Here is a 112103-nt window from a genome sequence, read left to right as displayed (position 1 = left end):
CCTGTCATACATATAAAATAAGACACACATTTACTTTACATACATGTTCAATACTAATAATGGTAATATGGCAACAATGAGAAAAAACACAAGATGGGAATATTTATGAGACGAGACTGGGCATCAGGGTGAGTAGGTGTCTCTTCTCCTATACTTGAGATCGTCTGCTGCCCCTCAGTCTACTAGTCACTCTGGCACGCGTTACACTGGGACCAAAGGCAGTGGAGAATACTGACAATGTACACCTTCATAAGTGGAATAAGTCAACTATATACTGAAGCATTCCAACATAAAAATACAAAGCATGACATTTGAGACAAACAATGATTTTTGTTAATTATAAAATATAAATAAAAACGCACACTACTGTATGTGTTGTTACTTTTTTTTTATCTCACCAAGCATTGCATATCAATACAGGAAATTGAAATTTTAAAATAATGATTAAATTAAAATAAACACTGTCAAAATATACTAATGAACAAACTGAAAAGCATTGGTATTTAGGAAATATTAAAAAACCTTGTGAGCAGTCATTTATAACAGAAAACATTATTAACGGCACTCACTCTGTATTGAGTCACGACAAAAAAAATAGCACAATTCATACAAACTCACAGCCTCCTTCATATTTGATCTTATCATTAATTGTCAATATCATTTACGTAAATTAAGTCATTTTAAGGAAGATGACAAGTCTGCTACATACCGTTCAATAAACTCTCCCTTTAAAATGTTTGCATATGCAGCATAAAAAAGCAGAATCTCAATGAAGCGGGACTCGCGAGTAGTAACGAATAATACGTGACACTGAGGAATTATAATGCATAATTACGGAAACGTAAAAATTACGGCTTTCTAAAATGGACACTATAAATGTAAACAATTGAGTATTAAATTTGAGTCTTGTGTGTGCATTTCCATATCGATTTGAGAACTAAGTAAGCCATCTGTTATACCCAACCGTAACTTAAACAATAATTAGATGAGGCGCTCGTCTATAACAACGAAGGTTCACAGTGTCATGTTGGATGTCTGGAAGACGCTGGTTGGCTGAAACTATTCATAGTGAATTGTCCTAAAAGGGAAGTGCCGTATAGCGATCAAAAACGAAAACACACATTTATGCATGCTGGACAGAAGTGTATGTTATGTTTTTTTTTTTCTACAATACAAATTCCCCTCTAAAGATTTGTCAAAAGTAAATGTGCCTCTTGTTTCTTGTGTATTACAAAACAAAACTGTAAAATATACATCTTAAAAATGCTGAATGGTAGAATGCATAATGCTGTAAATATGCGCTTTAGTAATAAGGGTCATGACACCTCTCCTTCCATAATACTCTCTCTCCTCATAATTATATCTTCTTATCATTACTTTATCTACTCTCTCTATATAAAAAGATAAGCTAAATCATGCAACGTTTTCATGCAGCACTCATTTGCCATCAAAGCCATGCATCACATATAGTATATATCTATATATCTTTTGAACATTTAAAAGCCTGTACAGCAGCTGTCCTACTCTTTATCTTTTATTTCCGGCCCCGGGCATGGTTGAATCTCTTGGCACAAAGTCTCGTCTCGTGGGACATGAGTTCTTGATACTTTTTAGTTTATAATTTAAAAATGGAATAAGAATCTGAAAATTTCACAACATCACATTAAAGTTCAATAAATTTTGAAAGAGAATGATACCAAAAATATATATGTAGGTTTAAAAATAAGCCCAATTTAAAGCGTGACAAGAATCGTTACACAAAATCATTGCACTTTTAGGCTTAGGATTTACAGTATATTCTTGCAATAAGAAGTTCATGGGTTTAAGTCTGGTGTCTTCGCTGTGTGAAATATTGTAAAAAGAGTTTTGCTTTTTTTCTTTTTTTCATTTAACAAAAAATTCTACCATGGACAGATATCAAGTAAAGAGAGTTATCATGGGGGGCGGGTTGCACTAACGTATGTGGCCAGGGGGTGCACACATACCTACTAAAGATTTATCAAAAGTAAATGTGCATTTGACTGATGATTTCAATTGTTGTTATGTGTAATGATTACAGGTTTAGGGGTTTAAATTATTAAATATTAAATTAATCAGATAGAATGTGTTCTTACTTTGATTGTCAATGGGGGGGTGGGGTAAATGTGTTAGTGACTAGGATTGTGCTTCTTTAACTGGAAGATTGTTTGGGAATGGTACAGACTGGAGAACTATTATTTTTATTTAAGGCAATGTTTTATTCTTATACTGTGCTGTGACCAAATAAGACAACTTACTGATTACCTACCGGATCTTCAAGAATGTGTTCACGAGGGAGGGATGTTGTTGGTTTTTGACAGCAGGTCCAGATGTGTTTATCCAGCTGCTCTTTCTTGCTGCAACACTCTAGTGGATCTTTAATGTGAACCTCCGTAGAAATCAACAAGGTCTCTTTTCAATAGAAAGGTATCTAAAGTGACGTTCACATTGTAAAAAGTACTGTGTTAAAAGTGCTTAAAAAAACAAGGCAACAAATCACAAGTAATATTTTGAATACATTTAATCTATTGCATTATTGAGTAAACTTAATTCATTAATTTACTTACATTTACCTAAAATAAATGAGTTTGGATAATGGCCAGATATTTTTATGTTACTAACATTTTCATTCGAGTTACACAAAAAATGAGTCATAATGCAACATACTGTTCTGGACAGTAATGACTGTATCTATATTAATAAAAGGCAAAGCCCTCACTCACTCATCACTAATTCTCCAACTTCCCGTGTAGGTAGAAGGCTGAAATTTGTCAGGCTCGTTCCTTACAGCTTACTTACAAAAGTTGGGCAGGTTTCATTTTGAAATTCTACGCGGAATGGTCATAACTGGAACCATATACTGTAATAGACTGCAGCTCGATGGCCATGGGGGGCGGAGCTGAGTGTCGCATCATCACGCCTCCCACGTAATCACGTCAACTGACTGTGACTGCAGTACGTAGAAAAGAAGGAAGAGCTCCAAAGAGCGCTGAAGAAAAAACGCATACAAGCATATTCATAAGTGCAGCTAATGCGGAAACAAACCACGGTGTAAGCCGTAAGTTTAAATTAAGTTTATAGACACGCTCCCACTGCCGTTTGTCATGCTTTCGACGAATAATTTATTTGCGAGATACAAGTTTAATGAGACGACACTAGGTATAAACGAGACTTTGGATCACTTTGTAACAGAGTTAAAATTGCTGTAGCGAGAAACGTTTAAGTGCCGGGTCTTAGCTAACATTAAATAAAGCCGTGGACATCGCAACATCACACAAGAGAGCAGCTCACGTGAACTGACTGAACGCAGTACTAGTGATCACTTCCATGCATCAAACCTGTTCAAAAAACGCATTACACAATTGACAAGGTAGGAAAAGAATATGCTCCGAGCTGAGCTCCACAGCTAACGCGGTCTTGCGGAAGCAACTTCGTCACGCTGCCACCAAATACTCACAGAAAAATCCACAAGTTAATACACACGCTGTCTCTAGAGTTTCTCCACACTCAATGTATTCCTCGCATCACCGTTATACCCTCTGATCTCCCATTTCAATTTAAATGCCTCCAATTTCCAGTAAGGCTCTGCTTCGCGATGACAAGTAATAAGTCTCAGGGACAGACACTACAAAACGATGCCATTGATTTAAGGCAAGACTGCTTTTCTTCTGAACAACCATACGTTGCATTCTCAAGAGTAAGCTCGCACAGCTTCGTCATATTACAACCAGAGTGCTGAACTGACAACGTGCTATACAAAGAGAACTACTGTATAACAATCGCAATAAACGAACAATAAAACAGCGGAGAACACGTGGATTAAATAAAAAGGCTGCTTCCTTGGCGAAACAAGGAAAAAGGATGGTCTTTTATGTCGTTCGTTTATAAAAGAGCAGAGAAGCTGTGTAAAGGCTGCTTCACAAAAAAACAGCGGAGCGCCTTATATGAGCAGGCAGTCAGCTAAAGAAGGAAATCAATAAATACTGTATCTATAATCGTAATAAACAAAACAAAAATAGCAGAGAAGCTGCAGATTAAATAAAAGAAATGGGTACCTGAACAGTAAAGTAAGACTCAAATACAGTAGCTACACAATAACTATAACAATCGTAATAAACGAACAATAAAAGAGTACAGAACCGCAAAGCAAAGAGAAAGGACGGCCTTATATGGTGTTCATTTATAAAACAGCGGAAAAGATGTGTGAAGGCAGCTACACAAAAAAACAGCAGAGCGCCACACTCTGAATGTATTCTTCACATCACCGTTATACCCTCTGATCTACCATTTCAATTTAAATGCCTCCAATTTCCAGTAAGGCTCTACTTCGCGATGACAATTAATAAGTCTCAGGGACAGACCCTACAAAAGGTTGCCATTGATTTGAGGCAAGATTGCTTTTCTCCTGGACATCTATACGTAGCATTCTCAAGAGTAAGCTCAGTGCGCAGCTTGGTCATATTACAACCGGACTGCTGAACTGACAACGTGGTATACAAAGAGATCCTTAACAGATAGTTATTGGTATATTTTCCCTCAGTTTAAAAAGGTTTTCTTTTCTTCTTAATAAAAATTTAAAAGCAGTACTTTGTCGTTATAACAGTATATATATATATATATATATATATATATATATATATATATGTATGTATGTATATGTATGTACATACAGTGCATCCAGAAAGTATTCACAGCGCACCACTTTTTCCACATTTTGTTATGTTACAGCCTTATTCCAAAATGGATTAAATTCATTTTTTCCCTCAGAATTCTACACACAACACCCCATAATGACGAGAAAAAAGTTTACTTGAGATTTTTGCAAATTTATTAAAAATAAAAAAATTGAGAAAGCACATGTCTATATAAGGTCCCACAGTTGACAGTTCATGTCAGAGCACAAACCAAGCATAAAGTCAAAGGAATTGTCTGTAGATCTCCAAGACAGGATTGTCTCGAGACACAAATCTGGAGAAGGTTACAGAAAAATTTCTGCTGCTTTGAAGGTCCCAATGAGCACAGTGACCTCCATCATCCGTAAGTGGAAGAAGTTCGAAACCACCAGGACTCTTCCTAGAGCTGACCGGCCATCTAAACTAAGCGATTGGGGGAAAAGGGCCTTAGTCAGGGAGGTGACCAAGAACCCGATGGTCACACTGTCAGAGCTCCTGTGGAGAGAGGAGAACCTTCCAGAAGGACAGCCATCTCTGCAGCAATCCACTAATCAGGCCTGTATGGTAGAGTGGCCAGACGGAAGCCACTCCTTAGTAAAAGGCACATGGCAGCCCACCTGGAGTTTGCTGAAAGGCACCTGAAGGACTCTCAGACCATGAGAAACAAAATTCTCTGATCTGATGAGACAAAGATTGAACTCTTTGGTGTGAATGGCAGGCGTCACGTTTGGAGGAAACCAGGCACCGCTCATCACCAGGCCAGTACCATCCCTACAGTGAAGCATGGTGGTGGCAGCATCATGCTGTGGGGATGTTTTTCAGTGGCAGGAACTGGGAAACTAGTCAGGATAAAGGGAAAGATGACTGCAGCAATGTACAGAGACATCCTGGATGAAAACCTGCTCCAGAGAACTCTTGACCTCAGACTTGGGTGACGGTTCATCTTTCAGCAGGACAACGACCCTAAGCACACAGCCAAGATATCAAAGGAGTGGCTTCAGGACAACTCTGTGAATGTCCTTGAGTGGCCCAGCCAGAGCCCAGACTTAAATCCGATTGAACATCCCTGGAGAGATCTTAAAATGGCTGTGCACCGACACTTCCCATTCAACCTGATGGAGCTTGAGAGGTGCTGCAAAGAGGAATGGGTGAAACTGGCCAAGGTGTGCCAAGCTTGTGGCATCATATTCAAAAAGACTTGAGGCTGTAATTGCTGCCAAAGGTGCATCGACAAAGTATTGAGCAAAGGCTGTGAATACTTATGTAATGTGATTTCTCAGTTTTTTTTCTTTTTAATAAATTTGCAAAAACCTCAAGTAATCTTTTTACACGTTGTCATTATGGGGTGTTGTGTGTAGAACTCTGAGGAAAAAAATGAATTTAATCCATTTTGGAATAAGGCTGTAACATTACAAAATGTGGAAAAAGTGATGCGCTGTGAATACTTTCCGGATGCACTGTATGTATGTATGTATGTATGTATGTATGTATGTATGTATGTGTATATATGTAGATATGCATATATATGTATATATATGTGTATGTGTGTATATCTATACTAATAAAAGGCAAAGCCCTCACTCACTCACTCACTCACCTACTCACTCATCACTAATTCTCCAACTTCCCGTGTAGGTAGAAGGCTGAAATTTGGCAGGCTTATTCCTTACCGCTTACTTACAAAAGTTAAGCAGGTTTCATTTCAAAATTCTACACGTAATGGTCATAATTATCGATAACAGTTGACAACGTCCGCCATGTTGATCTTTCTTATTTATGCCCCCATCTTCACAAAATTTTGTAGGCGGCTTCCCTGCGCTAACTGAAACCGATGTACGTACTTATTTCGATGGTATGATGCCACTGTCGGCCGCCATATTGAACTTTCCAACGTCACTAATTCTCCAACTTCCCGTGTAGGTAGAAGGCTGACCTCATCTTCACGAAATTTGGAAGGTGGCTTCCCTTAGCTAACCAAAACCAATGTATGTACTTATTTCGGTGGTATGACGCCACTGTCAGCCGCCATATTGAACTTTCCAACGTCACTAATTCTCCATCTTCCCGTATAGGTGGAAGGCTGAAATTTGCAATGCTCATTCCTTACAGCTTACTTACAAAAGTTAAGCAGGTTTCATTTCGAAATTCTACGCGTAATGGTCATAACAGTCAACAACATCTGCCATGTTGAACTTTCTTATTTATGGCCCCATCTTCTCGAAATTTGGTAGGCGGCTTCCCTCCACTAACTGAAACCAATGTAACGCACTTATTTCGGTAGTGTGATGCCACTGTCGGCCGCCATATTGAAATTTTCAACAGTCTTTGTTACTTATGGGCCCATCTTCAAGAAATTCTATCAATCAAAGAACTGTCACTTACCGAGTGGTTTCCATGCCTGGAGATACCACCTACCTTTTCCATTCTCTTTGTTACATATTGCACGGCCATATCAGGCTCACTCTTGATATCCGGAGGAACATTCTGTCTTATGTACTGAATGACTGGGACAGGTTCAAGGTGTGGACTGCTGACGGTACAGGAGATAATTATACTACACAGGAGAACTAGAAGAGTGAAATGCTTAAGCCCTTCACCTATGGTTCTGCATGTGAGTTGATGGCTGCCGCTGAATTGTTCGGTTGTCGCTTTCAAGTGTACCGAAATGGCCAAATATTTTACACCTTTGGACAACCGCCAGTGCCTCTTAAACATCTTAGATTCACAGGTGACGATTACAGTAGTGAACACTTTGATGTTTATGAATGTTTAAACTCTCAAAAGCTGGATGCGAAGTTATCGATGAAACCGGTTGCATGCTTACAACACTTGACAGATGCCGAATGCAACAAGTCCTGCAAATACTAACGTAATTAAAACAAACCATGAAACTCAAACTGATTAAGACAGCAGCAATCCAAGCTGTGAGATCTGAGGCAAGATTGCTTTTCATGGCCAACTGAACGTTGCATGCTCAAGAGTAAGTTTAGCGTACAGCTTGGTCATATTACAACTGGAGGACCGAACTGAAACGTGGCATACAAAGAGATCCTTAACAAATAACTATTGGTATATTTTCCCTCAGTTTAAAAAGGTTTACTTTTCTTCTTAATAAAAATTTTAAGGCAGTACTTTGTCGCTGCGAAGCGTGGGTATTTTGCTACCTTTTAATAAATGTGCAATAACCTCAAGTAAACTTTTTTCAAGTTGTCATTATGGGGTGTTGTGTGTAGAATTCTGAGGAAAAAAATGAATTGAATCCATTTTGGAATAAGGCTGTAACTTAACAAAATGTGGAAAAAGTGATGCACTGTGATTACTTTCCAGATGCACTGTATATAATGCCCCATACTGTCGGAATATAGTGATCTTATCTCTTTGAGTACTTTTTTGATAATCCCTTTTATCTTTGGTTTCCTTGCCTTTCTTGTTTGTTTTTATGAGATAAATTTGAAATTGTTTGCCCTATACTAAAACAGCTTTCATTGCTTCCCAAAGTGTTCCTGTGGAATCCTCGGAGGGTGCATTGGTGTCCAAAATATAATTAATTTGATTGGAGATGAATTCTATAAAGGTTTCTTCTACTAATGTCAGGTCTTTAAGATGCCAGTTGTGAGTTGGGCAAAGTGAAGTGAGCTCCAGAGTAAGAGCAGCATAATTGGAGATGACAATAGTCTTGGTAAAAGAAAACAAAAGTCTTGGTGTCATCTTGGATAATAATCTCTCCTTTCTTTCACACATCAATACTATTACACGATCTGCTTACTTCCACCTACGCAATATCAACCGTCTCCGTTCCTCTCTCACCCCACACTCTGCTGCAGTTCTTGTTCATAGCCTTGTCACCTCTCGCTTGGACTATTGTAACTCTCTTCTTTTTGGTCTCCCTCAAAAAACTCTTCACAAACTTCAACTAGTCCAGAACTCAGCTGCCCGTATTATTACGCGATCTCCTTCCACTCACCACATCACTTCTGTTCTGCATTATCTTCACTGGCTCCCTATCAAGTTCCGCATTGAGTTTAAAATCCTTCTGCTAACCTTTAAAGCTATTCATGATTTAGCCCCTCCATATCTGTCTGACCTTCTCCACATTGTCACCCCTTCCCGTACTCTTAGATCATCATCCTCAATTAAATTGACTGTTCCTTCTGCTCGTCTTTCTACAATGGGGAACAGAGCTTTCAGTCGTTCTGCCCCCCGACTTTGGAATGCACTGCCTCCTGAGATTAGAAACATTAATTCACTTTCTCTGTTTAAGTCTTCAGTTAAAACTCATCTTTTTAATCATGCCTTCTCTATGTAAACATTGTACTGTATTGTTTGTCGGTTGCTGTGTATAATGTACGGTGTCCTTGAGTGTTTGAAAGGCGCCTATAAATAAAATGTATTATTATTATTATTAATAGTTATAAGATTTAATAGTGGGCACAAAGCTATTATTGATGAGGAAATAATCAGTTCTTGAGTATCTATGATGTTCTGTCGAGAACAAGAAATATTCTTTTGAATTTAGATAGAAAAGTCTCCATAAATCTTATAGATTGTGGTCCTCAATGAATTGCAAAATTATGTTTGCAGTTTCAGATATTATAGTCACTATTATTGAGCACTTATCCAAGTATGGATTTTGAATAAATTCTCTGTTGTCCACATTAAACCTGTATATATTTACCAAGATTATTTTAGAACCTGAATACAGTCCCCAAAACCATGACATAGGACCCTTTTAGCATCAGATACAAGTGGGATTGTTTTATGGATTAAAATTCCCACACCTCTAGATTTCTTATTAGGGTTGGAATGAAACATCTGTCCAGAATAATCTCTTTTAAGTCAAAACTGGTCCTTGAGTGAAAGATTGATCTCCTGTAAAAACGCTGCCTTGGCCTTTAAGCCGGAATAATAGTAGAACTTTTTTCCCCCCGCTTTTGGTCATGATTGAGACCTTTGACATTCCAACTCCAGTTCAATCATTGATCAGAGATATACGGTTTCTGAGCATTAGGTGTCATTTTGTGATCTTAAGTAAGAGCAATATTGTTTTTCAGAACTCATCTTCAGGACTTATATTTGTTGTTCGTAATTGCAGTTAATGGACTATCACCTGAGTTAACAAGATGGAGGTAAAAGTAAAACAGAAATAGTACCTTAATCTTTTCTCTTCCCATCCCCAATCTTGCACAGTCCCAGTCACCTGGCATGCCAAGAGACAAAGCACATCCAAAACAAGAAAGATTCCCCTGGCAGCGATGAAATGAAGAATAAACCTAGTAATCTGCAATTGAGTCCACACAGGCCCAAAAGATAATGCAGTACAGGTAGAATTATCTGGGGTAAGATATTGAACAGTCACTATAATACAGAAGAAGAAGATTAAAATATTACTTAAAAGATTAAACTAATAGCTATCTACTGAAACAACTGTGTTCACTATTTTGGAAAATTGTCTGTCAATAATGGGACTCAGGATTGTGCACTTTCTATCTTTGAATTATTGAGATTATGTTATTTAATTATTATACAAACATACATACACATGTTATAAAATGCAAAGTTGGATGACTGCTTCACTCACTCATCAACAAAAACGCAACTTTTTCTTTATGTAAAAAGCCAAAATTTGACAGGGTGATATATTTAGGGAAATAAGCATCCACTAAGGAAGGACATTTTCATATTTTAATATTTAGGTGTTTTAAAAAAACCCAAAATACAAAATCTCAAAAATGTCTTGAAGGATTTAAATGAAATTTGGTGACATTGGAGAAATAGAAAATTAGCCAAGTGTTGTTTACAATTTAGCCAGCTCCCTGGAACTCTTAGTGTTAGCCCTGAATTTTACTTTCACAGTGTCCCAGTTAAACGTGTGTTCTGTGGAAGTTATATGTGTGTAAATCAGTGACTGTGGGTCTTTCCTTCTGATGGCATTGCGATCTTCCTGTATGCATGTTGCGAGTCTTTTAGATGTTTGTCCCACGTATACCACTGGGCATGCATGTGGTATAAATGGGACACGCATCTAAAAGATTTGCAACACTTGGACTTGAACTCAGGATATGCTGGCTTAAAAATAAGAACACCTAAATAATAAAAAAAGGCTTTATGACCAACACCTTCCAAACCTCATCTTACTATAACTCAAACTAAATCTTCATCTTTAACAAATTCATTTTGCAGAACTAAAGTTCCACATCAACGCAGAAAATCTCATTTAGTTTTATCTTTAAGATGAACATCCCTTTAAAACTGCCATCAAGTGGTGGGTGTTAAACTGGGTGATCTGGTATGCCTTGCGACATCTTTATAGCAGTGTTGAGTAAAGAAATAACATGTTAATCAGCTGCTCATATAACATTAAGTGTTTCTCAGCCTCTCGGACAGAATCAAGATGATGAGATATAGTAGAAGATTTTTTTTTTTATAATAAGCATGCTGTCTAATGCAAAATATAGTAGCATCCCAACCAGGTTGAAGGCCTTTTGGAGTGACTGTTGGGTCTGATTGAGGGAGGGCGGAGTACAACGCGGAGGACTGACAGTGAGGATATGATAGACGTGGAAAGGGAGGGCGGGCTTGGTTGAGAGGTTCATTGGAGAAGGAGCAAGAAGGTTGTGCTGTGGCAGGCCCGCCACCACAAATATCTGGGCCCCAGACAACTGGGTACGTGTGGGCCCCTCTGCCTTCCCCTGGGTCCCCACATGCCAAAACCTTCAAATACGTATACAAAATGATCGAAATGTAGTTTATCCGACAGCGACAATGCTGCATTTATGAATACCATACTTGATGAGTTAAGCCTTCTCACACATGAAAGTTTGACTGCGAGAAGGAAAGTCAGTGCTAACGGAAGCTCGTAGCGGAATTGAAACAATACATTAATGAGATAGGCCTATGTATTATGTAATGTGTAATGGTATAATTATACCAATGCAATGAATAGGAGTAACATCTGAACATTTTAATATATCCTAACGGTTAGGGTTATCTACAGTACATGGTGTACAATCAGTATGGTAACTTGCTGTATCAAACTTCAAAGTTTTCAAAAAATCCGGGTGATCCAGAATCTTTAGTGATACACACAAAACCAACGCACACTCGTCACTGCTTTAAAAGCAACAATAAACACACAAGCGAACGAGTTATCAAACTACGGAGACAGACTTCTGCTACACCATACACGTCAACATCCACGATAGTGCACAATATCGCTGTTGTCTGAGACAGAACAGCGCCTGTGTGTGTGAAACGGAAGTATTCAATTACAGCGGCGAAGTCAATCCATTATCGACGTACCCTGTACAACAAACATACTACTCAACGTCAAGCTCAAGGACGTCGGCATCGGCTCTCATTTGTCTTTGAGAAGCGTGCCGCTGCTGGCCCCCTTTGACAAGCGTGCTTCACACGACACGAGCACGATATCTACTTGCGTGGAGCGTGCGGCTATTAAACCACTTGTATTGTTGTAAGCTAAATGATTTAACTTTTCTATTACATGTAATTTGAATAATTGTCCGAATATGTATCTACGCACACAACATCAGCATAAAAAAAATCAAGCGTGAAGGGGCCCCTTTGCGTTAGGTCCCCGGACCAGAGTCCCGTTTGTCCCCGCCGGCGGTGGGCCTGGCTGTGGGGTTATGAAATCGGCGTTTTTTTCATTTTCTCTTTTTGCATTTACTTTAACGGCGTCTCAAATATGATAGAAATATAGGAGATTGTAAATAGTTCAAAGTCAAAGAAGTTCATTTTTTTCGCTGTTACAACCCTGTTTTTTTTCTTCTTTTCGAACCTGACGCGGAGGTCGCTACAATATTATGGCGACTAAGCAGGGTGAGAGTGAGACTCAAAAACAGGTGTTTGAAACCTGGTGCTCCAAAGATGCTGAGTTTATTGAAAACAAGAAATGAACAGAACAGCCAAAAAGGAAAAAAAACCCAGCCCGCTGTTTAGGTCGCTGGGCACACCTCTAAAATAAAGACATTTTTCATTTATCCCTTTTCGTACACTGCTCTTTTCAATCACTTTCGATGCTTCCTTTTTCCATCTCCCGATCCATACACACACTTCCTTCATTCCTGTCTCCTCCCCTCCTTAGCACGCACTTTCTGTCTTCCACCCAGAGCCTCGCCTAAATACAGTAAATAGAAAACATTATAAATATTAATTACAAGACGTCATAATATGCTTGCCATGGATTATAATTTTATGCCACTTTCGCCACGCTACAAATTATTTTTCCTACCCAATCATGGTTTTAAATGGGTACAGGAACAGAAAAGGCAAGTAGATGTACGTAGGTTCGTATAAACGAGAACGAGCGGATGCGCGTTCACGTAAACGGCAGGCGACTCGACCTGCTTGTGACGTCATCAATTGCGACGAAAACTGAAGCGAGTGCGCGCCTCGTGTGTTTAAACTTGAGAAGTAAACGGGAGGCAGTGGTCGAGATCGTAGGCTTTTGTCACGCAAGGAGTCGTCTTTAACCTAGTCCTAGAGGTAAGCTTTCGGAGCTCGGGTCTACCACTATTTGGCTGTCGGGTCTTTACGTTCGTTACGCGACTTGAATCGCAGGCAGGTGGAGTCGTAAGGATCCCGCTTGAGTGACTTTCTCAGTGTCGCATGTGACTTGAAGCTCTCTGGCCTCACTGTGCGGTTCCCATTTCAACCTCAAAGCGGCCACACACACCCCCGGCGATCCATTCAGTTCTATGTCGTATATTACCTTCAGTTAGAAGTTCAGTTTCTTCCGACAGAAATGGCGCTTTTTTTGAAATGGTAAAGCAGCAACAGTAACACAAACAGCAGTTCAGTCAAAAAGCAGCCAGCGTGTTAAGGAACATCTGTTCAAAATAAATACATGTAAAGGTTGAAAGCATAACAAATTAATAGATAAACTGTTTCAGTGGAATCTTAAACTTGTGAGTGCATACAAAGTTATATCTATCTATCTATCTATGTATCTATCAAATCAGTGCACACAAAAGTACATAATAATGGAATGTATGTGTGGGAAACCTTATTTAATTAGTATAACATTTATCTAATATAATCATATAGTGTTTATCTGAGCTAAATTGTGCATTGAAAATATGGAGAGCTCCTTTAGAACATTTACAGTATGTTCGGTAGAAAGCCCAGTGTGGCCTGGTTGTTTTTGAGCCCTTGTAGATTTTTTCCCTCAACTTACCTGTAGTTTTATTTTTTTTCTCTACTCCCGGCCATCCTTATCATCAAACTCCTCTTTAGAGACTTCACAAATGATAGTATTTAAAAGGACTTCTCTAATAATTGTATAAGTGTGTACAGTGCCTGTGCTAGGTTATTTTTCGCCTTATGTGAAGCTTATTAGTGCACCCCTTGTTTTACAAATAAGTTATCTTTTTATATGGAAATTCTAGAAAAAGGAAACAATAATTTAAATTGGTATAATTTTTGCACCAAAAAAATTATACAAAGATTACATAATCAAATCATTTTTCTTTCCTTCTGCTTCACACGTTTTTTTTTATATATATATATATAAAATCCTTCAAGTCCTTTGTGGAGGCTAGGTCATGTTCAATTGAAATTGTTGCCTAGTCTGTTTTCCAACATTGTTGTGTGTAAGTAAGTTTTGGTAAGTTTCAACTTTGAGAAACTACGTTCACCACCTGTCCCTGAAACTGGAAGTGTTAGCAGTATTCTTCGGACAATGGAAACATTAGGTACACAGTTGACCAGCCAGATGGACGAGACCTCTGTGCAGTCTGATTGCACTGAAAAGGTAGAAGATGGAGACACAAAGCCCTTAAAATGTTTGGTACTTGTGTACTAAATGGACGGCATGACAAAGGAAAACAGAAGTGTTTTCACAAATTCATAACGTATTTATTGGGATAAGAAAAATGTACAGAAATTAGAATATTATAGAAATACGTACAATTGGAACTTATTATTATGTTTCAATTTTGAGGCCAATCTGTTTCCTAGCCAATTTCCTTGTTGGGCTCCGTGGGGGACGTTTCACTGCCGTCCGTTTAGTACGCAAGTTACCAACGTCTTGTGTGAGTTAGTTGCAACATCTGAAGTACGAAGTGGGAATGTATACCTTTCTCACTGTGTCTTATTTTATTTCCTTATTTTGTAATTATCATTTATTAAACAAATTCAAATACAAATCACTTCAGAAAGCAAACAACAGTTGTCTGTCGAAAAAATGGCACTCAAGGCCAACTGACTGTTCAATAGCTAACCTTTGTGGCTGGGTCCAGCCCCCCATCATGATCTGCATCCTACACAAATATCTGATTTGCTTTATTGGTGGCACCAGTCTCGTGTTTTTATGTATATTTTTTTAATGTTGTTATTCCAAAATTATCTTATTTTAATATATTTTGTTTTTGTGCATTGCTTTCTTCTTGTAAAACACTTCAAGCTACATCCTGTATATTTAAATGTGTTATAGTACTAGGGTGTTGTACCGTGTTAGCCATTGTGAATGTAGTGAGAAGTCAAGCAAAATTACCCCTTTTATCTGCTAACTAGAAAGATTACAATATGCAAGCTTTCAAGGCAACTCGGGCCCCTTCTTCTGGCAAAAGTAATCAATGTGTAAAAAGTGTGCTATAGAAATAAATGTTATTTCTTCTATGTAATAGCACATACAAATCTTTGAAGAGGTATCTCCTTACCAATTCTTTTTTTCCAAGCACAAGAAGGGATATCTCTCTATTATAACAAAAAAAAAAATCTTGGATCGAGACTTGATTACCTCGGAAAGACACTTTGACGACCCGTGAGATTAGACTTTACAACCTTTGGAAGCAAGACCCGTGAGGTGGTGACTTTTGCACGTCACACCCTACTTACAAGCAATTTAAAGCAAGATCACAAACATCTAACCTCTCAGTTGTTGGAATGCTTGTGGCAGATACACTTCATGTGTTAAAAATTTTATACGTTCTAGATGGCATGTCAACGACTAAGTAAAATTGCCCAGACCAATTTGAATTGAAAACCTCGTTGGTCCAATCGGGGTCAGAAATAAAAGACTTCATAAAGACGTTCAAAAATGTTGGCGCGATAGACATGCAGAGCAGGTTAGAGAATGTGAAAGTAGTAAAATTCAAGTATCAAAAAAGAGAAAGTAAAGATTAGCACAAACAAACAGAAATTTATTACTCGGTGAAATAACGGAACAGCAAAAAGAGATTGAATATATGGACACAGGTGATACAGAAGTATGCAGATATTGAAAGGCTTTAAAGTTTAAGTCGGGGACTTGTAGATCATCAAATTTGCGTTGCCATCAGGGAAAACTGGTGTTGCTTCCCAATGAAGAGGTGTATCCGCGAGAATTAAAAGATTAATTGTTGTTTGGTGAAAGTGAAATCCACAAACACTACAGGCAAAATCTCCAAGTCTACAATAAACTTTTTGTGATCACATCATTCAATGCTCAAAATGGACCAAACACAATGAGAATCTGTGGTCCTGCAACAATTAAAGTAATTAAAGTTTAATTTCAAAGAAACCACAATTCGGTCAGGTGTATATTTATGATCACGGAGAAGCGATGCAACATAGAATCTAAAGAGTAGGTAACAATTCCCATGAAAATAACATCTCTTTAATATCTCTTTAAATTGTATATCCGGATAACCAAACCCGGTGGTGGGCGAGTGAAGCGAGCAGGGGATGGAGCCCCCTAGTCTCCATTTAAAAAAAAAAAAAAAAATGAAAAGACTTGAGAAACAATAAAAAAATAAGAAGCCAACAGATTCTGTAACACCTTTGCAAACCACACAAGCACTGCTTGCATCAGAGAACTTACATAGTGTTTTATCAACCAGGTTGTATCTTTTTGGGGGGAAAAAGATATGATGTGACTGAAGGTAAATTTTCTTGCTGGTGCTTTACTAAATCGTATAAACACTGTGGTTTGATGTGAGATTTGTAGAACCTTTTCATAACTGTTGCCATCATTGGGTACTTACAGGTTTGCTTATATATATATATTGTGGCAGTAGGGGGCAGTAGTGCACCCTTGAACCCTCAGGTACAACTCCGGAGACCAGGTAAAAGTCCACGACCCTTTATTGTTTAATAACAATGTGCACCAAGCACCCTCCACACTACTCATAAACCAATACTCTAAGTAACACACAATAAACTCTCCTCCTCGCCCAGACACTTGCTCCTCTACCTCCCAGCTCAGCTCAGTGTCTGGACTGAGGCACCGTCCTTTTATAGCCCCTGACCCGGAGGTATTCCTGTCCCGACAGTCCATAGTTCCTTACTCCTTCCGGGTCAGGGCAATCAGTCTTTTACTTTAACCCGGGAGCACGTTGTTAGTTCCTGTCACGTGACCATGACGTACTCCCGGGTCATAGGGCATGAAAGAGCCCATAAGCCCCCCCACAGCGACTCCTGATGGCCCCAAGGTATCCAGCAGGGTTGTGTAAAAATACTACAAGGTCCATAATGCCCTGCTGGACCTCGGGGCATGATCCTGCTGTCGGAGAGCTCCTCCTGGCGGCCTGGGAGCGGACCGGCATGGAAAGCCGGCAATCCTTTACAATATATATATATATATATATATATATATATATATATATACACTGTGTGCACAATTATTAGGCAAGTTGTATTTTTGAGGATTAATTTTAATATGGAACAAACACAGTGCTATCAGTCAATCCAAAATGTTAATAAACCTGAAACCTGAATGTTTCACAATGGAAATGTGAGCGTGAACATCATCAGGGGAATACATATGTGTGCACAATTATTAGGCAACTATTAATGTGCAGATTTATTATGCAACTAAAGGAAAAATGAAAATTTTCCCATCTCACTTGTTTATTTTCATCTGTTATAGTGAGAATAATAAACAAACACCTCAAAATTTACAAATAAACATCTATGACATTTCAAAAAATCAATCAATCAATCAATGACCAATATAGCCACCCTTCTTTCCAATAACAGTCATAAGCCTTTCCATTCATGGAGTCTGTCAGTTTCTTGATCTGTTGACGATCAGCTTTTTGTGGAGCAGTGACTACAGCCTCCCAGACACTCTTCAGAGAGGTGTATTTTTTCTCCCGTAAATCTAGCGTTTAAGAAGTGCCCACAAGTTCTCGATAGGGTTTAGGTCAGATGAGGAAGGGGGGCCGTGTCATTATTCCTTCATCTTTAAGGCCTTTACTGGCTGGCCACGCAGTGAGAACTTCGATGCAAGTGATGGAGCATTGGCCTGCATAAAAATCATGGTCTTTTTCCTGTATCACTGTTTGAAGAAAGTGTCTTCGAAAAACTGGCAGTAGGTTTGGGAGTTGATTTTGAGTTCATCTTCAATGCAGAAAGGTCCAACTAGCTCATCTTTAAAAATACCAGCGCATACCAGTACCCCACCTCCACGTTGGAGTGGAGCTCTGTGCCCATTACTGATCCACAGGTCCATCCATCTGGTCCATCAAGAGTCACTCTCATCTCATCGGTCCATAAAACCTTTGAAAAAATCTGTCTTCAGATATTTCTTGGCCCAGTTTTGACGTTTCAACTTATGTTTCTTGTTCAGTGGTGGTTGGGTTTCAGCCCTCCTTACCTTGGCCATGTCTTTGAGCACTGAACACCTTGTACTTCTGGGCACTCCAGGTAGGTTGCAGCTCTGGAATATGAAAGTACTGGAGGATAATGGGTTCCTGGTAGCTTCACGTTTGATTCTTCTCAAATCTTTGGCAGCTAATTTGCGTCTTTTGTTCTCAACACGTTTCTTGCGACCCTGTTGACTATTTGCAACAAAATGTTTGATGGTTCTGTGTTCACACACCAATATCTTAGCAATTCCAAAAGTGCTGCATCCCTCTGAAAGACTTTTTACAATTGTTGACTTTTCAGAGTCAGTTAAATCTTTTTTGGCCCATTTTGCCTGAGGAAAACTAGCTGCCTAATAATTCTGCACACCTTGATATAGGGTGTTGATCTCCTTAGGCCACACCCTCCCTCATTACACAAATACACATCACCTGACGTGCTTAAATCCAATAAGCATTCAAGTTAATACAGCTTGGAGTTGGAATATACGCATTAAAAATGATGATATGGTCAAAATACTCACTTGCCTAATAATTGTGCACACAGTGTATATATATAATTTATTTATTTTATTTATTATTATACTTTATAAGACCCTTTGTGCATATTGTGGTACAGCCCAGGAGAGAACATACCTGTTAAGCTTAATTTTATTAGGGAAAATATTGAACAAATGAGAGAGCTTTTTAAAGGGGAAAACGGGGATAAACTTATAAGTGTGAAAAGAGATGAACAGCAGTGGAGCAGAGTTAAAAATCACATGCAGGACATATATTCATGCTAAAATTTAGAAGTAGCAAGAAATTTGAAGTAAAATCCACTGTGGGCAAATAAAAATATTAAAAAGAAGCTGCAATGGCATGAAAAAAGACACACAAGGTGTACAAGAAAGAGAAGTGCCTTCAGCAAGTTGAAAGGCGCTATATAAATAAAATGTATTATTAAATACACTACTAACTGTAAAATATATTAGATCATGAGAGCAAATATTAGAAAGGATATTAGAGAAACTAAAAGGCAGATCAAGATAAATATTGTGAAAATGCAAATCATTAGTAAAGAAATTCTTTCACCACTTTAGTAGTTTAAGAAAAAAAAAATTCAAGCAAATCACCAGGACTAGATTAAAAGCCTAAGGAGTTTAGTGAGTAAACCCTTAACACGTATTTTTCAGAAGTCGGCACGCATTAGGGAAATTCCTAAAGAACAGAAGATAGGAAAATAATATTTAGTTATGTAAAATGGGTGATCAGACTATAGGCCGGTAAGTTTAACATATTATTTCTTCACTCAACACTGCAAGAAAAATGTCACCTGGTACACCAGCTCACCCAGTTTAACACCCACCACTAGGTGTCAGTTTTAAAGGGGTGTTCGTCATAAATATAAAACTAAATAAGATTTTCTGTGTTAATGTGGAACCTTTTAGTTCTACAAGATGAACTTGTTAAAGACAAACATTTATTTTGAGTTATTGACATCACAGCTGAAGTTCTGAAATTTAAAAAACTTGGGGACTTTGCCCCTGCTCGCTTCGCTCACCAACTCCCCCGTCCTGTGCTACGCGCCAGCCACTTTGTGTCTCTGCCACTTGCGTATGTGGATTTCACTTTCACCAAACAAGAAATCTTTTAATTCTCACGGATATGCCTCTTCACTGGGAAGAAACACTACTTTTTTTTTTCTCTGATGGCAACATGAATTAGACGATCTACAAGTCTCCGACTTAAAATTTAAATCTGAACAATATATTTGATCTCTTTGCGCTGTTTTGTTATTTCACTGAGTAATAATTTCTGTTTATTTGCATTAATGCGATCTTTACTATCCTTTTTTTTTTTTTTTTGAGACTTTCGAATTTTAGTACTTTCATTATCTCTAACCTGCTCTGCATGTGTACCGCGCCAATGTTTTTGAATTCTTTACGACGTTCTACTTTGTCATCTACTCTTTGTCTTTTATTTCCTGCCCCGGGCGTGGTTAAATCTCTTGGTACAAAGTCTTCTCACGTGACGTGAAAGTATCTCCCTGAAAAAGTCACGTCTCTGCGCAGTCTAAAAAGTCTTGTCTCGTCCCAGGATTATTTTATTATATTAGAGAGAAAAGTCTGTAAACATTTGTTATGACTTCAATCATTGAGCTGCTCTCCTCCCATCATTAAACCTTCTGTTGATAACTAATGACCATCCATGTGTTTTAAAACAGTGATGAACATAAACACAAGCCATTCATATTAAAAAAAAATACTAACTGGATTGAGTAGGAGAGTATTACATTAATGAATTCAAAGTCCATGATGGTACTGCTTTATTTGGTATTTTACTACACGTTCATTAAGCAGGATGCAGAATATTTTAGTGCTTAGAATTAGGGAGGACAATATTCATGAAGTCCACTTTTGTGTGATGAAATCGTTTCACCTGTAAACAGCTGCAGATGGATGTTCTGGAATGCAGGATGCAACTTATTTGTGTAGAACATCTCAATAAAAAGCATCCCGGTGTTCATTTAAAAACTCACATGTCCCATTACTTTTATGTAATTACCTCAGGCTCCATAACAGAAGCTCAATGCATCAAACCCTCATGTAGCTGGCGAGCAGCCCTGCTAGTTACCTGTTGACTTAATAGAGAACAAACTTGTCAATTATCAAACTTGCCCTCTATTTGTTTGAGACGTAAAACTCAGTTTATTGCCTGCTGTTTACATTTTTATAATGGAATGTCTGCTTTTGTTGAATTGTTTTCATTTGCGGCTTTGATTTTATTGTACTGGTCAGTTGCGTTACTCCCCGTATTGTGCTCTTTACCCTGATAAGTGTTTTCTTATGGTGTCTGCTGTCAGTTTTGCCATCTAAAATAAGATGTGCTGGATTTTCACATTAAAAATCTGCTTGAATTTTACACTGTAGATTTGGTTTAATATATCCCATACTGCTCCTTTATTTCTACTAAGTTGTCAGAGAAATTCATCAGTCACTTCTTCCATTAAAGTGACATATGATGCAAATCCCGTGGCCTGCCATTCAACACTTTTAAAGACAATACGTGTAGGCCAAGTAGTGAATACTGGTGGGCCATCACTCCACACTCGATATGAAGAGTGAGGAGTTCCTGTTAATATGCTGTAGTGTGATTTCTCTAAACTGCCTGACTTGACATAAACTACAACTGAGTTAATGCTGTAGTAAGTAATTGAAATGTCTTTTGACCTGAATTACTGAAGTTCTGAAGGAATTAAATTGTGTTCTTTCAACAGCAAGGAAGACGCAGTTGCCATTAACCGTAACACCAAGATGGATGTGAAAGAAGAGACATGTGGGGCTGACATAAAGACAATGGAGTTGATGTCTGTAAATATTAAGGAGGAGGACTGTGAATGGGACTCTATCCACCCTAACAAGGTGAGTCCCCGCATTAAGGATGAGGATTATGAACTGGTAACTGTGGGTATTAAAGAAGAGGCCAAGGAGACGTCTGAGATGCACAGACAACGTATGGAGTGTACTGAGCTCAAAGTGAGGTCTGACAGAAGGAGTGCTAAGGAAAAGTCATCTGTTGGAATACAGGAAAATCGGCCATCACCTACGCAGCAGTTTGGAGAAAGTAAGTGTGTGTGAAAGAGAGGTCTTGTGTGGTTTATGTGAAACTTTGCAGTGAGTTGTAATACTTTATAGTGAAAAGTAGGGACAGTGTTTCGAAGATGTTTGGTGCCTGGGATTTAATTGGGAAAGAATTTGAGTCTCCTATTAGACTGTCGAACTTGTAGAATGTCTGGGGGCTAGGCTAATGGGGAGGACTTTGTCTGTCAATGCTGACAGCAGACCTGCCAGAGTTGCATTTCCTACGATAAAGTTATCCACTGGAGGGTTTTTTTTATTTCTACTCTTTCCTTTCCTCCTTTGTCAGCTAGCCATATCTCTATTACCAGTTGTGAATGTGTGTAATTTTTTTGGGATGATGCTGATCATTAATTTCATGTTACTAGAACTGGCTAATTCAGACTTTTTTCCATTTATGTATATATAATTAAAGGAAATCGCCCGTTCATCAGTTACAAACCACAATTGCTACATAAGAGCATGAGAAATGTGAGAGACGAGTGGAGAACATTCAGTCCATCAAGCCTGTTTGTTTAGCTAATAGCTAAGCTGTCCCAATATCTCATCCAGATACTTCATTTTTTCCAGACTCCCACAACTCATTGTGTAAAGAAGTGCTTCCTGGCTTCAGTTTTAAATGCACTTCCCCTTAAAATCCACTGATATCTTTGACTACGTGATTCACCTTTAATTTGAAAGAGTTTTACTGGATCTACTTTGTCGATGCCTTGGAGGATTTTAAATACCTGGATTAGACCTCCATGCAATCTCCACTGCTCAGACTAAACAGATTTCATTCTCTGAGTCTGTCTGAGCATGATATGTCCTTAAGTCCCATGATAGACTTTGTTGGTCTCCACTGCACAGCTTCAAGTGCTGCTATCTTTCTTGTACCGTGGTGATCAGAACTGCATGCAGTACCCCATATGTGGTCTTGCTAGTGCATTATATAGTGCAAGCATAATGTCCCTTAGGTTATATTGTAAAACCTGTAGAATATAAATCAACATTTTATTTGTATTTTTCATTGCTTCTTTACATTGCTTAGAAGATAAAAATATGGTATGAACGTAAACCCATAAGTGCTTTACAGAGGATGCTTCCTGTAGCTCATTGTCTCCCATCTTGTGTAGATAGCTGATGTTCCTGTTTCCCACATTGTAACACTTTGCCCTTTTCTTCATTACACTGCAATTTCTCCAGTGTTCGTCCACTTCAGAAGCTTGGCCAAGACTTTCTGAATTGTTTTTTCTGTTTCCTCGGTGTCCGACTTTCCTCCAATTTTATTTTTATCAGTGAGTTTATTAACTATACCAGAATCGGTGTTTATTAATGTAAATCAGAAAAAGTAATGAGGGTTCAGAAACCGACTGCTGAGGGACTCCACTGATAACCCCATTCTCCTCTTATCTGTACTCTTTGTCTCCTGCCGGTTAATCAGCTTGAGATCATGTTATAGGTTATCTCTGATGCCAACAGCTTCTACTTTCCAAATTAATCTTTGATAGATAGTTAGATACTTTATTAATCCCAAGGGGAAATTCACATAATCCAGCAGCAGTATACTGATACAAAAAACAATATTAAATTAAAGAGTAATAAAAATGCATGTAAAAACAGACAATAACTTTGAATAACGTTAGCGTTTACCCGCCCGGGGTGGGATTGAAGAGTCGCATAGTGTGGGGGAGGAACGATCTCCTCAGTGGAGCAGGACGGTAACAGCAGTCTGTCGCTGAAGCTGCTCCTCTGTCTGGGGATGACACTGTTCAGTGGCTGCAGTGGATTCTTCATGATTGACAGGAGCTTGCTTAGCACCCATTGCTCTGCCACAGATGTTAAACTGTCCAGCTTCATTCCTACAATAGAGCCTGCCTTTCTAACAAGTTTGTCCTGGTGTGAGGCGTCCTTCATCTTTATGCTGCCTCCCCAGCACACCACCGTGTAGAAGAGGGCACTCGCCACAACCGTCTGGTAGAACATCTGCAGCATCTTATTGCAGATGTTGAAGGAAGCCAACCTTCTAAGGAAGTATAGTCGGCTCTGACCTTTCTTGCACAGAGCATCAGTATTGGCAGTCCAGTCCAATTTATCATCCAGCTGCACTCCCAAGTATTTATAGGTTTGCACCCTCTGCACACAGTCTCCTCTGATGATCACAGGGTCCATGAGGGGCCTGGGCCTCCTAAAATCCACTACCAGTTCCTTGGTCTTGCTGGTGTTCAGGTGTAAGTAGTTTGAATCACACCATTTAACAAAGTCTTTGATTAGCTTCCTGTACTCCTCCTCCTGCGCACTCCTGATGCAGCCTACGATAGCAGTGTCAGTGTCAGCGAACTTTTGCACGTGGCAGGACTCCGAGTCGTATTGGAAGTCTGATGTATGTTGGCTGAACAGGACCGGAGAAAGTACAGTCCCTTGCGGTGTTTCTTTGTTGCTGACCACAATGTCAGACCGGCAGTTCCCAAGACACACATACTGAGGTCTGTGTGTAAGATAGTCCACGATCCTTGCCACCAGGTGTGAATCTACTCCCATCTCTGTCAGCTTGTCCCTAAGGAGCAGAGGTTGGATAGTGTTGAAGGTGGTAGAGAAGTCCAAAAACATAATTCTAACAGCACCACTGCCTCTGTCCAGGTGGGTGAGGGATTGGTGTAGCATATAGATGATGGCATCCTCCGCTCTCACCTTCTCCTAGTATGTGAACTGCGGAGGATTGAGGGCGTGGTGGACCTGTGGCCACGGGTGGTGAAGTAGCAGCCACTCCATGGTCTTCATCACATGTGACGTCAGAGCAACAGGCCGGAAGTCGTTCAGCTCACTAGGACGTGATACCTTTCGGACTGGGGTGATGCAAGATGTTTTTCAACGCCTCGGGATTCTCACCTGTTCCAGGCTCAGGTTGAAGATGTGCTGTACAGGACTTCCCAGTTCCAGCGCACAGCAGTCGTGGCGATACTCCATCTGGACCTGCTGCTTTGCTGGCACGAAGTCTCCTCAGCTCTCTGCTCACCTGTGCTGCTGTAATTGTGGGTGGGGATGTCTCTACTATGCTGGTATCAGCAGAAGGATGGTTGGAGGATGCAGTACTCCAAGGTGAGAGTGGGTTAGGGTGGTCAAACTTGTTAAAGACGTTGTTCATTTGGTTTGCTCTCTCCACGTCTCTCGGTGGTGGCCACCCGCTTCGAGCTGCAGCCAGTGGTGATCTTCATCCAATCCCACACTTCCTTCATGCTGTTATTCTGCAACTTCTGCTCCAGCTTTCTCCTGTACTGCTCCTTCGCCGCCCTGAGCTGGACTCGGAGTTCCTTCTGCACGCGCTTGAGCTCATGCTGATCACTGCCTTTAAAAGCCCTTTTCTTCTGGTTCAAAAGGCCCTTGATGTCACTTGTAATCCATGGCTTGTTGTTAGCATAGCAGCGTACTGTTCTTACTGGAACTACAATGTCCATACAGAAGTTGATGTAGTCAGTAGTGCAGTCAACAGCCTCTTCAGTGTTCTCACTATGTGACCCCTGCAGTATATCCCAGTCTGTAGTTCCAAAGCAGTCTCTCAGAGCATGCTCTGCCTCAGGGGACCACTTCCTAAATGATCGTGTGGTTGTAGGTAGCGCCCTCACTCTTGGTTTGTAGTGAGGCTGAAGCAGAATCCGGTTATGATCTGCTTTCCCAAGCGCAGGCAGGGGTGTATGCGTCTTTAACGTTTGCATACAGTAGGCCGATAGTCCTATTTCCCTGGGTGTTACAGTCCACATACTGGGAGAAAGCTGGTAATGTTTTTTTCAGCGTCACTTTGGTCCAGAACTTTAGCAAAAGCTTTGTAAAAGTTTAAGTAAATTATGCTGTATGCTTTACTTTTGTCAGTTGCTGCAGTTGCCTGTCCAAAAAATTCTAAATTGGTCCAGCAAAATCATCTTCTCATAAATTCAAGCTGGCTGTTATTTAGTATTTTGTTTTCATATAGGTACTTTTCTAATTTATTTCTTACTAGCTGTGTTATCCAGATTTGCACAGAAAATTTTCTAAAATAATACACCTGAGTTATAGTGCCATCAGTTATTAGAATTAGTATGTGACCAGCTGAGTTCTTTTATGTATACAATATCGGTAGTTGTTGGGTTTTCCCCCCCTTTCTAACCAAATATTATTAATTCATTGGATCTCCTTACTATTTATTGCACATACTATATACAGGGCAGCACGGTGGCGCAATGGTAGCACTGCTGCCTCGCAGTAAGGAGACTTGAGTTTGCATCCCGGGTCCTCCCTGCATGGAGTTTGCATGTTCTCCCCATGCTTGTGTGAGGGTACTCCGGTTTCCTCCCACAGTCCACAGACATGCAGGTTAGGTTCATAGGCGATCCAAAACTGTCCCTAGTGTGTGCTTGGGGTGTGTGTGTGTGTGCCCTCCGGTGGGCTGGCACCCTGCCCGGGATTTATTCCCTGCCTTGCTCCAAGTGTTGGCTGGGATTGGCTCCAACAGACCCCTTTTACCCTGTAGTTTGGATATAGCAGGTTGGATAATGGATGGATGGATGCTATATACACTTGTCCAGGAGTTAAATGTTTGAAATAAAAAGTAGAGCAAAGCACAAATCCTAACCTTAGAATAAGCACTACGTATGTATCATACAACAAGTGAATTAAGCTTAACTTCAGATGTTCATTTTTATTTTGTTCACTCAAGAATTTATTTTCAAGTTATGTTCACTAGTATGGAAAATTCAGTATTACACTATGTATATATTTTTTTTAACTTTATTAATATTACTTTATAGGTGAATCGTGTTTTACTTAAACTTGTTTTAACACTAGAACTACCAGAGCCTACGAAAAAACTTGTAGATCTGTCCCACCTTAAATCGCTTTGCACCTCTCCATCAGCGTCTTTTGTCCTGTAAATGTGTCGATAAGCAGCAAACAGCAAGCAGCCTGCTATCACATCCCTCACTGGTGCACAGTTTTCTCACCTCAAGTCTGTTTCCCTGTGTGTCAGTTGCTTAGAGTTGTATAGAGTGAGAAGTCAAGCAAAATGACACCTTTTATAAATACTATATCGTTATTTGGAGCACATGCATTTCATGTGTGTTTCGTGTCTACAACGATCTATGTAAACACATCGTTGGCACAGAAACATTTTTCATGTTTTAGTTATAATTGGCAAAATGTAGACATGAAGTGTATAATTTGTGAAGCCTAAAGTCCAAATATGAAATAAACAGTTTCACAAAAGTTAAAAATATAACAGAAAAAGTGTGCTTCTATTCAAGAATAAAACTGCAGAAAAATAGCCCGCGTTAGGGTGCAGCGTTGACATGCATTTGCTATGACCACTTCGGTGGCGCAACGGTATTTAAAGATGAGTCCATTTTGAGAAGTGAGCTGCTCTTATCCTTATTATTTTAGAATAAAAACATACATTTAATTTCAGTCTGTAACAGCTGGTGTAAATTTATGATGCTTGTAAAGGTTAGCTTTGTTTTTTATTATTCACTTTTATTCTCTGTCGCGTTGACAATGCAATCCACCCCCGCATTTGACACTGCTGTTTTCACATAAAGACACGCTATAACAGAGGTGAACAAAGATGATGACGACAGTTCTACATCGGAGCAAGAATACACATTGCACTTTTGCCGTCGCTGTACTTTGTATATGTACATGAGAAGCTCTGCACTCTACTTGTGACTTAAATGTTGTAGGAAGTAAGTAAATAAATAAAGGTAAATAACATTCAATCTGCCTCTTATGTACCATGTACAGCGACGGCAGCTTTCACCTTCAGCTATAGACTCTTCAGTACGCGAACGACTCTTCACGCTAGTGTTTAGATCTAGATGGTGCATGTGCCCAAAACATTAACATTTATATTTTACTTACATAAAAGCCAGATCGAATGTTATTTACTTTAATTTATTTACTTACTTCCTACAGCTTAAAGTCGCAAATAGACTGCAGAGCTTCCTGTGTTTGATCGACATGGGCATGCTCAAAAAATACGTATAATGCCACGAAAAGTGCCTGCTGACACTTTAGTACGCAAACAATGATACAAGAATGCAGTTAGACTTTTTTTCGTCCAGATCTAAACACTAGCGTGGAGAGTCGCTTGCGTACTGAAGAGTCTATAGCTGCAGGTGGAAGGTGCCGTCACTGTACTTTGTGTGCAAGAGCCAGATCAAATGTTATTTACCTTTATTTATTTACTTACTTCCTACAGCGTAAAGTCACAAGTAGAGTGCTTACCATGTACATATACAAAGTACAGCGATGGCAAAAGTTGCTCCGATGTAGAACCGTCGTCATCATCTGAGCTCACCTCTGTTATAGAGTGTTTATGTGAAAACAGCAGTATCAAATATGGGGGGGTGGGGGGCATGGTTGTTATCATGAACGCGACTGAGAGAATAAAACTGAATAATAAAAAAAACAAAGCTAACCTTTACAAGTATCATAAATTTACAGCGGCTGTTACAGACTGAAATCAAATGTATGTTTTTATTCTAAAATAGTAAGAATAAGAGCAGCTCACTTCTCAAAATGGACTCGTCCGGGGTCGAACCCGTGAAGTTTTGATTGCCAGTCAACAGCTGATAACGTTGCGTCACTGAAGCGGTCATAGCAAATGCGTGTCAATGTCGCATCCTAACGTGGGTTCTTTTTCTTCAGTTATATCTATACTAATAAAAGGCAAAGCCCTCACTCACTTACTCACTCACTGACTGACTCATCACTAATTCTCCAACTTCTCGTGTAGGTAGAAGGCTGAAATTTGGCTGGCTCATTCCTTACAGCTTACTTTAAAAGTTGGGCAGGTTTCATCTCGAAATTCTACGCCTAATGGTCATAACTGGAAGGTATTTTTCTCCATTAACTGTAATGGAGTTGAGTTGCAATGACGTGGGGGCGGAGTTTCGTGTGACATCATCACGCCTCCCACGTAATCACGTGAACTGACTGTCAACGCAGTGCGTAGAAAACCAGGAAGACCTCCAAAAAGCGCTTAAGAAAACATGCATTATATAATTGAGAAGGCAGCGAAACAATAAGAAGAGAGCGAGTGACATATACTACCATATTCATGAGTGTTGCTACCTCGGAAAGAAAGCAAGGTGTAAACCTAAACTTTAAATTAAGTTCATAGACAGGCTACCGCTAGCGTTTCACATGCCCACAGGTAATGAGGGATACAAGTTTAATGAGAGGACGCAGGATATAAACGAGAGTTTTGATCACTTTGTAACTAAGTTAAAATTGTAGGTGAAGGGGTGTGCTTATGCAAATTCCGAGAGACTGTGTTTGTGGGGGATTGACAGTTAAGGCGGGTGGGGGAGTCACATCATCATCTCCCTCCCATTCATCTCATTTGGCTCTGAGCTGAGCTCAGCTAACGCCATCTTCGAAGCAACCGTCAGACTGCCACCAAATACTCACAGAAAAATCCACAAGTTAATACACACGCTGTCTCTATAGAGTTTCTCCACACTGAATCCTCCAGGCACTACTTACAAAAGGTTACATTGACAATCGTGTTACGTTATTTTTAAAATCTTTCCTTTTCTTAGCACAAGCACAGCTGAGAAGCTTGATGCATGTGCTCCATAACGTTAAAAATAATGCATTTAATCACACTTTGCATTACAAGCAATGGGGAGATTTTCTCAATGCATGATTTCCTGGTACACCGATTACATTGATCAGCGCATCCCGATTCATTTTACCCTCGCACCACCTTAGTTTGAGAAGAAGTATGAAAAATATGAGGTTAACACAGAAAAACAGATCACCAATTCAAGCTTTATGAATAATCGATTAAGCCATCAATAATTGTTTTGGTAAAGCCATCCTCCTTCCATTTTATAATTTTTCCGCCACTAGCCATGATTAAATGAACGGTAAATAAAGTAAGAGCAAAGCGAGGGTGACTTATTTAGGCAGGCATATATATGACAGCAACACTCATGACAATGTCAATCATGTTACGTTATTATTAAAATGTTTCCTTTTCTTTTTCATTACTTCTTTAACACACTACTTCTCCGCTAGTAGCGGGTATTTTGATATATATATAATATATGAATGACCTCCAAAAGCGCTGAGACTTTTGATATCATGAAGCGTGTCTGCAAAACTGTGGTCTCCTGCCCTGCAAAAGTCGAGCAGCCAGCTGCGTGCATAGCTGTGCCGGCCTTTGAGACGCTGACTGCGCTTCTGCCTTAAGTCAAAGTGAGCACTTTTAATTTTTTCATCCTCCCCGCGCTATAGCCCAGACAAGTGCAAACACGGGACCCCTTTTCTACACCACAGCAAAATAATATTAAGGCGATTCACACTTTCTTTTGCACGTATACGATTATGAGGTTCTCACCCCGGATTATGAAGACGCGCACACGAGTGGAGGACTGACTGTGCCATCACAGCCGATTAATGGCGAGGACGTCTCACCAGTCTACACAAGACCCACCGCGACTGTCCCCAAAAGGCGATCATAACGCAGCGAACACATCTCTCTATACTATATAAAAGAAAAAGGCAACTTTCCTTTCTTTACACCTTTTCTCCTTTTATCCCAAACCAAAGCCTTTCTCGCTTAACACTGCAGAGGACACAAAACTAATTTTCTTTAAATGCCGGTAAGGCACATTACCAGAGGCACAAATTTGAACGTTCACATAGAAAATGTAATTTCTATACCACAGCCGTCGTGTAGCGCCTTTCAAAAAGGATCTACTACCGAGAGATGATCCATATACATTTTAGCTGCTGTTAGTTACTTACCTGTTGTGTTACACAGTCTTTAAAATGTAGTTTACCCGCAACCACTCCAGTAGTGCTCAATGTACCTGTACTTCTTAAAACGTTAATGTTTTACTGTTTAATAACTTATAGACTATATTTTATTATTTCTCCCTTGCACTCAGTGACCAAAGCTATACACACACATATATAAAAGCTATACACACAAGTATATGTATGTGTGTATATATGTATGTATATGTGTATATATATACACACACACACACACACCCTATATATATATATATATATATATATATATATATATATATATATATATATATACATACACATACACACATGTACGTACGTACGTACATACATACACACACTACATATATATAAATTTGTGTGTGTGTATGTATGTATGTGTGTGTATATATGATGTAGATAGGTATGTATATATATATATATGTGTATATGTAGATATGTATATAGATATGTAGATATGAATATATGTATGTGTGTGTGTGTGTGTGTGTGTGTGTTTATATATTGTAATGGATGGCCGGCCATTTATCCCGGCCAATACCCCCAAGCCGCCAGGTGGAGCCCTCCTTGCAGCGAGGAGGTCCCAGAAGACCAGCAGGGCATCATGAACATTGGAGTTTTTATGCAAAGCCCTGCTGGATGCCGTGGGGACCACAGGAGGGAGCTGCAGGGAGGACCGAGGGCTTCTTCGTGCCCTGTGACCCGGAGGTTCGTCACAGGAAGAGCGACGGACTTCCGGGTTGAAGAAAGGGACGATTTACCCTGACCCGGAAGGAAAAGGACTTGTGGACTATTGGGCAGAAACACTTCCGGGTCAGGGATTATAAAAGGACTATGGGTACTCCCAGACAACGAGCTGAGCTGGGTGGAAGGGTGGCAACGCGTCTGGGAGCTGGAGGATTGGTTATTTGTTTATTATTGTGTAGTATTGTGAGATTTATGAGTATTGTGGAGGAGAGTGTGCTTTGTGCACTGTGGAAGAGAAATAAAGTCAACATTTGGACTTTTACCTGGTGTCTGGAGTCGTGGACAGGGGTTCAAGGGAGCGAGGGCGCCCCCCATCGTTCACAGTGGCGTAGTCGGCAGGATACTCTAGCGTCGTTTGCAGAGGACCTGAATCAAAAATTTCTGTGGGAAACGAACCCCGAGAAGACTGCGGAATCAGGAATCACCACAGCATCGCCAAAACCCGAAAAACCGAGTCCAAAATGGGAAAGAAGAAGGGCAAGCAAAGCGACAACGCCAGCGGAGTGCCGTAGGTACAATGGCGGCGACGGGAGGAGTTAAGGAGAGGCATTACAAGTCCGGAGAAACCTCCAGAAAGTAACGATCCCTCTAAGGTACGTGCCGGGAACGACATTAAAAATCCTTTTATTGTTTCTCACCTTGTCCCGTGCATGTACCTTGGAGATGACCACCTGGAGGCTCCGAGGGAAAAGGAGACTGCCCGAAGGCGGCGGCCTTCTCTTGTCGAAGCCAGAGCACCTAGAAATCGACTTCCGCATGATGGCAGCCGACGAGGGACACGGTAGCAAACCCGGTGCATCCTGGGAAGGAGGAGCTCCAGCGTCCTGCTGTTTGCACCTTCGAGCCCGAAGAAGCGGACTTGGTCTTTCCGAGGGAAGGGGGAGGCGAGCGAAGCATCGCTCAAACCACAAGAAGGTAAGGAGGGTCGGGAAGCAGCTGATCGGGATGTCGCTAAAGTATTAAAGACAGACCGCAGTTTGCGAAGAAGGCAACTCGACCCTCCAAGAACTCCAAGTCCCAGAAGCCTCCAGCGAGACCGTCAGAGCACGTGCCTGAAGCGGGCGTGCTCATTGGCTCCCGTCGGCAGGTAACACGAACGAGGAAGTGAGTGTTCTGCGGTCGAAATAAATAATTATATTAACTTACGGGAGCTCGAAAAACTAATCGAGCCCGTAGCGAGTGTCTTGCAGGTCCTGACGACCATTGAAAAGATGCGTCGGGGATTTGGGAGCGGCAGCCAGAGAGCCGTTGGAGAAGGTGAGGGCCTACGTGCGGCGATTTGGTGAGGAGCCTCCGTAATGAATGATCTTGGCGATACAGGTGGCGAGACCCGTATCGTATATAATAGAGGGACGCGTGTGATCCGGGCCCGCGTTTAATAAGTAGCGGGTGCCAATACACGCGTACCCTACAAGAGAGGTCGGTACGTTAACGAGTGGTCGGCGGAAGGGCTAATCGATCCGGGGCAGCTAGACAGTGCTGGCGCCGGGCGAGGCAGCCCTGAAGCGCCGCCGCCAGTAATTTATAAAGTAAAGGGGTGCAAACAGTAAAGGGTCTCTCTTTACTTAATAGAGAGACCCAGACTGTATATAAGCCCCAGATTAAACAGGAGAACTCTAAGATAAAACGGGGGTCTCCTGACAAGAAAGAAAAAGAGACAGAAAAAGTGAAAGCACCATTAGAGGCGGCAGGGGTTTCTCTCCCAGCACAAGGGGCGGACCTAACGTTTCCTTATTGTTTTCAGTCCCGTAGGGGAAGAATACCAGGAGGACAGCGGCAGTGTTACGGTGCGAAGGTTGGGCCATATTTGGCGGAACTGTCCTTGGAGAGAGGGGGACAAGAGGTCAATTTGGAATAATATTCCCCCTAGGTTCTCCAGGGACCAAGATGTTCATTTTAATCAAGGCTCAACCAGGAGGTCCTCTTGGAGGAAGACTTCCCTCTCGGGGCAGGCGCTCGAATAATAATTGTCGCTGGGGAATACTGTAATGGATGGCGGCCATTTATCCCGGCCAATACCCCCAAGCCGCCAGGTGGAGCCCTCCTTGCAGCGAGGAGGTCCCCAGAAGACCAGCAGGGCATCATGAACATTGGAGTTTTTATGCAAAGCCCTGCTGGATGCCGTGGGGACCACAGGAGGGAGCTGCAGGGAGGACCGAGGGCTTCTTCAGTGCCCTGTGACCCGGAGGTTCGTCACAGGAAGAGCACGGACTTCGGGTTGAAGAAAGGGACGATTTACCCTGACCCGAAAGGGAAAAGGACTTGTGGACTATTGGGCAGAAACACTTCCGGGTCAGGGATTATAAAAGGACTATGGGTACTCCCAGACAACGAGCTGAGCTGGGTGGAAGGGTGGCAACGCGCCTGGGAGCTGGAGGATTGGTTATTTGTTTATTATTGTGTAGTATTGTGAGATTTATGAGTATTGTGGAGGAGAGTGTGCTTTGTGCACTGTGGAAGAGAAATAAAGTCAACATTTGGACTTTTACCTGGTGTCTGGAGTCGTGGACAGGGGTTCAAGGGAGCGAGGGCGCCCCCCATCGTTCACAATATATATATATATATATATATATATATATGACAGCAACAATCAAGCTGTGAGAAAACACTAAAAAGGAGGCGTGTCAGACGTTGTGGTACATTTTCTGATGCAGCTAGACGAAAAAAACTTTGTGACGCTGCCGCTAAATACACAAAACAATTACTTTGACAATCATGTTACATTATTTTTAAAATGTTTCCTTTTCTTTTTCATACCTTCTTTAACACACTACTTCTCCGCTGCGAAGCGCGGGTATTCTGCTAGTTCTTCAATAGAAGCGTACTTGTTCTGTTATATTTGTACCTTTTGTGAAAGTGTTTATTTGATATTTGGAATTCAGGCTTAACACATTATACACTTCATGTCTACGTTTTGTCAATTATTACTAAAACATGAAGCAACTGACACACAGGGAAACAGACTTGAGCTGAGAAACTGTGTGGGGGGATGTGATAGCAGGCTGCTTGCTGCATATTGACACATTTTCAGGACAAAAGACGCTGATGGAGAGGTGCGAAGCGATTTAAGGTGGGGCAGATCTACGAGTTTTTTTCTTAGGCTCTGGTTATTCTAGTGTTAAACATTAAAGCTGATTGCAGGCTGCACATTTACATACCAGATGTAGTGAAGTGAACATTTTAAGCAATGTAGAGAAAAGAACAGGTTAAAAGAAATGATACAGTGAACTACGTACAGCATGAACCACAGAAGGCACCTGTACTTGTTGATGCAGAAAATATTACAGCACAATTCCATAGCACAAGACATTAACAATAACATTATTGGGTAAAGATGAATTAAGGTTGATTCATTCAACGCTAAAAACTGCTAAATATCTCAGTTGTGTGTTGTCATCATAGCCTAAAATTAGTACTGCCTCATTTATACAGTTTCAATAAATGTTTAGCAATAAAAAACTGTCACTCTAAAGTACTGTCCTGTTCTCTTTCTGTCACATTCTTAGAAGCTTCTTCTAAATCAGCTATAGAAAAAAAAATCGTACTTCAGTCTGTCCCATCTTGACTTGGCTCCATCGGTTATTATATATATATTTTTTACTTCCTTTTAGTTTTTCATCTTTATAATTTTAACTTCAAAGTGTTTAAAACACTATTTTTTCATTTTGTAAAATTAATGACAACGATGGGCAATTAAGCTGACGTTTTCAAAAACACAAGGCTATAGACTGGTACAAAAAAAAAAAAAGTAATCTCAGATTTATTGTCAAATATGGGATTCACAGTAAATGAAAGGCACGCTTAGCCAAGTGCATCACGACTCCTCTGTTGGCTGCCAGAATCTCGCTTCATAGATTATCTTTCTATATAATACGCTATCGTGGCTGTTCATTTGTCTGTCTAGGATTTTAATTCACCTGTAGCTTGCAAACCATTTGACCAATTGATCTGAAATTTGGTACACTTATACTACATGATGTCTACAGTCCGCTTTCAGGGTGATGATTGACCTCCAAGGTTATTCCTCCTTTTAATTTTATTTTATTTTATTGTAGACTCAACTCTCGGCAGCACACAGCAGGGCGGCCATGCCGCGCATGTGTATGGGCGCCATTCTCATCCCTACCACCTTCGCCATCACTTCCCGTACCTCTTGTAAAAGGCGCTATATAGCGCCCGACCCGGCACAGACCACGCAGAGGCAACGTGTACAAAACACACAGGTTTTATTTTCTTCAGCCGTGGGCACACGCCTTCCCCGTGTCCCACAGGCCCAACACAGTCCCAAACACAGTCCCAAAACACAATCTTACAATTCTCCACCACTCCTCCCAGGCAAGCTTCGTCTCCTTCTTCCTCCCAACTCTGGCTCGCCGAGTGGTGGTGGCTGGGCCCTTTTATAGCCCACCCGGAAGCATTCCAGGTGATTAACCACCTGGTCCCGATTGCACCTCCGGGTGGGGCTGAAAGCTCGTCCAGCCGGGCTGTGGGAAGCAGGCAGCTCCCCCTAGCGGCCACGCCGGGCCCCAACCAAGCTGTGGAGGACTCCATCTCCCATGGAGCCCTGCGGGTGGGTGGGGAATCACCGACGGCCAGGGAGGCTGCCACCAAGCGTCCCGGGGGAGGTATTGGACTTCCCATGGCGGCTCCCCCGGAACATAAGCAACAGAGGCGTCCCTACCGGGCATGGGACCCGGCTGTCCTTCACAGTTCCCTCCCTCAGATGAGGCTTGTGGGGATCATCGGCCTGCCATGAGGGCCGGTCCTCTCCAGGACAGGGAGTCGGCATCCTTGGCTCCACGGCTGCCTGTAAAAACATAATGAACAGGTCTGGGGTGCTGCCCGACGCCCCTGCCACTCGGACGCCCTCCTTGGACAAACCCTCCAGACATGACCAGCGTGACCACAAGAAAAGCATAACCGACCCCCTCCAGCTCGACCCTTGCGGGAACGGAAGCAGGCAGGAAACTCCTGCCCCCTCGCCCACTCCGGGAGGGCTGGTGCGTGTTAAGCCCCGCAGCGTAGCCCTCCTGCAGTGCCACACTAACGGGCTTACGCTGCACCTTGTCAGGAGTCCCCGACCTCTTTGTCCGGGTCCTCCTCTTCCTCTGGGGTGCAGTGCCGGTCTGGGTCCCCTTATGGGAAGAAGGGGACCCTGTGCCGCCTGCACCCCTTTAGACGCATCCGAGACCGTGCAGGCAGAGGGGACGGGTTGTTTGGCAGCCAACATCCACCAGCTGCCTCTCCACACGTTCCTCTGCCACCGTGATCGGTCCACACGGGCGGCGCCTTGTGTAGTGGGCGGGCGACCTGGCAAGCAGCACTGATCATATCCGCAGCCGCTGCGCCCGCCCCTTTCTACGGCCCAGGCTTCACCTACCTGAACCGCTGTGTCCTGCAGGCAGGAGGTTGACGCCCCGTCTCTCCAGCCATTTAACAACGGCCGCCATCGGGCGCCGATCTTCCTGTCCAAGTCCTCCTTCGCCTCCTGCAGGACCTGAAAACCTTAACTAAGGACTGCAGAGGAAGGAGAACATGTTTCAACTCCTCTACAGCCCAAGAAAAGTTAATGCGTTCGGTCGGCGCTGGACTTGAAGTCCCCTTGTTTCCTCCCACCGACCGCTGAGCCAACAAGACCCTGCGGACCCTCCGCAGGTCCGCTTGGGAGTCCGAGAGGCTCGGGAGAAGGTCAGTCACCCCGCCTGCGAACTGTCCTCGGCGGGCGGCTGACACACCCCCTTTACCTGTTTCGAGAGGAGCTCCTGCTCCTCTAGCTGAGCCACCGTGATCGGGAAACTCCTCCGGTTCTCCTCCTCCGCTCACTGGCCGCCCAAAGGGAAGACACAGCCCAGCCTCGCTCTCCCGCCGCTCTCTGCGCCGCCACGCCACCGAACAGCGGCCATCTGCCCACCAACAGGTGGTTCGTCCCTCGGGTCCAGGAGGTAGGCTGACGCAAACGCTGAAAACCCTTCCCGTGGCCCTTCCCTCTTGAGCCCGTCACCTACCTCCGTTGTGACCGTGGAGCGGCCGGCATGCCGGGCGCCTGGAGGCTGGCTTCTGTGTCCGCCCGCTTTTTCCCCATGGCGCTGTGCCTGTAGGTGGGTTTTGCGGCCTCAGTTGCTCTGTGCTGTGCTGTGCTGCGCTGGCTTGCTTGCAGCTGCGAGCGTTCTCTCAGCGCTGTGCTGCGCGTGTCCGCCCGGCAAGTCGTGCAGGCGCGTGCCTCGCGCTTCGCCTCGGTGGCGCGCTCGCCGGGAGCGTGCCCTGCTGCAGTCCAAAGGCGCTCTCAGCGCTGTACTCACAATAGAGCACGCCTCTGCCTCGGAGCGCGCGCTTCGGCACTGCGGTGCGTGTGCGCCCTGCGCTGAGCTACACGTGCCCCAGGTGTTGTGCCGGGCCGTTACACACAATTTTTATGCAGGTCCCGGTCCAAATGGACGGCCCGGTATCCTGCCGGCTACGCCAGATGTAAAAGGCGCTATATAGCGCCCGACCCGGCACAGACCATGCAGAGGCAACGTGTACAAAACACACAGGTTTTATTTTCTTCAGCCGTGGGCACACGCCTTCCCCGTGTCCCACAGGCCCAACACAGTCCCAAACACAGTCCCAAAACACAATCTTACAATTCTCCACCACTCCTCCCAGGCAAGCTTCGTCTCCTTCTTCCTCCCAACTCTGGCTGCCAGTGGTGGTGGCTGGGCCTTTATAGCCCACCGGAAGCATTCCAGGAGATTAACCACCTGGTCCCGATTGCACCTCCGGGTGGGGCTGAAAGCTCGCCCAGCCGGGATGTGGAAGCAGGCAGCTCCCCCTAGCGGCCACGCCGGGCCCCAACCAAGCTGTGGAGGACTCCATCTCCCATGGAGCCCTGCGGGTGGTTGGGGAATCACCGACGGCCAGGGAGGCTGCCACCAAGCGTCCCGGGGGAGGTATTGGACTTCCCATGGCGGCTCCCCCGGAACATAAGCAACAGAGGCGTCCCTACCGGGCATGGGACCCGGCTGTCCTTCACACTCTTCATATCTTAAATCATTCTTGAGGCAGATTGAAGACTTAAGTGCCAGCTTAATTGAACAATTAAGTAAAATGTACTAAGTAATTGCAACTCAAACGCTGACTTAATCGGTTTTAACGTGAAAAGATGCCAACGAGGGTGGCATGGTGGTGCAGTGGGTAGAGCTGCTGCCTTGCAGTTAGGAGACCCGGGTTCGCTTCCCGGGTTCTCCCTGCGTGGAGTTTGCATGTTCTCCCCTCGTCTGCATGGGTTTCCTCCGGGTGCTCCAGTTTCCTCCCACAGTCCGATGACATACAGGTTAGGTTTATGCATTGGTGATCCTAAATTGTCCCTAGTGTGTGCTTGGTGTGTGGGTATGTGTGCCCTGTGGTGGGCTGGCACCCTGCCTGGCGTTCGTTTCCTGCCTTGTGCCCTTTGATGGCTGAAATTGACTCCAACAGACCCCCATGACCCTGTAGTTAGGATATAGCGGGTTGGATAATGGATGAGAAGAGAAGAAGTGGGCCGCTAAGGTGGAGAAAAGAAGAGCTGCTCAGGAAGCGGCAAGCCCATCAACCTGTGAGCAAACGAATGTTAAACGTACAAAGAAAGAGGATGAAAACTAGGAATGCTCAAGTCAAGTCCATTCACTGCATATTGTCGTGCAGTGCGCTGTTACTGGTATCAAATATAATGTCACGATAATTAATGATAAGTTAAACAGTGGAGTTTTCTTTTGAATGCATTACGTTTTGTGTGCGAGTAGCGAAACTTAGTAAAAACAGGTAATTTTTGTTTTTTTCTTTTAACCCTCCTTAAAGATTTGGCAACACATTTTTCTGGAAAGGGTCCAGGTTATAATAAATGGGGTAAGAGGATATGAATGGAAGTGTCTTTTGTAAATGCAATATGTCTAAACATAACCCAAGATATGACAAAAAGATGAACTCTGAGGTAAATGCTGTAATCCAGCCAGACAAAGAATCCGTTGTCCCAAAGTGGCAAAGAATAACGCACACCGCAGTTTTCACCTTCAACGACGTGCTCTATTTGTTGGTGCTTGTGATTAAACCTTCTGAGCACTGATGAAATCGTCTGAAGCAGTGCTGCGCTCTGGCAAATGGAAATTCTAGTCCCCGACGTTTCCATTTGCCACGATGTTGCAACTAAGATGGGGTGGGATATCTCGGTATATGTTAATACCTTTTATACTCGGATCAGTTGCTTAAAACTTGCTGTACTCACAGCCTTAATGCCTGGCAATAGTAATATAGCACAATTATTATATGCACTGCCTTTTTAAGCTTCCCCAAACCTTCCTTCTCTCTCTCTCTGCTTTTGCAGATGGCTTTAATTTGCAGTGCTGTGGGGACACAGTGCATTAGAATCTCCCACTCACAAGAGCATTATTAATGACAAATGTCAGGAAACATAAATGACATGTTGGCTAATTATCTTAGTCCTCCAATGGCACCAAATTTCAATCAAATTCATTCAGGCATTTTTAAGATTTTTGGGGTTTTTAGTATTTCTGATGTGGGTTTTAAGTTAGCGTTTCTCAGCCTTTAAGTATTTGCGACCCGAGTTTTCATAACAGTTTTAATCGCAGAACATTGCATATTTTATTATACCTACTTAACTTTTATCGACATCTATTTAACTCTATATTTATTGTTCTAGTATCAGAATGTAGTTTAAGTTAATTTGTTTTGGTTTCAACAGATGTTTTTTTTTTTTTCATATTTTTGACTCTTGTTTTCTTTTTTTCACATCTTTGCGCCCCCCCTTTTTGTTACTCTGCGCACCCCTAGGGGGGCCCGCCCCGCCCACAGGTTGAGAACCACTGCCTTAAGTGAATGCCCTAAATGTGTCACCCTGTCCAATTTTAACTTTTTAACTAAACAAAAAATTGTTTTTGTTGATGAATGAGTGAGGCAGTCAACCAACTTTGCATTTTCTAATATGTGTGTGTGTGTATATAATAAATAATCCCAATAATTCAAAGGTAGAAATTGTGCATTACTGAGTCCCATTATTGAAATTTTTCCAAAATGAACACCAAATGCAATTGCAGTGAACAAAGTCACTTCAATTGATTTAATCTTTTGAGTAATATTTGAATCCTCTTCATCTGTATGGGGGGCTTGGGGAGGGGGCCTCTAATATTGTACTGGCTCTAAAGGCCATGATAGTGATTTTACAGGAGACTCGTCTTTCACTTAAGGACCAGTTTTAACTGAAACGAGGTTAGATTGGAAAAATCTTTTATTTCAGCTATAATAAGAATTTTAATTCATAAAACAATACCACTTGTACCAACAGATATAGTATTTGATACTGAAGAGCCCTATGTCATAGTTTTGGGGACTCTATTCAACTCTAAAGTTATCTTGATAAATACAGTATATACAATCCTAATGCACACAACAGAGAATTAGCATCTCCACCTGCTAAGCAATGGTACCCAGACCGCTGTTAGGTACTAGGATGAAATCCTCAGAGCCTTTGTCAAATCTTGTGCTGGTGCAGTGGGCCCTGGTTTCCTCCTGATGAATTACAATGTCTGGCCCCATGTGGCCAGGGTGTTTAGGTAGTTTGGGGATGTTGAAGGCATTCATGCCATTGACTGGGCCGCATGTCTCCAAGCTCTCATCATTTAATGGCCCGTCTCCTGGTATCTTCCCCCATGCTCTTGAGACCTTCTTGCGATGGCACATGCCATCCTGGAGGAGCTGGACTACCTGTGCAGGTACCACCTCATGCTACTAGTATTGACAAGAACACTAGCAAAACACAAAACCAGAGAAAAATCGGTCAGGAACGGTAAGGAGAGAGCAATTGTCTATGGCCATCACCTGCAAATCCATTCCCTTTTTGGGGTTTGTCTTTCTGTTGTCACTTTCGGTTTGCACCAAAGCAGGTGACCTTGATTCACAATTGCTTATGCTTTCTAACTGGACAGATTGTTATCCCTAACTTGGTCTGACTTGGTGGTAGACTGTGAGGATCATGTGTTCCCTTCATTTTTTTTAAGCAGTATATTTGCTTTTTAGTCAAGTGGTTTTAGTCTAAATGTGGAGTATTATCAGAACACATTCTGATTATTAAAGGTGTATTTCACATGCTTGACATGGCACTCTGTTTTAAAAATGGAACTCTATTCAATATTGTGATAACTGAAGATTATCAATTTTTAACCTTGATTACTCAAATAAAATAAGAACATCATGTAATATTCAATAGTATTTTCAAACTATGATGACGCAGTTCTCTAAGGTTTAGGATACTTTTGAGATTTATCAAGTCACATTTATTTCTTCACAGTCATAGTATACTATATATTAGCTTGTGACATACAATTGCATTCTAAAGTGAAGTGTTTTTTTATACATTTTTAAAATAACTGGCCTCATCTTGATTTGTATGATGCAGATGAATGGTACTGGTTTGCTAACGTGAAAACAAATTTTTAAAAGATTAGACTTATCCTTTAACAAAATGTGACCAATGATCATGTCATTTTTTTTAACGTGATCTATTTAATTTACTGTTTCAGCTTATTTGCTTCAGTGATGTGCTCATGTGGTGAGTAGCTGTAGTACAAAATGAACACACTGTATCCTAAGTGTTGTGATTTCTTATGGTTTTAAAAGGTTGTCCTGAATTTCAACCACCATTTACAGAAATGAATGTTGTGACTCAATATTCATAGTGGATTGAAAAAGAAAACTCTTCTGCTTTTATTTTTAACTACAGGAAACAGACCTCGCTTCAGTTTTCAATGTGGCAAACAATTCTCACAAATGAGCCATCCCCAGAACCACAAAGGGAAAAAGCAACCTTGTTGTTCTGAATGTGGCAAACAATTCTCACGTTTTAGCACACTCCGGAGACACAAAATGATTCATACAGGAGAAAGGCCACATTGCTGTTCTGAATGTGGCAAACAATTCTCTCAAAGGAGTGGTCTACAGAGACACAGTAGAATTCACACCGGAGAAAAGCCATATTGCTGTACTGAATGTGGCAAGCAGTTTTCAGACCGAAGCTATCTTCAGAGCCACACAAGAATTCACACTGGAGAAAAGCTGTACTGTTGTAAAGAATGCGGCAGACAATTCTCACAAATTAGCCATCTCCAGAACCACAGAAGTATTCACACAGGAGAAAAGCCACATTGCTGTTCTGAATGTGGCAAACAATTCTCTCAAAGGAGTGTTCTACAGAGACACATTAGAATTCACACTGGAGAGAAGCCATATTGCTGTACTGACTGTGGCAGGCAGTTCTCTGACAAAAGCCATCTTCGGAGTCACGCAAGAATTCACACTGGAACAAAGATGTATTGTTGTAATGAATGTGGCAAACGATTCTCACAAATTGACCATCTCCAGATGCACAAAAGGACCCATGCAGATGAAAAGCCACATTGCTGTTCCGAATGAGACAAACAGTTCACAGAAAAATCGGCCATCTCTAGAGCCACAAAAGGATTCACACAGGTGAAAAGTCCCATTGCTGTTCTGAATGTGGCAAATAATTTTGTGCAAGGAGTGGTTACAAAAAGAGGAGTAAGCAGAATTCACATTGGTGAGAAGTAATGGCTTACAACACGGGCTTGCATCTCTCTTGCTCCCAAAATCTTTTATAACAAAGCCCACAATCTGAAGGTACTCGTCAAGACCCGAGTAGTTACTAAGATGACTCTTTGACTTCTTTTTCCCTTCTGCTTATTCACGTCTCTAACATACTCCTATACGGATCTAATCCACTTAGTGGCTTACTACAGGGACAACTTTCCTGTTTCCAAAATCCAAACAAACATTCCAAAGAAACTTTGTTCCAATAGCCTGCCTCTCCACCATCTACAAACTATTCACAGCAATAAACTCAGAATCACATTACATTCACCTGAACCATAGAGTCTTGATGGCAATAACACCAAAAGGAAGCAAAAAGTCATATGGAACTAAACACCACCTACTACTCAGCAAAGTGATCAAGGAATGCTGTTAAAGGCAGAAACCTTAGTTTGACATGGATTGATTAACAAAAAGTAGTATATGACAGTGTTTCTCACTCTTGGATCCTGAAATGTCTACGCCTATACAGAATCCACCCCATTGTGGTAAGTTTTATCACAGCACAGCAACGTCACCACGACAAAGGGTAAATCGCTATCCTGAAGATAAAAATGATGAGTGTCCCTTCAACATTACTCTTTTTATCACCCCTACAGTTCTACCTGGCATTAAACCCGTTCAGCACTGTCCTAAGTAACCTTGGTTTTGGATGTATAATCGTCTGTTGCAATGAACCAAAACCTCAACTAGTCACTCGCCTCCTTTTTAACAACAGTTTGAACCAAACTGAAGGAACAACTACACTTAACAAAAATGTTTTCAGATGACGTCAGAATAGCTTTTTGAGTCTTGACAAATGTGCCAAAGCAGTGGGCCCTTTTTTTAATGGAAAACTAAGCTCGACTGCAAATGTCAACCTTGATCAGGAGTGTGTTGTTGAAAACTTAAATCCAGACAAAGCATACAAATTGCTGGGCATTTATGAAAGAGCAGAGGTAAACCATAAGACACTAAGAGATCTTGTCATCAAGGAATACATCAGCAGGGCAAATCGAATCCTTAGGAACTTCCACACAAAACATGTAAAAAAGATAAACTGTAAATCAAAGTGCAGTATCGGTGCTCTTTTGCAGTTTTGGTATCATCAAAATAAACTTCATAAACTGGACACCAAAACATGAAAATTTATTTACAGAAATCTGTATATCCCAAGGGTCTACATCCCAGGAGCAGAAGAAGGTGTAGGCCTACTTGAAATTGATTACACTTGGAGATCAACTATAATTGGACTACAAACTTACAAGGTGACCTCCAAGGATCCAAATGTACAAAAACTATTTAATCATGAAGTAAGAAAACCCAAAACAATATTCATAATGAAATTAGCTCAGGTATTCCAGAAAAATAAGGAAATGACAGAACCGCCACACTGTGCACAGCAGAAGAAAGAATTTGAAAACATTACAATTATGAATATAATAATGATAATCATAATTCTTTGCATTTATATAGCACTTTTTTCACTACTCAAAGCGCTCAGAAATTGAATATCGCAAAATATGCTGCCCTCCTCCAACAGCTCTGTGTATACCCTGAACTTACCCATGCGTGGCTCATAAGGGGAGAAGTACAATCAAAACATGAATGTCTAATTATGGCTGCATGAGACAGTGGCTGGCACGCAGCGTGGCTCAGGGCATCAATAGAAGAAAAAAATTGCATTACCAATATGTACCACTTCTGACAAACATGGCAAGAAACTGCCACCCGTTTTGTTGTGAAGCCCTGATGGCTAAAGAATTACGTGTTGAAAGATACAACAAAGTGGCCAGGCTACGTCTTCAGAGAATCTGTAAGGTAAGGACCAGCACCAGAAAAACACTGGGACCACAATCCAGACCACATAATGGAAAATTATTTCGGGACACACCAGTACCAACTGACAGAAAACCAGATATAGACATTGAGGAAAAAACATTTAAGAAATTCTGGATAACCGATGTATCGGTTCTTAGTTTGCTCAGGTCTAAGAAAAGGAGAGGCAATAAACAGCAAAGTACAAGGAAATGTGATCTGAGATATACTAAATGTGGGAAAAAAAATGGAAGAGTTCCCATTGTGGTAGGATTAACGGGTTTAATAAAGTGAAACTTTCAGGCCCATCTTGACAGAGTACCACTTACCTTAACTCCATTTGAATTGCACAAATCAATAGTGAATTGCCTTAATAGTGGAAATGCATGCTGCTAATTTAAGGAAGTAAGAAATAATGCAGTACAGCCGACCAGACCATCTTGAGTAAAGAGTACAGTTTGGTCCTGTTTTGATAGTAAGCGTACCAAAAAAATTTTTTGAGAAGTTAACCCAGAACAGTATTGCTGTAATTGAAGTATAGACTGGACACCAAAACAGGAAAACTGCTGCCTTCACATCAATTAGTATAGAGGACGTTGTGCTTTTCAAGACGTTAGATCCCAAGTTAGATTGACTTGCACTTTAGTCTCGATGGGCACTTGAGTGGGCAATGAGATGTATGCTCTGATCTAAATTGGACGAGATTTCACCCCAGTTAGCCGATTGCAAGAAATGATTGTTTTTCAGAATCTGCTTTTCTACACTTGTATTACTGTGTTAGAGGAATAGCACACGTCATTTTGCTGACAAACTTCCTGTAAACAGTCCGCTGAGAGCTCATCTTTGGGAGAGAGTGAAGGTGAGACTATTGGCTTTTACATTAAAGTGGAGAAAGACCCTGAGAAACAGGAAATCTGAAGAGTCGACCTGTGCCTGGAGAAGAACGGAAGAAGAAGACGTACGTGTTGTCCAGCTAAACCTGATGTAGAAGAAAAGTGAGGCACGTCTTTGGCAGAAATTAAGAGAGAAGCTGCTTTAATCAGTTCAGACCTTTTCATTTTGTTTTTTAATTAAAACAGAGACTCGTTGCCCAAGTGTGGATATTGAACAAGCTGGTGCTTAGCATAACATCTCACATTTTGAAATATTACAAAAATTGAGAAGGAATATTTTGCTCTTGTTGTTTAGTAAATAAAAGGCTTTAACATAAGTGCTAAATTTGTCTGTTTTATTTGTAAGAATATATATCTTGTATAGTTTTTGAAAAACATTAAATAACATTTTATTAGAGTTCTCAAACAAACTTAAACCCGACAGATCAGTTGTATTCTTGGAAATCTTTTCATCACCAGGGAAAAACACACACGAATAGAACTTCATATTCCGTCCTCATGCAGTGATGAAGGCTTGAGGAAAGGTAATTTTATTTTTCTCAGCCACTGGGATGTCTTTGACTTTAAAAACTGAACAAAAGAACGGAACCAATGTAGCAGGAGCTGTTTGTAAAATGTATGTAATGTTTGTAAAACAGACTTTGAATGCAAGTCTTCAAGTAGATGGTGAGCCACTGCTTAATGAATTCTACTCAAATACAAACAACTTCATTAAGGACAGTGGCTCGATATTGAGACTGTGTTATATGCATCCTCCAAATGGAGACAGTCATTTTAATGTGAGTCTCTTTAATAATATTAAAAATGGGAAATTTTAATGTTGGAGGATTTGAATTACCCAGTGTGACGCTGATAGTCCCTCAGACTATACTCCAGATAAAAGTCCAATATGTTGACTTTTTATTAATAAACAGTGTACAAAGCACCCTCCTCTCCACAATACTCCTAAATAACAATACACTAATCAATAATCACAATCCACCACTCCCAGACGTCGAGCTGAGCTGGGTGGAAGGGTGGCAGCACGTCTGGGATTTCCCATCGTCCTTTTATAGTCCTTGACCCGGAAGTGCTTCTGAACCCGCAGTCCATGTGACTTCCTAGCACTTCATGGTCAGATAAAAACTCCTCTTCATCCCGGAAGTACGTCATTTCCCCTGTCGCTTTGCCTAAGACGTACTTCCGGTTTATAGGGCACATACAACTCTCTGGGCCTCCCTGCAGCGTCCTCTGTTGGCCCCTGTGGTATCCAGCAGGGCTGTAAAGGAAGACTCCGCTGTCCATGATTCCCTGCTGGTATTTGGGGCACCTCCATGCTGCAGGGAGAGCTCCACCTGGTGGCCTGGGGGTACTGGCCAAGATGACAAACCGGCCATTGACCACACCAGATATTAACTGTGTTAAACTTAACGAAAAGTAAAGTATAACTGCAAGAGTTTTCAAACATAATCCGTGACTTTTCTTTTTTGATGAGGGGGAAGTCTGTCTAGATTTCATATTTTGTAATAACCAGGACAGAGCAGAGGGTCCAGAGAGTACTGAAAAGACTGTCGGAAGGAGGAAAGACTGAAGGAGAGTTGAGGTCATGTGATTGACGTTCCCTTTTAATTGTGAAAGGAATTAGTACGGTGGATTGGAGACAGAAGAAAAACAAGTAAGGGTAGATTGTGCACCAATGTCAGAAAATGTTGCTTCATACAAAGAACAATAGATACACAAAATAAGAGACCAAGTAGATGCTAGAGAGCAGGGGCCTCATGTAAAAACGGTGCATATGCACAGAAATGTTGCGGAAGAATGTTTCCACGTTCAAATCGCGATGTATTAAACCTAAACTTGGCGTAAAGCCACGCACATTTCCACAGTACCTCATACCCTGTCGTATGCAAGTTCTCCGCTCGGTTTTGCAGACTGGCGGCACCCAGCGTCAAAGCAGTGCTACTGTTCCTGTGTGGTTACCCTTTCTTTTTCAGATCCACATTACTGACGCAGCTTAATAAATACACTGAAATTAACCGAATATTGTTTATTAGTGTAATGCATCTAATTGTAATTAACTTATAACAATATAATGGTCCAGGGAATGGTCAAACTATTCTAAATACAATAAGCTGCTTTAGTGTTATTACTCTTACAGCACCTTCTTCTTCTTCTTCTTTCAGCTCCTCCCGTTAGGAGTTGCCACAGCGGATCATCTTTTTCCATATTACTCTCACTGCACCACTCAGAGTATTTATATCACTGTATCTGAGTGGGAAATCACAGATCTACAAAATCTGAGAAAGAGAATTATCTGTATACAGCATCAAGCACACGCTGCCTCAGCCATGCTGTCCATTGAACTGCTCTCATCCAACAAACGCTTCAGAGCCTTTCATGTTCGGACCTCGCGGTTCACAAACAGTTTCATCCCAAGGACTCTAAACGCACTCCATCAGTCCATCAAGTGCTCCTTTTAAAACTGTCTGTACTTGCAAGTTTACAGTGAGGTAATTGTACTTATGATACAGTTATAATATCGCACAGCCTGAGCAACTTTATAAAGCGTGTATTTACATATGATGATGATATCATTTTTAAGGCAAAATGCAGCAAAATATATTTATTATATTATACAAGCTTTAACTTTAACTACACGGTGCCGCACTAGCAAGTAATTTGAGCTTCGTTCACGTACTGTTCCTACCTCGTGCTGTATCTATTCTTGCTGTGGCGACACTGGAAGGATAGATGGATAGAATAATTAAACACTATGAAGATATTTCAGTGTTCCTTAAAAGTTTTGAAGATTCGGCGTTCTAAGCTTACAGATGGCTTAACGTCTATTACAGAGCTGATTGTGTCGCGATTGGTTACTTGGAGAAAGAAACGTAAGGACAGGGATTGGAGGTTAGTACGTTTGAAAAAGACAGTACTGCTGCAATAAAGTATTTCATCGAAGGTCGCACACGGCGCAGCAAGCATCTTGAGTGAGACGTGAACAATCACTGCGCCACCATGTTCCCATGTCTAATAACGTGCTTTAACTCCTATCATCATGAAAATGATATCACGTATACATCTCAGTATTGTAATTATTCAGAGAGCTGTAATATTACAAATGTAATGGATTCTGTGTCCTGTCAGAGGAAGAGAAAGCCTGGAAGCACGTAGTGATTCACACATAGAGCACATAGAAGATCAAATACAAAACAAAGCATTTAACTTGCTACTTTAGTTATGATGGGATTTGAAACTAGTAAATTAAACGATTTTAAGATGAAGTTTATGATGTTCTACTTTAATGACAAAATAAACAACGTGATTAAAGTGGTGTAATAAGTTCAAGAGCAGACAACAAAAAGGTTTGGGGTTTTCTGGCCCCTTATATTGTCGACACTCCAGATTTTCACAAAAACAAAATACGGTCAAACATAAACAATTCATGTGCGACGCCATACTGGGCGTCGCGGCCATTTTTAAAGGGGAGGAGCCGGAAGTGCAGGAATGCTGGGAAGGAGTGATGGATGATGGGGGGAAATGACGTCATCAAAGATGGCTGAGGGAGGGGGGAAGTAAACGTAGCGCGGTCAGGTCTTATGGCGGAGTGTCTTTGGGTCTGTAAAACAAAGAAACAAGGTTAGTACCCCGCCTTTCCCCGCCGGCGAACATCCTTCGATGTGTTTTAGGATCCGTCCGCGACCTCCTACTCGCGCATGCGTGACATGACCCCCCCCTCAGCCCGAAACCGTCAGGACGGGCGGACCGAACCGAGAGGTCGTGGATACGGGAGAGAGCATCGGCGTTGGCTTGAAGGCCGCCACGGCGATAAGTGACCGTGAACTTATAAGGTTGTAAGTCCAAGAACCACCTAGTGACCCGCGGGTTCGACTCTTTATGTAAGGACATCCACTGCAACGCTGGCGTGGTCAGTCACCAGAGTGAACTCGCGACCCAACAGGTAGTACCGGAGATAAGTCACAGCCCATTTTATGGCCAGGGCTTCCCTCTTTACCTCCGCATACCGGGTCTCCCGGTCCAGCAGTTTCCGGCTCAGGTACATTACGGGGTGTTCAACACCATCGATACTTTGGCTCAACACGGCACCCAAGCCTGTGTCCGAAGCATCGGTCTGGAGAATGAACGGAGCTCCAAAATCCGGAGTCCGCAATACAGGCGCCGACGTTGGGGCCTTTTTTAAGTCACTGAATGCGTGTTCTGCCATATTGGTCCATACCACGTGGAAAGGTGCACCTTTCTTTGTTAAATTAGTCAAGGGTGCTGCTCTTTCGGAGAAACGGGGTACGAACCGGCGGTAATACCCAGCTAGCCCCAAGAAAGCCTGCACCTCTTTCTTGGTACTCGGACGGGGCCATTCTAGGATGTCTTTAACTTTGGAGCATTGTGGTCTCACCTGTCCTCGTCCCACTAGGTACCCTAAATATTTGGCCTCCTGTAAGCCAAAGAAACATTTTCGGGGATTAATGCGGAGGCCGGCATTAGCCAATGTCGCGAGGACAGCTGAGAGCTGCGACAAGTGTTCCTCCCAGGTGCCGGAATAGATGACTATGTCATCGAGGTAGGCGGCACTATAGGACTGGTGGGGCTTCAACACTCTATCCACCAGACGTTGAAAGGTAGCCGGTGCCCCGTGCAGCCCAAATGGGAGGACCTTATACTGCCAATGCCCGCTAGGGGTGCTAAAGGCTGTTTTTTCTTTCGCGGATGCGGTTAAAGGAATCTACCAATACCTTTTTGTCATGTCTAAGGTAGTCAAGTATTGGGTGGCACCTAGCCGCTCCAGAAGGTCATCAATGCGGGGCATCGGATAAGCATCGAATTTGGAGATCTGAATCAGACGTCTAAAGTCATTACAGAATCTCCATGAGCCGTCAGGCTTGGAGACGAGGACGATTGGACTAGACCAAGGGCTGTTACTTTCCTCGATTATGTCCATATCCAACATCCGTTGCACCTCCAATTCCACTTCGGCGCGTTTTGCCTCGGAGAGTCGGTAGGGTCTCTCCCGAACGATCATCCCGGGTTCCGTGATTATGTCGTGCGCAATCAGCTTGGTTCGGCCTGGTGTCTCGCTCACCACTTCAGGGATGGCATGGACAGTTTTAATAATCTCCTGCCGTTGTGAGGGGGTAAGCTCTTTACCGAGGTTAAGGGCGTTCCCGCCAGCGAATAAGGAGAGGGACCTACTAACATTGGGAGACTCTTCCCGGTCTTTCCAAGGTTTTAATAAATTAATATGGTAGATTCTCTCGGTTGGACGACGATTAGGTTGGAGAACCAAATAGTCGACCAATCCTTTTCTTTCTTTAACCTCGTATGGCCCTTGCCAGTGAGCTAACAATTTAGAATGGGATGTGGGAACAAGTACCATCACTCGATCCCCCGGACAGAACTCTCGGAGGACCAAATTACAGTTGTAACACCGGACCTGAGCTGCCTGCGCACGAGTCACGTGATCTTTGAGGATTGGTTTAATTTTCTCGAGCTTGTCACACAGTTGCGCAACATACTCGAGTACATTTGAGGAGGGCAGAGGTTCTGCCTCCCAGCCCTCTTTTAGGATATCCAAAAGTCCCCGGGGCTGACTACATTACGGAGCATCTGTTTGAGCGTCTGGTTAAAACGTTCAACCAACCCATCCGTTTGGGGGTGATAGACAGACGTCTTCAGGTGCTTTATCCTGAGTAATCTGGCAACTTCCTTGAACGTATCCGAAGTGAATGGTGTACCCTGGTCCATGAGGACTTCTTTAGGAATACCCACTCTTGAAAATAAATTAACCAATTCCCGTGCGATATTTTTTTGTAGTAGCGGAGTGCAGGGGAACCGCCTCTGGGTATCGGGTCGCGTAATCAACCATGACTAATATATATTTAAAGCCACGGTTTGAGGGTTCCAGGGGTCCCACTAAATCTACCCCTATTCTATCAAACGGGACGTCTATTAAAGGAATAGGGACGAGAGGAGCACGGTCCCTCCTCGGAATCTGGCGAATCTGACATTCCAGACAGGACTGACAGAAACACCGGACCTCCTCATTTATCCCAGGCCAATAAAAGCGGAGTTTAACCCTCTCCAATGTTTTTTCGGCCCCCAGATGGGCGCCTAAGAGGTGAGCGTGTGCTAGTTCACACACCTCCCGCCGGAAGGTACGTGGCACTAAGAACAATTTTTGCACCTCACCCTCGTGAGTTGCCACCCGATACAACAGATCATTTTCTAACACAAAGAAGGGCTTGCGTGGCATGGAACCATCAGCATGTGTGCTACCAGGAAGAACAGCTGCATTCCGGGCAAACCTTAGGGAATCATCATTCCACTGTTCTCTTTTAAAGGACGCAGGCGTAGACCGAAATTGATGATCCAGGTCGCTTAACGGATCCTGGTATGGGTTCGGCGGAAGTGTCCCCCGGCTTGTCCCTTCCCCGGCGGATACTTCCGGGTCAGAGGATGTCGCTCGAAAATCCACTTCCGACACGCCTGCGCCATCTTGGCTTGCCCCTGTGCATGGCGTGGAGATCGCGGGAAGGGCACCTCGTCCCCTCATGGCTAGACCCAAGGAGGCTCTGGGAGCGGCGTTCATCCTACCGCTGCTAATTTTGGACCAGTCTTGCCCCAAGATTACCGGATAGGGGGTTTCAGGCAACACCGCGACCATCATATTGGACACCTTCCCCTTCCAGGTAACGTAACACTGGGCGGATCGATACGTTCTGGTCTCACCGTGTACACAAATGACTTGTAAATGTTTCGTGAGCCACTGTCGCGGTAAGACAAAACGGCGAGAAACAATGGTAATGTTACTGCCGGAATCGAACAAAGCCACCACCGAGTGCCCATTAAGCAACACCACTCCCGTATTCGGACTTGCCAGCGGGTGAGACGGAGTACAGTACCTTTCCTTCGTAGCCCAGGTGCAGTCCATCGGCTCCGATGATGTGTTGAAGGGACAGGTTGGCAATAGATGGCCGGTCTCTCCACACTTGTAGCAGCGTGGGGAGGCCGGCTTTTCTTTGAATTTCTGCGGTGCTTGTGCAGCGCGTCGAGAGGGCTTGGGGTGGGCCACCCGTCCCTGTCGGTTCCCACGTGCTTGCCGTTCCGATCCCCCGGATCGGTAGACCGCCAGTTGACGCTCCAATACCTCTAGGAGACCTGACATTTCCTTGTAAGGATGTGACCGGACCTGCTGGGCGAGAGAACTAGGTAGGGCGTTAACCAGGCCTTCACAGGCCACTTGTTCTACCACTTTCCTGGCTTGGGGGCCTTCTGGCCGTAGCCACCTCCCGATCTTACCCCAGAACTCGAATGCCTGCGCTCGGGCCGGCTTCTCTGGGTCAAATTGCCAGGTTCTCCATTCCGCCGCCTGCTGGCCCGGTAGCGTGCCAGTATCTCCTTCTTAAGAACATCGTATTTGGCGGCCTCTTCCTTGGGGAGGTCATAATAAGCGCGCTGCGCGGGACCCTTCAGGTAGGGCGCCAAGATGGATGCCCACTCGGACCGCTGCCACTCGTTCCAGGTGGCCGTCCTTTCAAAGGATAGGATTCCACATCATCAGATTCAGTCATAGGCACCAGGGGTGGCGGTGTATGGCGCGGACGCTCCGCTATAGCTCTCCGGGCTTCGGCCAGCTGGGCCCTTGTTAAATCCAACTCCCGGTTGGTCGCGGCCTGGGATTGTTGCAGTGCCGCGAGTTGGGCGCTCATGCCCTGTAAAACTGCATTCAGGTCTTGTCCTTCCGACATTTCCCTCGGACAACGATCCTGCCGGCTACGCCAATGTAAGAAGTTCAAGAGCAGACAACAAAAAGGTTTGGGGTTTTCCGGCCCCTTATATAGTCGACACTCCAGATTTTCACAAAAACAAAATACGGTCAAACATAAACAATTCATGTGCGACGCCATACTGGGCGTCGCGGCCATTTTTATAGGGGAGGAGCCGGAAGTGCAGGAATGCTGGGAAGGAGTGATGGATGATGGGAGGAAATGACGTTATCAAAGATGGCGGAGGGAGGTCCGGAAGTAAACGTAGTGCGGTCAGGTCTTATGGCGGAGTATCTTTGGGTCTGTAAAACAAAGAAACAAGGTTAGTACCCCGCCTTTCCCCCCGGTGAACATCCTTCGATGTGTTTTAGGATCCGTCCGCGACCACCTACTCGCGCATGCGTGACAGTGGAAATGTCAAGATTGAAGTTGACATTTCTTGCTTTTTCCCCACTGTGTGCCTTTTTTATTCTCTGTACCCTAATAAGCTTTAATATGACTCTTGGACGGTGGGCCACGACTCGCCTTTTCATGACGACTTTGATATCGGACAACTTCTTTTTTTATTTATTTCGTGTACTGTGTGACTTTGTGAATTTGAGCTTTCGTGTTTTTCCGACACGCTATGTCACTCGATCAGCTTCTATTTGTTGATTATACCACTGTTTAAACAAATAGTAAGTTTTTCCTTTGCCTCCACTTGGTATTCACTGAAATTCTTCTATTTTTCCTCGTACTTCTGCCATTGTCTTTCACTGAACACTGAGCTTAAGGGCTATTTATATTGATTTGCATATTCAAAGAGATGTAATTCTGGGAGGAGTTGGGGTGGGGCAGCAGGCGCATGCACGTGCGTTACTTTTCACACTGACCAGGATTTAGCAAAAGTGAAAATAACTGCACGTAACTAATTCAGGAAAAACGTGAATGCTGGCGTTCGCACAGATTTATGCATCTGGATTCTTTTGTGCGTAAGTACATTTCCACTTTTGTGCTTACGCCATGTTATAGTGTGAATTCTACGCACGGCGTTATGCATGAGGCCCCAAGACTTGGTTAAAATGTTATTTTAGAGAATTCAAGTGGAAATGACTGGCAGGCTTTGTTGAGCTGAATGGTGTGTTTCCATCAAAATCATTTTAGTGTTTGTTATGAGATGTATTCAATCTGTATAATTGAAGAATGGGTTGTGAGGTCTGTTACTTTCTCAGTGAGTAGGTAGTACAATCTCTTTTTGTTATTTGAATTACAGTTATTACCACAATGTCAGAACTGCACATTTTAATTAACGTACGTATTAATAGCTGCATCATTTGTCTGGAAGAAATTATTTCATCTGACAAGTGTTTGCCAAATCTGCCTCTTTCAAATCAGGTAAATCAGTCTAGTTTGGTTCTTGATCATTTACACCAATTTATGCTAAAACAACTTTAAAGGATATGTACCATGACTTTTTTTTTTAAAACTGATATCTAGCTTTAAAACTCTACAACTTTTAAAATTAAAGCAAATCGTTTTAAAACCTAATGTGTCATAGATTTCTGAAGTGAGGTCCAGATGTCTGAAATTTATTAAATGATTAATCGACTCATGCATACCTAATAGTGAAAGAACTTAACTGAAACATTTCTTTCTATAGCATGTTTTCATACAAATGAAGAAAGAAAAACAATGTAAAAATGTGGCAATGCTAATTAACAAAGAATAAAGTAAGGTCTGATGGGTGGGAGGACAGAAAAAAAAAACAAAAAACTCCAGAAAGCTGGAGTAAAAAAAAAAAATCTGCAGGGGTTCCGAGGCCACGAGACCACCCAGCCCCCTCTAGGCATTCTACCTCGCATAAATGACCTCAATCAGTCCTCATGGTATTCAGGGTTCACATGGAAGAACTTGATGATGATGGTCGTATGGACTTCTGGCCTTCAATCCATCAATGTAGGACATCACGATGCTTTGATCAGGTGGTGGTGGAGCAGATCGACACCACAGAAAACTGGAAAAAGGACAGAAGAGAAAGTCATTACAGAGCCATGATAAAAACGATAATGCATGTACAGAATATCAGAGTTACACTAAAATGAAGCTCTGAGAAAGCCATGTTAAAGTAATGTGTTTTTAGCAGTTTTTTTTTAAAGTGCTTCACTGTATTAGCCTGGTGAATTTGTATCTGTAAGCTGTTCAAGATTCGAGGTTCATAACAGCAGAAGGCTCTCTACAGAGCTAACAATATAAATAATGTGCTAAACATTTACAAATGCAAGTTTCTGATTTTGTCACCAGGGTCACCACAACCTTATGAACTCCTCAGAATTCTGTCTTCTCCCCCATCTCGCCCCCTAAACCCCTGTCAAGAATGATAAACTAAACGCCACGCGCACATCTTTTACTGTTCTTATCAATGCTTTTATTTTTAAAACAAAACATTAAAAAGAATTGAGAATAAACTTCTGCAATGTTCAAAATCTTTTTTACATTATGACGTCCCCGGAGATTAGTGCAAGTTCCGGTTCGTATCGGCAAAGCCCCTCATGTTTGCGCAAGATGTGAATTGTGATCTATAAAAATATAACATCAACTCAGAGCAATCCAACAGAAGACAATGACAATATAACAAATTTCAGTTTGTATTGTCTGGCTACATTTTAAAAGTTAAATGAGGTATGGGCTACTGGCCTGTGAGAGTCGAACTTAACCGTACAGTTAAGTAGACTCGATGGTCGAACCCCTGTTGCTGCTATTCGGCTCCAACAAGCTTCAAAATTTGAAGACCAAAAAAAAAAGAAAGTGTTAACAACTACTGCACTTGCGTATTAATGTCCCTGGCTATTGTAAAGAGCGTTTTGTGCAATTAGGGGGTCCATACTGCTCCTCAGCGCGGCGGTGTGTGAAGGCACCTCAGTAACCTGCAATGCATTCGGTCGTAAAACCGAGACGCTGCCCCGTGAGCGCGCACTGCTGTCAGGTGTCAGTGGCCCGTGAGCGCGCACTGCTGTCAGGTGTCAGTGGCCCGTGAGCGCCAACACTGCTGTCAGGTGTCAGTGGCCCGTGAGCGCGCACTGCTGTCAGGTGTCAGTGGCCCGTGAGCGCGCACTGCTGTCAGGTGTCAGTGGCCCGTGAGCGCGCACTGCTGTCCCGTGACACTGTCTCTGCGTGTGTGACAATGGCCCGGAAGACTTAAACTGTAAATTGCACTTAATGCTCTAAAGCCTTCTCCCCATATGTGTCTTTTTTTCAGTATAAGCTGCTTCTACTTCTGCCCGCACTTGTAAGACTGCTTGCGCTTGCCGAAGACTTGCATGACAGCTTCGAGGGCTTCGTTCCGGGGCCGCGAGATCTCGTCTCAAAGGTTTACTGTGTTAACTCTCCATGATATCATTTTGGCATTCACTCGCCGCGTGGATGTCTTTTTACAATTCTGCCCTCGCGATTTCATGCCCGTGCAACGCTAGACAAATAGCGAACAATATAGTTAAGCAAAGCCGCTTCTTGCTCGGAGTGAGCTTTTTACTGGCAAGTCTTTCATTCTTTGTTGTAAAGCTACAAAACACAATGCAAAGGGTGCTTTTAGTGCAACGCTCACATCAATCAATCAATCAGTACAGAAATACATTTATATCAGTTAACTCTGGCAGAAGCACATCCTGACAAGCATTTACAAACTAATTATTTAAAAGAGAAACTAAAAGGCATGTCTCTGCCAAAGATTAACGTGAAAGAACTGATGGCACACTTCCCTGAACTGCCTTCTATGAAAGGTGGATTGAACAAATTTAACAAAGTAATACTTAACCTCACCTCCTTTTAAGTGCGACACGTTGTCTTTCTCCTGCTCCGCTCTTTATTTTCATTCTTTCCATTTTATACACTGAAAAGCGTCCGGGCAGGAACATTGTAAAACGTATATTTATTATAACAGAAAATAAAGATTTTTTAAACCTTACTGAACTGCAATAAACTACAGACACCGTAACAGCGCATGTGCCTGAATTCAGTTACGTGCAGTTATTTTCACTTTTGTTCTTTAAGAGTCGAAGCCTGCCGTTCATTTGGCATCGTCTCTCGCGATGACAGCAGCTAAACCTTCTCTTTCTGCTGACCAGTATCATCCTATGCCCATCATAACCGGAGGTCCTGAAGAAACTGGTCAGTCTTATGTGTGGACACAATTACTGTCTGGACTGCATCAATGACTACTGGGACAAGGCAGACAAAGAGGGGGCTTAGAAATGACCTCATTGCCTAAGACGTTTTAACGTGAGGCCAGAGATTAACGGAAATGTAATGTTAAAAGATATAATAGAGAAATTACAAGACATGGAAGTCGCTGTCTCTCCATCTCAGCAATACGCCGGACCTAACGATGTGCCCTGTGATGCGTGTTCAGGGAAACAACTGAGAGCAGTAAAGACCTGCCTGACGTGCATGGCCTCCTACTGTGAGACTCACCTGCGGCCTCACCGGGAATCTGAAGCCTTCAAAAGACACAAATTGGAGGAGCTGATTGGAAACATTGAAGAGAAACTCTGCACGAAACACCAGAAAGTTCTGGAAATCTTCTGTAGGACCGATGAGACCTGCGTCTGTTTACTGTGTGTGGCAACAGAACATAAGAGCCATGACACGGTGACACCTGAAGAAGAGAGAGCTGAGAGACAAGTGAGTACAGGATTCGAAATAAGAAGGGTTACTTCTTAAATATTTGGGAGCAATGAATTTGTACAATTTCCTGTTTAGCCACATTTCAAAGAGTGATTCAGATGCTCATTTTTATGAATGGAATAAAGCAAAATAAAAACCAGAAGGCACAGTGGTACTGTAGTTAGGGCTTTATGTTCACCAGCTGACAGAAAACAATGAAGTCAGTGAGTATTGTCAGTGGATGAATGGGTCCTTCTAAACAGCACTATCTCCACCACCACTCCTTCAGTCCAAGTTTATAAAATATTATATATATATATTGTCACAAAACGAGACAAAGACAGAAAAAGGTTTGGGGCAGCCACCCATGTAATTCGGTATCCTGGCTGCAACGTCGTTTTTTTCAAATACCAGCACTGAAGTGCTTACAACAGAGTCCAAAACAAGACTGACACAGAAGGGAAAAGGGAAGGCTTTTAAAGGGGGAGGCAGGAAGTGAGGTCATAAGGATCGGGCACGTGTTCGTCTTTCATTGGTTTAGTCCCGGATGTGACATCAGGGGCCGGAGCTGGCAAGGTCTGTCTCCATTGGCTCGGTCCCAGAAGTGACGTCCAGAGAGACAGGTGGAACCTCCCGGGTTAGGTCTACAGGGAAGTGAGAAAGAGAGTTAGTGCGCTCTGCCACATCCCGGCATGGCTCAGAACTGCCTTCACTCGAGCCCTTTAGCTGCCTCCCATGCGTGTGTGACAAGGCCCCCTCAGCCCAGACCCCGGGTCGGGCGACCTTAACCGAGAGGTCGTGAACCCGAGAGAGCATCAGCGTTGGCATGGAGAGCCACCCGACGATGAACGAGCGAAAACTTGTACGGCTGCAGGTCAAGAAACCACCGGGTGACCCGCTGGATTCGACTCCTTGTGCAGGGCCATCCACTGTAGAGGTGCATGGTCCGTGACAAGGGTGAACTCACGGCCCAACAGGTAGTACCTCAGCTGAGTGATCGCCCATTTAATCGCCAGAGCCTCCCTCTCCACCGCCGCATACCTGGTCTCCCGTCCAACAGTTTCCGCTCAGGAACATGACGGGTGTTCACACCATCGACACTTTGGCTCAGCACGGCTCCCAGGCCTGTGTCCGGCGTCCGCCTGGAGGATGAAAGGCAAAGAAAAGTTAGGTGCCATCAAAATAGGTGCGGACGTAAGGGCCTTCTTCAAGTCACCAAATGCAGTGTCTGTTTTGCAGTCCATACCACAATGTTCGGGCCCTCTTCTTTGTTAAATCAGTCAAGGGCGCTTTCTCCAAAACCGGGTACAAACCGGCGGTAGTACCCGCTAACCCGAAAGGCTTGGACCTGCCGCTTGGTTCATGGACGGGCCATTTCAGAATGGCATCAATTTTGGAGCACTGTGGCCTTACGGTACCCCACCCACCAGGTAGCCTAAATATTTGGCCTCGCTTAATCCAAAGAAACATTTCTTGGGATTAATCCGAGCCCGCCTCACCAAGTGTCCGTAATACCGCTTGGACATGCTGTAGGTGTTCCTTCCATGTGCTGGAATAGATGACCACGCCATCTAGGTAGGCAGCACTGTATGAGTTATGAGGTCAAGCACTTTGTCCACCAGACGCTGAAAGGTTGCTGGAGCCCCGTAACCCAAATGGAAGGACACGATACTGCCAGTGTCCGCTAGGGGTACTAAACGCGTTTTTCCTTCGGAGTCCGTTAAAGGAACCTGCCAGTACCCTTTGTCATGTCAAGTGTGGTCAGGTATTGAGCCTGTCCAAGCCTCTCGAGGAGGTCGCCCACGCGTGGCATTGGATAGGCATCAAATTGGGAGACTTGGTTGCCGACGGAAGTCATTGCAGAACCTCCAACTCCGCCAGGCTTACCGACGAGCACAATGGGGCTGGACCAGGGACTATAACTTTCCTCAATTACACCTAGTTCCAGCATGCGCTTGATCTCAAGCTCCACTTCAGCCTTTTTTGCCTCGGGAAGACGGTGCGGGCGCTCTCGGACAACAACCCCGGCTCTGTCACAATGTTGTGCTCAATCAGAGAGGTCCTTCCGGGTGTTCACTGACTACCTCTCGAACGGTCCGGATAACTGTTTCCAGCTCCTGCCGCTGCCTGGGTCTCAAGTCTGTGCCAAAGTTAAGGTCGTGTGTGTGAGCGAAGAGTGAGCGGGCTGGCCGGAGGAGGGATCGGGTCCCTGTCCTTCCACGGTTTCAGCAGGTTCACATGATAAACCGCTCCTTTGGCCGACGCATTGGGTTGACTCACCAAATAGTCACCAGTCCCTTCCTCTCCTTAACTTGTAGGGGCCCTGCCAGTGGGCAAGCAACTTAGAGTGGGAGGTAGGCACTAGGACCATGACCCGATCTCCGGTGGAACTCCCAAGAGACGTGCGCGTTGTAGTAGCGAACCTGTGCTGCTTGAGCCTCCTCCATGTGACTTTTAAGGACAGGCCGAATCTTTCCAAATCTATCGCAGAATGCGCCGATATACTCCAGTATGTTAGTGGTGGGAAGAGCCTCTTCTTCCCAGCCTTCTTTCAAAATATCCAATATGCCCCGAGGTTGTCGCCCATACAGTAGTTCAAAGGGGGAGAACCCCGTGGAGGCTTGTGGGACTTCCCGATAGGCAAAAAGGACGAGGGGGAGGAGCTGATCCCAGTTCCTTCCATCCTCGCTGACCACCTTACGCAGCATTTGCTTGAGAGTTTGATTAAACCTCTCTACTAATCCGCCGGTTTGAGGATGATACACCGAGGTTTTAAATGCTTTATTTTCAGTAATCTGGCAGTCTCCTTGAACGTCTCCGAGGTGAAGGGGTCCCCTGGTCTGTCAAGACTTCTTTGGGGATCCCCACGCCAATACCCCTAGTAATTCCCGTGCGATGGCTTTAGAGGTAGCTGAGCGCAACGGAACAGCTTCGGGTATCGTAGCATAATCCACGAGGACTAAAATGTACTTGTGTCCTCGGCTGAGGGCTCTAGAGGTCCCACCAGGTCGACCCCAATTCTGTGGAAGGGAACGTCAATCAATGGAATAGGAACAAGAGGAGCACGGTCCCTCCTAGGAATCTGTCGCAGTTGACACTCCGGCAGGAAGCGCAAAAGCGGCTAACCTCCTCATTAATTCCTGGCCAGTAAAACCGGAGCTTGATCCGCTCCAGAGTTTTTCGGTGCCCAGGTGGCCACCTAGGAGGTGGGCGTGCTAGCTCGCAGACCTGCCGCCGGAAGGTACGCTGCACTAGCAGCAGCCTCGCCTCCTGCCCGCCATGCATTGCTACACGGTAAAGGAGGTCATTATCTAGCACAAAGTAGGGGCCCTGTGGCATCGACTGACTAGTGCGCTGGCCATTGACAAGGACCACTGCATTTTTTACAAACTTCAGGGAGTCGTCATTCCATTGCTCCCTTTGAAAGAAGCCGGCGTCTTTTAAATTGAAACCGCAACACGGAGAGAGGGTCAGCGCCGACCTCAATGGGCGTGGTTTCTCCCGCTCCGCCGCGGCGCTGGTGGATGACGGTCAGCCTGCGACGCCCGGAGTTGCCACGCCAGCCAGGACGGCTGCTTCACCTCTCTGCCGGCTGATTACACGGCGTGGAGGCAGCTTGAGACGGTTCATCTCCGCCCATAACGAGGCCCAACTTAACCCCGGGAGTGGTATGTGTCTCACCGCTTTTAATTTCAGACCAGTCCCGCCCCAGTATCACCGGGTGTGGAGGATCAGGAAGGATTGCCACGGGTACTTTCTGGACTGACCTCCGTAGCTAATGACACAGCGGCGGTCCTGTACCAGCTGGTTTCCCGTGGACACAGGTTATACTGGTCTTGAATTTTAGCCATTGTCGCGTAGCACAAAACGGCGGGCAACAATGGAAATGTTGCTGCCGGAATCGAGCAGAGCGAAGTTTTAAACCCGCTAACATCACCACGCCTGTATGCGGGACCGCCAACGGGTTTGTCAGAGCACACCAAGCCCTCCTCCCTCCACCTGCATTCCTCCTCGCCTCCAAGCGGTTTTGCGTGCCAGCGCCGGACGCCCATACAAGCTCCAGGTTGTACAGGGAGGGGCTAGGTCTTGGGACATACCCCGGCTGAGTTTGACAGAAGGACGGTTCTGCTCTCCCAGAGTGTGAGGCCGCCCTCTGTGTTTCCAGAAGCTCTATGAGCCCTGACATGTTCAGAACTGCACGCCCCAGACCGGCTGGGTGAAGCCCTGGGGAAGTGCTTTCAGGAGCAGATAGCAAGCTACCTGCTCAATGACCTGGTAGGGCTTGTTTTCCAAGGGCCGTAGCCACTGCCATACTTTGCCCATAAGGACCAGGCTTGTTTACTGGTCGGCCTCTCAGGGTCCAACCTCCACTTGGTTATTTCACTCACCTGCCAGTCTGGGGCACCCCTAGGGGGTAAATGGGGCTGTGGTTTCACTGGGGGCAGGCACTCTCCCCAAGAGAGCATACTGAGTCCCTCTGTCTCCCTCCAGGGCAGCCCACTGGTGAGCCCCACCCGCACACTCCCTGGCCTCTAGATGGCCTAGTTCTGCGTGCTGGGAGCGGAGCCCGCACCGGTCTCGCCAACCACGGGCACCCTCCCCGCCTGAATACTCGGCCCCGCACGCCCCACCTGGGTGTTTTGCAGGTCCTGTCCCCTTCTCTTCTGGGACTTCTCCATCCTGCCGACTACGCCACTGTCACAAAACGAGACAAAGACAGAAAAAGGTTTGGGGCAGCCACCCATGTAATTTGGTATCCTGGCTGCAACGTCGTTTTCTTTTTCAAATACCAGCACTGAAGTGCTTACAACAGAGTCCAAAACAAGACTGACACAGAAGGGAAAAGGGAAGGCTTTTAAAGGGGGAGGCAGGAAGTGAGGTCATAAGGATCGGGCACGTGTTCGTCTTTCATTGGTTTAGTCCCGGATGTGACATCAGGGGGGCCGGAGCTGGCAAGGTCTGTCTCCATTGGCTCGGTCCCAGAAGTGACGCCCAGAGAGACAGGGGGAACCTCCCGGTTAGGTCTACAGGGAAGTGAGAAAGAGAGTTAGTGCGCTCTGCCACATCCCGCATGGCTCAGAACTGCCTTCACTCGAGCCCTTTAGCTGCCTCCCATGCGCGCGTGTGTGACAATATATATATACACACACACACATATACATACACATATATATATATATATATATACATACATACATATACACACACACACACACACAAGTGTGTGTAAGTTCAATGTTTTGTGATAAGGTAACTAATGATTGTGCACATATGTAGATTCCTAAAGTTTTTTCTGAGAAGTCTACAGTGTTCAAAACAGTTCATTGTTCTGGCATGCACTTTGCCAAAATTTGCTCTTTTTGTTATGTTTTTATTTTTTCATTATTATTATTTTTTATTCATTGTGCTTATAGACCACATTACATTAAGTAAAATGCAATTTTGTCAAAAAAGGATTATTATTCTAAAGGGTTGCTGCCTTGTTCCATTCCTGGAATACGACTGTGGCTGCAGGTTTTCATTCTAACCATCTTCTTAATCAGTGACCTGTTTTTGCCTTAATTTTGATTGACTTTCTAATTAAAACTCAAACCCCAGAATTGTTTCTTTTTAACTGAATTAGCAGCCAAAATGTAATGAGATAGACGAGGAGTCGAGACATGGCAAGCCAACCTGTGTGCATCATGCAATATCTGAAAATAAAGAAAGGTGCAGTTCTTAGCAACGTTGATCTGTTAAGGTCCACAAAACATTTTGATGGCATCCTTAGAAGAAAAGAAAAGCAACACTTCTGGGAATGGCTGCTGTGACAGAATGAGAGCAGCAGCAAGCCATGGAATTAAATAACGAGTTTAATTAACAGCAAGAAACGGCTTCTAATTGAGAAAGTGGCAGGACTGAAATTGGTTGGAGTTTGAAGCTGTGACTTAGCTGGTCATCTGCTGACTCGCTTCACGTCTCACTTCTGTTTGAGTGCTGGTTAAGGAATCAAAAAGCTATTCAGATTACTGACTCTTAAAAAAAAAAACAATTAATATTAAGGCAACAGAATTTGCAGCTATAAGGGATTGCTAATAAAAAAGATGGCTAGAATGATAACCTGTTTCCACTGCAGCTCTCCAGGACCAGAGCTGGACACTCCGCATTAATATTTTACATTACATCAAATAAAGGCCATCTGCACTTAGCTGAGAAATTTCATGTTGGGGCCAACATGTGGCTTTCAAGACGTGTCCATATTTTTCTGTGGCGTTATCAATGTAAAGGATCAGCAAAACAACAACAAACAAAAAAGGTTTTAAAAGAATTGTGGGGTCATGATGAACGGTGTGCTTATCCCTTGAGAAGAGCTGGAACATCAGGTCACTTCCAACTTCTCCAAGTTAACTGACATGAAGGGCGGGAGAAGCAAAATATGAATTACTTGGATTTGAGAAAATGCAGAAAGATGGGATACTATCGAATTCCTGGAGGACCAGTGGCCAGTCCCTTTATCCAGCCTGTGTGACTTTGCACCCATAACAGAACAAGATACAGAGGACAGAAAGATATGGAAGAAGATGATCTGCTGTGGTGACCCCTAATGGGAGCAGCCAAAAGAAGAAGATGACTTTGCACCCATAGTGGTGTGATGTCAAAGGATATGTGCGCACCATGTGGTCTGGATGGAGGACCAAATGCCGAGGGCGTGGAGTGCTACATCTGCAATGTCCATTCTGAACAGCTTCATGCTGGAGTTCCTACTTGTTTGTTATTTATCCCACCCTGGTTATTATATATTCACATTGTGCCTACAACCGGAGTGCATTTTGGTGTTCACTAGACCTTTTCATGTAAGTAGGAGATTCATTTTGTGGTGCTTTCTTTGGCAGATGGCGAGCCAGTGCTCTGTTGGAGACACTTTGGTTTGGGTGGCAGAGAAAGCTGTTTCTTTGTACTGTTAAGCACTTTCTTCATAATTGTTAAGTGCAGCAGTTCAGTAGCCTTAATAAACCCTGTGGACAAGAAAGTAGTGATCTTCCCTACTCTCGGTGCACTTTCTTTATTTCAATCACTCCAAATAAAAGAAAAAGTACGTAAAATAAAAAAAAGCAGTATGGCATTTATTAATGTATAACAACATCCAATACAAGAGAATAAAATAGATCCCAAAAGTCTGGATTTATTCTTTAGAAAAGCTTACAAAAAAAAATCACAAATGTCGAGAAGTGGATGTTGTCCCGGGTGGCTTTTGGATTAGCAGTCGGAGTTATTTAAAGATCACATTCTCTGGTCGCAGTCCTTGCCTCAGACAAGCCGGATTTCTGTTCAGATTTCAAGTGGGGCTTTGGGATGTGCGGCATTGTACACACATTTTTGGATTAGATATCTGTGTAATAAAAGGAGCGGAGTGGTAGCTCTGAGGCTAAGGATCTGCGCTGGTATCCCGAAGGTTGCCGGTTTGAATCTCCGTCATTGCCAAAAGAGATCCTACTCTGCTGGGCCCTTGAGCAAGACCCTTAACGTTCAATTGCTCCAGGGGCGCTGTACAATGGCTGACCCTGCGCTCTGACCCCAAGGGGTATGCGAAAACTAACAAATTCCTAATATGAGAAATTGTATAAGGTGAAATAAAGAACAAAAAAAAAAAAAACAAATGACCCTGCTCCAAATGTTTTTTATACACATTGTGCTTCTTTCCTTTCCCAGGTTGTAAACTAATTGAAGCAGGCTGTGGTTCGTACTTATTCCGTTCTCAGGTGATAAAGTTATTGAAAAGGCTGCAGTTATAAACTGACTAAAACAGATGCAATAAAGTTAAAAACTAACTGCAGCAATACAGAAAGAATGCACAAGGGAGGGTGCTGGCAATGCCAGCCATTGAAGTCCTTTATATTCAGTTCATCCTGGCTCAGTTAAGCGAAAAATGATAACTTCATATAAGCAGTGCCCAGTTTAAAACTTGAAGATTTTTCACTCTGCAACCCCAAACTCCAGCTTAGCTGTTTTGATTGGTCTGACATGGGTGGGTCCTCGCTGTCCTGAGGGCTGCCCTGATCTACACCAGAATTTGGAAACCTGCACAGCTCCAAAGAAGAGGAATCTTCTGAAGGTGCAGCTGCAGCTCTTACTCAGATTTTATGCTTCATTGAAGATCCACATTTTAAAGAGCTTAACACTTGAAAACAGTTAGCCAGTCATGCAGTGCGCCTCAGCAGTTTCAGGTTTCATTTCTAAGCTGAGTAAACACAGTATGTTTTCTGCGTGATGATTTGATGTTTCAAGGTAGCACTTCCCATGAAACAAAAGTGTGTCATTATGCTTTATTTACTTAGTGTCCATCCATCCGTTGTCCAAACCGCTATATCCTAACACAGGGTCACGGGGGTCTGCTGGAGCCAATCCCAGCCAGCACAGGGTGCTAGGCAGGAAACAAACCCTGGGCAGGGCGCCAGCTCACTGCAGGGCACACACACCAGGGACGATTTAGGATTGCCAGTGCACCTAACCTGCATGTCTTTGGACTGTGGGAGGAAACCGGAGTACCCGACGGAAACCCACGCATACACGGGGAGAACATGCAAACTCCACACAGGGAGGACCCAGGAAGCGAACCTGGGTCTCCTAACTGCGAGGCAGACTGTGTGTGTGTGTGTATATGTGTATATATATATATATATATATATATATATATATATATATATATATATATATATATATATATATATATATATATATATATATATACACAGTGCATCCGGAAAGTATTCACAGCGCATCACTTTTTCCACATTTTGTTATGTTACAGCCTTATTCCATAATGGATTCAATTCATTTTTTTTCCTCAGAATTCTACACACAACACCCCATAATGACAACATGAAAAAAGTTTACTTGAGGTTTTTGCAAATTTATTAAAAAAAAAACTGAGAAATCCCATGTACATAAGTATTCACAGCCTATGCTCAATACTTTGTCGATGCACCTTTGGCAGCAATTACAGCCTCAAGTCTTTTTGAATATGATGCCACAAGCTTGGCACACCTTGGCCAGTTTCACCCATTCCTCTTTGCAGCACCTCTCAAGCTCCATCAGGTTGGATGGGAAGCGTCGGTGCACAGCCATTTTGAGATCTCTCCAGAGATGTTCAATCGGATTCAAGTCTGGGCTCTGGCTGGGCCACTCAAGGACATTCACAGAGTTGTCCTGAAGCCACTCCTTTGATATCTTGGCTGTGTGCTTAGGGTCGTTGTCCTGCTGAAAGATGAACCGTCGCCCCAGTCTGAGGTCAAGAGCGCTCTGGAGCAGGTTTTCATCCAGGATGTCTCTGTACATTGCTGCAGTCATCTTTCCCTTCATCCTGACTAGTCTCCCAGTTCCTGCCACTGAAAAACATCACCACAGTATGATGCTGCCACCGCCATCCTTCACTGTAGGGATGGTATTGGCCTGGTGATGAGCGGTGCCTGGTTTCCTCCAAACGTGACGCCTGGCATTCACACCAAAGAGTTCAACCTTTGTGTCATCAGACCAGAGAATTTTGTTTCTCATGGTCTGAGAGTCCTTCAGGTGCCTTTCAGCAAACTCCAGGTGGGCTGCCATGTGCCTTTTACTAAGGAGTGGCTTCCGTCTGGCCACTCTACCATACAGGCTTGATTGGTGGATTGCTGCAGAGATGGCTGTGCTTCTGGAAGGTTCTCCTCTGTCCACAGAGGACCTCTGGAGCTCTGACAGAGTGACCATCAGGTTCTTGGTCACCTCCCTGACTAAGGCCCTTCTCCCCCGATCACTCAGTTTAGATGGCCAGCCAGCTCTAGGAAGAGTCCTGGTGGTTTCGAACTTCTTCCACTTACGGGTGATGGAGGCCACTGTGCTCATTGGGACCTTCAAAGCAGCAGAAATTTTTCTGTAACCTTCTCCAGATTTGTGCCTCAAGACAATCCTGTCTTGGAGGTCTACAGACAATTCCTTTGACCTCATGCATGGTTTGTGCTCTGACATGAACTGTCAACTGTGGGACCTTCTATAGACAGGTGTGTGCCTTGCCAAATCAGGTCCAATCAACTGAATTTACCACAGGTGGACTCCAATTAAGCTGCAGAAACATCTCAAGGATGATCAGGGAAAACAGGATGCACCTGAGCTCAATTTGGAGCTTCATGGCAAAGGCTGTGAATACTTATGTACATGTGCTTTCTCAATTTTTTATTTTTAATAAATTTGCAAAAATCTCAGGTAAACTTTTTTTCATGTTGTCATTATGGGGTGTTGTGTGTAGAATTCTGAGGAAAAAAATGAATTGAATCCATTATGGAATAAGGCTGTAACATAACAAAATGTGGAAAAAGTGATGCGCTGTGAATACTTTCCGGATGCACTGTATGTGCTTTAATAAACTCTGAAGTTTCATAAACTTCAGACTGATGAGCAAGAACAAAAATCATTGCTAAACTTTAGATCTTAAAAATTACAGAACAAATACTAGGCCCTGAGCAGTGTACTCTGGAATTTCTTTTGCTTATTAAAAACTGTTTATTTCTTCAATGATATTTGTAATGTCTACTAAGGCTGTAACTGCCAAAAATATTCTGGTGGGATTCTGTTTGATCTCTCTACTGATATGGACTGGAAATTTGTTAGGAATGAAAGGATGGCACATCATTTGATGGAAATGAAAATTGTCAACCTACAGAGGGTTGAATTCAGAGACACCACGAAAATCAAAGTGAAAAAATTAAGCGACAGGCAGAGAAGTCCATTTTGCCAAATTTCATTGCAGCAACTCAAAATTATTGTATTCCCCAATCCCCCCTTCGTTTGTATGCATGCCTGATAACGTCGGAGGGGAGGGGATGGGTCATGCTCATAATGAGATAATGGATGGGGTCCTGGGGGATCTCCTCCCAGATCTGGACCAGGGCATCACTGAGCTCCTGGACAGTCTGAGGCGTCAGATGGACTGAAATATAATGTCCCACCCAGAGGTGTCCTATTGGATTGATGTCAGGCGAGTGAGCATGGGGGCCAGTCAATGGTATCAATTCCTTCATCCTCCAAATACTGCCTGCATACTCTCGCCACATGAGGCTGGGCATTGTCGTGCACCAAGAGGAACCCAGGACCCACTGCACAAGAATAGGGTCTGACAAAGGGTCCAAGGATTTCATCCTGATACCTAATAGCAGTCAAGGTGTTGTTGTCTAGCCTGTAGAGGTCTGTGCATCCCTCCATGGATATGCCTCCCCAGATATACCATCACTGACCCACCACCAAACCAGTCATGCTGAACAATGTTACAGGTAGAATAACGTTCTCCACGGCTTCTCCAGACCCTTTCACGTCTGTCACATGTGCTCAGGGTGAACCTGCTCTCATCTGTGAAAACCACAGGGTGCCAGTGGTGGACTTGCCAATTCTGGTATTCTATGGCAAATGCCAATCGAGCATCACGGTGCCAGGCAGTGAGCACAGGGCCCACTAGAGGATGTCAGGCCCTCAGGCCACCCTCATGAAGTCTTTCTGATTGTTTGGTCAGAGACATTCACACCAGTGGCCTTACTGCAGGAGGTCATTTTGTAGGTTCTGGCAGTGCTCATCCTGTTCCTCCTTGCCCAAAGGAGCAGATACCGATTGGTCCTGTAGAGAAGGTTTAAGAACCTTCTCTGGCCCTGTCCAGCTCTCCTAGAGTAACTGCCTGTCTCCTGGAATCTCCTCAGTGCCCTATGCTGGGAGACACAGCAAACCTTCTGGCATATATATATATATAATCCTATAATAAAGTACATTGATGTAAACCAGTTATTCAGTATAATCCTATGGAATAAAAAATGGCTTACCAGAAATATCATTGCCAAAATAAATTCCTAGCTGACTTGACAGCCTCAGTTCAGTGTGTGCTAAACTGACCAGTAAAGTGGCGTCGTTTACAGCTGTACAGGATGTTATGTCAGGGCCATCTGGTCAGTTCTACTGGAGTACACACACTCTGTGCTATTCATATGCTCTCTGCTTGTGTAGTCATATAGGATGATGCCCAGCTGAACTATCTGCCATCTCTATCTTGTTACCAGTTGTGATACTGATGCCCATCAGTGTCTGCTGTACAGTTGGACTTCCGGCCTCCTCCTCCTCCAATCTCAGAGACCCTAAAAGACAGGCCGAAGTGTTTTGTTGACCACTAGGACCTGATGGAGTCAAATGGAGGATAAATGAGATATGAACTACAAACATACATCTGTCAAGTTTCAATCTCTAAATGTAACTTTTACATAAGTTAATATGTATTATAATAAACATGTATTTGATGGTCTTAAAGAGGTATTAAAAATCCCAAAAGTAATAAATGTCCAATTAAGTCAAAAACTGAATAGTCAGATACAAAAACTGCAAAATGATTTCTCTTTTTAAGGCATAATACTGTTGTGCCGTCCGTGCGGCGTGGGTAAAAAACTGGTCCACAACAAAGATATCTGTCAGGAAGCCTTTAATAATTAACTAAAAGTTATTCAGAATTATTCAGCAATACATTTGCATTGAATTTAATGAAAAAGGTGCTGCTTAACAGGTCGCTGCTCTATCTCAGAGTTTTTTAGGTTTGTATATTGTAATGACCCGGCAGTCAGCGCTAACAGCCTGGTGCATTATGGGTATTTATTTATTTAAGTTTACTGTTTATGTTAATTAAGCAAAGCAGTCAATTTCTTTTGTATTAGAGATGTTATGTGTTTATGTCAAGCTAGGTTGGGTGGGTTTGGTTCATTTGCAGCCCAGTTATATAAAAGTGTAACAGTTACCATCATGGAGAAAGATGTCTTTATGAATGACCTTGGCAATGGCCTTGCAATGTGTTAAGCTTTGTTTTTGACTCTCTGCTCTATTAAAGAGGTTATAAAGGACATAGCTGTGTCTTGCTAGATATTCCATCTATGCAATTATTTACAGAGACACTCGGGGTCGTGCGGTGTATGGGACACGAGTGTTCGCCTGCTTACTGAGCTAGGTACAGCTGCGTGTATGGCGCTGGCATTCCGATAGCTTGGGGGACGTGCGCAGGAAAGTTCAGCTCCGAGAACTTCAATACTCAACTACCAGTTATTACAATATTATAGAAGTAAAGACCTAACTTTGTCAATTTATTCAAAGTTTAAAATTGTAATACGTTTATAGCCCGTCTTTAGTGTGACTTGTTAAATGCAGGCGACTATTTCGAGTAAACAACAACAGTTAAACATTTGTTTTAATCTGACTGACTCAATCAAGTGCAGCCCACACTTGAGTCAACGTAAATCCGTTAAAATTAGGCGGACACAAATTTGTATTCATATGTTTGGAATTTTCTTCAGATGTTGTTTAGTAACAATAAACATCTCATATCCAAACTTTTGTGATCATTATTTTTCAAAGCTGCTAATCATAAATGATGGTGGTAAAAATACACTGCAGTCTTAATAATGCTCTCGACATAGTACTATAGTGTAAGATATTGGCACTAGTAGACTACCGTCGCAGATGTATTTTACGAATACACACTGCGTCTCTTACAGTCACATCTTGATCGAACACCTTTAGAAATTCTTGCACGTCTACCTTTAGAAATTACTCCCACCTTTCTTTTTACATATCCATAAGGCAATTGGCTAAAGTAAGTAAATGACAACTAACACCGATTGGCGATGACGTTTAAATTTTCGATTGGCTAATAAGTGCCTGACGTACACAAATTTAATATATGATTGGCTGAAGTCGACAATGATGTCACGCCCATTTTAATCCGGTCTGCAGCAAAATGTACTATTTTTAGGGACGAGGTTGGGGTGTTATGTTAATTCGGAAAATCACCCGACCTTGTGTGTCAGTGCTTTGAAAAACAATTGAGTCTCAGTAACGTTAAGTGAACCAGAAGAAAAGACACGCCGAACACAGGGAGATTCACTCGAGCAAAGCACGCTGGTAGGCTGACTATCATGAACGCGCAGCTCGCCTCCGATTCAGGTCGCGTGCAGTAACTGAGTGGAGCGAAAGAAAACTCACGTGTTCACAAAACCCCGAGTACTCTCTCTCTGTCGCTCGGTGATGCGATTCTAAACCCGTTCGACTTGTGCTTGAGAAGGGTCTAGCTGTAGACGACACTATTGTCCAACTTCGTACCACTTCCTTCGTCTTAGAACGGCAGATCGGAGATCTCTACCCGTCGCTTTTTATGACGTCACGGAAAAGTCACCATACGACTTGCTAGAAACAGTGGAATAGGAAATTAATAAAAGGTAAAGTACCACTTCCAGTTAACGGAAATAGCCCAACAGTTGATAGAAATCAACGTCTTGTACCTAATACATGTATGCAAAATTTGGTTGACTTAAGTGAAAGCGTACTCAAGTTATCTTGTTTACCCTTACATACACACAGACATAATTCCAAAAATGGTATTTTCGGACCCTGGGAGGTCTAAAACGTCGAGATTCATCAAAATCTCAACATCGACTCATCTGACGATTACAATACTTTCCCTATATTGTACTTCCTATACGAGAAAGTAAAAATACACCCTGTTTCCTGCTGACAGGGAAAAAGGCTGACCTGTCAAAAATGTGGATATTTGGGTCAGATTGTTATTCATACAAACACAATCACAAGAAACTGGATCCCAGATGTAAAACAAAACGTATATTCCTGGGGTATGACAAGAAGAGCCTGGTACTGTGTATCCGGTTTATTATCCAGTCAAACAGAAAGTGTTCAGACACATACGGGTACAATGAGAAGTCAAGCAAAATGACACTTTTTATTAGCTAACCGAGCAGATTACAATAAGCAAACTTTCGAGACAACTCAGCAGAGCCGGGCCTAGAGATATTTTCACCCGAGGCAGGAGGATAAATTTGCGCCCCTATGTATATAGTTTTTTATTACTAATAAGTAGTGAAGAGCCAGCAATAAAGTGTTCGGGTGTTCGGTCCGAACATATCGCGATGTTCGTGTGCTCTACTGAGCAGCACCCGAGTATAATGTAAGTCAATGGGAGATAACCAGGCACCCCCTGCTCTGAAGAGGGGAGGGTGCCTGGTCCATTGGAAAAGGTCAGAAAGTGACAGAAACCCCACCCAAATGGACCGGGAACAGCATTGTCTGGATGCATCTTGGACTCCCAAGTCGCTGCTGGGAACCAGTTTGTCCGAGTTGTACGCCACTTTTACAGACTGACAAAAACACACCCCCAAAAAAACAATTTTACAGGAAAAATGACGCTCTAAAACATTATATGCCAGTGCCTGCAGGTGAGCTGACGCTCTAAAACATTAGATGCGAGTGCACGCTGTTCAGCGCACCCTATAAAAAAAATGACATACCTGCCCCTTGATTGGCTGTCTCCAACCCGTGAAACGTGCGGGGCGGAGACTCGAGCATGGCGCACGAGCACATGTGGTGATCGTTCGAGTAGCGCCATGCTACAAGCATAGCGATGCTAGAGCCGAACACGTTCGGCCGAGCATGCTCGCTCATCACTACTATCCATCCATCCATTTTCTAACCCGCTGAATCCTAACACAGGGTCAATTGGTACTGGAGCCAATCCCAGCCAACACAGGGCACAAGGCAGGAACCAATCCTGGGCAGGGTGGCAACCCACCGCAGGACACACACAAACACACCCACACACCAAGCACACACTAGGGCCCATTTAGAAACGCCAATACACCTGACCGGCATGTCTTTGGATTGTGGGAGGAAACCCACGCAGACACGGGGAGAACATGCAAACTCCACGCAGGGAGGACCCGGGAAGTGCCACCGTGCCGCCCTCATCACTACTAATAAGTATTGAATAAAAATAAATAAATGATTTTGAGAACAAAATAAATGTATTAATTATTAAATGAAAAATCACAGAACGCAGTAATAGTATAAAAAAAGTAAAAAATGTGCACATATTAAAAATAAAATCACACCAACCTTAACAAAAGAAAAACAAAATAAGTATTACACATGAGATGAGTTAGAATATTACAAATTTTTTAGTAATTTAATTTAATAATGGAGATAAAATAATATCAACAACTTTAGACAAAACAAAATTTAATATAATTACAATGAATAATTAAATAAATGCCCCATTAAAATTTTACTTTTCTTGCTTTTAGTGAAGCAAATTCATCAATTATTTTATCAAAATTAGTTTGTTTTGTCAATCCCTGTTCGATTGATAAAATTGCCATATTTGACCATTTTTCCTGAGCAAGTGAAGATCTTAAATATGTTTTGATCATTTTTAGTTTCCTAAAGCTTCTTTCACCAGAAGCTACAGTAACAGGTAGTGTTAGGAATATTCTCAATGCAACATCTAAATTTGGATAGGACTGAACTAAACTAGATTTGTGAATCGTTTTTAAAAGATCTAAACCTGTAGCTGCTTTAAGGTCTGTAATGAACATCATTGCCTGATTTTTGAAACTGATTATTTCTGATAAGAATTCTACAGAATTATTAGGGTGATATCATATGAGGAAACGAGTGTATCGAGCGAGAGCATACGATGCAAATCACTAGTTTGCTTGAGGTATTTGACGAACAGTGCAACATACAGTTGGCTTTTTTTTATTGTCCAATTTATTCATTTTCATTTTTCATCAATTTGGCGCCCTTTCCCATTGTTCGCCCTGAGGCAAGTACCTCGTTTGCCTCACTCTTGTCCCGGCCCTACAGCTCAGGCCCCATCTTCTTTAGGCAGTTTGTAATCACTACTACAGACACAGACTGGTAAAAGTGATCAGAACAAATCATATTGAGAAATAGACACAAACTGATGGCTGTTATTCAGAAACTCAAGAATATGAATATAGCTGAGATAGTAGCAGAAACCAAAACAGAGGGAGCCAAGGAGAGGACAGGACTGATAATGCACAACAAAACGTGATGGAGGCAAAGGCAGCCCAAAATGCGGGTAGAATTCTGACCCAAGCTTGAGTCATATTCAACACTAGGAAGGCTCCAAAGCATTCCAATGATTATGCAGTTGATTTTGAAGATGACTCCGCTAACATCACAATTGACTACTGCTATGGGACAATATGTGGCACTCTCCAAACTTACAGAGCTGCCCTAAATTCTCCCAAATCACAAGGGTGGGTACATGCAATGGAGGAAGAACTGCACTTTCTAAAACAAAATGAAACATTTGAATTAACCATCTTATCTTGGAAAGTGAGAGAATGCCTGAGTAGTAGAGAAGAAGTGTACTGGTACCGATATTTAAGAATAAGGGGGATGTGCAGAGCTGTAATAACTACAGAGGGATAAAATTGATGAGTCACTGCATGAAGTTATGGGGAAGGCAAGTGGAAGCTAGGGTAAGAAGGGAGGTGATGATTAGTGAGCAGCAGGATGGTTTCATGCCAAGAAAGTGCACCACAGATGCAATGTTTGCTCTGAGGATGTTGATGGAGAAGTTTAGAGAAGGCCAGAAAAGGGGTGCATTGCGTCTTTGTGAACCTGGAGAAAGCATATGACAGGGTGCCTCGAAAGGAGTTGTGGTATTGTATGAGGAAGTCGGGAGCGACAGAGAAGTACGTAAGAGTTGTACAGGATATGTACGAGGGAAGTGTGACCGTGAGGAGTCCTGCGGTAGGAGTGATGGATGCATTCAAGGTGGAGGTGGGATTACATCAGGGATCAGCTCTGAGCCCTTTCTTATTTGCAATGGTGATGGACAGGCTGACAGACGAGATTAGACAGGAGTCCCCATGGACTATGATGTTTGCTGATGGCATTGTGATCTGTAGCGATAGTAGGGAGCAGGTTGAGGAGACCCTGGAGAGGTGAAGATATGCTCTAGAGAGGAACTTAAAACTAAACACGGCAGACAGTCTGGAGCAGATGGATGACGGCTGAGACCACCCTCAGAGATAAAAAAGGAAACATGCAAAATGAGATCTTACTTGAGGAGAAGTAGGCAAAAGAAACATGGTGCAGGGCACCACAAACAAAGCTGGTCACAGCATCACTTACATGACGCTGGGGCTTTGACTGGCATTGAGACCCCCTTCAAGTGAGTTTGTGGTTTTCAATTAAACTGACAAAATAAAACATAATGACTTGGTGTCTAGAAACATCCATGTCTGATATGAGGTCAGGGGCTTTTAATCCAAGATTACTGTAGATCTTTGCATGAGTAATGTCACAGTGGTCTGGGACTGTGTGGCACATGCAGACAGTCAAATAGCAGATACCCTAAATTAGCATTTTTCTAAAGTCTTATTATTTGTGGAAGCTGACAATCTCCCAGCGGTAAACACGACTACTAAGGAGGCTTTGATTGATTTGGAAATTGCAGAGGGAGATGTGCTGCTCTGATTAAATAAGCTGAAATCAAACAAATCACCAGGACCAGATCATATTTATCCTCGTGTTCTTAAGGAGGCTAGTGAGTACAGATATAAACCCTTGACACATATGTTTAGGAAGTCACTGCACACTGGAGAGATTCTGAAGGACTGGATAATGGCAAATATTATCCTGTTTTATAAAAAATAATATCTATGTATATATACATACTTTTTAAAAACCATGCTTTAAAAACTAAGTCTCTCATATATCACTCGTAAAATAAAACTGCTTTTATTTTACAAGTGTTGTATGATAGACTTAGTTTTTACTTTTTAGTACACTTTTAACTTAATGTTAGCATGGTTTTTAAAAAGTATTTTTATATATATATATATATATATTATTTTCAAGTTTTTAGTCTTGGGCTTGTTTTAGTATAATTTTGTATTCAATATTTTAACACTTCCTTTACTATTTCTATCTGTTACTAGCGCCATCTATTGGTGAAATGTTTAACTATTCTTCATATGAAAATCCATCCATCCATTTTCCAAACCGCTGAATCCGAACACAGGGTCACGGGGGTCTGCTGGAGTCAATCCCAGCCAACACAGGGCACAAGGCAGGTGCCAACCCACCGCAGGACACACACAAACACACCAAGCACACAATTTAGAATCGTCAATCCACCTAACCTGCATGTCTTTGGACTGTGGGTAGAAACCCACACAGACACGGGGAGAACATGCAAACTCCACGCAGGGAGGACCCGGGAAGCGAACCCGGGTCACGTAACTGCGAGGCAGCGAGCAGCGCTACCCACTGCGCCACCGTGCCGCCCCTCATATGAAAATTTCATTTCTTAATTAACATGGATTAATTGATCAATGAGTGAAACTGATTCCTGATTCATATATTGTCATCGGAAGTGAGGAGTAAGTGTGCAAAATTTCACGTCATTTGGACAATAGGAAGTGGGTTAAATATCGATGACAAGATTTGTACCAGACAACAAACAGGTGAAGTTAAAATAAGTGTGGTAATAAAAAGGGTGACCGGGAACATCCCAGGAACTAGAGGCCAGTAAGCTTGATGTGCATCACAGGAAAATTAACAGAAGGAATTATTAAGGATAAGATTGAGCAGCACATGGCAAGGACAGGAGTTTAACTGAACAGTCAGCATGGGTCCAGAAGATGGAGGTCGTGTTTTACTAACATGCTGGAATTCTATGAGGAGGCAACAAAAGGATACGATCAAAGTGGAGCTTATATTATTTATCTGGACTTTCAGAAAGCATTTGATAAGGTGCCACATGAGAGGTTGGGCATCAAGTTAAAAGAAGTGGGAGTTCAGGGTGATGTTTGTAGATGGGTGCAGAATTGGCTCAGACACAGGAAGCAGAGGGTGATGGTGCGAGGAACCTCATCAGAACTGGCCGATGTTAAGAGTGGTGACCAGCAGGGGTCAGTGCTTGGGACGCTGCTATTTTTAATAAATATAAATGATTTAGATAGGAATATAAGTAACAAGCTGGTTAAGTTTGCAAATGATACCAAGATAAGTGGATGGGTAGATAATCTGGAATCCATTAATCCATCATTACAGACTCCCTGAGCAACTGCTCAATCGACACAAAATCAAATCAGCGGTACCCATGGATTCTCCGGGGAGACACAGTACCAAAGTGGTCCAGTCTTCATCTCAGGTCACTGGATAGCATCCATGTCTGTCAACATATAGCAGGACAGGAAGCATCAGGACTCTAAAGACTTGGACCTTCGTCCTTTTGCATAGATATCGGGAGGGCCACACACCCCTTTCCAGCGACCTCATGACCACCCAATGCTCTTGCTCATCAAAGGAAGAGTCACCAGAGGCATGAATGTCCCTGCCAAGATAAGCAAACCTCGTGATATGGTCAACATTCTCTCTGCAAATAAATATGGCTGTGCCCAAGTGGACATTAAAGGCCTGGATCTTGGTTTTTATCAGGACACTTGCAAGCCCAGACATCCAGACCCCTCGCTCAGTCTGTCATAATGATGAGCTGGAAAGAAAAAAAAGAGGAGGAAGGCCCAGATGGGTAACCGCATAAGAGGAGAAGCGTGAAGAAGACGTTAAGAGTATGTAGTGTGGGAAGCAAACACCTTACAGGACCTCACTTCACTTTTTTATTTTAATTCCAGTGTCATCTACAACAGAGGAAAGGAAGAGCTTCAAATTAAAGGCCAAATCTGAAACTGGTAAATGAAGAGAAGAGGTTAAAATGGGCAAAAGAGCACAGACAATGGACAGAAGATTTTTTTAAATGTTGATTTGATACACTTTATTAAATCTTTACACGTGACCTTTGGAAGTCAGGAAGAGGACTGGAGAAGTACGTTATGGCCAGCATCCTGGAGTCGTCTTTGCTCTGTTGCACCAAATGTAGGTAATAATGTCATTGTACTCAGTACAGGAGACAATAATCAGCCTACACAAACGTGTAACGGGCATAAAAGTGAAGTATATTTGCCAACAACATAAAACTATGGATTGTAATAATAATATTGTCAGACATGTCTTATGAGGTTGGGATGAGAAGAAAGAAAGAATTACATCCTAAAGTTGGAATGCTTATGCTTTGTTATTCTGTATACCTTAACGGAAACTATCGCTCATTATGTACGGTGCTGCCATCCACACGGAACACTTTGCAGTGCGAAAGGATCAGACTCGACACACTTAAAATGGTTTGGGGCAGCCACCCTTGTATTACCCCTGGCTGAAAATGGGTGTGTTTCTTAGAGAGGTGTCTCTGTTGGAGTCCAGACATGAACTGATAAAGGCTTGGAAAGATGGCGGTTTTAAGTGATCAGACCGGTAGTGACGTATGGGAACCGGAAGTAACCACCTTCTGACGTCAGTGTAGGCGCCGGAACCAGAAATGACGTCTTCAATTCTGAGTCAGACAGGTTTTTCCACGGCTGGTCTGCAGAGACAACTGGAGAAGGCTTAGTGCAACCTGCCACCCCTTGGCCTGACGTGGAAATACCTTCGCTTGGTCCATACATCATCCTCCTACTTGCACTTGCATGACAGCAGGGTGAAGAATATAAAGGAGATAGAAATCTATTCATTACAGCCACCAGTGTTTAAATAAAGTGTCAATTTTTAGAAATAAGATTCATTTAAGTTTCAAGGTTGCTTTTGGTTATTTACAATATACTGGGCTATTCTGAATAAGTCATCTTTAATCTGAATGTAACTACCATATATACTTGCGGATAAGTCGGGACTTGATTTTACCGTATAATTTCCGGTATTTTATAATGTCGGTCATATAAGTCGAATGCAGAAAACTCACGCTATTGGTCCAAGAGATTATGATATGCTAACGCCCACCTGAGAGAGTAACCACGGAGCACATGGCCTGTTTTTATATGTGGGTGCAGCAATGCGCTATATCAGTGTGTGCTCCTAACCTCTTTCTTTCTCTCTCTCTATTGTGCCTACGTGACCACACGGTAATACCCGAAATATTCTGAAGTGACGTTTGCACTGCACGTCCGTACTGACCCCTACTCTCTCTTCCGTTTCTTTTTCTGGTTTCTTTGTGGTGGTGCCACCACCACCTACTCGAAGCATCATGATGCTCCAACAATGATGGATGGATTAAAAGGCAGAAGTCTACGTGACCATCATCATCATCAAGTCCTTCCGTGAGAACCCTAAATCCAAAGAGGACTGTTTCATTTATGTTAGGTAGAATGCCCAGAGGGGACTGGGTGGTCTCATGGTCTGGAATCCCTACAGATTTTATTTTTTCTCCAGCCGTCTGGAGTTTTTGTTTTTCTGTCCCCTGGCCATTGAACCTTACTCTTATTCGATGTTAATTAATGTTGATTTATTTTGTTTTCTTATTGTGTCTTTTATTTTTCTATTCTTTAATATGTAAAGCACTTTGAGCTACTGTTTGTATGAAAATGTGCTATATAAATAAATGTTGTTGTTGAGACACAAAGCGAGCAGCCACATGAGCAGCTCACCTGTGCCCATCACACAATATCTGAAATTAAAGAGAGGTGAAGGTCTCAGTAAGGTTGTTCTCTCAGGACACCAAAACATTCTGACGGTGTTCTTAGAAAAGACAGAAAAATCAACAGTTTTGGAAATGTGTGCTGTGGCAGAATGAGAGCAGCAACAAGCCATGGAATTAAATAACAGGTTTAATTAACAGCAGGAATCGGCTTCTCATGAAGAGGCTGGTTGGAGTTTGAAATCCCAGGTTAGCTGGTCATCTGTCGGCTCGTTTCACGCCTCATTTCTGTTTGGCTGCCATTTAATGAAGAAACAAATCAATTCAGAGGAGTGAATTCTTAAAAACAGGGCTATTAAACTGAAGGGAAAAGGAGTTGATTAGCAGTGAAAACTGCTCACTGATTAGGAAAGGGTTAGAATGAAAACCTGCAGCCACTGCGGCCCTCCAGGACTGGAGTTCGACACCCCTGCTCTAAAGTAACAACTAATGGATGGATGGATGGAGTAGCTGCTTATATGCCAAAATTCCAGGTTAAATAGTTAAAAGAATTACAAATCATGTATCTGTTGTCGAAGACAGCCCGGACACAGACAGGTAGACATGTTGTAATTCATTACATTTATTTACACTATATTCTATTTACAAGGTGCACACAACCCCAAAACTCCCCCAAAGTCCAGGCCTCACAATGCCTCTCTCTTCTCTTCAGACCGCCTCCTCCTCCTCTCCTCTCCTCCAAGACTTTGTCCTTCTTCCACCCGACTCCGGGAGAGCCCCTTTTAACCCCACCCAAATGTACTCCAGGTGCCGCCCGATAATCTTCCGCCAGCACTCCCCAGTGTGGCGGAAGTGCCGGCTGCACACCCGGAAGCACTCCTGGTGTCACTGGTCTTCTTCCCCCCAGCACTTCCAGGTGTGGCGGAAGTGCTGAGGGCCAGGGCTCCTCAGGCATTGGGGCACCCCTTGGCGGTGACTACAGGCCCCTATAGGGTTGAGCTTCCAAGCTCCATTCCCATGGTCCCCAAAGCCACCAGGGGGTCACCCCCTTGTGGTCTGGAGGAGGCGCAAGCCCTCCTCCGGTCCTCCTGGGCGTCCTGACTGGGTACCACCCCCTGCCACTCGCCACACTGTATAGACAGCGGAATTGGTTGCAGTCATTTCAGGTATACAGTGGGTTGAGGAAATTATGCCAAGCAGGGCTGTTATACAGTGGGATGCAAAAGTTTGGGCAACCTTGTTAATAGTCATTATTTTCCTGTATAAATCGTTGGTTGTCACAATAAAAAATGTCAGTTAAATATATCATACAGGAGACACACACAGTGATATTTGAGAAGTGAAATGAAGTTTATTGGATTTACAGAAAGTGTGCAATAATTGTTCAAACAAAATCAGGCAGGTGCATAAACTTGGGCACCACAAAAAAGAAATGAAATCAATATTTAGTAGATCCGCCTTTTGCAGAAATTACAGCCTCTAAACGCTTCCTGTAGGTTCCAATGAGAGTCTGGATTGTGGTTGAAGGTATTTTGGACCATTCCTCTTTACAAAACATCTCTAGTTCATTCAGGTTTGATGGCTTCCGAGCATGGACAGCTCTCTTTAACTCACACCGCAGATTTTCAATTATATTCAGGTCTGGGGACTGAGATGGCCATTCCAGAACGTTGTACTTGTTCCTCTGCATGAATGCCTTAGTGGATTTTGAGCCGTGTTTCAGGTCGTTGTCTTGTTGAAAGATCCTGCCCCGGCGCAGCTTCAGCTTTGTCACTGATTCCTGGACATTGGTCTCCAGAATCTGCTGATACTCAGTGGAATCCATGCGTCCCTCAACTTTGACAAGATTCCCAGTCCCTGCACTGGCCACACAGCCCCACAGCATGATGGAACCACCACCATATTTTACTGTAGGTAGCAGGTGTTTTTCTTGGAATGCTGTGTTCTGTTTCCTCCATGCATAACGCCCCTTGTTATGCCCAAATAACTCCATTTTAGTTTCATCAGTCCACAGCACCTTATTCCAAAATGAAGCTGGCTTGTCCAAATGTGCTTGAGCAGACCTCAAGCGGCTCTGTTTGTGCTTCCTCTGCATCACTCTCACATACAGCATCTCCTTATGTAAAGTGCGCCGAATGGTTGAACGATGCACAGTGACTCCATCTGCTGCAAGATGATGTTGGAGGACTTTGGTGCTGGTCTGTGGGTTGACTCTGACTGTTCTCACCATTCGTCGCTTCTGTCTATCCGAAATCTTTCTTGGTCTGCCACTTCGAGCCTTAACTTGAACTGAGCCTGTGGTCTTCCATTTCCTCAATATGTTCCTAACTGTGGAAACAGACAGCTTAAATCTCTGGGACAGCTTTCTGTATCCTTCACCTAAACCATGATGGTGAACAATCTTTGTCTTCAGGTCATTTGAGAGTTGTTTTGTGACCCCCATGTTGCTACTCTTCAGAGAAAATTAAAGGAGGAGGGAAACTTACAACTGACCCCTTAAATACTCTCATTTCTCATTATAGGATTCACCTGTGTATGTAGGTCAGGGGTCACTGAGCTTACCAAGCCAATTGGAGTTCCAATAATTAGTTCTAAAAGTTTTGGAATCAATAAAATGACAACGGTGCCCAAATTTATGCACCTGCCTGATTTTGTTTGAACAATTATTGCACACTTTCTATAAATCCAATAAACTTCATTTCACTTCTCCAATATCACTGTGTGTGTCTCCTATATGATATATTTAACTGACATTTTTTATCGTAACAACCAACGATTTATACAGGAAAATAATGTCTATTAACAAGGTTGCCCAAACCTTTGCATCCCACTGTATGTTCAGATTCATATTCAGGACTGACAAGTATTAAATGTGGACAGGCTAACTGTAGACTGCATTTCATAATCAGTTAATCAGATTTTATTTTGCTTACAAAATATGGGTATATATGTGGTTTCTTTATGGGTTCATGCACATAAAGGCCTTGAAGAGAATGAAAGGGTTGATGGCTTGGCTAAAGAGGCTGTAAAGCAGTCTGAAGATGATATAAAAATCTCAATTAGTAAAGCCAAAGCTAAAGGATTAATAAATTCAAAAACTACTGCATTGTGGCACAACGTATGGAACAATGGGAGTAAGCAGAGGCATTTGTATAAAATACATAACAATGCCAGGCTTGCAGGAGAAGGTGGAAAAACAAGAAGTGAAGAAATAATTCTGACGAGATTAAGAATTGGACACACCATTCTAAATTATTCTCTCTATCGAACAGGAAAACATACATCTGAATTTTGTCAGTAATGTGATCAGCAAGAAACAGTAGAACATGTCACAATTCACCATGAAACATACAAAGAGGAAAGGAAACAACTTCAGGCGGCAATTCAAGAAATGGGGATTAATAGTTTTACTCTAAAAGATTTGGTTAGTTATGAAAATAACCGGAGCTCGTGACACAGGGTATTATTTCCAGTATTTAAAATCTATAGGGCTTTATGGGGGTGATTTACTGTAGTTTGAGCTCTAAACTGTTATTTTTTTCCCCCTCATATTCTGCACCGCACTCCAGTCCAGGTGGTGGCAGTAAAGCACCATAAGTGGGTCTGCCAACTGCCAAAAGAAAGAAGAAGACATCGAGCGGTAAGTGAACGCAATTCGGAGTTTTAAGTTTATGACGGGGTGTTGGGTGTTGCTGGGCTATTCGATCCAAACCGAGCGGCGCAATCAAGTTTATCACCTCCACCCCGCCGCTCGTTCATTCGTTTTCTTTCGTCTTCTGCCGACCGACTCCTCCTCGTTCGCCGATCCGCATGCCTACTGCTCCCACCCCGCAGTTTAGACCCATCTCTACGGCGGTGTCACCGCCCCCGAATCCTTGCTTTGTGGTGTGTCTGTTTTGTAGTATTTCGTTAACTATTTTCATGCACGCTCATGTGCACATAATTCACAATAAGACAATCGCGGAGAAGGACAACCAATACATTTTATTACTCGAACACAGGCAGAACCCCGGCTTTATAGTGATTGCTTGAGTAAAGTGAATACGCACAAACGCGCCATATACTGCACTTCCTGTATCGCCAGTCACTTTGAGCTCCCGTGGCAGCCATCTTCGCTTTCTCTGTTCAGTCCGCGGTGCTAAGTCAAGTAGAACTTGCAGCAGGACACGCGATGGGGCGGGGACCGAGCTCAGGGGGCGGGGACGGCCAGGGGCGGTATTAGGATTACAGACCCGCCCATGTAACGTTATCCTCGCTTGCAGGGTTAGATTAAAATGGCTTGCCATAAATTAGCGGTCCTGCTTGCCACTGCGAGTGATGAGCTTTACTCGATCTGCCAAAGCATTTTTTCATTTTCTTTTCGGAGTAATCAGTTCATAAAATGCTGCATACGCTCCGATGCCTTTCTTTTCTGCTGTCTCCTGTTGAAATGTACAGTACTATTAACGTGTCGTTACTTCATTAGAGATCATGAGCTTTGAACCAAGGAAACTCCTAACTATCCATCCATCCATTTTCTAACCCGCCGAATACAGGGTCACGGGGGTCTGCTGGAGCCAATCCCAGCCAACACAGAGCACAAGGCAGGAACCAATCCTGGGCAGGGTGCCAACCCACCGCAGGACACACACAAACACACCCACACACCAAGCACACACTAGGGCCAATTTAGAATCGCCAATCAATGTTACTTTATTTATCGTAAGTCATGAAGCTTTGCTTTAGTTTATTTTTAATGTGAAGCAGCGGTGGAACCACATTTTTGGGGCCCTCAAGCTCGAACTATTATAGGGATCCCTTCACAACCAGCTATGATGTCTGGGTAACCCCAGTTATCGTCTTCATTGGGGTTATTCCATGACAGGTCATCACAATTAAAAAAAAAAATGTAACCACTGCATCTCAGCTTCTAATTACAATTGCTGCATTGAATTACACTACATTATTAATATTAATATAAAAAAATATTTTCATACAGTAGACACCCAAAATATTTAAGCAATGTCCACTGCACTCTGGGATTCGGGGCCCTGAAGCTTAAGCTTCATTAGTTTCATAGTAGATCCACCCCTGATGTGAAGGTTTGGTTTAATAATGCTTTTACTGTTTTTTTAGATGCATTTCCACATTATTGTTGTGTATTAATGTTTTGACTGTGGCCAAAGGTTAAGAAACTGTGTACTTTGTTGCACCTAACATAAAGGCAGTGGACTGACTGTGTTTTATGATCTCCTTGTGTTGATCATGTCCATATGATACAGTAATGTCCTGCTGCAGTCCTTCAGTGGCTCCATTAGCCACATGACCCAGTGACATCATTCAGAGGCCTGTGGCCAAAGGAGTCATAAGATGGCCCTACTGCTGAAGGTCTGAAGCCAGACCCTTCTTGATTGTGTCCAAATGATGCAGTAAAGTTCTGCTGCAGACCTTCAGTGGCAGCCCCTCTGTGGCTCCTTCAGCCACAGGGCCCAGTGATGGCATTCAGGGTCTGCAGCCAGACCCTTGTGAAATGATATGGTAATTCATTTACCTTTACAACCCCAACATATTCCCTGCACTGCTTGAATTTAATTGGCTGCTTTTGTGTACTTTATTTAATTATTTCATATATTCAAATACATGTTATTACTATTCTTTACAAAGCTATTACCTATTTCTTTATTCTAGTATAAAACCGCCACCAGCTTCCTCTTGTCCTCAAATAAAGCATCAACTCTGCAATGGTTTACCTTCTTCTGCTATCATATTAGAGTCATTTGGGTGTTGATCACCCACTGTATCTGCACCCTCCAACTAATTAAACTCATCCCCACTTCATCTTAGCTGTGATTTGTGTATGTGACACCACAAAATCACTCACAGTTGTATTGGAATAGAACCAGTTTACATTATCCACATCATCCAACCTTCTCTCTCTCTCTGTCTCATTCATCAGCCTCCCAAAGTACTCTTTCCATCTGCTCAGCACTCTCTTCGCTGGTGAGTACGTGGACCACCAGGCTGGCACTGCCAGTTTAACCCGACATAGACACGCGTGGGACACAAGTTCACGGCACACTTAGTTTATTTTTCTTTTTCCCTTGTTGGAAACGCCTTCCCCGTTCCCCACAAGTATAACACAGTCCTGTCGCAAGCACTGCACAAACAATTAATTTTTCTTCTCCTCCTTCATTCCTCGGGTCAAGCTTCATTGCTCCTCCTTCCAACTCTGGTTCCCCGAGTAGTGGCTGTTGGCTCCTTTTATAATGTACCCGGAAGTGCTCCGGGTGCTTGATTACTCATTTCTGGCAGCACTTCTGGGTGTGGTGGAAGAACTGCCCATAAGGGCTCAGCAGCTCCTGCTGCAGCACCCCCTGGTGGCGCCTGTGGATCCCAACAGGGCTGCACCACACTTCAACTCCCATGAAACCCTGCAGGAGTCCGAGGCACTGCTGCAACCCAAGCGGGTTGCCATCTAGGTCCCCTGGGGAGGTAACGCTCTGGCCACACTTGCTCCCCCGGTCTTCTTAGCATTGAGGCGTCCCAGCCGGACAAGAGCCCCGGCCACATGCTACAATGCGTTTCCATCTTTATCCTTTATCACCCTAACCTGCTGCACATCTTTCCCAGCTCGGCCCCTCTCTGTAGCCCACCGGTCCTTTTCTCCCACCTTAGTGTCCATCGTCTCATACAACTCATTATACACCTTTTCTTTAGTCTTCACCACCTCTCTCTTCACCTTGCTCCTTATCTCCTTGTACTCTTATCTCCTTTCTGCATCTCTCCGACTATCCCACTTCTTCACCATCCTCTTCCTCTGTATACTCTCCTGTATTTCCTCATTCCACCACCTGGTTTCCTTTTCCTCCTTCCTCTGTCCAGATGTTACACCAAGCACCCTTCTTGCTGTCACCCTTACTACATCTGCTGTAGTTTCCCAACTGTCTGGTAACTCTTCACTGCCACTCAGTGCCTGTCTCACCTTCTCCCTAAACTCGACCTTGCAGTCTTCCTTTTTCAACTTCCACCATTTGATCCTTGGCTCTGCCCTCACACTCTTCCTCTTCTTGATCTCCAACGTCATCCTACAGACCACCATCCTATACTGCCTAACTACCCTTTGCCCTGCAACCAGTTTTCAGTCTCCAATCTCCTTCAGATTGACTCTCCTGCATAGGATGTAATCTACCTGTGTTTATCTTCCTCCACTCTTGTAAGTCACCCTATGTTCCTCCCTTTTCTTAAAATACGTATTCACCACAGCCATGTCCATCCTTTTGGCAAAATCCACTATCCCCAGACATTCTTCATTCCTCTCCTTGGCACCATACCTACTCATCACCTCCTCATCTCCACTGTTCCCTTTACCCAATGCCCATTGAAATCCACTCCAATCACCACTTTCTGTCCCTTGGGTACACTGTCAATCACTTCATCCAACTCACTCCAGAAATCTTCTTTCTCATCCTTTGCACATTCAGCTTGTGGGGCACATGCACTAACAATACTCATCATCACACCTCCAATTTTCAGTTTCAAAATGAATCTGTCAGACTCTCTTTTCACCTCCAAAACACTCTTAACATACTGTTCCTTCGGGATAACCTCTACCCCATCTCTCCCATCCACACCATGGTAAAACAATTTGAACCCACCTGGCCTTACTCCCCTTCTATCTGGTCTCTTGCACGAACTATACATCAACTTTCCTTCTCTCATATATCTCTCATCATATCGACTAGCTCCCTCCCTTTACCAGCCATACTACTAACATTAAAATTTCCTACCCTCACTTCCTCTCTCCTAATCTTCCTCCTGCCACGCCTTCCCCCTCTTAACCTGACAATAGTCCAATTTCCCCCAACACCCCGTTGGCAAACAGTACTAGTGGTGGCCATTGTTAACCCGGGCCTCAATCAATCTGGCATGGCAATCTGGATTGTTGTCCTCTTATGGATCTGGCAAAAGTGTACACCGAATGCCCTTCCTGATGTAACCCTCCCCATTTATCAAGGCTTGGAACCGGCACAAAGAAACACACTGGTTTGTGCATCCCCTGTGGTTGGGTTCCTTGGCCTCATTCCTCAAGCTTCTGAACATCCGCAGGTCAAAAAGTTATTTTTAACTGTTGAGACAGTACAATTACAGTCATAAATTACTATTGCAATGCATTGCTGTTTGGTAACCCGGCTTCGAGTTTAGATAAATTACAATATGTACAGAATTCAGCAGCTAGAGTGGTTACCCACTTTAAGCCATGGAAGCATATTACTCCTACACTTCTAAAATTGTATTGGCTACCTGTTCCCTTCCGTATTCAATATAAACCTCTCGTTTTAGTTTTTAAGGTTCTTCACGGTCTAGCCCAGTATTTTCCAACCTCGGTCCTGGGGACCCCCTGTGGCTGTAGGTTTTTGTTCCAACCAGCTTCCTAATCCGTGACATCACCTGATGGCACTGATCTCATTTAATTAGCTGGTATAATTTTTCTTTTATTCTACATTCAGAAAGTACAGCAGCATGATTTTTACATTTATAAGACATTTAGAAATATTTCTGCTTTTGCTTTAGATTTAAATGCTTAATTCTCTTTTGCTGATCTATACATATAAAAGGAAAAGCTCTCACTGACTCCTCACTAATTCTCCCACTTTCCATATAGGTGGGAAGCTGACATTTCGCGTGCTCATTCCTTGCAGTGTACTTACAAAAGTTAGGTAGGTTTCATATCCTGCTGCAACACCCAAGGGTGTGCCCCCTAAACTGTATATATAGATAGGGGAAACCCCTCTTCACTATTTCTGCGACTTACAGTATACGTAGGAGGCCCAAATAACGCTGACAATCATGTTACATTATTTTTAAAATGTTTCCTTTTCTTTTTCATAACTTCTTTAACACACTACTTCTCCGCTGTGAGGCGCGGGTATTTTGCTTGGTTCATTATATTTTGCCCTTTAATCTGTGCCGTTTTTCCCCTTTTTTGTATCTTATTAATGACAATTAAAAATGAGCACAGCAGACACGCTGGCAAACTACAAGGAATAAACCGAAAGAACGAGATCGCGAATACAAGCGGCTGAAATGAGTTTCCTCCGCAGGGTGTCTGAGCTTTCCCTTAAAGATAGGGTGAGAAGCTCAGTCATCCGGGACGGGCTCAGAGTAGAGCTGCTGCTCATCCACATCGAGAGGAGTCAGATGAGGTGGCTCGGGCATCTGATCAGGATGCCTCCTGGACGCTTCCCTGGCGAGGTGTTCCGGGCACGTCTAACCGGGAGGAGGCCCCGGGGAAGACCCAGGACACGCTAGAGGGACTATGTCTCCTGGCTGGCCTTTGAACGCATCGGGATTCCCCTGGAAGAGCTAGAAGTGGCCAGGTGAGAGAGAAGTCTGGGCATCTCTGCTTAAGCTGCTGCCCCCGCGACCCGACCTCAGATAAGCGGAAGAGAATGGATGGATGGCAACTACTTTAGCATCAGACCCACTAATTAGTAAATAATGGATTAATTAAATGGGTAGAACACCTAGAAAAGTACAATGAAAATCACAATGAAAATATTGTTAAAAAGAAAAAAATACATTATTCCAATATAACTGCTTGTTACAGTTTAATATATACAGTCATATGAAAAAGTTTTGGAACCCCTCTTAATTCTTTAGATTTTTGTTTATCATTGGCTGAACTTCCTTTTAATATCTGACATGCCTTATGGAAACAGTAGTATTTCAGCTGTGACATTAAGTTTATTGGATTAATAGAAAATATGCAATATGCATCATAACAGAATTTGACGGGTGCATAAATGTGGGCACCCCAACAGAAATATTACATCAATACTTAGTTGAGCCTCCTTTTGCAAATATAACAGCCTCTAGGCGCCTCCTATAGCCTTTGATGAGTGTCTGGATTCTGGATGGAGGTATTTCTGACCATTCTTCATACAAAATCTCTCCAGTTCAGTTAAATTTAATGGCTGCCGAGCATGGACAGCCTGCTTCAAATCATCCCATAGATTTTCGATGATATTCAAGTCAGGGGACTGTGACGGCCATTCCAGAACATTGTACTTCTCCCTCTGCATGAATGCCTTTGTAGATTTTTGAACTGTGTTTTGGGTCATTGCCTTGTTGGAATATCCAACCCCTGCATAACTTCAACTTTGTGACTGATGCTTGAACATTATCATGAAGAATTTGTTGATATTGGGTTGAATTCATCTGAGCCTCGACTTTAACAAGGGCCTCAGTCCCTGAACTGGCCACACAGCCCCACAGCATGATGGAACCTCCACCAAATTTGACAGGAGGTAGCAGATGTTTTACTTGGAATGTGGTGTTCTTTCTTCTGTGGTGGTCATGCTTTTATTATGACCAAATAACTCAATTTGTGTCTCATCTGTCCGAAACACTTTGTTCCAAAATGAATCTGGCTTGTCTAAATGAGCATTGGCATACAACAAGCGACTCGGTTTGTGGTGTGAGTGCAGAAAGGGCTTCTTTCTCATCACCCTGCCATACAGAAATTCTGTGTGCAAACTGTGCTGAATTGTAGAACGATGTACAGATACACCATCTTCAGCCAGATGTTCTTGCAGGTCTTTGGAGGTGATCTGTGGGTTGTCTGTAACCATTCTCACAATCCTGCCCATATGCCGCTCCTGTATTTTTCTTGGCCTGCCAGACCTGTTGGGTTTAACAGCAACTGTGCCTGTGGCCTTCCATTTCCTGATTCCATTCCTTACAGTTGAAACTGACAGTTTAAACCTCTGAGATGGCTTTTTGTAGCCTTCCCCTAAACCGTGAGACTGAACAATCTTTGTTTTCAGATCTTTTGAGAGTTGCTTTGAGGATCCCATGCTGTCTGTCACTCTTCAGAGGAGAGTCAGAGGGAAGCACAACTTGCAATTGACCACCTTAAATACCTTTTCTTATGATTGGACACTCCTGTCCATGAAGTTCAAGGCTTAATAAACTATTCCAACCAATTTGGTGTTGCGAGTAATCAGCATTGAGCAGTGACATGCATTCAAATCAGCACAATGACAAGGGGACCCACAGTTTTGCACAGCCAGTTTTTCACATTTGATTTAATTTCATACCACCTCAGTACTTAGATGTTCCTAGGAAATGAAAGACATACCACTGTTATCTTTGTTGTTGAAAGGAGAATCAATTATTATGCAGGCTGAGAAGGGTTCTCAAACTTTTTCTTATGACTGTGTGTATATATATTTGCAGCTGGAGATCCACAAAGGGAGAAGACGAATCACGTATCATAAAGTAGTTTTTATTCCTGAGCTTTCAGCCCCTTCCAGGAGCCATCATCAGAGGATAATGCTTAGACATACAAGAATCAAAGGCAATATATAGCAAAAATTACGTTGGGGAAGATAGGTCAGTGTGTTTGGGGGGGGATTATTGGACGTAAAGTTTTATTTATCATGAACGTGTTCTTCTTAAGTTTGTATATGCTGGGTTTATGTCCAAGTGTCTGTTGATGGCGTTATCATTTGATAGCCAAGATTCGGCCAGTTTTCTGTCACTTTTAGTATTGCCTTAAATCTTACTTGTACATTGTCCCAGTTAAATGTATGTCCTGTTGATTTTGTATGTGTATAGATTGAACATCTTCATTGGTAGTAACAGACCTCAGGAATCAATTTTGGTTTTGCCTCGGGGTCTTCCTGCCAGAGTTTCCTCCAGCTGCTCTGCTTTCTTGCCACAGTTGAAAGACATGCAGGTTTGGTGTATCTATGATACGAAATTAGCCGTGATTTGTGTGTTTTCATCTCTGTATGTTTACCCTGTGATACACTGGCACCATGTACAGAGTTGTGTTCTCTGGTATTGGCTCCAGTTTACCCAGGACCCCTAGTCTTCATAAGTAGGTTTGAAAAATAGAGTATTATTTTAACAATATGTTTGTCTTCCACTTTTCTTTTTCAGTAGTATTCATCTGAGACGTGCTCGATTGGAAACAAAAACAAAAAAAGTGAATTATTACACGTCACCCTGAATCTGACTCGGGTTTAGCTGTGGTAACACAGAATTCCAAGCCGGGGTTAATGGCAGTGAGGTTAACGGGGCGATGGCTACACTCCACTGCCCATTATGGAGATGGCTGCTGTTCAGAAGGTTGTCAAGTATTAAACTGTACGGGTTCTCAACCCCTTTCCCTGATCTTGCTACTCCTAAAACAGAAATGGCAAAAAGAAGTAAATTAGAACACATAGGTGTATTTTTAACATTCCCGATTTGTACACAGAGGACCACGATTTAAGTATAAAAGTCCGAGTTTGAGGAATGAGGGGGATGCGACGGGCTGTGTCTATGAGCTGAACTTTTGGTTGTGATGAGGACAGAGAAAAAGGAAGGGACTGAAGAAACCTTAATAATTCTGCGTTTCTGTTTGGATTTGAACAAATTTATTGGATTAGGAATTGTGAACAGCCAGCATGTGTTTTATGGCACAATTTTATGGGTTATTTATTTATTTAAATTGCACTTTTTGAATGCAGTTTATATAGTCTGTGTTTGGAGCTAACTGATATTCTTTTGACGAGTAAGTCTCATGCTCGTTTACTCCCTCGTTCACCCTGGTCCAGCCTCAGTCATGATTATCAACTATTGATTACCCCCTGGGTTCAAAGGAGGTGCTGCCAGCTGTAGGCAACTTGCACAAGCAAATTTGTTGCAAGAAGGTTTAAGTCAAAATACATGTTTGGAATACACAACTAGACACCTGACAGGTGGATTATACAACACAACTTTTTTGTTTTTATTGATATTTTGATATTCTTTGCTGTTGGTTCACCTTGGATTTCCACTAAAGTTCATTGTATTAGGAATTTTGTTATCTCTGTTTTCCATAAAAATAACATTAACATTTTTTCCTTAGCCATCAGTATATACAACACAGACAGTAACTGATTAAAAAAATATATATAATTTTTAATGGGAGCATTCCGTTAAGATGAGTTTCAGGCAAATTGGCAAATCATTCCATGTTGAAAGAGCGGACCACAACTGTACTTGTGTCTTAGATTGCCATTGTTGATAAGGAGTCGGGAATAAAATGAAGGCAAAACCATGGTAAGAAAGTCTTCAGACCCTTTAACGTTTTTTCATATTTTGTTATATTGCAGCCTTGTGCTGTTACCTTGTAAGTTCACTGTTTCCTTCATCACGCTGCACTCAGTAGCTCAGAATGACAAAGCAAAAACAGGATTTTAGGAATTTTTGCAAATTAATTACAAAGAGAAAAACTAAAACATTACATTGACAGAAGTATTCTGATCGTTTGCTTGGCTCAAAAGTATCCCATTCTATTGATCATCATTGAGATGTTTCTACTCCTTGTTTGGTGTCCACCAGTGGTTAATTCAGCTGACTGGATCTGATTGGGAAGGACACACACCTGTCAACAGAGGGTCCCACGGGTGAGCAAAACCCAAGCCATGGCGTCAAAGGAATTATCTGCAGAGCTTAGAGACAGGATTATGTTAAGGTACAGATCTGGGGAAGGCTGCAGTATTGAAAGTTCCCAAGAGCTCAATGGCCTCCATTACTCTTACATAGAATAAGTTTGGAAAAACCAAGACTCTTCCTAGAGCTGGTTGCCCGGCCAAACTGAGCAATTGGGCAGTTTAATAGGAGAGATGATCAGATACCCAACTCTGGTTGATCCCAAGAGACTGTGAAGATGGGAAAACCTTCCAGAAGGGCAAACACCACTGCAACACTCCATCGATCTGGGCTTTATGGCAGAGTGGTTAGACAACACATGTAAGTTTGCTTGGAGGTTACACCTAAAGGACTCTGAAACTCTGAGAAACAAGGTTCCCTGGTATAATGAGACCAAGATTGAACTGTTTGGCCACAGTTCTAAGTGTCACATCTGGAAGTAACCAGACACCACTCATCCAATGTGCAATAAGATTGCAATGGTGAAGCAGGGTGGTGGCAGCACCATACTGTGGGGTTGTTTGTTTTTTTCTAACAGCTGGGACTGGAAGACTAACTGGGGTTGAGGAAAAGTTAAACAGAGCAAACCACAGAGGCATCTTTAATGAAATCCTGTGGACCTCAGACTGGACCAAAAGGTTCACATTCCAACATGACAAAGCAGAGACAATACAGGAATAGCTTAGGGACAATGCCCCTGAGTGGACCAGCTGAACCTGGACTGGAAGATCTCTGAGGCGACCTGAAAATAGCTGTTCATCAATGGTCTCCAACCTGACACATCTTGAGAGGTTACATCAAATCCAAGAAAACTCCAGGCTGGAATTGCTACTAAAGGGGCTTCAATGCAGTACTGAGTAAAGGGGTGTGAACATTTGTGCCAATGGGATATTTCAGATGTGTATGTTTTTTGGTTTTATTTTTAATATACAAAACATTATTCTTTTGTCATTCTGGAGTATTGAGTGTTGATTTAGGAGGGAATTTGTTTTGGTCATAAGGCTGCAACATAAAAAGATATCTAAAAAGTAAAGGGCTTTGTGAAGATACGGTCTTTGGTTCAAAGGGGGTATAGTTTTAAAGGCTCCATCTTGAGCAATTTAAATTTCTGTACCTGTATTGTTACATCCCCTACTCTAGTCTGGCATCATTAAAATGTCTGACTTAAATGAGGAGAACAATTACAAGAAACTGACAAAGCTTCAAGGTGTTTCTCATTCATCTCTAGTGCAACTAAATCCTTTTCTTTCCACACAGAGAGAGAAGATGTCATTTCCTGTAACTGTTCCAGTCTATGGATGAGTCGGAGGAGGCCTGCATGCAATGGACATAAAGACTAGAAATATTAAGGAGGAGGTGGACTGTGAATGGGGTTGTGTCCACCCTGCTCAGGAGAACTTTTCCATTAAAAATGAGAATTGTGAACAGGGGACAGTGCACTTTAAGGAAGAAACTGATGAGAAACCTATCATCGGTGATATGCAGAAACATAAAATTATGAACAGAGTGAAAAATGAAGACCTTCATTCAGGGTCCATCTGTCAGCCCGGCTGTAAAGATGGAGGTGTACAAGGATTCGTCTCCCCTCAGAGTAGAAACTCTTCTGTTCAGGAGTATTTTATCAGTGTAAAGTCTGATGTTAATTTAGATACAAGGACCAGTGAGGAAATATCAAGGAGAACACCAGGAGGCCAGCCACCATCTACAAATGAATGTGGAGAAGGTGAGTGAGAACTAGCGGGGTAGACCAAGAGGTCCACACATGCTTATTGAAACATCAGTGTTTGTGGAGGTAAAATGTGAATATCAAAAGAGTTTTTATTAGATGCAGTAAGACCTTGTAGATCAGGGGTGCCCAATGCGTCAATCGCGATCGACCGGTTGATCACACAGATAGTGCAGGTAGATCACGTTGCATTCAAAACAATTTTTTTTTTAAACGTTAGTCTATCACAGCGTTTCTCAACCTTTACGTATTTGCGACCTGAGTTTTCATAACAGTTTTAATCACGCCCCCCTAACATTTTTTTTCAAAGGAGCCCACTAATACCAATTTGTTCTTTTCTAATTAATGATATATCATAGATACATATTTTATTATACCTACTTAACTTTTATCAACATTTATCTAACTCTATATTTATTTTTCTAGTATCAGAATGTAGTTTAAGTTCATTTGCTTTGGTTTCAATACATGTATTTTTTCATATTTTCGATTCTTGTTTTCTTTTTCCCACATCTTTGCGCCCCCATAGGGGGGCGTCCCACAGTTTGAGAACCACTGGTCTATCATATCCTCCCTATGGCATTTGCCGCTTGATTGACATACAGGTCGGCCAGTCTGAGATCTCCTTTCTTCTAAGACACTGGTCATCCCGCACACACAATCAAACGCGCAAGCTACTGCAAAACTCGGGCTGTGATCTAGTTAGCCTTCCAATTTCTATCGACTAAAGAAGGGATTTAAAAAAAAAAAATGTTTGGGGAGTGCATGGGCTGAATGTGGAATTGGAAGAGGATTTTTTTTCTCACACAATGTCACAATCGAAGTGCGTTTGTCTGATCTGTCAATCTATCAATGCTATTCCAAAGAAGGAAAATGTGGAAAGGCACTTTCGAACTGTTCATAAAAACTACGAAACTGACTTCCTTCCGAAAAGCAATCTGAGAAAGAGAAAGGAGAGGGAACTAAAATCGCAGTTAATCGGACAGCCGTCATTTTTCACATTCAGCTGAAGTCTGGGACTCATGGACAGTTTTGGAACTTATTCACAGAGAAAAAGTACCCAAACATGAGGAAATGTGCTACCTCCTTGACTGCATAATTCAGCTCTACTTATTTATGCGAGTCAGCCTTTTCCCACATGAAGATTTTTAAATCCAAATACTGTAGTGACCAGAAATGTATTGAATTGTTATTGTGCCATAAAGGTTATTCAGTTATGCAAGGTACGACAACATATATTTTATGTATAAAGTATACTCTGTGTATATGTAACATCTATATAATAAAAGCCCAGCGCGGTGTCCGTGTCCGGGTCCGCGTTCCTTTTGGCTGTATAGCCGCCCCGTAGAAAAACCCCAGTCCGTCCCCTCTCAGAATTCCTGCTTACCCCCCTCCGTTCTTTCCCCTTTGCTTTTATTTTTCCTGTTCGAAAATCTTTTCAAAACAAAAGTAAAGAAATAGACAGAGCGTCACATTAACATCTTCTCCCCTCTGCCTATTAAATAATCAATAAAATGAAATAAAAAAATCAAGAAAGGAACAGAAACTACAACCTACCCTTACAGCGTCCACCGCGCTTCTGGTGTTACGGCCAAACACGTCGTGTATGCAGGTTATGAGGTGTGACGCTAATTAACGCCCGTACTACAACAGATTATATTGTTCATATACTATTAATTATTTACAGGTATCAACGCTTTTGGGGAAGTTCATAACAAAAAAATAAAAATTATATTATAAATAACATGTGCACTTGAGTATTTCGAGCCCCGCGTCTGAGTCGGATGGTTCCCCTAGTCACCAATTCATGTGTTTCACTATGCCCACTATGCCTTTCCGTCTTCAGCTACCGATGTGCACTTGTACGGAGACCACCTTACGGAACAATGCCGAAACGAAACACAACTAAACCTGCTGCTGCGAGAGAGGACACATTACAGCGTGATCACGAAGCAAAGAGGCAAAGACGTGACAGTCGCTCGCAAGAAACGGACACTCAGCATTCACACAGATTAGCTCAACGACGCGTCTCTGCCGCACAACAAAACCCCTACAGAGAGAGAAGACAGATTACGCCGTGATCGCGAAAGAAAGAGGCAAAAGCGTGCCAATGAGACACCCGACGAGAGGTCCTTACGATTGAGTCCTTCAACTGTGGTCATCCAACGCGCAGCGTAGCGCGCGCCAAGTTGCTAGTATATATATATATATAATTTTTAATGTAGGTAGATAATTTCGACCTGGTCATTTTAAAAGTAGCTCGCAAGCCAAAAAAGTGTGGGCACCCCTGTTGTAGATGATATTCAAGTGTTAAAAAGTTCATTATTTTTAGAGAAAATAATACAGTGAGAAGTCAAGCAAAATGGAAACCTTTTATTGGCTAACTAAAAAGATTACAATATGCCTGAGTAATCTTTTTAGTTAGCGAATAAAAGGTGTCATTGTGCTTGACCTCTCACAGTATTCTTAATGGCTAACACAGTACTACACCCTAGTACTAGAGAAAAATAATATATAATTAATCCATTTCAACATTTGAGTTAGTTAGTTAAGTTTGCTCCTTCTGTAGCTGAAGCCCCTTTCCATTTTGGTTTTACCAGTATCAACAACAACAACAACATTTATTTATATAGCACATTGTCATACAAACAGTAGCTCAAAGTGCTTTACATAATGAAGAATAGAAAAATAAAAGACACAATAAGAAAACAAAATAAGTCAACATTAATTAACATCGAATAAGAGTAGGGTCCAATGGCCAGGGGGGACAGAAAAAACAAAAAAACTCCAGACGGCTGGAGAAAAAAATAAAATCTGTAGGGATTCCAGACCATGAGACCGCCCGGTCCCCTCTGGGCATTCTACCTAACATAAATGAAACAGTCCTCTTTGGATTTAGGGTTCTCACGGAAGGACTTGATGATGATGGTCATGCAGGCTTCTGGCTTTCAGTCCATCAATGTTGGAGCATCATGATGGTGGCACAGGCCGCCACCACAAAAAAAAAACTGAAAAAGAAACAGAAGAGAGAGTAGGGGTCAGTACGGATTTTAGAGCCATCATGAATAGTTATTATGATGAATTGAACATATAGAGTATCAGGATTAAGTTAAAGTGAAGTTATAAAAAGGTCTTTTCTATCAGTTTTTCTTACCTCTCCTTTTCTATCAGTTTAGGACTTCTGGATATTTCAGTGTGCTCTCAATGTTGTTTCTAGAAGAGTTCAAACTCAGAAGTTCAGCTCAGGGATCTCTTGTGCAAAGTGCCCTCTTTAAAGATTTGATGTCCTTGTTCTGACTCCCTTTCACCGTATAGTCTCTCCCTTTTTTTCCATGAGCCATTTCTTGGTGGAGTTGGTGATGATGTAAGATGAAATTTCTGTTTAACTTGTGATTTGTGATGGAGGAAAGCGGAAGTTGTAGCAACTTATGTTGATGTATTTGATCAGTTGTCTTCAGAGGCTGTGTCCCCTCCTGATGTTCTAATGCTGCCACTGCCATTCATAAGTCTTGTGCTGTTTGGGTTATGGACCTTTAATTTTACACCATTTACATCTTTTGGAATTAAGACCAAAAGCTTCTACAATCCCATTGGACGGCCACCGTTTGTCTCATGTGGTTTGGCTTTGTACACAATTGGAGGTTCACTCTTTTTGTGAGAGATGTTGTCCTTCTTCTTTACCCCCCTGATATCTCAAAGGATACCTGACATGGTTTTAATTTGGTCAGTCCCTTATTCTCAGTTTAGGTCTCTCTTTTTATTCACTGACCACTCCTTAGCTTCCAATGGCCACCCTTCTCTGTGCAGTTTCCTGACACCATCACATCTGAACACTGTCCTATGATGATTATCATAGCTGTGAAATTGTTCTTTGTCCTCCTTTTCTATACCTTTCATCATTAAGGTCCTGTATTGCAGGGGTAGCAAACACAATTCCCGGAGGGGGCCAGCAGCTGCAAGTTTTCATTTAGCCATTGTTTTTAATATGCTGATGCTATTATGGATGTTTTTCATTTATTTTTTAGGTAATTTGTTGCATAGTTTTGTATATACAGTGGAACCTCGGTTTGCGAGCTTAATTCGTTCCGGAAACGTGTTTGCAATCCAAAGCACTCGTATATCAGACCGAATTTCCCCATAAGAAATAATGGAAACTCAGATGATTCGTTCCACAACCCAAAACTATTCATATAAAAATGATTAATACAAAATATAAAGTAAAATACATAATACAAATTAACCTGCATTTTACCTTTATAAAGAATCATGGCTGGTGTGAGTGAGTTTCTAAACTCATGTGGGATTCCACCCAACGGGACGACACGTGGAAGAGCGTCCCAAAGCAATCGCAGTCTCCCAGCACTGTAGCAGTTCACCGTATCAGCGCATCCAAAAAGATTGCAGACATGCTATAAGCGCCTGTCGTCAATGGGTCATACAAGGAACATTATAAAGATCCCACTGCAATAAATAACAGCGCTGTTGCTGTTTCAAGCTGAATAAAACTAGTGTTAAAGTACTGAGACTCAGCTTCGTGTTTTGGGGAGCAAGATGGGGACTCGCACTTCACCGCGCACACACACACAGTCACAATGCTGTAGTAAACAGATGTTGACTATATGAGTGTGGCACACAGACTCAGACGGAGAATAGGAGACGAATGCCAGAGAGAGAGAGAGAGAGAGACGCGCTGGGCGAGCGAGATAAGGAGAGAGAGAGAGAGAGAGACGGGCGAGCGAGATAAGGAGAGAGAGAGAGATGGGCGAGAGAGAGAGACACGCTGGGCGAGTGAGATAAGGAGAGAGAGAGAGGCGAGCGAGCGAGATAAGGAGAGAGAGAGAGGCGATAAGGAGAGAGAGAGCAGCTGGGCGAGATAAGGAGAGAGAGAGCGAGCAGAGAGAGAGAGATGCGCTGCGGCGAGATAAGGAGAGAGAGAAAGAGCAGCTGGGTGAGCGGCGGCGAGATCAGGAGAGAGAGAGAGAGAGAGAGAGATGCGCTGGGCGAGCGAACGAGCGAGATAAGGAGAGAGAGAGAACCACCATCAGCTCAGTTGTGATCACATGACGCTCAGCAAAGTGTATCCATACTACTCGTATTGCAAGACATCGCTCGTTTATCAAGTCAAAATTTATTAAAAATTTTTGCTCGTCTTGCAAAACACTCGTAAACCACTGTGTGTGTGTATGTATGTGTATATATATATATATATATATATATATATATGGTCCTTGCTTCTACTCACTTTATTTACTATTCTTTCTGACAGGACAACTCTATGAACCTAGTAAAGTCAGTAAGATACTAAGTGGTACCCTCCTGTAGTGTTGATATGCTGTATAATTGTGATTGGTAAACTTTAATCTTAATCTGATTTGCTAAAAACTGTTATTTAGACATACCCAGCTAAATAACTGTCCATATGGTTGCACTCCATGCAAACAACCAGTCAGTGTTCAAATGGAAGTACAATGTATGCAGTGCAGTGGCGTAGAAAGAAGAAAAACTAGAATGTGGGACAAAAGAAATTCATGTCTGAATGATGGTTCTTGCTTGTCATATCCCAACAAAATGGGAAAGAGACCAAACAAAGGGGACTACGTTTGAACAGAGCATTTTTAACCAGTTCAATAGGCTGTCAGAATGTGGCAATCTTGCGATATTTTGGAACTTCGAAATTGTGCTGAAAGGTTTTCATGGGGTTGTGTATTTCACCATTTCCTGCCCTTCCTAGTCGCGTAATGTCGAGGCAACGAGAATATCAATTGTAGCCATTACACTGGACATACCCTACGACTAGAAATCATGTGAATGTCCTCTAATGATCATCCTCTGCAAATCCTAGAGGGTGGTAAGATTAGCAATTACAGTAATTACTTTTAAGTGTTTAGTCTGTTAATATTGTTGCGTCTTCTGCCCCTTAATGTTTAATCTTCTTTTACCTCGTAAGGTTGACTTTTCTCAGTGTTTTGACTTCTACCCCTTGATGTTGTCTTTGCGTAGTGTTTAGGTTTTCTACCACTTAATGTTTAGCCTTCTAGGCCTTGATATCAACTTTTCTCAATATATAGCCTTCTACCCTTTAAAGTCTGCTTTTCCTCAATGTTTAAAAGCTTTCTAACCCTTGATAGTGTGAGCTGATCGCACCCCAAGAAGATACAGACGCCCCTGGGAAAACCACAACCCCTGAAACACTGACTACCCTTACATTGCTCCTTATCCTTGCGCTATAACGCGTAATACAAGGCTCGCGCGGTACTCTGCCGACTTAAAAGCCTTGTGCAGCGCCTGTCAGTTTTGGTATTGATTTGTTTTGCTTTCTCTCTCTCTCTCAGACTGCTTCTGCTCCTGACGCGTATTCCTTTGAAGAAGAAGAAACTTACGCTACTCTTTAATTAATAGACGAAACTGTCATCTCTGTCAAGGAGCAAGTTTGAAGAGACAAATGTTTGTTTGCAGTGTTTGAATAAAAATCCTTCTTCTTTCCACGACCTCGTGTGTCTCTGTGCAAATCTCTGACCCAAGCGTGACAATATCGACTTTTCTTGATGTTGCAACTTCCACCCTTTTATGTAGACTTTTATTAGTGTTCAGACTTCCACCCTTTAATGTTTAGCCTTCTAGCTCTTGATTTGGACTTTTCTTGATGTTTCAGCCTCTACTCCTTAATGTCAATCTTTCTCAATATTTAACTTTCTATCACTTAACTCTTTGAGGGCTGAATATTTTTTTTCCAAAAAACAGTTTCTGAAGAGCAATGGTTGCACACAGAAATCAACATAAAACGTCTGTTGCTAAGAATGTCTTCACATGGCTGGGGCAGCAGCAGCAGTGTTCACGATCGCAGTGCATTGCAATGTGGTTTCTACCTCTTATAATTGTTAAGTGGCAGTCCTACCTGGCGAACATTGACAGTGCCACGATCAGCTGGGGACCAATGAGCTGAACCTGGAACCTCACATTCATTTTCGATCGCTTGTATCAAAGTCGGAGTCCAACAAGTCATAGTCCAGTTCAGAGATAATAGGCAAAATGTCGTCTGCGGAGTATTTTGCTTTACACATCTGCTTTGATCTCTTGCCAGATGTCAGTCCCATTTTTGCCATTGTTTGTACCGTGCTACAAATGCGAGTGAAAGAAATCTCGGTCAAACCAATGAATCTAACTTTCCTCCAGGCAACGAGAGTCCAACTAAAACATAACAGTTGGTTTTTTTCACAATTTATGGTTGATTACCATCGTCAGCTCCTCCTTTTGACAAAAGTCAACATCAGCCCTGAAAGAGTTAAAGTGGACGTTCTCCATGTTTTAACTTCTACCCCTTCATGTTGATTTTTCTCAGTGTTTAGCTTTCTACTTATTCATATCAACTACATGAGAAAGTTACCGTTTTCCAACTTGTTTTTTTCTTTGGCATTCAGAAAATTAAACATACCAAAGCATAAAGAGGAGAAAAGATAAAATTGTTAGGAATTAAATGGCACGGAGGTTAGAGGTTTGTTATTAGTTGGGTCTATCAGAACTAGAATAAGCTGATCCACACTAAATGGTTGCATTTGTCAGGTCTCTTACTTACACTTGTCAATACAATGTTCTCAATTTTTTAGCATTCTGTCCCTGGTTGTTAACTTTTTCCAATCTTTAGTCTTCTACTTGTTGATTTCAACTTTTACTCAATATGTAGCATTCAACCTCTTAATGTCGACTTTATTAAACACCCGTTTTGAAAATATTACTGTTTTCCTTTTTCTTTGCCACTCGGAAAACCAAAAATACCAAAGCATAAAGGGGAATAAAGGCAATTTTTTAGTAATAAAATTCAAGTACTGAGGTTAGAGCGTTGTTGTTTAGTTAGATTTCCTAGAACAAGGATAAGCTGATCCACACTAAATGGCTGAACTTATCCATTCTCTATCAGCCTCTGTTACTTACACTTGTCCTCTTTTTATGCCTTTCTGCAGATACACAGGAGAGTCTCAGGTTTTCTCCATCTTTATCTATTCAGTCTACAATTCAGCAGACGCTGCATGATGAAGATATGAAGAAATCAACATCTGAGCCACACACTTCGTCACCAGCCTCTTTGCAGTTCATTTCTATGCCTGCTGTGAAATATACAAAAATAGACAGAGCTAAAACTTCAGAACAGGAGCAAAATTCTAATTCAGGAGCTTTGTTGATATGCCAAGAGCAAAGGAAATGTTCTAAAAGGAAATCCAAATATGAAGGACATCAGTTGAACTTTGCAAGGCAACAGACATATAACTGTTCTGAATGTGGAAAACAGTTTTCAAAAAAGGAATATCTTGAGACCCACCAAAGAGTTTATACTGAAGAGAAACCATATTGCTGTTCAGAATGTGGCAAACAGTTCTCTTACAAGAGCAGCCTTAACACCCACATGAAAACTCACACTGGAGAGAAACTATATTCTTGTGCTGAATGTGGTAAGCGATTTTTAAAAAACAGCCATCTTCAGATGCACACCAGAATTCACACTGGAGAAAAGCCATATTGTTGTCCTGAATGTGGTGGAAGATTTCGTGTCAAGAGCAATCTTCACAGTCACATGAATTGCCACATTGGAAGGAAGCCATATTGCTGTGCTGAATGTGGAACACAATTTGCGCAAAGCAGCCATCTGGAAAACCACAAAAGAGTTCACACGGGAGAGAAACCATATTGCTGTTCTGAATGTGGAAAACAATTTTCACAAATCGGTGCTCTTCAGACCCACACAAGAATTCATACTGGGGAGAAGCCGTATTGCTGCTCCGAATGTGGCAAACGATTCTCGGATAAGAGCAGCCTTAACTTTCATATGAGAACTCACACGGGAGAAAAGCCATATTGCTGTTGTGAATGTGGAAAGCGATTTTCACAAATGAGCAATCTGAAGAACCATGAAAGAATTCATACTTCAGAGAAGCTATATAGCTGTTGTGAATGTGGCAAACAGTTCTCTCACAGGAGCCGACTTAACAGCCACATGAGAAGTCACACAGGAGAGAAGCCATATTGCTGTTCTGAATGTGGGAAACAATTTTCACAACAGGGAAATTTACGTAGACATACAAAAAATTCACATTAGAAAGAAGCTACATTGCTGTTCTGAGTAAGGAAAAACAATCATCATGAGTGAGCTGTCTTCCGAAGTACACAAAAATTCACACCACAAAGAAATCATACTTCCCGGGTTTGCATGTTCTCCCCGTGTCTGCGTGGGTTTCCTCCCACAGTCCAAAGACATGCAGGTTAGGTGGATTGGCAATTCTAAATTGGCCCTAGTGTGTGCTTGGTGTGTTTGTGCGTGTCCTGCGGTGGGTTGGCACCCAGCCCTGGATTGGTTCCTGCCTTGTGCCCTGTGTTGTCTGGGATTGGCTCCAGCAGACCCCCATTACCATGTGTTCGGATTCAGTGGGATGGAAAATGGATGGATGGATGGAAGAAATCATACTCGGACTGTACTGAACAATTCTCAAAAATTAGCAATCCTCAGTCACACACAAGAGTCCATATCGGAGAGAAAACAAAATATCAATAGAAAATGAAAAGTGGCAAGACAACAAATATACTGAGTATACATTGATCTCCTGCTCTACCCCAGACAGATCAAGAGCTAACCACTAGCTGGCTTAACAGTGCTGAACAAAGTTCAAGACACAAGCACCTAATGAACATCATATTAACCTATGAACACTGTGAATCAAGATATCAATAGAAGAAAAAAAAAAAACATAAGTGGGAGATCAACATACTGCAGATCGAATGATGAAAATCAAGAATGTGTTGGTCACATAGGATATCACAATCCCAACTAATAGAAAATTGAAGCTGGGTAAACAGATGAAGCTGTTACAGGAAAATGGAAGTTTCAGTCCAAACTTAGCCCATGCTGATATTGGAAGGATGGATAAAACAGCCGGTACTATGAAATGCAAATGAAATTATGCGACGTCAGTGCAGGTTTATGACTAATGTTCAAGATAACCAGATTGTCTGCTTTATGCCAAATTCCTCTTCTCCATTGACTTCGGTGACACATATCAGCATCTTCTCATCAACCCGACATTTCTTTGGCCAACTTCTAGGCCTCTTATCACGGTTAGATCAGGACCTCACTTCACCCAGTCATCATCATCATCCTTTCGCATTCCCACCTACAGCGGCAATGACGATCTTTGTCAACTTCTCACTTATACTGTTGTGCCCATTTCTCACATTCTATGCACTTGATAGAGTTTGGACCTACACTTCTACCAAATACACTGAACAGCGACCTTCCAGATTCATCAGTAGTTCCTAGTTTGCCACCTACTATGATCACCTTAGTTTTATCTAGGTTAGTTGTTAATTCCATCTCGCCCAATCTGTTTTTTCCATTTAAGAAACCTTTCTCTTAATTCTTCATCACTATCAGCAATTATAACCTAATAATCTTCATGTAGGAGACCCATTGGTCGTCCATTACTATGGTCTGAACCTTGATATTCTCTCTATTTCATGTGAAGGCTCTCACTGTGTCCATTCACTGAGTTGTCAGTTGTCTCAGTACCATCATACATGGACATGAATTCTTTTACGAGGCTCCACTCCCATGTACTGTATTGTCCATCACATAACTTCTATTGGAATACAGTCAAATGCTTTTACTTATTTTACAAAAGCAAAATAATACAGTTTGCATTTTTCTGAATAATTTTCCTGAGCCTGTCGCACAATAAAAATGGCATTGACACTCGCCCCCTTCCTGACATGAAGCCAAACTGCATTTCATCATTTCTCTGAGTCTCAATGACTTGCTTAACTACTATCATTCTGTGTTCTAAGAGTTTGATCACTCCATATGTGCCTCAACTCACATGACCCCCCCTTCTTCTTGTACACTGGTGGTAATATACTTCTTCTACATTTCTCTGCCACTTTTATGCAAGCATAAGAAAGATTGCTCAGCCATTTAAAAATATCCCTCCATGATTATTCCATATCATTCCAGAAACTATGCCTGTCAGATAACTAGACTTACAGGTGCCAGTCATAAAATTAGAATATCATGACAAAGTTGATGTATGTCAGTAATTCCATTCAAAAAGTGAAACTTGTATATTAGATTCATTCATTACACACAGACTGATGTATTTCAAATGTTTATTTCTTTTAATTTTGATGATTATAACTGACAACTAATGAAAGTCCAAAATTCAGTATCTCGGAAAATTAGAATATCAAATAAGACCAATGCAAAAAAAGGATTTTTAGAAATGTTGGCCAACTGAAAGGTATGAACATGAAAAGTATGAGCATGTACAGCACTCAATATTTAGTTGGGGCTCCTTTGGCCTGGATTACTGCAGCAATGCGGCGTGGCATGGAGTCGATCAGTCTGTGGCACTGCTCAGGTGTTATGAGAGCCCATGTTGCTCTGATAGTGGCCTTCAGCTCTTCTGAATTGTTGGGTCTGGCGTATTGCATCTTCCTCTTCACAATACCTCATAGATTTTCTATGGGGTTAAGGTCAGGCGAGTTTGCTGGCCAATCAAGAACAGGGATACCATGGTCCTTAAACCAGGTACTGGTAGCTTTGGCACTGTGTGCAGGTGCCAGGTCCTGTTGGAAAATGAAATCTGCATCTCCATAAAGTTCGTCAGCAGCAGGAAGCATGAAGTGCTCTAAAACTTCCTGGTAGACGGCTGCGTTGTCCTTGGACCTCAGAAAACACAATGGACCAACACCAGCAGATGACATGGCACCCCAAACCATCACTGACTGTGGAAACTTTACACTGGACCTCAAGCAACGTGGATTCTGTGCCTCTCCTCTCTTCCTCCAGACTCTGGGACCTTGATTTCCAAAGGAAATGCAAAATCTACTTTCATCAGAGAACATAACTTTCAGCAGCAGTCCAGTCCAGACGCTTCTGACACTGTCTCTTGTTCAAGAGTGGCTTGACACAAGCAATGCGACAGCTGAACCTCATGTCTTGCATACGTCTGTGTGTGGTGGTTCTTGAAGCACTGACTCCAGCTGCAGTCCACTCTTTGTGAATCTCCCCCACAGTTCTGAATGGGTTTTATTTCACAATCCTCTCCAGGGTGCGGTTATCCCTATTGCTTGTACACTTTTTCTACCACATCTTGTCCTTCCCTTCGCCTCTCTATTAATGTGCTTGGACACAGAGCTCTGTGAACATCCAGCCTCTTTAGCAATGACCTTTTGTGTCTTGCCCTCCTTGTGCAATGTGTCAATGGTCGTCTTTTGGACAACTGTCAAGTCGGCAGTCTTCCCTCATGATTGTGTAGCCTACAGAACTCGACTGAGAGACCATTTAAAGGCTTTTGCAGGTGTTTTGAGTTAATTAGCTGATTACAGTGAGTGTGGCACCAGGTGTCTTCAATATTGAACCTTTTCACAATAGTCTAATTTTGGGACTTCCATTAGTTGTCAGTTATAATCAACAAAATTAAAAGAAATAAACATTTGAAATACATCAGTCTGTGTGTAATGAATGAATCAAATATACAAGTTTCACTTTTTGAATGGAATTACTGAAATAAATCAACTTTGTCATGATATTTTAATGTTATGACCGGCACCTGTATTAACTTTCATTGGTTTCAGAGTGTTTTCCACTTCCACGCTGCTGATTTGAGCACCAAGTTACTCAACAGCTAGGCAGTGTGATCCACCTGACCAGGTGTTGCCTCATTTTACAATTTATTTATATATTGTGTTTACACCTACCAACATTATAATAGCAATGCTGAGGTCCACCGGGTTAATCAGACAAAACCTTCAGACCCTTGTAAATAACTAGCCAATTACTACAGCACTCTATGAACTACAAAAGGAGGTATTACTCTGAACAGTAATATAACAACATGATGTCATAACTAGTAAGCAAGGTTTACTTCTGGCTTGAATGGAACTTTATGAAGAAATTAACTCATGGGAGAAACCATATTGCAGTTGTGAATGTTAAAAAACCTCCTTTGTCAGGAGCCATCTTCAAACAGAGATGCATATGTTCTGAATTTGGCAAAAGATTTTCATGGATGGCTTTACTTTAGATCCACATACTATATGTATTCACAGAGGACAGAAATTGTATTGTTCTGAAAGTGGGAAACAATTTTACTAGCCAGAGCTGTTTCTGGTATCATAATCAGATGGTCACTGGTGACGACAACGAAGCCCAAGAGGAAGCTGGGATGGGTGGGGATGAAGCAATATGACTCAGTAATGAGTTTTGTCGGATTAAACCTCTGTAATCTTCATATTTCAAATCTGTCCTTACCAGGTTGTATCTGAATATATTCATCGCATTAATTAGGACCAAAAAGAATCTATTCTACAATAAAAAGGTGCTGCTACAGTAGTGCTGGATGTAATGTTGTGTATATCTCTTTTTCTGAACTGCTTCCTTTTTCGTGAGATATTTGTTAACAGTTTTGTTTAAGAATGGAAAAACAATAGGAAGGCTTAAAATACTGGTGAACATTTGACAGAGTTTTGGGGAAGCATGAGCTATGGGATCTAATGCAGAAGACCTCTGAACAGGAGAAAATACCAGGGAAGTGGAGGAACATTGTGATTATACCTTTTATAAGGAGAAAAGAGACGTAGAGGTTTGTGGAAACCATAGTGGTATAAAACTGATATCACACATTAGGAAAAACTAGGAAATAGTTCTAGAGAGAAGGCTTAGGAAAGAACCCACCACAGGTTGAGGAGAGGTTTGTTTTAATACCAGGAAGAGGAACAACTTGTGTAGTTCTTGCATTGAGACAGTTCATAGAGGAGCGTCAAGAGAAACAAAGGTTTGCATATGTTGTTTATTGATTTAGAGAGTTCTTGTGAGAAAATGCCATGTCATGAGGTCTGGATGTGCAAGAGAAGTGAGAAGTGTGTGAGGATTGTCCAGGATATGGATGAGGGAGTGAGGACTTGGGTTAAAATCAGTGTTGGGTATCAGACACAAATCACTGATCAAGTAGGCACTAGGGAACTTCTTTAACTCCTTATCACTTTGGTCTGGTTATGGATGTGCTGACTCTTGGAATGAAGGACCAATTCTACTGGAAGGCAGTTTGCTGATGGCATTGTGTTGTGTAGCACCAGTAAGCATAGACTAAACCCTGGAAGGGGCTTTGGAAGACAGAGGACTGAAAATAAATTGGAAGAAGACAGAATATTTTGAGGTTTAATTATGATTAGGATTCAGAAGTTAGCCTGCAGGGAAAGCCATTGAAAAGCGAATACATTTAAACATCTACGATCAGTGGTAGCCCAAGATGGAGAATTAGAGACAGAGTTAACCCATAGTGCAGTGTGGGTGGAACAGCTGGGGGAGTATGGTGAGGTCAACAAAGTAAGGCAAAGGTTAAAGATAAGGTCTTTCCAACCAGCAATGATGTATGAGCCAAGACAGGGGCAGCAAAAGGAGAGCAAGAATAGTTAGATCCATTCATCCATTTTCCGCCACTTATCCAGGGCTGGGTAACAGTCTGTTTTCCCTGCCACCTCCTCCAAGGGATAATGAGGTGTTCTTAGACCAGCTGGGAGATAGACCCATGACATCCTGGAGAGGATACATCTCAAAGTTAGTTCCAAGTTGGATGCATCTGAAACATCTCTGCAAGGAGTTGTCCAGGAGGCATCATAATCGGATGCCATTAACCACCTAAATTGGGATCTGTTTAATTGGAGGAGGAGCAGCAGCTCTGCTTTGAGCTTTTCCTAATTTCTTTTGTCTTTACCTTATATCGAAGGGTAAGCCCAGATACCTTGTGAAGGAAGATCATTTCCACTGCTTGCTTCTGTGATCTAGTTCTTTCAGTCACCACTCAAAGTTTATGGACATAGGTGAGAAAATGAATGTAGATTGACAGCTAAATCGAGAGCTTTGCCTTTTGTCTCAGCCCTCTCTTCACAATGACTGACCAGTACAATGTCTGCATAACAGCAGATGCCGCTCTGTTTCATCTTTTGATCAGCCCTTCCCTCCCTCAATCATGCTCAAGACCCCAAGATACTTAAACCCCTCCACATGTGGTAGCACTTCCTGTCCAGCCTGGAGATTGCATTCCATCCTTTTCCAGCTGAGAAGTATGACCTCAAACTTGATGAATCCAACAAGACAACATCACCAACAAAAAACACAGATATAATTCTGAGGTACCATTGGGACCTCACTGGATGTGGCAGTAATGAGAATTCTAAACATGTGGAGTTAGAATGAAGAACAGACAAAGAAATGAGACAATCAATCAGGAGGTGCAACAAAAGTAGGAAAGTGCAGGAAAGTTACTTGAAATCATATGAATGTGCAATGAGGAGAGACAATGGGAATATGTCCAAAAGAGTGTTGGAGATGAGGAAGAGAAAATGGGAAAGCTGGATGGATAAAGTAAAAGAAGATGTGAAGGAAGAGGGTCGCGCCGGGCAAGAGGTGCAGGGAAAAGCTGTTTGAAGAAGGGGAGTCAACGCACAGAAGCAGGAAAAGATGAAGATCTCCATGCTGAAACAGCTAAAGAAATCCAAGTACAAACTCAACTGATGGATCTTAATTGTGACTGGGAATAAAAAGCCAAAAAGAGCAACCAGCAGTTATGAAAACAGGGTGGCAACGCCTTTTGTGGCTCCATCCACGCAGCACAAGGAATGTAGAAGGGCAAATCATTACGCATAGATAATCTATCGACTATATAATCATACCTACTCTGTGTGTGTGTGCCTGGTCTCTCTGAGCAATCTGATTGGTCAGTTTCACATTGGTTGCTCAGTCGATTTGGATGGTCAGTTTTGCTTTGGTTGCTTAGTGGTACGGATACTGATAGAACAGTTTAGTGATGTAAAGTTCAGTTCGGGATTGTGACAATTAAAAGAAGAATTTAATTGAAAGCAAATCAAGTAAGTTATTGAGCAATGTTAGGTCGCTAATAAAGTGCAACCTGAGTCACCTTCAAAGACAGGAAGTTTACACCGAGATTAATGGGAACCCATATACTATAAATGGAACTCAAAAATTAGACAGTAGGCAAGCAAAGACTCCGAGAAGTGGGATTTATGGGAATGCGATCGACAGAGGAAGCAAAGGAAAGAGATCACCAGGCAAGCATCTGTATTCTGGAGGAGCTGGAGAGGTTGGACAGCAGCTGAAGGAAGCAATATTAATATTATGAAGAAAGAAATAACAAGAGGGGTTCACACATATGGATACTGAGGGTGAAAGCTGATGGTAAGCATAAAGGACAGAGATTTAAATTTTCACAAATTTTAGTGGATTATTAAAATTTAACAACAATACATAATCACAATAAACATATGAAAAATAATACTTTAAAATAAAAAGGACATAGAAAAGGAAAATAAACCAAAGCCAATCCAAAAAAAGTAAAATATTCAGAATTTTGGAAGATGAAATTAAACACTTTTCAGGGAATAAGTAGCTACCGAACTTATCAATCAGAGTTGTAGGGGTC

The 112103-nt window shown here is 42.6% G+C and overlaps 1 protein-coding gene and 1 long non-coding RNA gene across 3 annotated transcripts; one reads left to right on the top strand and one right to left on the bottom strand.

The window, feature by feature from the left end:
- Positions 1-12571: 12571 nt before the first annotated feature.
- Positions 12572-13078, bottom strand: LOC120534471. Its single transcript, XR_005634758.1, has 2 exons — positions 12943-13078; positions 12572-12828 (listed from the first exon to the last, which is right to left on the bottom strand). It is a non-coding gene; the product is annotated as an uncharacterized LOC120534471 (long non-coding RNA).
- Positions 13079-21821: 8743 nt separating this feature from the next.
- Positions 21822-104866, top strand: LOC120534448 (zinc finger protein 501-like). Of its 2 annotated transcripts, XM_039762026.1 has the most exons (4): positions 21822-21883; positions 84026-84096; positions 95157-95622; positions 103584-104866. In XM_039762026.1, the coding sequence occupies exons 3-4, from the start codon at positions 95223-95225 to the stop codon at positions 104711-104713; spliced, it is 1530 nt and encodes a 509-aa protein (XP_039617960.1). In that variant the 5' UTR covers positions 21822-21883; positions 84026-84096; positions 95157-95222; the 3' UTR covers positions 104714-104866. The 2 variants fall into 2 exon arrangements, with proteins under 2 accessions (XP_039617960.1, XP_039617961.1); XM_039762027.1 differs by lacking the exons at positions 21822-21883; positions 84026-84096 and having other exon boundaries at positions 91810-95622.
- The last annotated feature ends 7237 nt before the right edge of the window (positions 104867-112103 follow it).

Source organism: Polypterus senegalus, chromosome 8 (genome assembly GCF_016835505.1).
Source record: "Polypterus senegalus isolate Bchr_013 chromosome 8, ASM1683550v1, whole genome shotgun sequence".
NCBI classification, from domain to species: Eukaryota; Metazoa; Chordata; class Cladistia; order Polypteriformes; family Polypteridae; genus Polypterus; species Polypterus senegalus.
The sequence above is the reverse complement of the archived record's forward strand: the minus strand, read 5'-3'. Positions and strand labels throughout refer to the sequence as shown.

Excerpts from the sequence above, each read along its gene's own strand:
- LOC120534448 (XM_039762026.1), top strand. The coding sequence starts at position 95,223 with ATGGACATAAAGACTAGAAATATTAAGGAGGAGGTGGACTGTGAATGG. Across the intron at positions 95,623-103,583 it reads TACAAATGAATGTGGAGAAG|ATACACAGGAGAGTCTCAGG; the intron begins GTGAGTGAGAAC and ends GCCTTTCTGCAG.